At 34.9% G+C, this 121,302-nt stretch overlaps 5 protein-coding genes and 3 long non-coding RNA genes across 23 annotated transcripts; 2 read left to right on the top strand and 6 right to left on the bottom strand.

The window, feature by feature from the left end:
* Nucleotides 1-379: 379 nt before the first annotated feature.
* LOC138139527 (receptor-type tyrosine-protein phosphatase epsilon-like) lies at nucleotides 380-72,113 on the bottom strand. 7 transcript variants are annotated; one of them, XM_069059834.1, is made up of 25 exons: nucleotides 71,874-72,113; nucleotides 71,523-71,811; nucleotides 71,334-71,469; nucleotides 70,014-70,104; nucleotides 69,418-69,549; nucleotides 64,783-64,899; nucleotides 64,482-64,729; nucleotides 64,232-64,430; nucleotides 33,486-33,667; nucleotides 33,288-33,423; nucleotides 4,678-4,776; nucleotides 4,457-4,624; nucleotides 4,270-4,401; nucleotides 2,602-2,911; nucleotides 2,468-2,552; nucleotides 2,330-2,417; nucleotides 2,139-2,266; nucleotides 1,950-2,087; nucleotides 1,784-1,896; nucleotides 1,430-1,734; nucleotides 1,213-1,379; nucleotides 1,034-1,165; nucleotides 858-982; nucleotides 670-805; nucleotides 380-582 (listed from the first exon to the last, which is right to left on the bottom strand). In XM_069059834.1, the coding sequence occupies exons 5-25, from the start codon at nucleotides 69,530-69,532 to the stop codon at nucleotides 526-528; spliced, it is 3,180 nt and encodes a 1,059-aa protein (XP_068915935.1). In that variant the 5' UTR covers nucleotides 69,533-69,549; nucleotides 70,014-70,104; nucleotides 71,334-71,469; nucleotides 71,523-71,811; nucleotides 71,874-72,113; the 3' UTR covers nucleotides 380-525. The 7 variants fall into 7 exon arrangements, with proteins under 7 accessions (XP_068915935.1, XP_068915934.1, XP_068915937.1 ...); XM_069059833.1 differs by lacking the exons at nucleotides 70,014-70,104; nucleotides 71,334-71,469; nucleotides 71,523-71,811; nucleotides 71,874-72,113 and having other exon boundaries at nucleotides 69,418-69,991; XM_069059836.1 differs by lacking the exons at nucleotides 69,418-69,549; nucleotides 70,014-70,104; nucleotides 71,334-71,469; nucleotides 71,523-71,811; nucleotides 71,874-72,113 and adding an exon at nucleotides 65,764-67,879.
* Nucleotides 10,741-13,618, bottom strand: LOC138138813 (uncharacterized). Its single transcript, XR_011162111.1, has 2 exons — nucleotides 11,210-13,618; nucleotides 10,741-11,160 (listed from the first exon to the last, which is right to left on the bottom strand). It is a non-coding gene; the product is annotated as an uncharacterized lncRNA (long non-coding RNA).
* Nucleotides 39,165-41,197, top strand: LOC138139529 (uncharacterized). The gene is made up of 2 exons (XR_011162324.1): nucleotides 39,165-40,510; nucleotides 40,563-41,197. It is a non-coding gene; the product is annotated as an uncharacterized lncRNA (long non-coding RNA).
* On the bottom strand, nucleotides 44,423-77,165 carry LOC138139525 (receptor-type tyrosine-protein phosphatase epsilon-like). 7 transcript variants are annotated; one of them, XM_069059831.1, is made up of 21 exons: nucleotides 77,003-77,165; nucleotides 76,762-76,945; nucleotides 76,504-76,699; nucleotides 48,694-48,889; nucleotides 47,906-48,084; nucleotides 47,717-47,855; nucleotides 47,375-47,659; nucleotides 47,190-47,321; nucleotides 46,850-46,976; nucleotides 46,753-46,796; nucleotides 46,521-46,705; nucleotides 46,379-46,462; nucleotides 46,203-46,334; nucleotides 46,016-46,153; nucleotides 45,850-45,965; nucleotides 45,460-45,797; nucleotides 45,198-45,406; nucleotides 45,017-45,145; nucleotides 44,835-44,968; nucleotides 44,652-44,781; nucleotides 44,423-44,580 (listed from the first exon to the last, which is right to left on the bottom strand). In XM_069059831.1, the coding sequence occupies exons 4-21, from the start codon at nucleotides 48,737-48,739 to the stop codon at nucleotides 44,512-44,514; spliced, it is 2,616 nt and encodes an 871-aa protein (XP_068915932.1). In that variant the 5' UTR covers nucleotides 48,740-48,889; nucleotides 76,504-76,699; nucleotides 76,762-76,945; nucleotides 77,003-77,165; the 3' UTR covers nucleotides 44,423-44,511. The 7 variants fall into 7 exon arrangements, with proteins under 7 accessions (XP_068915932.1, XP_068915927.1, XP_068915926.1 ...); XM_069059826.1 differs by lacking the exons at nucleotides 76,504-76,699; nucleotides 76,762-76,945; nucleotides 77,003-77,165 and adding exons at nucleotides 48,952-49,160; nucleotides 49,215-49,331; nucleotides 49,389-49,608 and having other exon boundaries at nucleotides 44,835-44,965; XM_069059825.1 differs by lacking the exons at nucleotides 76,504-76,699; nucleotides 76,762-76,945; nucleotides 77,003-77,165 and adding exons at nucleotides 48,952-49,160; nucleotides 49,215-49,331; nucleotides 49,389-49,607.
* LOC138138512 (uncharacterized) lies at nucleotides 60,303-62,870 on the bottom strand. Its single transcript, XM_069058490.1, has 8 exons — nucleotides 62,861-62,870; nucleotides 62,386-62,484; nucleotides 62,162-62,332; nucleotides 61,978-62,109; nucleotides 61,480-61,807; nucleotides 61,363-61,426; nucleotides 61,156-61,309; nucleotides 60,303-61,092 (listed from the first exon to the last, which is right to left on the bottom strand). The coding sequence occupies exons 1-8, from the start codon at nucleotides 62,868-62,870 to the stop codon at nucleotides 61,025-61,027; spliced, it is 1,026 nt and encodes a 341-aa protein (XP_068914591.1). The 3' UTR covers nucleotides 60,303-61,024.
* A 9,502-nt stretch (nucleotides 77,166-86,667) lies between the features above and the next one.
* LOC138138736 (uncharacterized) lies at nucleotides 86,668-89,778 on the bottom strand. The gene is made up of 2 exons (XR_011162088.1): nucleotides 88,744-89,778; nucleotides 86,668-88,689 (listed from the first exon to the last, which is right to left on the bottom strand). It is a non-coding gene; the product is annotated as an uncharacterized lncRNA (long non-coding RNA).
* A 2,127-nt stretch (nucleotides 89,779-91,905) lies between these two features.
* On the top strand, nucleotides 91,906-94,280 carry LOC138139172 (cyclic nucleotide-gated channel beta-1-like). Its single transcript, XM_069059369.1, has 6 exons — nucleotides 91,906-92,355; nucleotides 92,402-92,561; nucleotides 92,609-93,141; nucleotides 93,191-93,626; nucleotides 93,677-93,895; nucleotides 93,944-94,280. The coding sequence occupies exons 1-6, from the start codon at nucleotides 92,234-92,236 to the stop codon at nucleotides 94,124-94,126; spliced, it is 1,653 nt and encodes a 550-aa protein (XP_068915470.1). The 5' UTR covers nucleotides 91,906-92,233; the 3' UTR covers nucleotides 94,127-94,280.
* Nucleotides 94,281-95,690: 1,410 nt separating this feature from the next.
* On the bottom strand, nucleotides 95,691-102,966 carry LOC138139169 (receptor-type tyrosine-protein phosphatase S-like). Of its 4 annotated transcripts, none has more exons than XM_069059361.1 (27): nucleotides 102,738-102,964; nucleotides 102,513-102,629; nucleotides 102,199-102,461; nucleotides 101,949-102,144; nucleotides 101,704-101,885; nucleotides 101,502-101,652; nucleotides 101,237-101,452; nucleotides 101,078-101,188; nucleotides 100,637-100,749; nucleotides 100,396-100,585; nucleotides 99,809-100,350; nucleotides 99,686-99,755; nucleotides 99,409-99,611; nucleotides 98,773-99,359; nucleotides 98,672-98,724; nucleotides 98,567-98,613; nucleotides 98,362-98,499; nucleotides 98,212-98,295; nucleotides 98,043-98,162; nucleotides 97,837-97,980; nucleotides 97,665-97,789; nucleotides 97,283-97,611; nucleotides 97,011-97,228; nucleotides 96,832-96,960; nucleotides 96,645-96,772; nucleotides 96,449-96,584; nucleotides 95,691-96,386 (listed from the first exon to the last, which is right to left on the bottom strand). In XM_069059361.1, the coding sequence occupies exons 1-27, from the start codon at nucleotides 102,922-102,924 to the stop codon at nucleotides 96,297-96,299; spliced, it is 4,869 nt and encodes a 1,622-aa protein (XP_068915462.1). In that variant the 5' UTR covers nucleotides 102,925-102,964; the 3' UTR covers nucleotides 95,691-96,296. The 4 variants fall into 4 exon arrangements, with proteins under 4 accessions (XP_068915462.1, XP_068915464.1, XP_068915463.1 ...); XM_069059363.1 differs by having other exon boundaries at nucleotides 98,218-98,295; XM_069059362.1 differs by having other exon boundaries at nucleotides 101,240-101,452.
* Nucleotides 102,967-121,302: the final 18,336 nt, after the last annotated feature.

Raw genomic sequence — 121,302 nt, 5'->3', positions numbered from 1 at the left:
AATTTGATCGTTCAAAATTTTTTGTCCGCCATAGTAAATAACTCCATCATTTGCAAGGGCGTTAACAGATGCTCCTGTGTATACAAAGTTGCGTATTTTTCCGATTCAAACAGATGCATACAACTTTTTTCTATCTTGGATTTTATTTGAAATATTCACAAAATTTGCATAAAATATCAACAGCAGTTATTTTGTAAATGTGTAACTGGATTTAGAAGATCGAGAGCCGGTTTCACCAACGCCAGTTAAAGTTAACTGTAGGTTAAAATGCTTCGTTACTTTGGTTACCTATTGTTATAACAATGTTTTCGTTTATTTTAATCTGTAGTTAAATTTAACTCACGTTGGTGAAACCGGCCCCTAGATAATTATTATAAAATTTGAGCGCTAAAAATTTATTGAACAAAGCAACGTTAAAAAATGTAAAAGCATGCGATTTTCCTTGTTGAATTAATTTTCTACAAAGCGATTTAAAAAACACAAGAAATATGAAAATCATTTTAAATCTTAAATATTGAACAACGCTCATAGATACTGATCCATGTAGACTTGCAATGCCTTCCACAAGAATACCCATTGTTCCTGAAACATGATAAGCACTACATAAAACTACTCAAATAAAAAAATTGGGACTTCTTCGTCACTAGAACGAAACAGAAAGACATTTACCTCATCTTGTAGAAACCGTTGATACTGTCGTCTAATTGTTCTTACAGAAGCACAAAAGTTAAAATCTTCATTCGCTTTAATTTTTTCGACAAAGTATGACATGGCAACATATAAGCCAGACATTGTCTTGCCATCGCTAAAGATTACAAGTAAGACAAGTTGTTAAGGTAATTATTTTTCTCACATACCTACACGTTACCAAGACTGATTTGGTTTGTATTTTGTCGTTTGTGTTGACAAAAAGCTGAACAAACGTTTCAACGTTTGGAAGACACTTAGACGTCCAGTTTACCGAGTAAATTTCAATTTTTTTCTATAAATAAAATGTTTAAAAACCAATTCTCACTCAAAGACCATGATTTACTTGTGTTGGATTATGGATCAGCAGCTGTACTTGCATCCAGTCATCGAAATTTAAACTCAGTTTATGTCCATGTTCCAACATTAAGTCTTCCGACACTGTCATTTTCGGATTCTCTTTACTTAGCCAGTAAGTCTACGCAAGTGGTGTTAGTGTTAGTCTTTACTGTTAGTTTAACTTACTCTATCTGATGTCTTATTTAAAAATAGCACTACTTTTACATCAGCTTGATGTACCAAGCTCCAAAGATGCGTCAATGCATTTGAGGACGGTTGCTCAGCTATCAGAACCTTGCTAGGACCTTGCAGAATGTCTACCAAAGTACTTTCTTCGTTTGTATCTGCGCTTGCTGAAACAACAATGTAAGTGACTTGCTACAATTAGCTACATTTTATATACACTCAGACTCAATTTCGGTAGTAAAACGATCCAAAGAATTCGTATCTTTCAAGTACTTCTTATATCTACAAAAGTCAAGCTCACTCAGAATAAGCAATTCCGTTTTATCTTTGGTAGTTGAGCGGTCACGGATGTCAGCAGCGAGCTGATATTCGAACACGACGAGTTGAGCTAGTTGATACTGTTCGCTGCTAACTTTAAATTCGGTTGAGAATTTCTTCAAGTGCTGATCAACTTTTTGTACGTTTTCATCAGTTCTGTTGCTTGTGTCGCAAAGCATCACAAATCCAGTCCCCATATCAATTCTGTAAAAATTATTATATAGAATCAAGTGGACATTTTTTTGTAACTTACGTGGAATGGACTAGAATAGGAAATTGTGACATTTTTGACATTTCTTGAAAGAAAGGCACAAAAACAAATGGTTTGAATCTGTCGGACCAAGAACTAAAACGAAGTTGATTGACCTAGAAGGAATTTGTGTAGAAAATATTTTTCTGGATTTGTTAGTAGGACTTGCAAGTCTTGTCTCGCTGTTGTAGGTCAAAGTGAATGTTCTGTACTCATAGAACTCAAAGATGTTTTCGACCCCACAGTAGATGGAAATGTTGTTGTAAGAAATTATTTTGTTTTTCCTTGGCCAAAAATTTGTCAGAACCTGTTGCAACAAAGACATACTAAGCCTTCAAGTGTGAAAAATCGAAAATACCTTGTCTTGTTTAATATCGACCAGTACCAAATTTGTAATGTTTTTGTTCCAGAGTGATTGCCAAAAACCTTCCACTTCATCATGTTTTGGCACTTCAGCAACAACATACGTTTCGGGATGTTTGTCATCTTGGTTCAAATAAAATAAACAAAATTAAAAATTGAATCAGTTACTGACTGTCTAAAGCTTACTTCTATTGACGTTGATTTTCAAACCGCCTTCGGCACCATAAACTGGTCTATCCGGTTTTGTTGAATCATTGTTTGGAGTTGTGTAAATCTGAGGAAAGTGCTTTAAAATAAGGACTTTCTATGCAAGAAGCTTATTACCACATCAAGCGGTGTCAGCAGTTCTTGGTCACTCTCATTAGATACAAGTGGACATATCTTTTTCAACTTAACAATGCAGCTTTTTCTAAAAAGTGTAAAAATTATGAAGACAACCTTAAAGAATCCTTCCTTACTTGAACATCATTAGGAGTACAATTAGAACTAAAATCATTATGACAATGTCCTTTGCAAATGACGTTTCTTGAAATGATTCATATGGATGTAAACTAGTCGAGTTTTGGTCCTTGGTTTTACTGTGGTTAATTGTGGGATCGGATGTGTAGTTGTAGACGACATCGTTTTCTTTGGATGTACTATTAGAAATGAGTGATTTGTTCAAAAATTGAGTAGTTTCTTCGATTTCAGCGTGATGTTGCCTTGTGAGTTCGGGATCGTTTGGAAGATTCTGAGAGAAGGTGAGATTCTGTGGGTTTGCTGATCGTTCTAAAATTAAGAGTAGGTGTAAAACAAGCAGTATCACGGAAAGCAGCAAGAGGAGTAGCAGTATGAATAGTATTTATTGTTCCACACTTGTAAACATCAGTTTGTCAAGTCACTGTAGTCACCTTGAAAATGTCTCTTAACTGGCTACCCTATAAAATTTAACTGGCTATCCAGTAAAATTTTACACCCGTGCTCATATGAGTGATGTGTGTTTCCAAAGCAATACGTGTAAAGCTCATACGATTTTTTTTCAAATATCAGAGTTTTAATTAGTTTGTACAGTTGGTTGCAAAAAAAAAATGGGAAACGAAAATTTTCCTAATATAAATTTGGTTCTGTTCATTTGTCAATTAATTGTCTACTTGACAATACCTACCAGATAATTTTTTAAAATGTTAATTCTAACCTATCTCTCGTAAAAAGGTCTCACACTATGGAAAAATTGTAAAAATGTGTCAGTTTTATTCTAACAGTTCCCGTTTTTTTTGCAACCAACTGTATAGCTATTTACAAGTCAGGAACAAATAAAATATTCAACAATACACGCAAAGTAACGGGTTTTACTGGCTTCAGAAGATGACGGGCTCGTCTACGACTCGCCAGTCATATCCTTCTGTCCGCTAGTAAAAATTCTTTTACCATGCTAGTAATGTTAAATACTATAACAGCAACACTAGTAATACGAGTAGTAGACGTAAGTGCTTATTCAAAATGGACATAAGCTTGACATAAGGCATAAGGAATTCATGATACATGTAGTGTTTATACTAGAGGTATTTTCATATTTGGTGGCGGAAACAAAAGACTGAGAAATGTCACAAAATTGGCAATAAGGAAGTTATTCGCCGTTGAACTAGGGAAATAATTTGTAATACATTTGATTATATGAGAATAACTTTTCCTTTTGAAGCACTGACAAAATTTGGTTTCCTTAGAATTTATTTTTTCAATCTATTTAGCGAAAATTTAAATTCACCTAGACATTCCTTTTTACGGCGTTTATGAGAAATTTGACACTGACAATACAATTTTCTGACATTTCTCAGTCATTTGTTTCCGCCACCAAATATGAAAATACCTCTACATAGGTATTAATTTTTACGTAACTTATGAGAAGTGATCTCAGTGAACATTATTGTTGTGTACAAAAAGGCATGGAGAATCATATTCGAGTTATATGGACACATAAATTATTTTCCAGTTGCCCAAATTTACAAATTATTCTTAGGTATCTCATATGTATTTCTTATGTGTTATATCCATTGGAATAAGCACTAATACTTTTTGGCATGAAAAAAAACCGAAAAGAGTAAAAGGATTTAATATGAAATTTCTTAAAAAAGAAACCATGAACACACTTTTGTCACACTTTGTACCAAAGTAATCATAAGAGCATAGGTTACATGTTCCATCGATATGATTACAAGGATCCGAGTAACAGTGTCCGCATCGTTTTATACAGTTAGTACCGTAAAATCCAGAGTCGCATTCTAGAAACATAACAATTAAGAAACATTTATAAGAAAAAAAAATCAAAGTATTTACGAAATTCACATTTGTCGTCACCATTTTTCCATCCAGCAGAACAAGAACATTCAATCTGGTTTACTCGCTTTTCACACACTTTCAACCGACCACATGTTCCATTCAGAAACAGCGAACACGGAATACAGGATCTGGTGACTGTGTCATGATCACAGTTGTTATTCGAAGCTGTTAATAAATGTAATAAAGATTGATTTCGTCAGAAATAGTAAAAATGTCACCTGGTGTGGTCACTTTGTCGTCTAATGAGATTATGTCATTGTGTCCATCGGACAGAAGTTGACAATTCAATTTTCGTTGTGATTTAATCATTCGATACTCTAAAAGTGAATGTATTATTATTTCGTAAATACACACCGCACAATAATTATCGCATGACTTTCTTTCTTAAGTATGTATATAGCAAATGGTCTGCAAACATTTCGTATAAATAGACTAAATTTAATCTTTAAGGGCCGGTTTCACCAACGCCAGTTAAAGTTAACTGTAGGTTAAAATGCTTCGTTACTTTAGTTACCTATTGTTATAACAATATTTTCGTATATTTTAATCTGTAGTTAAATTTAACTCACTTTGGTGAAACCGACCCTAAGAAGATTTCAATCCTATATTGGAATGATAATGATAATCTCGATGATAATTTTTGCACTGCTTATAGTAATTTTTGTTGACTGTATGCAAGACATTGCAGAACCATCTCGTTTACCACAATACTTCAGAGCGAATTAATCAATGACTGTAACTCTTTATGTTGATATATGCAATATGGATTTTATACATTTATGTTCTCGGAAGGATCACACAGAAAAAAAATTAAGTTAAAGTTCAAATTTTACACGTATATATAAACATACCGTGAGGTTTTTATTTTACTGAATATAGGATTCATGGATCTGTAAGTTTGGTTGCCTATTTCAAATGAATTGGCTTGTCCATTTTAGAACTGAACATAGCCATTTTACATTGTATGTTCAGCGAAATAATAAACGCAGTGTATGATATGCGATAATTGTTGTGGGGAGTGTATTATGGTCCAGTCAATCACCGAGGGTACTTATGTTATTTAAGTATGTATTACTTTCATTAAATCTAAGAGCACTAAAAAATATGACTGGTACAAATCGGTTTATTACGTTTCTAAGATTAATCCTATTTGAAAAGCAAAAAAATTCTTACAAAGAAGTAACGGATGACTGTATTGTAGCTGTACTATAGTTTGGACGCCCGGCGCGAAATAGTCCAATTTAGTGTGACAGTGGCCGGCAAAAAAAGTTAGCCATCATTTAAATGTCAGTGTCATTATAGTATATTAAAGTATAAGTGGATATTAAGGTCTTTAAAACACGCACGACGGCGCAGCCGGAGTGTTCGAAATAGAGTAAGCGTTTTAAAGACCAGTTATCCACGAATACTTTACGCTATTTTTTTTTATTGGTAAGCACCTACTATGGCGGCCAAAAAATTTTGGCCGTCACTTTCTTGACATTCAAGTAAAGTGTAAATAAACCTTTTGACAATTAATTTAAACTGTTTGAAGCTCAGATATTCCAAAAATCCGACATGAATGAATAAAATTCGAGCAATCGTACATAAATAACCTGAGGTAAACGTTCTGTGTAGTAGAAATGACAAAATAATTTTGAGTTTTGAAATTTACCACCCAAAAAATAACGTTCATAATCAAGACGGTAATCATGATGTACTATGGCGGCCAAAAAATTTTGGCCGTCACTTTCTTGACATTCAAGTAAAGTCTAAATAAACCTTTAGGAATCGTAACCCCACTTTTTGAGCATATTTTGGCGAAAAATGCATATTTCTGCAATTTTCCATATTTTTTTTTTGTTCATTTATTGAACCTTGTAAGTCTACATGGTGCAGATAGAGGGGCATCAGAAAATATCCGCTTGCTTTAAAACCATAGGACTTTTTGGTAGAGCTTAATTCCAGAGAAATAAGATCATAAATTTAACAATGGAATGAACAGATCTCCTGTTTCTAAAACTTCCCGCTAACGATGTCGACCCTTTCTTTCAAAGAATTTTAATCGCTATACGTGAATTTGCATTTTGCAACATTCAATCACGAACGGTCTGCTAGTCCTAGCCGTAACAAAAAGTGCCTTTAAAAACAATATGCTGAAAATATCTGAATCAATTTTTGCTTGGATGTAACAATATCCGGAATTATTATTCGAAGGAAGTTCAGGGAACGTGTTTTGCAAGGCCTTGCAGCAAGCACTTGAGTATTTGAGTATGAATACATACAGGGTGTATTTGAAATACGTTTGTTAATTTTAACCAGTGAAAGAACTCGCCAATTTATAAAACTTGTCTCTACAACATTTTGCAAAATTCGTAAAATTATTCAAAGATGAGAATTTAAATTTTAATTATATAATTAATTATCTATATATATAAAACAAAGTCGGGTTAGTTACGCTATTTATAACTCAAGAACGGCTGGACAGATTTTTATGATCTTTATATTGTTGGATTTGTCTTCGCCCCGATTAGCAGAATAACTATTAAAACATCGAATAACTAACGAAAAAAAAAATTATGAAGAAAATTCATTTTGAAAGGTTATGTCATTTGTCACAATCTGTCATTGTGCGCGCATCGACAATTTGAACTTAATTGAGATTTAACGTCAGCTGAGTTTTAACACCAAGTGTGATCAATGGTGTTCAACAACACCTACTTCTGCATTGTACAGGATGCGACAACAAAACTTCCTTTTTTGAGTTTTTTGAAATGCGCGCTATTCAGACTGTAGGGGTCGTAATGGGACGGGAGTGGTCTCATTCGGAAGCCGTGGTTTTCAAGATTTGTTCCCTATCCCTGTCAGCTGCCACGTGGCTGCCACCATGCGGTGGAAGAGTGGAAAGCCTGCGTTTGCCGTCGAGGTCTACTTTTCAAACTGATTTTCTGTGATCGCAACTCTTCCGAAATTGCTTCAATGTTGTGTTTTTTTTTAAATCTCGCGTTTATATCAACCATCAAAGTCATGGCTAATGCTAGAAATGGGCTTATTCACTTATTCAGTGTATCGCACCTGTATCTAACTAATTATGCATTTAAGTACGTCAACTGTCTGTAATTATTTAAATGCTACCCCAAGTAATGCCACGTCGCGGGGGAAGCTGTTTTAGGGTTGGGTTGAACATTTATTGCTGTGCGGCATACCTAACCTCGAAACTATCAAACAAAAACAAATGAACAGTGCGTCCAAACTATCAAACCAACAAACCAGTGGAACAAAATATTCATCTACAAAATGTTTCCAACAAACAGCATATGCTTAGTAATTCTCTTTCCAATTTTTAATTTAATTTTCCATATTTTCTTCCCGTCAGATCCCAACCAAATTCATTAAAATATGCAATCCGTTTATGGTGATTGTTAATTCCGGATTATTTTTATACAGTGAATTTTTTTATCAATGAATCATAGAGATTTACATGGTATAAAGTATAAACTTTATTTCGCGTCAATGGTGTTTCTATTGCTAATTTCAAAATTATTTTTCGGACATGAAATAAAGTTTACACCATGTCAATCCCTATGGTTCATTGATAAAAAATTCACTGCATAGTTAGTTACAACTCGAGACATAGCAATTTGCTCTACTACTCATTATACTCTCACTTCTTGCAAATGAATTTACCGAAAAACTTAATTTTTCAGTACTCATCAATGAATTGTCGTAAATTCATGGGAGTTAATTAAGGTACTATATCGTTAATCACATTTGCACATCACGTGACGTGAATATCAATAATCTCCGTCAGAGGGCGTAGTGCTTAGCATTAAACCATGGCCAACTTCATCTAGCTTCCGCTACGCTCCATACGGCCGTAACCATGGATTTATTAGTACTGGATACGGCAATACCCTATAAACGTATGTCGACTTTGAAAAAACATATCACAGACTTCGGTACCTTCCCCCATTTCGTTCTAACCTGTATTAAAATATGTTTCTCTCTGTTATTACAATACGTATGTCGTTTTGATGTTTCGCAAATGTCAATTTTGAAGTTTGAAATTAATTCAAAAGTCTGAACCTGCGGTCTGAACTGTCATAAAACTTCCTGCATTCGTAAAATAGAATAATTGCAATAATGAAAATGAAAATTTGTTCTACTCCTTATAGTTCTTCAAGACAAGACTTATCTTTTCACTGGTATGTACCTAAAATAGACGATTCTTTACAAATACCGAAGACCTGGGTGAAAAAATGATTTCAGTTTTCCAAAAGAAACCTTCTTGAGAAACAAATGGATATCAGTGTGGAAGTGACAATCAAAGTTGCAAACGATGCGGTTATTTGTTCAAAACATTTTCGGAATTCTGATTAGGATGAATGTAAAAAACCATGCAAAATTTTAAAAAGGGTTTGTATAGGTATCTTCACAATACCTGAATTTTCCTACCACACCTAATGCCCCCTTTAATCTCAATTTCGCAGAAGAACATTGTAGTGGCAACAAAGGTAGAGCGTATAAAACTTAAATATTTAATTTCTCTTTCATAACTTACTTACCTATTTTTAAATATTGTTAGAAAATAAAACTACGGCTACTCAATCAGTTGATTCGAGATATAATGCAGATGTAACAGTAGAGCATTTTAGTAGCCCTCGAAAAGCAAAACGACATGTAAATATCATCCAACATATTGACGAGCAAAGGGAAATACACTACGAAGTACGAATGTAAGAAAACTGCGAAAGCTCTAAACAAAAACAAGATAAGAAGTAAACTTAACAAAGTTGTATTATTTAATAATGAATACCTAAATATAAGAATCTGTTACGATTAATATTTATTTTGGTGTTTTTTTTTGTAAGTTTTTCATAGATACTTGTGAGTTTGAATTTACGCACAAATTAAAGTTAAGTGCTTCACAAAAGTGTAGTTGTTGAAGGCAGACAACTCTCTTCAACTTTGTAGTCCAAACCTGGATTTCCTTTTGTGAAATCTTTACCAACAGCATTGTCAGTGTTTCACATTAGAGTGAAAAATACCTGGCTTTAGACGAATTAGTCATTCTTAATATGTTCAAGTTCTAAAACAAAATACTCTCGAACCATGCAAACTTGAGAGAAACAGATTAGAAAAAAGATGACACGAATGACAGGAGAGTAATAAATAATTGATAGATTGAGAATTTAAACCAATCAGAGTCGGGGGACTCGCTAAAGGATAGTGCTAATACCCAGATAATGCGTTGAGAGCGACAGAAATAGATGGTACGTCTTGTTCAACTATGATGGCTGTACACCGTATCCAGTACTAATAAATCCATGGCCGTAACATTATGCCAATTTTCATTGTTGAAATTGATTCTACTAACCGCAAAAAATCGTTTGGTAACTAGCCCCAACTAGCGGAGAAAAATGTTAATAACAATGATTGACGTTTCCTTCAAAAGTGTCATGAAGTTTCAAAAAGATATGAAAATCAAACGAAAATATGTAATAGTCTTGTAAAACTGGAAAATATATAACTATATTTAACACATTATTTACATAAAACAATGGAAAAGGAACAAAACTCGAAAGTATCGTAATTTTAAACAGCATAAAGGAGTGATAACTAAAGAACATACCTAATAGGTAGGTATAGTGCTTGTAACTTCCTAAGGAATTCTGACTTAAGCCCTAAATAAACCGAACAAAGACCCTAGTTAAAGAAATGTATTGTCATATTGTGTCTGTCAATCACTAGACGGTCTCCGACAAATATTTTGAGTACTACCCCAGGTAATTTGTTTCTCCGAGACCGCCTAGTGATTGACAGGTACAATATCACAATAAATTTCTTTAAGTAGGGTCTTTGTTCGGTTTATTTATGACTTAAGCCAAAATTCCTTACGAATTTAAAAATACTATAGGTAGGTATGTATATGCCATTCACGATGTTTTGGCATAAGGGGAGGCTATGGAAAAAGTGCATTTAAGTTGGCAGTAAAGCTGTCTGTTGAATTAGGTTATTTTTTTCTAAGTTTGAGGTTATAAACTGCGTCATTGTCTAGTGCATTGTTGTCAGTTTTACTAGTTTGCAATATAAAATACTCACACATTTTTAATCCAATTTAACAAAACAGGAAACTGACTTGAACAGACTACAGAATAGTAGGGACCGGGACCGAAAGTTAAAGTGGCTCCTGCACCACTTAGATAACCCACCTATACAGTGTCTTAACCAACCAGTTAGTAACTTGTCAATGAATTTTTTATTTTAACCAAAACGTTCCTAGAACTAGATTGTATAAAATCTTGTACCTACTTATTAAGCCTTACTTTATTCGAATCTTTCTGCAAAATATTTACACACCCATCGTCCATGACAAAAAAAAGAACAAAACTATTCAACTTCCATAATTTCATTAGAAAATTCTGAATCATCATTACCTGCATCAAATTCCGAGTCAGATTCTCCTAATGAAATTATTAAAGGAAGAACGTTTTCAAATGAAAGATTTCTCATTAATTTTGCCCAATCTTCCGAAATAAGTTCTTCACAATATCTACAAAAATGTTGGCAAATTTCAGGAGTACATTTTAAAATAGACTCAAGCCATAAATTCACAACTCTATCGCGAAGTTATAATAGGGCTTACAAAACCCCTGTGCCATTTCAATTGGGTCGTTGTTTCTTTCTTCACTATCCGTGCTACATATTTATCTTGTACTCACCTACGATTGAATTTATACATAAAAAGAACTTGACTTCACTGTAACTTACTGAAAATATGTTCTGCAGTCTAATACAAACACCATCAATACGTTTTAATGTCGCTTAATTATGATTACGGTAAATTCGGCAACATGTTACGTTCATTTTGATAGGTCCGCATGTCAGGCACTTTAGTGACAGCAGAGATGACAGAAATCAAACATGTATCCAACGTTAAAAAATGAAATCATAGCCTCCCCTTATGCCAAAACATCGTGAATGGCATATAGGTACCTCTTTGGTGGATACGTAGTATTATAATTTTAAAACCTTTCCACTTATGGGTTTATTAGCAATTGATTTTCTTTTTATGGAATCAGTTTTTTGTGAACAACTATTATTTAAAAGTGGTTTCATCAATAATTCTATAATAACTTTACAAATTTTGTCTTTATGTGTGTTACAGATAAAGAGGGAATTACGAATTAAATGTGGAAGTAAAATTGTTACGAGTTGTTTGCAAATATTTTCTTGGGCCAAATATGATAAAATTTCTGTGGTGGCAATATCTGCCAATTCTTTAAAAAAAACTTACAAACTGATAATTTGGATAAGTCAAACCGCCACGATTTTGAAGATTAATTGAACGTAAAAGAGTACCAGGGGTTGAAAAAGACAATATAGGAAAGAGACAACTGTCGCAGTGAAATATTTCATTTAATTTTTTTACAATATAGGTACCCTACTATGAAAGCAACAGAAGCTGCATATTTGGTGTTACTGCGATTAAAAATAATAATTGGTTTACTTAAATTTCGAATTTTCTCTAACAGTCGAAAGCACGGCCTCCTAGATTCATAAGAGACTCGTCTCTTATCCGGCCTGCCGCATTCGTAGTTCTAAGCATTATTTTTGTTTTATAGGTGCGCCACAATACGGGGCTTATGTGTTGTACTGGTTGCCTGCCTTGCAGGAAATTATTGTTTTATAGAGGTGTTTTCAACAGTTTTAACGCACACATACATCTGACACTTTTTCAAAATCTCAAATCAAAAACATTTTTTATGAACGGTAAATTTAATTTCAACAAATTTCTTTTTTATTATTTTTTGTTATTTGTCTGTGAGTGCAAGTTACAAAAATTTACAATGACAGGAAGTTCTAATTTTTAAATAAGTGTCTCACTCACATTTTACCATGAACAGGACAATGAATTAGTGGATTTCCCGAAAGATATGAGGCCAAGATATTCTTCAAAACAAAATTTATATTTTCCTTTGGAATGCTTGGTAGAATTTCTACTATTATTGAAATTATTGTAAATTGTATAGTTTGCGAACGAGAAATTGGAATTTAAGTTTCTTCACTTGCAATGGGTTTAGGGTAGATTGCAAAGATTATAATATTGCTAGTTACTAAAAAGGGATGCCAAATATCGGCAAAATGCAGATTGTTTGTCCCTCCTGGAATGAACTGCTCATAGTGGTAAATCTTCATTATTATCTATAATGTTTAACCTACCCAAAACCCATTGCAAGATGCAAGTGAAGAAGCTAAAATTCCAATTTCTCATTCCCAAACTATACTAGACCCACAAATTGATCATTGGGGTAACTTAGCCTTCCTCTATCTTAGTAATAAATTAATTCCAGTAACGGGATTTTCTTTTTCGAATTTGAATCTTGTAAATGTGACAAGCAATAATCACATCCATGGATTGCCTTCGTTATTTTCATAATTAAGTAGCCACATAAAAAAGCTGTTGCCGCCGTCTCAATTTGAAAATTGGTACTTGGCAAATAACTAAAAGAAGACAATTTTTCTAGTTTTTCCATCTTGCAAGGTGACTGAAATATTTACATTGGTCCTTAAATTTTGGAATCTTGGTAAAATTTTACTACTTGCATACTCTGCGGCACTAATGATATGATCTCTCAGTCCTATCTTCGAGTGTCTTCCATGCCGCATTTAAAGTGATATCATTGGGTAGATTATGATAAGAAGTGTTAACTTTATGTCGTGAACTAATACAACATTTTTTCTTTGTTTATGGCATTTTTTAAAGTTTCAACTGCACTTAGTTTTTCAATTTAACAATTTATTATATAAAATGTCATTATTCATACGTATTTTTAGTTGCATATACTAATATATGGATCACATTAAAGTGGCTAGATGGACATACTATACGGGGAATTTTCAAAAACAGACATTTATCGAATGCGACAGGCCGGATAAGAGACGAGTCTCTTATGAATCTAGGAGGCCGTGGTCGAAAGGGTAGTATCAAGTCCGGTTCACATTTTTCCGCCAAACTGACAAAAAAACACGGTTTCCCCATCAACCCATAAAGATTTATGTTAAAAATTTTGCAACAGATGGGGCTAGTTACCAAACGATTTTTTTAGGTTAGCTGAATCAACTTTAGACCCTTATTGGGACGGCCGTATGGAGCGCAGCGGAAGCTAGATGAAGTTGGCCATGCATTAAACAAGGCCAACTTCATCTAGCTTCCGCTAGATTATTGTTGAAAAATTAGAACAACACTTGCGTATCTAATAAGAAACAATACAATAAAAGACCTTCTTTATGTAGTAAACTCATTTATACAGTGTCCCAGAACTCGCGCGTCAGCTGTTAACTGTGAATTTTAATATTTAATCCAACAAGGGTTCTACAACAACAAACGTGAAAAGTATATTAGTTTTGAAATGAAAACGATTTTAAGATAACCAATCACACACACCTGCCTGAAGGTAACTCTATTAAATGTATGCGTTTCCGAGGAAACGATTTTAGATGTTGCTGCTAAAAAACTGTGATGAAATGTTTGGACGAGTTTTATAAGGGTTGATTTGGCGCACGAATCCCAGGTCTAGAAAACGACTCGTAGGCGAGTTTTTTATGTTATTTTTTAGATTTTTTTTTCCATTTTTAAATAAAAAAATTAAATTTTCAAATTCTAAGGAATTTTGTATTATGTAATTGGTAATTCAAGGTAACGGATGCAACTACATCTGCAACATATGTTAAAAAGTAGAGGTTGAACATTAATATTGGATGTTTTTTGGTGTAAATGACAATAATACACTGAAATATTGATAAAAAATTTCTTAGAGATCTATTAAACTACGAGTGCTTTAATAGATAGCCATAAACGACTCCAAATTGAATACAATAATAGACCCATTAAAAGATTCTAAAAACATAATTATATCTTCAGTTTGTGTTCTACTCATCTACTGTTCTTTGCTTTACGTGCAGCACGCGGTACAGTACCATGCGGATGCGGTACATGTCAGTACATGTAACAACAAAGCACCCAAGTTACTAACGCATGCGTATTGGTAAGGATCGTCCTGGGTTATTTAGCCTCTCGTCACTTTTGAAGGAAACGTCAATCATTGTTATTAACATTTTTCTCCGCTAGTTGGGGCTAGTTACCAAACGATTTTTTGAGGTTAGTAGAATCAGTTTCAACAATGAAAATTGGCGTATTGGGATGGCCGTATGGAGCGCAGCGGAAGCTAGATGAAGTTGGCCATGCATTAAATTTGTGTATGCCAGTGGCGGCTCGTGGGTTTTATTGTTGAGGAGGCAAACTTGAACAAACATAGTAATAATAAATACACCATAATAATATATTTTTTAAAATATACTATACCGGATGTGGGAGTCCGATTCGAGCAGTCGAAGCGAGCGGACCTGTTTTACGGCGCGCGATAAGATAAGCGGCAAGTAAAAACGAGGTAGAATGAAAAAAAGTGATAGTGAAAGCGAGAGAGACGAAGATCACAAAAGGAAAAGAGAAGAAGGACGAGAATCAGAAGAGAGGATTAACCCATTTCGGAAAAGTAAAAAAGTGGAAAGATCACCTGTTAAAAAGGCAATGGATGAGGAAATGAAAAAGATGTTGGAAAAAATTATGGAGGATGTAGGGGAGATAAAGGAAGAGAATCGGAAGATGAGCCGGGAATTGGAACAACTGAAAAGTATGATGCGTGAAAAGGAAGAAAAATGGGAAAGAGAAAAGATGGAATTAAAAGAAAAAATGACAAAATTGGAGGAGAAAATGGAAGAGCAGGAAAAAAGAGTGAGAAAAAAGAATATTGTCGTAACGGGACTGGATGAAGAGGAATGTGAGAACGAGAAGAAACTGGAAAAATGGATGAAGGCAGAATTAGAGGTTGAAGTAAGGGTGAAAGAGATGTATAAAATAAATGGAGGAAAAATGATTGTGGCAGAACTTGAGAGCTGGGGGGAAAAACGGAAAGTTATGGAAAATAAAAGGAAACTAAGAGAAAAAAAAGGAAAGAGAGTGTACATAGAAGATGATATGACAAAAAAGGAGAGAGACTCACAGAAGAAATTAAGATCGCTAGCCAAAGAAGAGCGAGAAAAAGGACTGCGGGTGAAAGTGGGTTATAAAAAGATATGGATAGAGGGAAAAGGTTTTAGGTGGGATGAAGAAAACGGGAAGTTACATACAGCAAATTTTTGAATAAGAGCGTAAGAAAAAGACGACAGGGCAGAAAAGGGAAAACGAACATGGAGAGGAATAAAGGAGAAAACGAGCAAATAAGAATAGTATTCTGGAATGTAGCGGGAATAAAAAATAAAGAGAATGAGTTTTGGAAGTATTTGGGAGAATTTGACGTAGTGGGATTGGTAGAAACGTGGGTGGAAGAAAAAGGCTGGGAACGATTGGAAAAGAGAATGCCGAGAGAGTTTGAGTGGAAGTGTCAATATGCAGAGAGGGAAAGCAAGAAAGGGAGAGCGAAAGGTGGGATAATAATGGGTGTGAAAAAGGGACTGGAAGAAGAAAACGGATCTGGAGTAAAAGAAGAAAGAGGGTTTATGGAAAGAACGGTAAAAAGAAAACAGAGAAAATGGAGAATTGTAACAATATACAGCAGAAGTATGAAAGAAACGAAGAGAATAATAGAAGAGCGAGTAAAAGAGCAGGAAGAAGGAACTCTGGTGATTGGGGGGGATTTTAATGCAAGAATTGGGGGAAAAGGAAGGCGGATGGAAGAACAACAAGCAACAATAGAAAGAAGACCAACAAAAGATGGAATAGAAAACGCAGAAGGGAGAGAACTGGTTAGCTTAGTAGAAGAAAGAGGATGGGACGTACTTAATGGAAACTGCATAGGAGACGAGAAAGGGGAGTACACGTATATTGGATCGAGAGGGGAGACAGTTATTGATTATGTTATGGTGAATGAAGAAGCATGGGATAAAATAGAAGAATTTAAGGTGGGAGAAAGAGTGGAGTCGGATCATATGCCATTGGAAGTGAGGACAAAAGGAAGAGAGAAAGAGCGAAGTATGAAGGATGTTAAAAGAAAAATTGTGAAGAATATTTGGACGGAAGAAGGAAAAGAAAAGTATAGAGCAAGACTTAGGGAGGCAAAATACGAAGAAGGAGAAATAAACGAAAAAGTGAGGGAGCTGAGCGAGAACGTAAAAAATGCAACAGAAAAAAAAAGAGATAGAGATAAGAGAGAAGATGGGGCTGTGGAAAAACGAGTGGTGGGATAAAGAATGCAGGGAAGGGAAGCAAGCAGCAAGAAAGAAACTAAGAAATTGGAAAAAAGAAAAAGCAACGAAGGAAGAGTACAAGAGAGCACGCAAGAGGTACAAATTAGTATGCAAAGAGAAGAAGGAAAAGAAACGGATGGAAGAAGAAATGAAGATGAAAGGTATAAAGACGGAAGAAGAGGTGTGGAGATACATAAATAGGGAAAGAAAGAAAAAAGGAGAAATAGTGAGTGATAGAATTACTATGGAGGAATGGAGAAAGTACTTCAGTGAGTTGTTGGGGGGTGAGGAAAACAGACAAGAAAAGGAAAAGAGACAACACAGAGTGGGAGAAATAGAAGAGATAACAAGAGAAGAATTAGAGCAACAACTAAGAAAACTGAAAAGGAAAAAGGCACCGGGGAGGGACGGTATACAGAACGAATCGTGGATATATGGAACTGAAAGGGAAGTTGATAGGTTGTTAGAGATAATGAATGGAGTGTGGAAGGGAGAGGGCTTCCCCCAGGAGTGGAAGGAGGGGATAATATGCCCCATATATAAGAAAGGAGAAAAGGATACAGCCAGCAATTACAGGGGGATCACGCTCCTTAATACGGCATATAAGGTATACGCGATGATTGTGGAAGAAAGACTGATGAAGGAAATGAATGAGCGGGGTGCGTTACCAGACGGACAGGCGGGATTTAGGAAAGGTAGAGGGACTATGGCAACGTATATATCTTGAATCATATAATAGGAAATGAGATAAAAAAGAGGGGTAGCAAGATATATGCATTTTTTGTAGACCTGAAGGCGGCGTTTGATAATGTGGAAAGAGACTTACTGTGGGAATACTTGAGAAAGAAAGGGATAAATGAGCATCTGGTAACAAAAATAGAAGAGATATATGAAGAGACGATAAGTAGAGTGAGAGTGGATGGAAGAGTGAGTGAATGTTTCAAGACGTATAAGGGAGTAAGACAAGGTTGTCCACTAAGCCCCAGCCTGTTTGCAGCGTTTATAGGAGATATAGAGGAGATGTTCAGGAAGGGGCAGGCAGGGGGGGTCGTGGTGGGCAAAGAAAAAGTGTGGTCTTTGGCATACGCGGATGATTTGGTGGTGCTAGCGAGAGAGGAGAAAGGTATGAAAGAAATGTTGGGAAACATGGAGAAATATATGAGGAGGAAAAAGTTGACGGTGAATGTAGAGAAATCCAAGATGATGGTGTTTAGAAAGGGGGGTGGTAGGAGAAAAATAAATGAGTGGAGATGGGAAAAGGATAAAATTGAAGAAGTGAAAGAATTTAAGTATTTAGGTTATGTGATGAATGAAAGAAACACAGCAGCAGCACATGTGAGAGAGTTAGTGAAAAAAGCGAATAAGATAATAGGAGCGGTATGGGGGATAGGAGAGAGAAAATTTGGACATGACTTTAGAAGGAGAATAATGATGTTTGATAGTCTGGTGAAAAGCGTGATGATGTATGGAGCGGAAATATGGGGATGGAGAGAGCAAGAAGGGTTGGAAGGGGTGCAAGGAAAATATTTGAAATGGGTGCTAGGAGTAGATAGAGAGACACCGGGCTATATAGTGATGGAGGAAACAAAAAGGGATGGAATAAGAATAGAAGCAGGAAAGAGAGCAATAAGATTTGAGGAGAGGTTGATAGAGAGAGGAGAGTGTAGAATTTTGCAAGAGTGTCTGAAAGAAAAAAGGAAAGAAATAGGAAAAGGGGTATGGAAAGAGAGGGAGGCATATTTCGAAAGAAATGGGTATGCAGGAGCGGAGATAGAAAGAATGCGAGAGGGAGGCAGAGCAATGACAGATGAATTGGTGCAGAGAGACAGAGATGTGCAAGTGCAGGAAAGAAGAACGAGAATTAGGGAATCTAGGTACAATGGGAAGTATGAAAAAATAATAACGGAAGAACTACCAAAGTACCTAGGAAGAGAGAGTAGAAAGGAGATAGTGATAATAGCAAGATTTAGGTGTGGAAATGAGGAGAGAGAGAATAAATATTGGAATGAGGATAGGATTAGAGTGTGCAGGATGTGTGGAGAAAAAAAGGAGACGATAGAACATATGTTGAATGAATGCGTAGAATTGAGAGAGAGAGAGGAAAGTAGAGAAGAAATGTTGAATGAGGACGGAAGAGGGATCGAATGGATGAAGAAGGTTGAGTGGAGAAGAGGGACAATATGTGGGGAGGGATAATTGTATTTGGAAAGCTGCTAATTTGTTATTGTTTTGAATTATTGTCTTATTTAGTTAGTTAGTTTTAGTTATTATATTATATTTTATTGTATTTTATTGAGTTAGTGGGAAATGTCGAAAATCGGATAATTTATAAACCTGTATAGGTATTAAATATACATACAACACAACACTATACCGGGTGCCCCAAAATTCGCGGAACAGCTTACCAGTACGTTGTTAAGTAAAAATATCAGGTAAAAATGTCAATCTTCTTTTTTGTAGAAGATATGAACCTACATATTTGTTACACTATAAATATTTAATTGTTGTTGTATCCATGGAAATAAGAAAGAAAAATCAAAGCCACGTTGCCATAAGTTATTTGAGGTAAAACCTGATCACAATCATTCAGAATTATTTTAACATTGGCTAGTCAAAAACAAGTAGTCAAAATCTTTTTTAATATTTAAAATAAACGAAATCAAAGCTGCACCTTTTGAGCCCCCATATCTTCAAATCTAAAAGATATAGGACTTTTTAATTACTTTTCCAATAATTTCTTAACATGAGTTGATATTGCTCAACTGAGTTGTTCCACGAATTTTGGGGCGCCGGTATATACAGTTTGTCTCCGGATTGAGTTTAAAAGAGGAAAAAATAAACTCGCGAGAAAGTTTAGACATGAGGCTGCACGGCCGAGTGTTTAAATTTTCAAGAGTTTTATTTGCCGGTAATCAACAAAGGCAGTACAACATTTTATCCACAACGTATTTTTGATTTTACGCAAAAACTTCAGAAGAATGACACTTTTTTGGTTCATTTAAAACCCCCATTTGTATTATTAAAATCTCAGTATTGATATACTGTATTCTTAGATTAACATTTTAAAATGTTAAAATTTGGAGCAAATTTTATGTGATAAATTTTATTACAGTCAACATTGCTTTTTGACAGACAGCATATTATTGTTCTGTTTTCCCTGTATGTAATGAAATTTTACGGCTGACTTGATGTGCTCTTTTGATTTTTGGTGTCGTTAGATACAAAGGGCAATATTTTTAAGATCATTAAATCTTAAACGCGACTAAACCGTGTTTTCTGTTTCAACAGCAAATAGCATGCAAGGCCAACAAAACAACGAATTTTTGTTCACGCTTCCGACGAGTCATTTACATTTCTGATACCACGTAACCACGTAGTGTTAAATTACCGTTTCTGCTTTCCACTTACGCATATAAGGCCGGTTAAATTTGGTTGTGGCTGTTCTTGACTTTTTACAATTTGTCGTAAGACAATGAATTAAATGGATGATTTAACAATTAATCAATTATATCTTAGCAATTTCTTTAACTTCCATATCTTCATTCATTTTATTAAACAATATAAAAATAAATAAAACACGGACTTTTGACCAGGGACCAATAACACCACTCCAAATCACCAAATCCAAAACAAAAACAAACGAGCACCTACAATCAGTACAATCTACACTTGTAAACGATCGCCGGTGCGTGGCGTGCGTGGTCAAAAGTCAAGACTCGTTAGAGCTCGGCTACAGTTCGAGAGACCCAACAGCGTTCGTTTCCGTGATGGTCATGTATACGAATCGTGACGTCTGAAATCGCGGCAACTCTCCGGCCGAGGTTATTTCTCGGGCAGAAAACGATTTATTCCGAGCGAATCGATGCTAGTTAGGCGCATTTCCATGCATTTTCGTCCGCTTAGCGGCGAACAGTGCTGCGCTAAATTAAACTCTGCCTCCGGCCGACAAAAGCAACAAATGCTAACCGCTAAAATCTTCTTGTAACACATTTTTACGAGAATAATTATCATTTATAAGCAAATATCTTCATGATGTTGTTACACAGTCTAGGACTGGTTTACATAAATAATATGATTTAATATAATATTTAATTAAGTATTATATTTTTTATTTTCTTTTTATTTAATTTTATTTGGGGAGGCACTGCCTCCGTTGCCTCCTCGGAGGAGCCGCCACTGGTGTATGCATTAAATCATTAAATTTCAATTCACTTTGATTATTCATTTTATCTTAATAAAAAAACTTCATTCAATTCAGCTAATAAGTTAACACAACATTTATTGACTCTGAGGCGGTACGAAGTTCGCCGGGTCAGCTAGTTATAATTATAATTTGCATAATGTGTTTAATGTTTTGTTTGTCGAATATTCTTTGGCAAAGAATAACATAAATAGCACCTACCAATACAACATGATACCAAAAAAAAATTCTAAGACAATGAATTACTTAAAATTCAAAGTGAGTAGAACTCTTCAAACGATCATTGTGACGGGTATTGGTAAAAAATATACAAGAGATGCTGAAAGTAAAAATGTATTAAGAGTGTATTATAAAAATTAAATATTTTCCCCGGTTTCATCCTCTTCTATGTCATTTTCATCTAAAATTGTTGATGGTGGGCAATTACAGCGGCCTATTTTTGAACACGTTGTTTTTCAGGAATTGAAAAACAACATAATCAAGGCAAGTTGTTGGTACAGTTGGGAGTAAAAAAAACGGACATCAAAATTGTGACATTTTCAAAAATTCAATATAACCCATTCTTTATTGTCAATGTGACAGTTTATGACAACTGGAACATTTGAAGAATTGATCAGACGTACCTACTACCTTGTCAAAAATTAATTACTCCCTATATTTAGAACTTTTAGAGAAATAACGTTTTTCATGTTGTGTAACTAGAATTTTCAGAAGTAATTTTGAATGCCTAAGGTTGGTTACTATAAATTGAGGGATTAAGTTCAATTAAATATGCCGACAGAAACCAAAATTGATTGTGAAACGAAAAATCATCTATCACTTAGCGAGGCATTAGTCATTAATTTGCAACTGTGACAAGGAATTAGCCACACCTTACATTTTTGACATATCTTTTGTCTGCCACCAGAAACCACATAGCCCCCAACCTAACCAAATTTATGGCAACCTAGTATCGGTGTTGGTAATTTCGCCACCAAGCATCATTACGAGATTAAGATACAGGTAAATTCGCCACCACCGTTTAATGGCATGCTAAGCCTACCGGTAATTTCGCCACTGTACTTCCCGGAATTAATCTACATTCTACACCTACCTGCCCATAAGGACGGCGCCGGCCGACGGCCGACATAAATATTTCTGTATCTGAGAGTCTGAGACAGGAAAACAAGTAAATGCATGTATATGGAAAAACAAATTTATTATTTAAGATTACAATGGAAAGATTAATTCTTAAAAATAAAATTTTTATTTTTAAAAATTAATATTTCCATTGTAATCTTATTATTATGTCGCTTTATCATATTATTTATAAATTTTTGTCTGTCTGACATGCTTATTATGAATTTTTGCTACCAAATGTAGACTTTGTATTTTCACATAAGTGTCTATTTGAAATTCTTTCAGTTTTTCTAAAAACACAAATAAAGTTGGGTCAGGTGTCAGATAGTTACTTAAATCCACCCTTATTGGGTATGACCCTCAATAAAAATGTATTGAAAAATATTGGTGGCGAAATTACCCATGGGATTTTACTCAACGGGGATGGGCAAAAGATTAAGGTAATTACTGGTGGCGAGATTATATCTACCTGTCCCCCCTAGTATCGAATATCTCTAAATCCTAGAGAGTAATTTATTTTTGAAACGATTGTAGCACAGTAATTAACTGAACTGTCACAATCAGTCTAAATAAGTTTAAATGTAGGAAGGGCGGTTTCACACTTATGACTGTTATGTCAAAAATTATGTCTGTTTTTTTTTACTCTCCACTGTAAGTGCCTTGAAAGTTCGGAAACTTTTGTTGAAATTCCTCGAAAACTAGAGGTGTTGAATAGGACGATTCGCCGTTTCTGAAGTAACACTGCACAATGAAAATTTTTTGCTCTGAAGTGAACATATTGCAATAGCAATTTTAATAGTCAATAATTAATAATGACAGTTCTCCATTGTAATGACATCTGATGACATTTGACTTACATTTTTACGTGTTGCCAACTGAAGCGTATTACTCACGGACCTCTGGATTTTTTTTATTTTCGATCGCATGGTATTACTAAACACTTTTTTGTCAAAAACCATTAAAAATAATTTAATATTTTCTTCAAAAAATGCTAACTATGCGACTCTAGAAGACAAACTGCACCGGGCTACCGAACATCTGCCTATTGTTCTTCTTTTTCCACATACAATTAATTCCAAACAAGTTTCAATATAACAATATACTCTTCCCAAAGTCATTCTATATTGTTCTCTAGTATTTTTCTTACGAAAATAACGATTTATAACTGGAAAATTTCAGTTCTTATAAATAAACAATAAATTAATGAAACAAACAATGAGCGGCAATTTTTAACCTATAAAGGTTTTAATATGTTTTATTTATAACACATTAAAAAAATTTCGTTCAAATCCGAGCTCTTGCTACCGGTTCCGAAATAAAAACCTAACGTTACTCCACTAGAAGGCAAATATCGGAAATGCGACCAATTCCCAGACCACCAAATCTAATCGGTAAAGTGGACTGACGCCATTGTAAATCAGTTAAACCTAAATTAAGTATTCTCTCTAAACAAGACTTTAAAGAAGCATCAATTGAATTAACATAATTCGAAAATTTCCAAAATGGAGTTGTTCTTAATAAAAAATTAAATTTTGGTATGAAAAGACAGTTTTTGATTAAAGTATAAGCCACGTGTCTGTTAAGGAGTTCCGCTTTGTTTAAAAGATTTTCAACTGTAATTATAGTTTTTTCGACAGTGTTTTTGAAACCTTGGTCAAAGATTGGAGAGCCTAAAAGAGATAAACTTTCTCGGTCACATATTTTAATGCCAGGGGGTCTATTCTTCAATTTCGATTAGTTTATGTCGCACACGACATATCTCGATCGGTTGTTGTCGCACACTACAAATATTTTCTATTCTTGGATACCATGCGAAAAACATTTCTCGCACACGGAATATTGACGAGTGGTCTATGTGACAACATGGCAATATTGGCAATTTATGAATTAATTTGACAAAATATTTCACAGAAACCTGTAATTTTATACTTTCATGCTCGCCCAAAATTGAAGGTCAATTGAAAGTATCTATTGAAGCCCATTTGGAGGCATGTTAAAGGCATTAATTTTATTCCCACCTTGTCCTACAGAAACTCTAGTGTCTAGTGGAATCCGACTTTGGTTGTAAATTTATGTTTGTCACTGGAAAATAGAATTTTGTGCTGCAGCAATAATCCTACTAATAAATGCTAATGGGGGTCGTCGGTTTGGGGTTCGCAATATTAGCTTCAATGTTACAGGTAGTGGTAGTGGTATTTATGGCAAAGGTTATTATTTGATGATAAAATCTTATTCTTCGGTTGTTGTTGTTAAATTTACAACCAAAGTCGAATTCTACTAGAGTTTCTGTAGGATTATACACGCGTTGTTAATTTTCTGTGTTTTCGATTTGTCTGTTTGCGATGGCAAAAAAAAAAAGTCACAATATTTTAGCAATGCTCAAAAAAGTAAATTGGTAGAATTACTACAAAATGCACCGGATCTTTTATCAGGGAAATTCTCACCTAGGTTCACATAAAAAGAAGGGCAAAAAAATGTCCATAGGCAAAGTGCGGGTTTGCGATTTGTAGATGAATAAAAGGTTCCACAATACTTTCGTTAAACGAAAATGGTTTTGGAAACAATTTTCAGTTATACCGGGTGTCCACTCTCAAAGTCGAACAAAGGCAATTAACACTGTGCATTCAGTTTATAGATATTATGCCATTATTTCGATACATCAAAATGTTGTTACACAGTCTAGGGCTGGTTTACAAATCTATGAGGGGCGTGATGACCAACTCAATAGACCTGGACCAATGGCTTAACGTGACTTCCGAATCACGAGATAGAATATAGCCTTTTTTTTCGCCCTGGGTCGGAGTCGAACTCACGATACTCGCGTCCCTGAGCCGAAACGGACTCCCTTAGGCTATATTCTGCCTAAAGAATTAAATTATAATATTAAAGTAATTAACAGTTTAAGCAGTTTTCATTATAAATTCTTTGAAAAAATTACAATGCAGTTCCTAGCTTAGTTAATAATAAATCTAAATAATTTGCTGAATTTTTATTTCAAATGTTATTAAAAATCCCAGCCCAGATATTAATTTTTTAAGGATACCGACTCGAGGGTTTTCTTGAGCTCAATATCGCGTATTTTGAACATTTGGTTCGTTATTTAGTGTAAAAGAAGATTCGTCTGTGAAGCAAATTATCGACAGAAAGCGATGATCATTAGCACGCTCCTGTATTTCATAACAGGTTTCACTCTTACTTCAGCCAAAATTTGATTGTACAATTCCGTGTCAGAAATATCAACAGAATTGTCATGTTGATTGGCAACGGACATCATTGCGCATACGACTTGCGCAAAGTCGCACGCCGTTTATGCGCCCGACATGAACTCGCATGTTTTTTGAGAGAGAATTGTCGCATACGAAATTCAAGAATACAAAAATCAAAATTTGTACGAGAATTGACAAATGTCGCATGCGACATTTATCACTCGAAATTGAAGAATAGACCCCCTGGTGCTAAATTTTGAAATTCCTTTATGACTTTTAAATCTGTGTCTCCAGAACAGCAAACGATCTCGCATTTGTTAAAGTTTAATTCAAGGCCAATTTCCTGAGATAAATTAATAACTTTCTTAAAGTCGGATAAAACTACTTCTGGGTAATCAGCTAAGGTTACATCATCTAAATACCATATATTCAGTTGAGAATCCAAAGATAAAATAATTGATTGAATGGAAAGACTAAAAATCATGGGACCGCAGGGATCTCCTTGCTGGGCTCCAATAGAAGAAGAAATTAAATGATTACCGAAAAATAAAGTTGAAGGATTTCTATAGCATTGATAAAGATAAGGGTACAGAAGTGGGGTATTATTTTGGACTTCTTTTAGAATACAATCCCGTTCGACTGAATTAAATTCGTTTTTGAAATCTAATTTAAGAAGAACTTTGCCACGGTTTTGATGGTTATTAACAAAGGTTCGTGTGGTATGAATTGCTGCTTCGCATCCTAGTTTAGTTGCAACTCCAAGTTGGTGTGGAGATAAATACGAATTTACAATATTACGACTTTGAAAACAGGCTAGCTTTGAAGTCAATCCTCGCAAACAATTTCCGATAGCGATCGGTCTAATTCCTCCATCTTTCTTGTTAAGAGCACATACAATAAATGGCAGATTTCTGAAGGAAGTTGCCCAGATAATAAAAAATTGCACAGTTTTGTTAAAGCTCTTATTGCCTTCTGACCTGCTTCACCCGCTGACAAAGATATAATATCTTTCAAGTAATGTGGTCTCATGCCATCTAAACCGGGTGAAGAACCTGCAGGAAATGAATTGATAGCTTCTCGAACGTTTTGCTCATTGACTATTAAACTAATATCTCCTGTTTTGGAAGGGTCTGGGAAAAAAAGTTTGCGAAATGGTGAAGGATGTTTTTTTTTAAGTTCTTCAGCAACATCTTCGTTGAATGAAGCTAAAGACAATGAGTCATCCGAGGACAATAATTTAACAGCTCCTCTGATATCAAAATCGGCTACTTTTGCTTCTACTTTCTTAGCTAATGATAAATTTGTACGTTTCTTAGAACCAGTTCGTATTTGAGGTACTTCAAAATTAGAAAGATTTTCTTTTATATGCTTATTCAACGGCTTATCAGATTTCTCTGCTACATTGAAAGCTCTATACGAAAAAAGCAAAAGATTCTCAAATGATGATATTGATTTAGTCGAAAGACAATTATTAATAATGGAACTTAATTTATCTGCAGCTAAATGTCTACAAGCTTTTGGTAATCTTCTAATAGTTGGTAACTGAAGCTTCAAATTAATTAGCAATTTTGTCATTGAATCAGTTGAAGAAGAAGTAGAAGAAGCTGATAGATTATTATCGACATGATACTTATCTACGTGAATTTTCAATCTGTTGTTATCCTTAAATGATTTTCCATTCATAATCTATGGAAGTAGATGGAGTTTGAATGATTGTTTCATTTTTCCTTCTTTTTTTTTCAATTTTTGAGGAAAATGATTCACACAAAAAAGATTGGCCCATTAGTCCATGAATTCTTGTTCTATGAATTTTAAGACCCTTTTCATTTTTAAAGTTCCTGTTTCAGTCTTCACATTGAAAAACTAATTTATCTTCAGAAATTGTATTGTGACATTTCTTGACATTTCCGGATTTTTGGTCAAGATTTATATTAACGTTCGAATGACCTGCGTCTGTTAAATCTTTGTCACTAATTTTCCAGTGGGTAGTTCGTAAACGTAAATTCAAAAAAACTATCATTTTCGTCAAGAGAAATAGAGTTATTTTCAAATTTGATGGCGGAAACAAAAGACTCAGAAATGTCACAAATTTGTATTGTCAGTGTCAAATTTCTCAAAGACGTTCGTGATTTCGACAGAAATGCAGCAAATTGACAATAAGAAAGTTATTCATCGTCAAACTAAAGAAATAATTTGTAATACGTTTGATTATATGAGAATAACTTTTCCTTTTGAAGCACTGACAAAAATTAGTTTCCTTAGAATTTGTTTTTTCAATCTATTTAGCGAAAATTTAAATTTACCTAGACATTCCTTTTTACGGCGTTTATGAGAAATTTGACACTGACAATACATTTTTGTGACATTTCTCAGTCTTTTGTTTCCGCCACCAAATATGAAAATACCTCTATTAAATGATGTTGATGTTTCAAAAAATTTCTGGTCAAGTAGGTCCTGCAAAACAAAAGCATTAAAAACGTATGGCGCAGCTTGTCAAATAATAACTGAACTGTCAAAAACGTCATTAATTGCCGTAATAATTTTGTTCGCAAAATGTTATCTATGAGAATGATTTTCACTCCTGAACAACAGATATTCATGATTGAACCTTATTTTTCCAATGGTCACACACTTCACACGTTTCGAGAAAGTGACACTGTTCAGCAGAAGTGCTCGACCCAAAGTTCGTACTGAGGAAAATATTGAGACTCTCAAACGTGGAAGACGAACCCCAATTATCTCTCAGGCAACTGTCGCAGCAGACTGAGTTATCAGTGTTAATTTGTTAAAGGGTTGTTCGAAAGGATCTTGAAGATTCAGTAATAGCTGAAAGATACCGGAACAACATTCTTGATGTTTTCACAATCAACTCCAACTGGCTCAAGGGTATTTTCAATAAGACGGGGCTACAGCACGCGAGACTCTTCGTTATTTGTGGCAATTTTTTGCACCTATGTTGCTTGATAAAGAAGAGTCTTCCAGTGTGCATCGAAGCTCAAGGCTATCATTTTTAACACTTGCTCTAGAGTAATTTAAAACACATGATTGTTAATTATTGTTTATTTATTTATTTAATGTTACATTACTTGTTTACACATATTGCCCGGGTTTATTGGCTTTTGTTGATATTTTTGTTGCGCGGCCGTGCCGGGTACATAACCTAACTTTAATCCGAAGCAAATAAGCGATCGTCTGCGTCTCCGCGGTACTGCAATATGAAATCTTGGCGCCAACGCCAACGGCCAACCCCAATTCTCGTAGAATCGTAGGGGAAAAGAACCGTTCTCAAGCTTTTTTTGAAATTGCCATTTTATGACAGTTGATTCAAAACAATTATTGTGATAAACACATTTCCACCTGAATATTCAAGTTAGGCCATACGTTTTTAATGCTTTTGTTTTTCAGAACCTACTTGACCAGAAATTTTTTGAAACATACGGTATAATAATATATACAGGGTGTCCCAAAAATGACGCACTAACGGTGCACTACGGTGTAGAAGAGATTACCGTAAACGCCAGAAAAATGTCAAAAAAATTCTATTGGACTTATTTTCTGATTTGGCGGTCTTTGAATGTGGCACTTAACAGGTCAATTATTTTGAAATATATGTATGAAATTGTCATGACAGCTACGTCTCATCGTACATATTATCACAAAGTACAAGATCACTCACTATCAATATCTAATCCTGCATAATAGAGAATTTTGAAGTTTTGGAAATCGAAAAAATTATTTTAAATCCTCTACGGTAACATTGCAAGGTAATGATGTATGAATATATCATTGTTTACATTGTATTATTAGGCAGAATATAGCCTAAGGGAGTCCGTTTCGGCTCAGGGACGCGAGGGTCGCGGGTTCGATTCCGACCCAGGGCGGAAAAAGAAGGCTATATTCTATCTCGTGATTCGGAAGTCACGTTAAGCCATTGGTCCCGGTCTATGGAGTTGGTCATCACTCCCCTCATAGATTTGTAAACCAGTCCTAGACTGTGTAACAAAATTTAATAAAAATAATTTTTTTTTTGGCGGAAACATTTTTTCCATATTTTTTTCATGTACATTTAAGGATCCTCGATAAGGTAGTAAGTAGTTTGTACGCCATTTTTGGGACACCCTGTATAATATACAGGGTGTTTTCGAAGTTGAGGCGTTCCTTTTAACATGTGATAGTATGCATTGTTCTAAAGAGTTTTAGCCAAAATTACCTTAGTAAAATGTGCACGGCAATGAAGATACAATAAGTAATAAGAAATTTTTGAAACCGGTCCTGCTCAAATTTGCGCTGATTTGTTAGAAATTAGAATTGACAAAAAAAAATCAAATGAGCATGGACGTTAATCAAAAATACTGTCAGAGTTGTCATCTAATTAGTCGAAATCCGCATTGTTTGTGCAATGACGAACGTTTTTAGGTTATAGTATTTTTCAGGTTATAGTATTTCTGCTAGGATGTTCCCTATTGGGAAAACGAACTGCGTACTCCTGAGGAGCAACTGTGGCACTCTCATTACACTGTCCATATAAGACAAGCATATCAACATATTCTGAAGTGGTAAACATTACGCGTTTTTAATGACTTGTCAGAATTGTCAGAAATAATTATCATAGCAACGGAGAGTTCTAAATATTTATTAATTTTTCTATTATATGTCTGTGTTATATTGTGTGAATTTGGAACAGCTATATCTAAAAGATATGCTTGCTTTTGTTGTTTATTTAAAATAATAATGTCTGGTCTGTTATGCTGAATGTGAATGTCAGTTAAAACTGTCCGATCAAAATATAATTTGTAATTGTCATTTTCTAAACAACTTTCTGGTTTATAAATGTAATGTGGTTGTTTATCCTTTAATAAATTGAATTTAACTGCTAAATTCATGTGTATAATTTTTGCGAATATATCATGACGTTTTTTATATTCGCTTTGAGCCAAAACGGTGCAAGAAGAAATGATATGTTCAATGGTTTCCCCTTCAGTTCCGCAAATCCTACATTTATCGATGATCGATTGTAAACCGCATATGTGTTTTTTATAATTTCTTGTATTTATAACACGATCTTGTATTGCAAATATAAAACCCTCAGTCTCAGGATGAATATTTGATTTTTTAAGCCATGCATGAGAAGCTTGAATATTAATTTCTGGCTGTTCTAGCTCTTTAAAATATCTCCCATGTAAAGACTTTTGTTTTATATTTGCTATAGTGTCAGGTATATTTGGCTCAACAATATCTGAAATTATATTATCACTTAAATTTAAAGGTGTGTAACCTTTATCCGCTGAAACCAAAGCATTAAAAAAAGTGTTATCACGAGCTCTATTGAGAAAATAATTTTTTAGTGAAGCAATTTGATTATGTTGTAGAATTTCTAGATTTGAAAAACCCCTACCACCATTTTCGCGTGGTAAATTAAATCTTTCAATAGCAGATTTGGGGTGATATTTACAAAATTTTGTAAAGAGAACTCTAGTTTGAATATTTATATTCTGTAAATTAGTTTTGGACCATTTTATAATACCAAAAGAATAGGTCAACAATGGAACAGCATATGTATTAACTGCTTTAATTAAATTATTACCGTTTAATTTTGATTTTAAAATAGATTTAATTCTTAAATAAAATTGTTTTTCTAAATTTTCTTTTATAATTGAATGTTGAATATGATTTGATTGATTAATACCTAAATATTTATAAAATTCTCCTTTATTTAAATTTTTAATGATTTCTCATTCTTTAGTTATATATTCTAAATGTTCGTAATGACCGCGACATATTGATTGCGTTTTACACTTATCAATACCAAAACTCATGCTAATATCATTTGTGAAATTTTCAGTTATTGTTAATAAAGATAAAATGTGATTCTTTTTAGATGCATAAAGGTGATTTAATTTTGATAGTGTGGTATTATTATGTCTAATATTAAAACCGTATCCAGTGCTATTTAATAGATTTGTCAAAGGATTAATGGCTAGACAAAACCATAAAAGACTTAAAGAATCTCCTTGATAAATTCCCCGTTTAATTTGAATAGGCTCGGATTTTAATTTAGTATTGTTTATTGATAAATTTAAAGTAGTTCTCCAAAATGTCATTACATGTGATAAAAAGTTAATCAAATCCAAATTAATTTTATAAATTTTAAGAATTTTAATTAACCATGAATGTGGTACTGAATCATAGGCTTTTTTGTAGTCTAAGAATGCGGTATAAATATTTCTATTATTTTTTCTAGCTTGTTCCATTATTACCGTATCTATTATAAGTTGTTCTTTGCAACCAAAACACTCCTTAACACAACCTTTTTGTTCTTCATTAAGTATATTTAATTTTTGACAATGGTCGTAAATTATTACTTTAATGCAATATGTCATAATTTTATAAATTGTAGGCAGACATGTGATTGGCCTATATTTTGATGGATTTTTAGTATCGGAATCTTTTGGTTTCAGATATGTTATACCATGGGCCAAAAACTGTGGAAATGTGTTAGGTTCCCTAATAAATCCGTTAAAGTGATCAAGTAAGCATTTATGAATACAAGTAAATTTTTTTAACCAAAAGTTATGAATTTGGTCACCTCCAGGGGATTTCCAATTATGTGAACTATTAATATTTTTAACTAAAATTTCAAGGCTAATTTGAATATCATGTGGATTATTACTATCTGGTATCTCATTTTCTAAATTAGGAATCCATTCTGCCTGATTATTAAATTGAACTTCATTTGACCATATGTTTGACCAGAATTCTTTAATTTCATTTATATTTGGTATACCATTATTATTTTGAGTTTTATTATCTGCTAAATTTTTGTAAAACAACTTTTCATTATTTCTAAATAGTTTGTTTTCAAATTTCCGTTGTTTATTATTTTTATATCTTTTTAATCGTTTAGAATAAATATTCAATTTTTGTAATAAAGTGTCTTTAATTTCTATTAATGTTTCATTATATTCGTTATATTTTAAACAATGTATTCTGTTTTTATTTAAAATCGATTGAATACAGTTATTTAGATGATTAGAATTTATACCCTTTAAATATTGAGTTATTCTACCTAAATCTCGTCTGATATTATTAATACGTTTATTTAGTCTTTGTTCCCATTTTGGTAATTCTTTCGTTTTTATATTATTTGTCTGGCCAATTTCTTTTGATCCATTTAATCTGATAATTGTTAAAGCTCCACTATATATAATAATGTGTAATTTTTTAAAACTTGTGGTGTTATTTACAAATTTAGGTAAAATGAATTGATTTAAAATTTCAATCATTGCAAAGAATTTTTTGGAGCTTTGTTGTTTAGGTAATAGTGGTCTATTAAATGGTTCTATATGTTCAAATTCGTTCAGAGTTCTATTAAATTCATCTTCAATTTGTTCTTTAAAATTTTGATGGTTGTAAAAATTTTGATTAATAACATCATTATAACTCAAGTCTAAATTATTCATGTCGTTTTGTATCGTGTTGTTTGGTGTTGAATTATTTTGACAACAGAAAGAGTCATTATGATTTGGTAAACTTTGCGGTTCAACAGAATTTTCAACTAAATTATTAGAAACTTCATTATTGTCAGAATAATTAATTGACAATTCTAACTTTACATCATTTTTGATCTTTTCTAAAATTGCCGAAGGGATATAGTTTTTCTTCATAATGGCTCTCCTCTGGTCAGCTAAATTTTGAATAGTAACAGGAAACTGGGGGTACTTACTTTGGAACGCTTTAAATAAATCAAGCACTTGCGACGTTAAAAGCACTCCGCTACGCGTCGTGCTCTTAAACTCGTCGCGCGTGCTTTAAAGGCTTCCTTATAAACTTGTATCATAATATACTATTATACATTTCAAAAGAAGATTCATACAGTTTTGCACTAACTGTTGTAGTGTTTTCGATTCAAAGGCGAATTAAGATTCAAATACGTAATTTTCAAGATCGTCACAATCACAATAAATTGTTTAAATAATAATTGCCAACTTGTACTAATCATTTTCTTTTGTGTTATCAGTATGAACTCAAACAAAATTTGTATTTGAGTGGATCATTAATTAGTTAATAAATGTAATACCAATCTCATGATGACATCGTCTTAAGTTCTCGTCGATAAACCAAAATACATTTTTTTGGGTACTAGAACTGGTGTCTATTGAGAGGACTACTGGTTTACTGGTTTTGAGTGAAAACTTAATTTCTCTCCATTTTACCTTGAAAAATAAAATTTAAATAATATTATATTATTATCTAATTTTACATCGTTGTTGTTTACCCCCGGCGTGTAAGTTTTGTTACTTAAAATATCGTTATTTTCTCCAGACAGTATCAACGTGAATTTACAAGACTCGCACGCTCTTACAAAGATTGCGATACAGACAACGCCATTTTCCGGTCCGATAAATTTATTAATTTGTAACAACTTGGCTGATATATTTTCAGTAAATAAAGATCTAACTGGAATTTATACGTTGATGATTTTTTCTAATTTGTTATTAATAACCACTCACCTGTGTGAATTTTCCACAGACCCCGGCCTGAACTAGAAATTACCATCTGCGTTACATTAAACACTTCTTCTTCATCATTAGCCTTTATTAGTGGAATGTCCGGATTTAATTGTGCTATCGATAAACGATTTTCTATCTTGGATAATTTAAAGTGACGCCATTCTTGATTATGATTAGTTAAGAACAGATTGTTTTTATCGGTATGCTGAAAACAAATTAGTAGACCCTCTCTATCGTATAATTTACAACGATATACATTCACTCTCTCCAGAACTGTGTCTACCTTGCTGCCTTTCAGAACCCTTAGGATTTGTGTTTCGGTTCCTCCATATCCTCCTAACAGGATCAAATAATAATTTGAACGATTTACATTACTTCCCTCTGTTAAAATAATGTGAGCATCTTGTAGAAAACGAATTGAAAAGACAATTTCGAAATTTTCTCCCAACCTCTCCCCTACAGGAAATTTATTGTCAAGACCGGAGGTTTCATATGTTTTCAAGGCTAGAAAATTCAGATAAAAAAATTATGAAAAAATTATCTACTGTCTAATTAGTAATTACGTTCCCATCGTCTGTCGAAAATTCCTTTATGGTCAAATCGGGTTTCACTTTGCCAATGTGAACTATACTTGAATTCGAAATCGTTGCGCAACGATGCATGTGGAATAAATTGCGAGACTAAAATCGAAAAAGCAGTCATATATTTTTGAATGATGCAACAATAATTGTTAGATTTCGCCAGCGGCCAAAATTGTGGGAAATATCTTTGGAAATAAAGGTAATTAATTAGTTTAGGTCGACACATCTGACGTATGCGCAAATGAAACTCCGAAATTCCGAAACTCAGTGAATTTAAAAGTGGGTTCAACATACAGGCTGTTTGATAAAAAATGCCTCAACCCATAACTTTTTTATTTGTTATCCGATTTCAATGAACAAAAAAACCAAGGATATGGTTTTTCATGCGCTACGAAGCAGCCATAAAATATATATTTTTTTGTCGTTATTTTCAATGGCTAACGATAGTCAACTTTTTTTTTAATGGACACATGTAGTTTTTTAGGCTCAGTCTGGTTTTTTTTTTCTGAATCTAATGATGTATTAAAAGTTTGTGGTTCAGTTTATTATAAAATTTTCAAGTAAGCCGTAAAAAAACAATTGGAATATAAATAGCAACAAATGTCAAGTGTCAGTTTGAACATTTTCAGGTGCAATCTTGAGGTGTTTTATTATTATTTTCTTGGAAAACATGAATTATAAAAAAAAAATTATAATTTAAAACATGAATTAAAAAAAAAATTAAAATATTTTTTATTAGTACATATTATTATTTTTCTATTAAATTTTTGTTTTTGACTAATTGCAATTTTTATTACACTCGAATATAAAATAATAGTCAAATGACTGCTATCCTGCATGACTGGCAATGTTGTTACTTTATACAGAGCGCCCAGAAATGTGGTAGCAAGTTTTTCAATTGGTCCCGCAAGATAACACTTTTTTACAGAGACCTTTTTTATGCATGGCAATGCCGCTATCTAAATTGAGATAAATAAATGTCAAGAATTGTCAAACGTAAAACATTCAAATTTGAATTTTATTGAAAATGTTCACATTGACCACCATTATGCTCAATGCATAACTGAACCCTTCGAGCAACATCAATTGTTCGGAAAACCTCCTTAACATATTCTTTTAAATAAATTCAAAAATTGAATGTTGCAAGATTGAACAAATTTGGCTTTTCGAAAGTGCCATCTTGTGACACTTTGTGTAAAAGTTGCTACCACATTTCTGGGCGCACTGTACTTAAATAAAAAAAGTTTAAAAAAGCAGATGAAAATTTCTAAGTTGACGTTTGGATGACATTTACCGCACTTTGTATTCCGATTCTTTTTCACGGGAAAAATTTCATAAGCCGAACCACAAAAAATTTTTTAATTTTTTTTTCAGTTACCTATGGACCAAATGATAACTTTCAATACATCATTAGATTCAGAAAAAAAACCTTACCAGACTGAGCCTAAAAAAACTACATGTGCCCATTAAAAAAAAAAAGTTGACTATCGTTAGCTATTGAACATATCACCAAAAATAGTAGTTTATTTGACGAGTTTCACTCGTTTCACTCGCGTTTTAAAATGGCCCACGCGTGCCAAAAAAGGCCCAATTTACACACGAACGAGTTGAATACGTTTTTTTGTTTTTTTGTTCCAAATCGCTTAAAACCTTTAAAATTAGCTTGACGTTTCGTTTTGACAAGTTGTGACATTTATCAAAATCCGTTCACATAGGAGAAAATTCTCAAATTCTGACAGTGTCGAACAAAAAAATATATTTTATGGCTGTTTTGTAGCGCATGAAAAACCATATCTTTGGTTTTTTTGTTCATTGCAATCGGGTAATAAATAAAAAAGTTATGGGTTGAGGCGTTTTTTATCAAACAGCGTGTATACGGGTCTAGCATGAAGCATTGTCTGTTTTTAGGTACTATTGCGGGCAAAAAAAGTGGGACATCAACGTCATTGTCTTGACTTTTAATGTGAAATAACCCTTACCTGATTCTAACCCTACTTTGAATTGATTGACGTTGTCATTAAGTATTGTAGGTTGTAGGGAATGATTGTAAGTAAGCACGTAGTGAATATTTATTTAAAGCAAAGTTCCAATCAAAATCTACCTTTATCAAAAGAAGAGGGCATTTGGAAAGGGAAAATAGGAGTATAAAATAAATTTTTAAACTGTCAGCTGGAATAGTGTCAAAAAAAATGACAATAAAGCTTAAACTACATCGAATTTTTCAAAACTGAGAGAAATTTGATGTCCCACTTTTTTTGCCCGCAATAGTACTTTAAATATTTAAAATAAATTGTTATTAAACAATATGTTAACATTGCTAGCAAAATCGGCGTGACATTCAATCATTTGCGCATGCGTCAGATTTGTCGACCTAAACTGTATAATAGGGTATTTCACGGCGCAGGTTTAGCACACGCATGCGCCATTTTTCATTCAACTCCTGTCAGATGCATTTCAGCTTGTGACCTAACCTCACAATATTAACAATAAAAATAATGATCACCGCCGTCTTGATGATTGACATATTTCACTATACATCTGCCTGGGCGAAGCTTTAGTGCCTGTGATCTCCACGGCGCCACTGTAGGGTGGAATGTCACTAAATAATCATAACCTCATTAACAAATGTAATGAATTCAGTGAAGTTGTCAAAATCCAGTGTCAAATAGTGTCGCAGTTTAAAAGTAGCTTTAATAACCAAAATTTTATTAATTTTGTTGATGCTAGTTCTGTGTGGTGTTTTTGGTTTTTAGAATTTTGCTGTTCGTGTTTATGAACTGGCTTTTTTATCATATTAGAACTGATATTGCGGTATATATGCAGCAACAACAAATTCCGTTAGTTGTAAACCTATTTCTAGATTAATATTAAAATTATAATCTCATTCTTGGATTTGCAGTACCTACATTATTTCCTAAGCGGGTCATTTCAGATAAAGATGGGTCCACAACAAAAGAATTATTGGGTGATTCAAAATGATTGTGGCCAAGTATGACAACTGTGTACGAGAATTTATGTGGCAACTGTGTGAATGGGGTAGAATTGACATTTGTATGACATTTCATAAGCGTGCATTTGATTTTTTCAATATTATTACACATTGATTTGACAACTTACAAAATTGCGCGACTATGAACTGTCAAGGAAGTGTCAACTCTACTCTACCCACACAGTTGCCACATAAATTTTCGTACATAGTTGCCATTCTTGGCCACAATCATTTTGAGTCACCCAATACCTACATTTGCTTAATTAATCTGTGCCATTCTTGGTGGAAGTGAGTGGAAAGGATATTTTAAGTTTTGTACAGTTTTGAATATAATTTTGGGCAAATTATTATTCTATGAATTTGCACTCGCCACTGACCGAGATATTTTCAAAAAACGTGGCGCCGAAACTTTGTCCCTCCCGCACAACCGAACCACTGCGCAACATTTTGCTTTTGCCATTTAGAATATCCAAACTGTAATTACAATTAAAGTAAAGTATCATTTGTCACTGGACAACTAAACATGACTGCATGCATCATGCAGATACATGTGTGTGGACTGCATGTCAAAATTGTCACGATACACATGACGATGTGATAGCATGACAGTTAGTTGCTAACAGCAACCCCCGAAATCAACCCTAAACGTCAGAATCATGAGAACATAGGATTTTTCGGTCTACGCCCAGGCCGCTATAGACACTCTGACTATCTATTAGGTCGTGATAATGATAATAAAGCCTTCAAAACTGTTTAAAATGGGTAAAGTTAGGGCGATATGTTAGTGACAATGGAATTGATGCTCATGAGTTGTATGAAAATAGGCGGACTTTGCTACTGCGCATTCCCTTAAAGAAATAGTCTATTACCGAAATAAATTTAATAGTAGTTTCTCAAAAATTCAACCACTGTACTCGTATATGCAATCTAGGACATGTGCTTATATAAAATATGTATCGAAATGGAATCGTAGAGAAATCTATCTAGTAAAAATGCTCACCATTTTGACTATCTTGAGTTGAGTCAAGCCAACTTAAAGCGAAGGCACTGTTTGTTGCACATGTATATTCATCTTTGTCGTAATTTTGTATTAAAAGAAAACGATTTTTGCAGCACAAGTAAGCATCAAAAAAAGCTACTAAATAGATGATACATATGAAGTTCGCCATTTTCTTTCGTTTGAGATATATAGTTTATATCAGAAATATATGCAGTGACGTCACGCCTGGATCAAGAAGAAGACATACCGTTCGTCCGTATTTCACAGCAAGGCATAATTTCTGCCAATTTAAATTTAAATTAAAGTATTTTCTAGTGTTGGGCATAATCGATAAATGTATTTCAATAATTGAATCGAAATAATCGCTTTGAATAATCCAAATATCATTCAATTTTCCAATAATTATGGATGATGCGCATGAGCAGTTTTGCATTTATCTTAGGCCGTCCCGAGTCCGACAGACGTCAGTAGTTCTATGTTACTCAGATCGACGGTTTAGAGTGAGATGCATAGAGCGACCATCTTAATAGCGAACGCAGCAGAGGCAACGAACTTGTTTGACATGTGTTGAAAAGAGATAGCTACATACACGTAGTTCGTGTTATAAACTGATACAACTGCATATAGTTTGGAAACAAACTATACATGAGATGTAGAAGAAAAGAGCGGGACCGAGAATATTCTACCAGCAAGAGACTACAAGGGAGGGGAACGGCGCGAGTAATTGAGACATATGAAATTTACAATACAACTACTAAAGCATTTTAATAGTTATTTATGTATAAAATTGTAGGATAATATAATTGTATTTATTCTATTTTGGTCAATAATCGTCTTTATACGCCCCCAAATGAGGGCATAAATTGGTCTTTATGGCCCAGATTTGTCAAAAATCTGCCAAGCAACGGTTGGTTTAACTATTCAAACAATAGAATCAAACATTATTTGATTAAAGAAAATCATACATTATATACACTGTAACCTTAACAACATCAAAATAGCTAACTAAATTTGCATGGACACAACTTTTAGTTGATTTCCTTTAAGGAATACTAAATATTTGTTTTAATCTTTTAGAAATTATAAAATAGGATAAAACATTGTATGTACCACGGCCATAATTGTCGATTATGGCCCTCGGGAATTTAAAAGCCCTCGTTCCTCGGGCTTTAAACATTCCCTCGTGCCATAATCTCCTGATTATGCCCTTAATACATAAATAACTCTTATAATATTAAGGGCCGATTTCACCAACGCCAATTAACGTTAACTGTAGCTTGAAATGTTTCGTTATTTTAGTTAGGTAGGTTAGGTTTTAAAATCAGTTCAACCAAAATTTCTTAGAACCGTCCATTTTTGGGGCGGAAGTGCTGGTCAGTTGTAAATTTTATTTTCTCGGTGCCTTTGTCGGCCAGAGTCCTCAAGCGAAATCTGCTAGCCTCTCTTTGAAAATGCAGGTACGCGTCCGGGGCAAACCATAGCCCAAGGGGGACAAGTGTTCAGGGGAAAGGAAGCGTTGCAATAAATTACATGTTCGACAATTTGGGTGGTCCAGTTAAAATCAGGGGGATAATTGAATTAATGAAGTTAATGTTAGCAGGTTTCAAATTGAGAGAACCACAAAATTAATGTTCATTAGGTTAATTTACATTTTTTAACATTCTCAAATTTGTAGCATATTTGTAATTAAAGGGCGAGAATTGCAAATTAGAAACAGAACGCTTTATCGTAGAAAATAACTAGAATCGTTTGCACTTTTAGTTAGAAAAGTAACAAAGCAAAGTAGAAAGGGAGTCGGTAGGAAAACAGGGACAACACGGTAACGGTAAAGCCAGGTATATAGTTGTAGAAATCAGAGGTGTGAGTGAGAGAGAGAGAATGAAAATTATCAAGTAATTATTAATTAGAACAGTTTTGGGGAATCAAACCAATGTAGAACAATTTTTGGAAGTAGCAGAACAACGGAACTTAGTTGCATGAAATGGCACTTGCGTAACAGCGTTTAAGCCCAATTTAGGTTTCAAAATAAGGTTAATTTGTTTGTTTGTTTTGTCTGTTTGTTCCATTTTAAGTAGCGAAAAGTACGTTCAGTACCGCCAGCAGTGAATTGGTGACCACGTGTTCTACATTTACAAGGTAAATTAAGTTTTTCTAATTCTGGTACTTGCTCTGCCGTCGCGGTTAACTATTCCCACAACATTAGTTCCTTATCGTGTTAAGGTAAAGCTTATATTATTTTCTTTGAGCATTTGACGACCACGTGACTCTTTAGAATCTGGAATTAAATTCTTTGTCCCGGAGTATGTGATCTTCTTGCATTTACCGATTGGGGAAACGTGTTCTCACCAAGGCGATCTATTATAACTTACTATAAAATAGCTTCATTAATTATTCACTACTTGGGGGCCTTCAACGTCGGGGAAGCTACCGCCAGTGTCCGTCGCACTCAAATAGCTGTGGTCCGGCATAAGTGCACCAACCGCCATGTCACCCGTAAACGGGACAGTGACCAAACTAGGCCAGGTGACACGTGAGAGAGGTACCCTACAAGTCTGTTAGAACCTTTTCCCTTTTATTTTCAATCATCGGAGTAGACCAGGCTTTGACGGAAGGTTTCCAGGGCATCGCGTCGGGTTCAATTTAATTGGGGTAATTGAAATCTACACCGGATCACATAGTTCGCATCTCAAATTCCCATAATGCTGTTCGCGCCAGAAATTCTGTATTTGCTCAGCTTAGTCATTTATTCATGAGTCAGATCTCGATTCGTGGGCCGCGAGTCAAATTTCATTGGGTCAAATTTCCACCAACTTCTGTTATTAAATTCAGTTATTTATTTCTATAATTTGTTGGGACCAAACACCACCACAATCGATTGTTTGTTAAATAAAATTTAAGTGAAGTGTGTTCAATCGTTTTAATTCTAATTTGGAAAAACCTTCGGAAGGTACGGCCTCTCGTTAGAACCTAATTAATAAAAATGAAAAATAAAACACAACGTAGGATCAGTAGTCAGATGAAATTATTCACACACATTTTCGTTATTTGCAAGTTCCACCACCAACTATACACCGGTTAGGGGCGAAAAGTTACAGTACCTATTGTTATAACAATGTTTTCGTATATTTTAATCTGTAGTTAAATTTAACTCGCGTTAGTGAAACCGGTCCGTAGATCGCTTAGAATAATTATTAATATAAACTAGGCCAAAATGAATAGGGAATTCCACAATTTTTCTTGGAAAGCAAAATAATTGCCCCAATCCTCCTACGTATTCTTAAACACTAGATAAATTGAAAATCTTACAGGTACTTGAAACATTACATTTAATGTGTATATATTTATATTTCTAACACGTTTCATTACAAATTTTGAACTGTATTTATGAAAAATTCAAAAATGGAAAAATTCCCTATTCATTTTTGCCTAGTTTTTTACTGTATTAATTTTTAAACCTCATAAACTTTTGTGAATTGAATGGCAACGAAGTAGTTTAATTTTTCGGCCTAGACAGTAACAGTAACAGTGGGTTACTTTTGTGATTTATGAAAAAAAAAGAATTAAGTACCTTTAAAATAAATGTACAATAATTGTTAAAATAAGAGAATTTTTTCATGTTTGATACACGAAATTTCACTTTCACTTCCAAAAGCACAATACACTTATCAAAAGGAAAAATGAGCCACTACTTTATTGTGTTAAATTTTATTTTTGATACAAAAGACACAAATAAAAGTTGGTATACACTTAGAAACAGTGTCAAGAATAGAGGTTTGGATTCAAAACAGTTATCTTATCAACAGTTGGTGTATTGAAGCCATAAAACTCAAAAAGTGCAAATTTTTACAAAGAAATAAATGTGTTTACCTATTTTTTTTCTTTAATTTTGTTGCAACTATGAAAGAAGCAAAATGAATATTATTGTGCTTGGTAGACCACGAAGGCATAGATTGTACTACCTGTTAGAGATTCAGATTGCTAGAGCCGTTACTCTAGTATCTAGTTGAAGAGGGCCACTCGAGGCGACAAGTAACTCGAATTATAAGTGTTAGTCGCGCTGCCATAAAGAGGGCCTGTATAAGTTATCAAATCTATAATATTGTTAGAAGACACCTTTATCCGTTTCATTCAAGAGTAACTTCCGAGAGACAAGATCGTGTGATAAGGCTTTGGGCTACCAGAGTACGCAGAAGTACTGCTGCAACGCTTCAAAATTAGCTGGAGAAATCACAGGAACCAGAGTAAGTACCTAAACAATACGGAACAGGTTTCATGAACGTTAGTTTAACGCGAGAAGACCAGCTAAAGTATGTACTCTCTTTATGAACAGCGTAGATCAAGGTCATTTCGTCAAGAACATGTTGATTGGAACTTGGAGTAGTGGAGAAACGTGCTGAGATTCTGTTTGCATCACATTAATGGACGAATTTGAGTGCGGAGACGCCCAGAGGAACGGCACGTAGACCATTATGCACACTCAGGTTTGGAGGAGTGTGCATAATGGTTTGACGTGGGATAATTTTGAATGAACGCACGGAGCTCGTGGTAATTCGTGAGAGGTCTATGACTGATCGGAGGTACATAGAGAAAGTTTTAGAACCACATGTGATACCATTTGCAGAGAATATGGGTCCAGTATTCATTAGTAACCAGAGTAGTGCAAAATTCAATGCAATCGAACACGTCTGGGACACACTTGGGCAGCAATTGAAGGAACGTCAACTACTCGGAAGAGATAGCTCCGAGGTTATTCTAAATTTCTTTGGAAGTATGCCCCGTCGTTGTGCCGAAGTTTTACGGGTTAGAGGAAGCTATACCCATTAATAATTTTTCACTTTTATTTCTTTTTCAGAATGTTTTTTATTTGAACAATAAAGAACTTCAATTCACACTCTTGAGTTTAAATTAACCATCAAAAAATGCACACCCGCCTATGGGTAAGGGTGAAGATTTTCTGTTGTTATAGAAATGGAGCCTAGTAAAAAAGTTACATTGTTATAGAAAAAAATCAATAATTACACTTAAAATATGTTCATGGTCATAAAAATAGAGACTATAGTTCATTTTTTAATGCTGTAGAAAAAGTCAGGCCCCAATATACACTTTCAATAGTTCACTAGATTCCTATTTCAATTTTGTAAATTACTTCAATCCACGATGCCATATGCCACAATAAATGCATTAATATCAAGTCGTGTCACTGTCAATTAGGTATTAACTTAAAGGCTAGTTTGGTCAAGGCTTTTTACACTTTATTATGGATGAGATGCACAGAACAAATTATGTTCAACGAAAAAGTAAATCGTCCTTATCCGTATTCCAGAAAAACATGATTTTTAACATTTAGAAACATGTCTGTGATGAACATCCGGAACTTAAGGTTGGGGATACGGTTAAACTAAAGAAGAGTAGATGTGGGAATTGAATGTGCATATTGAAGTGACTGTGGAACCACTGATTATACACCTTGGAGAGTGTGATGAGTTGATGACGATTCGAATTAACCGGAAGAATTCGAAGATATCGTTAATTATTGTTTCTACATATTTACTAACTTACTGTTTTTTTATTCATTAATTCTAGATTAAACACATTTTTTCATTTTAATTAAAATTTATTATCAAATGTCAAAACCTTGTCAGACTGACTGAGATTTTGACAATCAGAATTTTTAGCGGCATCGTGGATCCATATCAATTATAAATGGATCTAAGTATCTAGTCAGCATTGATAACTGTATATTGGGCTGCCTGGCTTTTTCTACAGCATTAAAAAATGAACTATAGTTAATCACACAAAACGACTCGTTTGGTAAAAATTGGAGAGCAAAAAATCGTAGAAAACTTTTCCGAATTTTGCAAAATGTTGTAGAGAAAAGTTTCATAAATTGCCGAGTTCTTCCACTGGTTAAAATTAACACACGTATTTCAGATACACTCTGTATTAAATTTGAGCGGTTTATTAGCAAACCTGCATTTATATTATGACAGTAAGAAGTAATCAATTTTTCAAAGCGCTCTAGTTATTGCAGTTGCATGTTTAAGATCTAAATGAAAGTAAGTCCAAACGAGTCTACAGGAGTAGGACTGGGTGCCATCTGTTAGTATAAAATAAATGATTAAATGAATAAAATTTGGGTTTCTGAAAATGTGGTTTTATTATTTTCTACGATTCATAGCAAGTCAAAGAGTCGCAGCACATTGAGAAACATGGATGCTTTATCAAATTTCATAAAGACGAAGTTGTTCCAAGTAAAAGACCAACGCATTCCACAAGAAGGCCAATTGTTCCTATAAGACGATAAGTTGTTAGTGTCGACTCGTTTAGACTTAAAATGTCAAATGTATAAAACGAACTGTACCTCCTTCTGTAAAAATTGTTGACACCTCGCTATTCTTACAGCATTACAAAAATCAAACTGTCCATCCTTCTTTATTCTTTCTACATTGTGTGACATGGCAACATATAGACCAGAAACTGTTTTTCCATCACTAAAGACGATTGCATTATTGTAACTATCAAATTAAATTTCTATGTGAGCTACCTGCAGGTTACCAAAATCAAATCAGTTTTCTTCCTGTTACTCGTTTCAATATAAAACTGTACAAATTCAGAGACGCTTGGAGGGCAAACGTCTTTAGACGTCCAGTTTGTTATCGAGAATATGTCTATGTCCTTCTGAAAATAAAAATGAACACTCGAATAATCCTTCAAGGCGAATATTACCGTGAACGTATTTTGAATTAGCCGGACTTGTATCCAATCGTAAAAATTAATTTTCTGTGTACGTCGATGTTCCAAGATAAATTTTTCTGACAGTACCATTTGTGGATCCTCTTCAGTTGGCCAGAAATTCTACGCAAGTTTATGGTTGCAGTCTTAATCTTTACAACAGCGGATCACTTACGTCAGAGGTTATTTTGTTCAAAGACAATATTACCGTCACATTTTGTTTCTCCACTAGCGCCCAAAAATGCTCCAATGTCTGCGAGGAGGGCTGCTCGACCACTAAAAATTTATCAGGACATTCGAAAGTACCCACAAAATTACCACCAAGAGTGTCAAGATCTATCGTTTCTCTTGGAAAAGGTTCAAACGAAACGTAAGATACATATACTGAAACAAAGTTGTACAAAATAAATTCTCGAAATATGTTAACATTAATTTACGAGGAGTCACAACACTAGATTGAATGCTATTTTGTCGTTTCTTCGGTGAGTACTGGTCCAACCACAACGTCTCTTTTAAATATTTTGCGCATTTATCAAATTCACTCGGAGATACTGAAAAATCCATATTGATCAAACTTGCAGAGACGTCGTCAGCGAGTAGATGTTCCAAGATGATCAAGTGAGCCAGCTGATAATCTTCACTCGTAACAACCAGTCCAACTGACGAATCTATCAGTTTTTGAAATGTTCCCGCCACGTCGATCGTACCATTTGCTTTAGCTGTTCTAATGGATGCGTCACAAAGCAAAACAAATCCCGTTGCTGCCAAATCGATTCTACAACAATTTTTGTGGTATTGAAATTGAAATTTTCATGCAACGTATGTACCTAGAGTGGACCAGAATGGGGGAATGCCACATTTCAGACACTTGTTGAAAAAATGACACGTAAATTAGAGGACGTTTGTTTCTTTCGCGCCAAGAAATAAAATGAAGTTGGTCGATCTGGAAGAGACAGACGTAGAAGGTACAACGCTTGGAGTATTAGTACTTGCAAGTCTTATCTCGTTCTTGTAAGTCACAGTGAATTTTCGGTACTTATGGTTTGCAAAGACATTTTCTACAGCACAGTGTATAAAAATATTGTTGCAACGAATTACTTGGCTCTCCTCTGGCCAATAGTTTTTCAAAATCTGTAAGAAATGCACCATCAAATGTTGTGCTTGTATTTATTTAAATTACCTTTTGTTGGCGACTACCGTCTACTAGTACTATGTCGTCTACTAGTACTATGTGTTCAATTTTTTCCGTCCAAAGCTTTTCCCAAAATGTACCCATTTCATTTGCTTCCGGCACGTCAGCAACAACGTACACCTAAATAAAATAGAATAGGTCTCTTTCGTTTTTATCAAACTTACGCCTATATTGTGAATGTCCAAGTAGTTGAACAAAAAATCTTCTTTTACATTTTCGTAATTGTTGCTGTATATATCAATAATTGCCTGGAAGTTTTTGACATTTGATAAGTTGTACTTCACTACGACAAAGTCTAACATCTACCTGATGTTGCCATTTAAATTTTCCACTTTGCAGACCAGATTTTACATAGTTTTGAAAATGCGTAACTGCCACAGGTTTGGATATTGTCGAAATACTGTTACATTGAGAAATCTTACTATCAATGGGAGAAAACCTGATTGTATTTTCAGTTGGTGATAATTGCGTACGTTCGTCGTTACCTGAAACTCCATTATCTCATAATAATGTATCAAGTTAACAAGTAATTTTTTACTCTGAGTAGTTGGCATTTTTTTAACGTATCGATAAATAATCCATCTAAAAACCACACTTATGCTTAATATGAAGTTAAAAAAAAATTATCCACTCACAATATCACACTTACTATAATTAGAGCAATAGCGAGTAGTGCTATTAAATAGAGCAGAAAATTACTTGAAGCGTGAGCTCGAGGGGACTTTTGAAGAAGGCTGTTGATGGTATTGTTGTCTGGTCGTTCTAAAATTGAAAAGAAAACGAAATTGTGTCTGATGTACTGATTAGACTAGTAAAAATCTTAAAATATAGAAGCTAGATTGATTTTGTACCAGCTGTATAATCTAAGTCAGCTTTTAAATATCAAAATTTATCAAATTTACGGTAATTGATATTGCTTTTCATATGAAACGAAGCTGAATAGATTATTCTATAAAAAATGAAGAATATACAAACTTATGTCGCATTTCGGACCTACGTAGTCTTCAGAACATGGGCTGCATATTCCATTGATGTGATCACAAGAGACTTTAGAACAGTGTCCGCATCGTTTTATGCAGTTAGTACCGTAAAACCCCTCGTCACAGTCTAAAAATATAAAAAATTGGGAAGAATCTGTAAATGTATTTGAAAATGCCTACGAAAATTACAGTTGTATGGGTCGTAACCATTTTTCCACCCAACAGAACAGGAACATTTGATATGCGTCCCATATTTTTCACAAACTTTTAGCTGACCACAAGTTTCATTTAGAAACAGTAAACAAGGAACACAGTAATTGGTTATTGTCTCGGCGGGACATTCATTATTTATGGAAACTAATGAATCTGAAATTACCTCTTTGTCTAGTGAAACTATGTCGTTGAAGAATTTGTTGGAAAGAAGTTGACAGTTTGCTTTTTGTTTTGTTTTGATCATTCGATACTCTAAAAACAAATGTCTTGTTATTTTACTGAATACAGATTAATCAATTCATGTAATACCAGTTTTATGACATTGCCTTATGTTTTCATCGATGAGCCAAAATGAATTTTCTTGGACGCTAGCATTGGTGGATATTGAGAGAATCGTTGATTTGTTCGCTATGTCATCAGCAATAAACTTGATTTCTCTCCATTTCCCCTAAATAAATAATATTTAAATAATTAATTCAATTTTATTTTGTTGTTTACCCGCGACGCGTAGAATATCTCTTTCAAAGAATTACCTCGTCCGTCTGTTAGTGTCAGCTTCAATTTACAAGATTCACACATCTTGATAAACAGTGAGAGACAAATTATTCCGTCTTCCCCTTTTAGGATATTATTAATTTGTAATTCGGCTGTTGTGTTTTCGGTATGGAAAGCTTTAGCTACAATTTGAAAATTGATATGTTTTTGATGTTGAATTAGGTTACACAATTTGTTTCGTAAAATATTCATGATTTTGTGGAACATATATTTGCATTGTATGAAAACTGTCAAAATAATGCTATTTCGTTTAGAGTAAACGTTCCGAGAATAACGCTTTGGAGAAATTGTTTATAAGCTTTTCATTTCAAAAGCTAAGAAAGGAAAGAGTGAATAGTTTGAAAATGAATTGAATGAATAAAATGGAAACATTCGTTTAAAAACTGAATCTTTGTTTTTATTATGAATTCTTGAAGTCTTTACAAAATTGTTAAATTTCAGTAAAAAATACATTTTTTCGGGAACAAAACTAATACAGGTTTATTGTAAACGATTGTACTATCGCTGTTGGCGCTGAAAATCATACAAATGTTGGATGTGCCGCCAGCCTCGCAACATGAGACAAATTAGTAGACAGATTTCCGGCGGTAAAAACTACGCCAGTATCACCACCAATCGGCGATCCTAGTCTGGCTCATGTTATGAGGTTAGCGGTACATTCAACTACGCCACCAACGCCTACTGCGATGGGACAATCATTTATAATAACCCTGTATTTACTGCATAATTACCTTTGTGAATCTTCCAAATACTAGAATCTGTGCTGTAAATTATCATGTGGGTCACATTATAGACTTCTTTATGATAGTTAACTTCAACTATTGGTGTTTCGTTTTTCAGTTGTGTAAAAGATAGATGATTATCCACTTTTGATAGTTTAAAGTGCCGCCATTTTTTGTTAGTTAGATACCAAGTACTGTTGGTATTCTGAAATTATTGTATATATTGTATAATTTATGTAAATATACTACGACATGATAACGATTTACATATTTGTTTTTTTCTGCATGCTTGGACGGCAATTCCAGATGATAACAGTACGAATGAATATCAACACTTCCATTGCAGAGGTGTATCTTAGCTTCTGGCAAACCATTAATAGATAATAAAACGTTGAAGTTTTTTCCCAATTTTTGTATATTGTCGAGTTCCACTAAGGTTCTATAATTGTTCACGTCTGCTTTGTGCGTCTCTATAGCTGAAGGTTAAATCAACAATTAAAAAGATATGAAACCAAAGTAAAATAAATTACTCTCCCAGCGTCGATCAAAAATTCCTTCCTCATCAATTCGTGTGGCAAATTGCCAATCTGGACCGCATTTGAAGTCTGAGTGGTTATAGAGTTGCCCATTTGGAACGTATTTTGAAACTAAAAGGGACAATTAATTTTTTGTATTCATTTCAACATTAATCAATAAATTCTCACCATATTGAAAATCTTGGGTTGAATTTTCAGCGATCCAACTTAAAGCAAATGTAGTGTTAGTAACGCAATAGTATTCATCTTCTTCATATTTGTAGACCGTGAAAAAATTCCTTTGGCAATTTGAGTAAGTTATGTGAACAACTACGATTAAATACACAAATATATTTTTTCTTGCAATTCCAAACTGCATTTTGTCAGAAATTTTCGCATCCTAAATAGGCGTGGAGAATGATAAAACTGTTTTATATTTTATGTCGCTTCCCCAAAATCTGATAAAATTTCTTTTATCACTTTTGTAAATATAAACATTATCTTTTCAACCGAAAAATTCACTTTGACTGTAGCAATTCAAGTCGCTCGTTGTTTTCTTATTGACTCAAATTTCTATTACACTTAACTTAAGCATGATAAGGATCTCTTAAATGAAATTCATAATTGAGGCATTGTTGAATCGTAACTAAAGTTTGTGAAAATATTTTTCTTTATCCCTGAAACCTAGTCATTAGTGTTGAGTGTTGACATCAAATGAGACCACATTGAAAAGGTGTGTGTATTTTTAATCAGATTAGGATTTTATCTTATGTGTACGTATCTGGGTTTAATATTGAATGAAATAAATTGTAAGTTGTATTATAATAACCACAAATACCTTCTGAAATAAGCGAGTTAAATTCCAATTTAGATGAAATTAACAATAAAATCCAGCTTCTATTTTATTGTTTTTAAATGTGTATTATGAAAAATCTTTGGTGCTATAACTTCCTAATTTTTTATCCGATTTTAATAGATGATACACCGAACAAAATCGTTTTAGAAACACTATAGCCCGACATGCTATGATTTTTTTTTTACTTTATATATATTATTTTATCTTTATTCTGATAGATGTTTATCTTCTGAATACACAAACATTAAAATAAAAAATCAAAAATTTGTTTTTAAGAAAAAAAATTGAATTTCCAAAAATCGAGTAGGTAAGTTTACTATAGCAAATGTTCGAAATTACCTCCATTCAAGTAGACATTGTTTTGTCTCTTAGTCACTTTGGAAACTTAGAATGCAGTTTTATTACTGTTAAAAAAAAAGTTGACTATCGTCTGTCAAAAACAGAACTCAAGAACAAATATTGGATCAATTCAAATTGTAGCCCATTTAAAACGATTTTGTTTGACACATCACATAAAATCGTATGAAAAATAAGGAAGTTACAGCACCAAAGATTTTTCATAATACACCCGGTATGTTAGCAGCAAATCTTGATGTTTCTCAAAATAACTGTGGGCATAATAATCTTTTAAAGTGGTGATGTAGCACTCAAAAGAAATTTAGGAAGAAATAAACGGAAGCTGAAACTAAACTAAAAAGGTACAAGGTACAAAATGTTCATGGGGAAAGACGTTGCAGTAAAACATGTATTCGACATTTTTGGGAATTTCAGTTAAATAAGGGAAAAACTGAATTAATGAATCTGATGTTAGCAAATTTCAGATTGAGAGAAATATACCAAATTAATGTTGACGAGATTAAGTGACTTTTTCATCATTCTCAAATTTTTGTCAAATCTGTAGTCCAAGGCGAGAATTGCAAATTAGAAAATAACAAAAATTGCTTGTACTTGTAATTGTAAAAGTAACAAAACAAAGTAGAAAAAGGCTTGATAGAAAACACAAAAATTGACGATAACATCATTTAGTTTCCCAGAAACAAAGTGTGTGAGTGAGAGAAAATTATTGAAGATTTCAAACTCATTAAAATGGTTTTGAAAAATTCAATCAAAAGTAGAACAATTCTTAGATTTAATAGATCCAGCGAACTACATGTGCATGGCATTGTAAAAGTAAAGATCTTAGCATTTATAGTGAAATTTTTTTAATAAACAATTGTCAGTGTAAAAATGAAGTAAAAAACCATACTGTACCACCCTAAAATTTTGACATATGGACCAGCTGTATAACAATTTGACACGAAATCATGGTTAAGGTTATGTTCACTTCACTTCCCGTACCTTTCTTCCGTGAATTCATTTTCAAAACAAATTTAATGAGAAATCAGGAGAAACCTTTTCGAATTTGAAATAAACTCTCGCTCGTTAGGGCGCAGTCTCAGTTACATAAAAAAATGTTGACACTCAATGTGACCACTCGTATTATCATGAAAATCACAGTTGGGCTCATACCAACAAGACAACGTTTTGACAATTGTTTATTAAAAAAATTCAACTATACGTAAAAGTATTTAAGGCTAAATTTATGTTTTTAAAATAATGTAAATTTGTTTAATTTTATTTCTGTTTGTTTTCTTGTCTCAATTATTATTGTATTTCGTCAATTTCCGAAATTCGTCACCCACCCGGTCCCGAACCTGACGAATTATTATCGAGTTTCTACTGTACGTAAATACACTGCGCCGCAAAATTAACGCATAATTTCAAAACTGGTGTTTTTGAGCCAAATTTATTTCCAGTTACAACATTTCGAACTGTAAAGTATTAAAGAAGTAGATTTATAAAAGTAAACACTACAATAATCAGAACTCAACAAAGAAATCAAGAAAATAAAAAAATAAAAAAATTCAAATTCGGAGAAAACAAAGAAATTTAACATTTAATAGTGCGTGTTGGCACACCGTGCCTTTATTATAGCTGCACAACATTGTCTCATGCTTAAAATGAGGTTTTGTATAACTCTTTGCTTAATTTCTTCTCAAACTTGAGTTAGACCCAAAGACAGCTGATGAAGAGTTGTTGGTGGATTTGGTAATCTTCTAACTCTTTTATCTGTAGGATCCCAGAATTACTCGATGAGGTTTAGATCTGAACTCCTTGCTGGCCATTGCATTTACCCAATTTCGACCTCACGGAAATAATGCTGCACTATTCCCGCAACGTGCGGTCGACCATTATCATGCATAAAAATAAAGTCATCCCAATAAATGTTCGGAATGGAACAATATGAGGTTCCAGAATATTGGTAATGTACGTCGCCTCATTTTGGTTTCCTCTTTCTAGCACCACCAACTCTGTGCGAGCGTCGAAAGTGACACCTGCTCAAACCATAACGGAACCTCTTCCAAAATTGACTTTCGGGATAATGTTACATTGAGTATATCGCTCTCCTGAGCATCGGTTCACCCGGACACGTCTGTCACTTGATCCAGGCAAAATCTGGACTCGTCAGAGAACATTACTAACCTCCATTGATCCAATTCCCAATCAACGTGATTTTGGGTAAACAGCAATCGTACTCTTCGGTGAGCCGCTGTTAACTGTGGGCCCCTTGCTGGTATCCTGGGCCTTAAATCGTGTTCAGCAAGTCTTCTTTTAACAGTATTTGCACTAATTTGGAATTGATATCTTCCTAAAGTCATAACTTGCAAAGCTTGAGCAGTCAGAGTCCTGTGTCTCAACGAGTGTAAAAGCAGAAAACGATCCCGTTGAGCTGTTGTTGTTCGTCTGCGTCCTTGTCCAGGTCTTCTAGAGTATTCTCCTGTCTCGTGGAAACGATGCAAAGTCTAGATACCGTTGACTGGTGCAGATCAAGACCATTTGCAATATCTTGTTGATTAATACCGTCTTCGGCTAGTACAACAATTTGTGCACATTGTTCGGCTGTTGTATGTCAACTTAAACGTTCGTAGGGATTCATTTTCGAAATTTATGACTGAAGGAACCAAAACTTCTTACTAACCGTCTCTCAAATCCACAATCAAAATGCTTTACGAAATTGACCAATAACACTCATACAAATTTTTCATAATAAACAACTTTAGAAGTTATCAACATGGCGATTTTTGCTACTAAACAAAAGAAATACGATAAAATAAGAGATTCAGCATAAGGAAATCGCAGAAGAAGTAAAATACAAAAAACTACGGTTCATTTTTACTTTATGCGATAATTTTGCGGCGCAGTGTAGAATAAGGTTTTTCCATGATCATTGGATTTTAGTGGTTTTGCTCACTGAAAATAGTTAGCAAAGATGGCAATCGAATCAGTAGTGAGGAAATAATATTTTCGCACTAGTGGGCAAAGTGAATGTTTTGAGAGTTTGTGGATAGAGGGCGCCAAATATGTTGTAGACATCGTTCGCTCTAAAGGCGGCCTTACACCAAGGCAACAATTGGCAACATGTTGCCGGCAACAATTTTTAGTAATGACGGGCAACATTATTAAAAAATGTTGCAGGCAACATGTTGCCAATTGTTGCCTTGGTGTAAGGCCGCCTTAAGAAAGACATCGTGAGTCATAATGTGCAGCAACGAATTCTGGTCGGGCGAGTCCAAATTCGACGCGTTGGGGGGAGTTGTAGCGGCGCACTTGCAGTTTATCGTTGACTTTATTCAAGGTAACTCCACGTGATCTCTTTGTGTTTTCTCGTTTTCTTGTCCGTTTTGCTGTTTTGCGTTATTTATTTAACAAAAACTGTTCTTTTCAGAACAAACAATGCGAAATTTAGACTTGATACAGAAACAGATAAATAATTGTTTCTTTAAAATAGCCAATATTCCCTACGCCACTGGTCGGCCGTGGCCTGTGGGTGTTCGTGCAGCTTTGGATGACTCAGTATGTCTTTCTTAAGGCGCGTCCAAACTATATAACAAAACATGTTATATAGCAAAGTTATACAACTTGTTAGAAAAACGAAAGAAAAAATGTTATATAACGCCGTGTTTTATAACATTTTTCTTGTTTTATAACATGTTTTATGTTATCCATCAGTTGTCGGTAAAGATCAAACGATGTTTTAAAACACTGCTTTATAACATGTTCAGACTTGTCCACACTGGACAACATGTTATTGAAACATTTCTTCGGCGTTTGCGTTTCATTATAGCGAATTTCACCTGTTAATGGGTCCACATCATCTTTTGCAAGATCCCCCAAAAGATCTGTACCACTATATCGTTTTCGCGCTGTTAAAGATGCTCGTACCCAAAATCTTCGTGTGGACTTAACGCGCGGTCTAGACAATAATATACCTATAGGCTGCTGCTGCTGCCAAAATTGCATCTTCTGCATTTAGTGCCATTTTACGTAGGTACTGAGCTGCGGTACATAGCAGCATAGTTTTATAACAAATATGTTGTATAACATTGCTATATATAACATGTTTTGTTGCATAGACAAATTAAAGCAAGACATCCTCGCTGTCCGATAGCAACTATTGACCCGAGTGCTCTGAATTATTGTGGAAACCCTCTGTGATGTCTCAACAACTGGAATTGTTATTATTCAAACTTAAATAATTTGCTGGCTAAATTTGACGAGCTCTTAAGTCTTAACTAGTGTACTTTCTCGTTCGCCCCATATTGTCTTGGTTACTGAGACGTGGCTTAGTGAGTATCACGACGACTCTCTTGTCAACCTATCGGGCTACACCGTCTACCGTCGTGATAGAGTCGGTTCCAGGGGTGGAGGTGTTTGCGTTTAGGTAAACGCAAGTCCATAAGGTATGGACTCGGTTTTCTATTTTTGTTTGTTTTGTTGTTATATTTTTGTTGATAATCTTACATAACTTTTCATCTGTTGTCGGGTGCGTCTATCGTCCGCCCAACTCCCTTATAGAATGTGATCACGAGATATTTCTCTTCCTCACCAATCTGTTTCTTAAATACAAAAATGTTATTGTATGATTGGTTGATTTTCTGCTGAATACTCATGCTACGCAATTTGTTCAGGAATGCACTGGTTTAGAGGTGGACAAAACCCTAGTCTGCTTGATTTAATTTTCTCATCTAATCCTGATCTTGCGACTAACTTGAATTATCTTCCGCCGGTGGGGAAATCCGACCATGTTCTGCTAGAGTTTAATATTCAAGTTGCCATCAATATTTCCCCTAAGAAAACATCTGTTACCAAAACTTTCCTTGATTTTGAAAAGCTCAATCATTTGCTTTCATCTGTTGTTGGGGTAATGAGCTTTCTTCGACTCTTTGGATGATAACTGGCTTAAATTTCGCAATAGTTTGCTCATATGGCAGCTCGAGTGTTCAGTTTCCAAAACATAGGTACATAACTAACTAATCCCTCGAAGCCTTGGTTGAATCCCAAAATTTTCACATTAATACGGCAAAAAAAGTCTTTATGGCAAAAGTTTAGAAGATCCTTATCTATTGAAGATTATGAATCTCACAGAAAGCTGTCTAACACCCTATCAAAACAAATAAAACTACCTAAAAAGGGTTACGAGGAACGCATAAATCACTCTTTAAGTTTGTCAGACGCGTTCTGGCCACTGACGCCAAAGAATTTAGACTAAAACGTTAACTACCTAGGATTATAAAACTGCGAATCTATTTGCTCACTCCTTTTCTCATATTTATAATCATACCTTGAGTCATACCTGATCAGGACGTAACACCTGGACGGTTAATTACTGATGTTAGTTTCGATCGTGACTCCATACTTAGAAAGCTTCAAACGATAAAGCTCACGTCTTGCCCTGGTCCTGACAATATCTCACCTTCTATTCTGAGAAACTGTTGTAATGATCTGAATACATTACTTTTTCCGCCAAATATTCGAACCTGCGCAAAACGGTAACAAATGTGGTCATGATCGTCATCGAAGCGGAGGAGCCCTACGTTGTGTTTTTCTTTTGGTGGAAAAGGTTCGGAATGCAAACGATGAGGGTTCCAGTTGGAAGAGTACCGCAAATAAAACACACATGTGAGGGACGCAAAATACCTTTTATTAAAAATGCCTGTAATAACTTCGATGAAAAAAAAAAACAATACAAAAGGACAGATATTAAGTTTAACGGAGTACAAGAAATTAACTAGTTGAGTACATTACAAAGATAAACGACAAGATGCATGCAGCAACATTTAAAACAACAGAAAACTGTTACATGACGGACAAAACAACAGGTTAGAGCTTGCAAAACAAGTAAATAAATTATAATGCAGTTATTACAGACAGGGACGAATAAAACCCTCTTCAAAAACCGTATCCCAGGTATTACTCATATTTTCAGCTCGATTAATGACAAAACATGTTTAATTCGGAACTACGCGGTTAAGGTACGCCAACGGGAGCTTAGAGCTCTCGGCCGCGAGGGGACTCAGAAGAATAATCTGAATCATCTTGAGATCAAGCGACGTTTATAGATATTCGGGGTATTAATGAACGCCAGACTATTTCACCGACCAAGCAAGAGTGACAGAGCATCTCGGGGTCGTACGATTAGCATCCCTAGACCGCATCCGCCGTCCCCAACCAATCGTTTCCCGCCAAACCCCGAAGTCTCTATAACCTCGACGGAAGCTTCACGAAAACATCCCAGCGCCGCGTCCGCAAAGCTTGGTCCGCGCCCGCTAACGGCTCTTCCTAGCCGTAGCTTCCACAGAAATTTACTAAACACTTTTGGCGGTACCGGGAATTTAAATTTAAAATTTTAAACGGGGTCACTACACTGTAGTCATCCATTGTCTTTCCCGCTGAGTCTTCTAATGGAACATTCGTTCCACTTATCTACGTTACCTTGCGACTGGAGAACTGCGTACATTACTCCCATTCACAAAAGCGGTCATAGATTGGAGGCGAATAATTACAGGCCCATAAGCTTGACTTCCTCGATGGTCAAAATCATGGAGTCTATAATAGTTGATAAGCTTGACAGTTTTACCTCAGGGTTGGCAATTATATCAAAGGAGCAATGTGGTTTCACGAAAGGAAAATCTGTTGAAACAAATTTGTTGTCTTGTCAGCACGATTGGTCTTCCCTTGTTGATTTGGGTAAGAGTGTTGATTTTTTGAAGCAATTATAGAAAATAGTTATTTTTCTACAACCGTCAAAAAAACGTGACATTTATGCATCGTTATCAAGTCGCAAAGTATGGCATTTTTGATAGTGAAAAAATATTTGTCAAAAAGTTTCCTAAAAAAAAAACTCATTCTCATGCCCCAACAAAAAACAATCATTTTGCGCATTTAATACAAAAATAACTATTTTTAGTTTTTAGTCGAAACCGTCAGGTCGAGACTTCAAACTCATTGAAATGCGCCAACAAAACAATCATCTTTCGCACGAAATACAAACAGTATTTTTTCTATAACCCCATTCTAAAAATTTTTAATTTTTGTAAAATTTTCCTTGGATGCTAAAGTGTTTGTCAAAAAGTTTCCTTGAATGCTAAAATATAACTATTTTAGCATCCAAGGAAACTTTTTGACAATAGTATTTTACAGTAGAAGTCCGTTAGGATAGCCTTTACTGCCGAGCCAGAAATTTTGTGAGACGAGCTCGCAGAGCGAGTCGAATAATACTGGCGAGGCTGTAAAGGCCCTAACGGACGTGTATTGTACAATAGTTTTTGTAATATCTCTACGATTCGTTCACAATTATCTTTTTGAAATACATTTTTTTCAACGCCATCGAAAAAACCGAATGATTAATAAGTGTGCGGAGGACGTCGTCATGTCGACCGTTGTTTGTGAAAAAAAAATTGTTTCAATGTTGTTTGTCAGATTTGTTCAACGCTTAACTTTCCGTTGAAAATAAGTAAATGAAATCAATAAAAAACCGCAATCAAGATATTCCCGATGTCCTGAAGTGAGGTCACCGTTATTGCCTGCAAAATCGCGCTTGTGTTAGTGAAGCATCATCTTCGATCTTGTCTCCATTTGCTGCTGTTTGTCACATTTGTTCAACACTTAACTTTCCGTTGAAAATAAACAACTGAAATCAATAAAAAATCACGATCAAGATATTCCCGATGTCCGGATGGCCGCAGAGCAAGTAAGGTCATCGTTATTCCCTGCAAAATCGCGCTTGTGTCGGTGTTAAAATTCTGAAGCATCATCTTCGATCTCGTCTACATCTGCTAGTGACTTACGGATTTCGATTAATTCAAGGTGTGTCCCATAACATTAAACATTAATTATTGTACCAATTGTAAAAAAGTTGAAAAATAAAGTTTAGATCTACGTTGCTATAGTTATTTGGTCATTCATAACGGCCGCTCCCGCTCATAACGGACACCCTTAACGGACTCCGGCCGTTATGAGGTTGTTTACATGGTGACAAACAGTCCGGATATCCACCTTTAACATCTATATATTACAAAAATATTTTTTCACTATCAAAATGCGACTTGATAACGATGCATAAATGTCACGTTTTTTTGACGGTTGTAGAAAAAAATATTTTAATGCAAAGCTCAATGTGTACACCGTTTTCACTGAGACAGTCAAGAGTAAATGTTGTTGTTGTTATCTATTATTTATAGCAATGCAATAAAAATTCAAATAAAACAATTGCTACATAAAAAATACTTTATTCAAAAAATAGAAATTACGCCAAAACGGCTGAAAATAGGCATACATAATGTTAATAAAAGTGGCCTTACAATTAAATTTTGCAGAAAATCATAATCTATAAAAATACTACATTCTTCAGTTCTTAGTTGTGTCAATTGTTCGAAGGCTGCGAGAGCACACCTTTCGTTCTCCTGCCTAAATTACAGGTAAAATGTTTTCTTTCTAACTAGCCGAAATATACCTACCTACTTATTTTAGGAATCGCCACTTGGCCTGAAGGTGAAGAATAATTTCTGGTTGCCTGCATTCCAATTTTTTCTGCCATGTTAATGAACGAAATTCCTTCACATTTTTGTCGTTTTTTCAGATCTGTGATTTTTTTGGAAAAACGATGATGGCACCAACCGCTTTAAAATTCAATTTCCGAAGGCCCCATACTTTTTTTTATCAATTTCGAATTAGGTTTTAGTGTTACAGCTTCCTGCATAGTCCTCAAATTGCAATTTATTTTATTGAAGAAAAAAAAACTGATAGCTTTAATAATTTGATAATAAATTGCTATCAAAATCAACTTTCACATCAATTTTGTTTTCAAAAAAATAATTATGCCATGTTGTAGTATCAAAATTGAAGATCATTTCTTCCAATTTTCATCTTTTTTGACAATTTTAAATAGGCTAAATTTAAAAAATGCCACACGATGGTCCATCCTGTATAACCGGGAAAGTGGTATACATATAACTAAATATATAAACTTTCCCGGTTATATACCTAACTTGACATCTGTCAAAGATAACTTCAAAATTTACAATAAATTAATGTTTTTTAAGGCTGCCCAAACGAACACGAAAAACGTTATTCAATATTCGAGCGCTGTCAGTTTTCAGGTATTCGGCCTGTTTTGCAGCACTTGGCTGGCGCCTCGTGCTTCAAATTTCGGCCTCATACCTGAAAAGTGATCTGACAGCGCTACTCATATGAAAATAACTATTTCGTGAGTGCCAATGAGTTCCGTGTATCGGATTAGAAGGCCCCTCACGGAAAAGGTCCAGGTTTGGAGAGACCGACGCCGGGATGGTGGATTGTTTCTTCCCTGGATCGTTGGGACGCTGTCCCCACTCAACGAAGGAGCGCCTCCACAACCCCCGCACCGAAGGGAGAATCTTCCCATCTCCGGTCTTACAGTGGGATAAGAACGAACACGGTATTAATTTCGTTTTGTTTTCATTTCTTTGCCACGGGTTGTTTGTCTCGATGATAACGTAAATTCGTCAGGAAACGAGCCCTTATCGGGGCGGACAACTTTTTGTGTCTTCCTTATCTTGCTTCGTCTCTGGTGTTTTCCGTTTTTGTAACAGGACGACGAAGGCGAGGGTCGGCCGATCGGAGCCGGAAAAAGTTCTCACGGAGTAGTCCGGTGATGGTGAGAGCCGGCGGGCAGGGTGCAGGATCCAGTTCGGCACGTGGTGCGGTGGTGGTCCCCCGTTTTTGGACAGAGCTTTGACGAGGAGGAAGGGTGATCATTGGAGAGAAGTATGTGTCAGGACCAACAATGAGGTGCAGTGTGGTTTATGTTAAGGTTTAGTCTTAAGTTAGCTTAAGTTTTAGGTTTAAGTTGTAGATAGCTCTCGACGAGAGAAATGTAAACGCGGTGGTTAATAAATAAAATTTATTAACGTAACATTATGTACAGTTTACCTATATATAACCTCATTTTTTACTCTTGTCATGTTTTTGTCATTTTGATTCACTTACATTAGAAAAATAGTGATTTGCGGCAAAATTCAAAAACTGACTGCGTGACCGACACAGAAAATTTTAATTTTTGAATGTCAGTCATGATGACGATGACAGTAAAAGGTGGTTTACACTTACAAAGATTTTGTTGAAGTGACAGAAAAATGCTGCCCGAAATTTCGATTCCGCGACTCTATTTTATGGTCATAGAAAAAATCAAATTCAACACGCATGAGCAAATGTGGATTTAATCACTCGTACGGTAAGCCTTCGGCTCGGACGCCCAACTTCCGTACTCGTGATTAAATGCACTACTTTGCTCACTTGTTTTGAAAATAGCTATTTTCAGCCTTCGTCTAGAAAAACTGATTTTGCATTCGTCTAAATCGTTTCGTTAATATTTCTCTAGACACTCGTTTATTAAACACTCGCTCCACTACGCTCCGCTCGTGCCTAATCAAACTCGTGTCTAAAGTGCCGTTCTGTATTTTTCCGATTTAAACGAGAGTTAATCTTGGAGTTTATTTGAAATACTTATCTTAAACAATTGCATAAAATATAATGTTGTAAATGTTTAACTGGATTTAGAACATCTTGATAATTGTCTATAATAATTATAAAAAGTGTTCCAGACTGATTGTCAAAAGCCGTCCGCTTCATTCTGATTCGCCACTTCAAGAACAACGTATGATTCTGAATGTTCGGCATCTTGGTTTAAATGAAATAAACAAAATTAAAAATTAAATCAGCTATTGACTGTCTAAAGCTTACTTCTGTTGACGTTGATTAGTTCTACTTTTTCATCACTGGAGTCGAAACCAACACATCCCTGATAATCTTTGAACATATGACTTCCCGAACATCCCTCAACACTAGGGACAGGTCCATCCTGTTTTGTTGAATCGTTGTTTGGAATTGTGCAAATCTGAAAAATGTACTTTAAAACAAAGAATTTATACGCAATAAGAAGCTTAATACCACTTCAGGAGTATTCGGGCATTTTTGATGATTCTCATTAAATATGTTTCGATACAACTTTTTTCTAAAAATTATAACAATTATGAAAACAAACTCAAAGAATCCTTAGGTACTTACGAGTACATCATTTTAGCACTCATTATTATTAAGAATATAATAATTGGAATTAAAATTATCAGTAAATTCTCCTTTACGTTCCTTTCTTGAAATGATTGAGATGGCTGTGATTTAGTTGAGTTTTGGCCCTTGGTGTTTTTATCGTTAATTATGGGATCGGATGTGTGCTTGTAGATGGCATCGTTTTCTTTTAATGAACTATTAGGAGTAAGTGATGTATTCAAAAGTTCAGTAGTTTCTTCGCCTTCAGTGTGATATTGCCTTGTGTGTTCGAGATCGTTTTGAAGATTCTGGGGGAAAGTAAGATTCTGTGGGTTGACCAATCGTTCTAAAATTAAGAGTAAGTGTAAGACAAGCAGTATCACTAAAAGCATCAATAGGAGTAGTAGTACGAATAGTGGTAGCAGCAGCACTGGTGATAGTAGACGTAATACCTTTTGGCATGCAGAGAAAAAGGAAAAGAGAAAAAAGATTTAATATGAAATTTCTGGAACGCACCTTTGTCACACTTTGGACCAGAGTAGTTATCAGAGCATAGCTTACATGTTCCATCGACGTGGTTACAAGTTTCCAAGAAACAGTGTCCGCATTGTTGTATACAGTTTGTACCGTAGAATCCAGAGTCACATTCTAGAAACATAACAATTAGGAAAAATGTATTAAAAAAAATTAAAGCATTTACGAGATTCACATTTGTCGTCACCATTTTTCCATCCAGCAGAACAAGAACATTCAATTTGTGTTGCGCGCTTTTCACACACTTTCAAATGACCACATGTCTCATTCAAGAAGAGCGAACACGGAATACAGGATCTGGTGACTGTGTCAGGACCACAGTTGTTGTTATTCGAAGCTGTTAGCAAATGTAATAAATATTGATTTCGTCAAAAATTGTAAAAATGTTACCTGGTGTGATCACGCCGTCGTCTAAAGAGATTATGGCGTTGTGTCCATCAGACAGAAGTTGACATTTCGATTTTCGTTTTGATGTAATCAATCGATACTCTACAAGGGAACTTGTTATTATTTCATTAAATCTTATGGTAAGTATTATGTATTATGGTCCAGTCAATCAACGACGGCACTCGCTACGTTTATGGGATTAACCCTTTTTGAAAAGCAAAAAATTTCGTACAAAAAAGTTACGGATGACTGTATAGTTGCTACTGTAGTTTGGACGTAAGACGTAATTACTACAAAAGTACTATAAAATTGTCAAGACAAAATAATTAAGTCTGAGAATCGTATTCGAACTATTTGAATATTCAAATAGCTGACTATTTTATGTAAAATTCAAATACCTACAATGTGTATATTCTAATAGTATTCACGAATAATAATTCAAATATTAAAATAAATATTCAATTGACTGTTCGAATACCAAAATTCATTAATTCCCGACCTTAAAAATAATGGGGATATCGAAGAATGTAAAATAGTATTCTTTATGTAAATGAATAAATAAACATTTTGCCTGTTGTAAATCTTTTCATATTGTAAATAGTTTCGGCGTCACGATCTTATAAAAAATAAACACGAATTAAAACAACAAATAAAGGAAAACAAGTTTTGAAATTTTCATTTTGTACTTCGTTTAGAGCAAAAAATCAAAACGTTAGAAAAAATGTAACACTTGAAAAAAAAAGAAAATCTTCGCAAAATTTAATCTTTGCAGTTAACATTTATTGCTAAATTATTTATAAAAAGCGTCTACAAATATCAAGTGTAAATTATTAGATTTGTTTTTAAAAATGTGTTGTTTTGTTCTTCGTTAGCGACTGCTCAATAATAAAATTAATAATTTATTCGCCTTAATTAGTACATAGGTACAATTTTTCGGTTTCCAATTTTTGTTATAAGTGGTAACAGTTATAATAGTGTACTATCCTTCAAAGGATTTAAAATATCTACAATTTAAAATAAGCATAATACCTAATAATTATGTGTCTTATGAATAATAAATTTGGTCTGCAAAATATTAAAACGAAATCATAATTTTTGAGGTCAATTTTGCCACCGGCGGTAAAAGATGAATCACCCTGTATTTTAAGTCATGAAAAGTGACACGGGATTTTTATATATTAAGACTAAATTTTGTCCATTACAGAAACGGATTGATACAATTTCGCGCTAGCTGTTGTAGTTTTCGATTCGAAGCCAAATTAAGATTCAAATACGTAAATTTCAAGACTGTCAAAATCACCATAAATTGTTTAAACAATTGCCAACTTGTATGTACTACTCTTTTATTTTTTTTTTGTTTTGTGTGTATGAACTTAAAAAAAATTGTATTTGACTGGATCATTAATTGGTTGATATAGTACCAGTGTCATGACACTACCTTATGTTCTCGTCGATAAACCAAAATAAATTTTTTTGGTCTCTAGCACTGATGACTATTGAGAGAACTACTGGTTCACTGATGTTGAATGAAAACTTAATTTCTCTCCATTTCACCTTGAAAAATAAAATTTAAATAATGTTATAAAATTTTACATCGTTGTTGTTTACCCCTGGCGTGTAAGTCTTGTTACTTAGAATACCACCTTCATTTCTTTCTCCAGATAGTATCAACGTTAATTTGCAAGACTCGCAAGCTCTTGCGAAGATTGCGATACAGACAACACCATTTTCCGGTTCGATAAATTTATTAATTTGTAACTTGGCTGATATATTTTTAGTAAATAAAGATCTAACTGGAATTTATACGTTCATGATAATTCTTTCTATTTTGTTATAAACAATCATTCACCTGTGTGAATTTTCCACGCAGCGTGGCCAGAACTAGAAATTACCATCTGAGTTACATTAAACACTTCTTCATTATCACTAGCATTTATTATTGGCACGTCCGGGTTTAATTGTGCTATCGATAGACGATTTTCTAATTTGGATAATTTAAAATGACGCCATTCTTGACTAGTTAAGAACAGATTGTTTTTATCGCTATGCTGAAATAAAATTAGTACACTCTCTCTATCGTATAATTTACACCGATATACATTCACTGTCGCCAGAACTGTGGCTACCTTCCCGCCTTTCAGAATCCTTTGGATTTGTGTTTTGGTTCCTCCATATCCTCCTAACAGGATCCAATAAAAATTTGAACGAGTTGCATTACTTTCGTCTATTAAACGAATGTGAGCTTCTTGTGGAGTACGAATTGAAAGGACAATTTCGAAATTTTCTCCCAACTTCTCCTCTACAGGAAATTTATTTTCAAGACCGGCGGTTTCATATGTATTCAAGGCTAGAAAAATCAGATAAAAAAAATTATGAAAAAACTGTCTACTGTCTAATTACATTCCCATCGTCTGTGGAAAATTCCTTCATGGTCAAATCGGGTTTCACTTTGCCAATGTGAACTATAATTGAATTCGAAATCGTTGCGCAACGATGCATGTGGAGTAAATTGCGAGACTAAAATAGAAAAAGCAGCCATGTACTTTTGGATGATGCAACAATAATTGTTAGATTTCGCCAGCGGCCAAAATTTTGGGAAATATCTTTGGAAACCAATTCAATGACAGTTTCTCAAAAATTCAGCTATTATGTACGCAACCTTGGACATGTACCTACTCATACAGTGTGAACATAAAGTTTGGAATAAAATTCATGTGATGTTTTTAACAATGACGTCATCATGAAGTTTTCCCTCACTTTTTTTGTTCACGACAAAGTTTCACACGACTATTTACACAGTTTTTTCCAGATTTATTGACAAAATAGAATCGCATCATATTTCAGTTATCACAAACCAATTGTTTCCATATTAGAATGTAATGATTAGATTAAATTTTTTTGTTTAAATATACAGATTAATAAAAATGTAAACAAATGCTTAATCAACAATTGCTTGTACGTCTTATATATTTTTTTTATCTGTTTTAGTGATAAATTAGGTAACAAGAAGTGTTCAATTGAAATGTTCATCAAGTCGACTTTGACAACATTTTAAAAGACAACATCGTAAATTAAGTTGGTTAGACAAAGATAGCGACAAAGATCAAAGCCAATTTGATGAACTTTTCAATTGAACACGCGTTATAAATAACTAATAAATATATTTGTACTTGTTATCATTATGATAAATAAATAATTATATAATTTTTTAATGTTTCGTTTCATTTGGGGGAGAGAAGTGAAAGAAAGAGAGAGAGAGAGTGATTCTCCCATTATACTTTCATATAAAAAATCGTAAGAAGCTTCGCTTCTGTCGTGCATCCAATCACCGACACACACCCATTTTTTTTAAATATAATTTTTAATGAAAAATTAAATCACCTCTTAATAACAAACAGAACATCGTTTTTTCCTAAGCTTATTCATTTGTGGCGCCACTGGTTTTGCCACGCCACTGGAATATTTTGTTCGCGCAGATTTCCCCCACCAAATGACATATCTCAGGCCGGCTTAACTCTAATATGAATGAAAGAAAGGGAATTTATTAAATTTAACTTGAAATTTCAAATTTTTGCACCAACGTTAAAGTAAAAATTACTAGTTTCAGAAGGGCAGTGCGGCAACTTACAAACTCTTTGACAGTGCGGGAGTTTAGTAAATGGATAATACTATGGCGGCCAAAAAATGTTGGCCGTCAGTTTCTGTCGCTTAAAAAAAAAGTAAGCCATACTTTATTGTCAATGGGCCGTATGATTTCCCATTCGTTAAACTTTTCATTAGCTAAATAATTGATTAGATAAAGTGAGAGTATATGCCAAGCACTATGTTAGACAGAGACAAAACAATTTAACGACGTTCTTTAACTTTAATGAAAGGGAAATCATACGGCCCATTATGATTACTGTCTTGATTATGATTGCTATTTTTTGGGTGGTAAATTTCAAAACTCGAAATTATTTTATCATTTTCTACTACACAGACGTTTACCTCAGGTTATCTATGTACGACTGCTCTAATTTTGTTCATTCATGTCGGATTTTTGGAATATCTGACCTTTAAACAGTTCAAATTGATTGTCAGAATAAAAATATGCATGTCAAGATAGTGACGGCTAAAATTTTTTGGCCGCCATAGTACTAGTTTTTCATTAATTCGATAGTACATCCGAAATTGAAGATTATGCCTTATAAATTTCAATTTTTTTGACAATTAAAAAAGGGTTTTATCGCAAATATGCTTTACGATGGTCCATCCCGTATAAATTCTAACTTGGGTTACAAAATATCACCTTAAACAAAAATCTACGAACGTAACTGAACAGGTAACATTAACAGCTACACATTGAGTGTAATTTCAACATAAAAATCTTATTTTCGAGGGCGCTATGACGATTCCCGTTTTTACCATTAATACGTATTTTTTGTTCGACACTGTCAGAATTTGAGAATTTTATCCTGTGTGAACGGATTTTGATAAATTTGACAACTTGTCAAAACGAAACGTCAAGCTAATTTTAAAGATTTTCAGCGATTTGGAGCCTTTGGGGGGCTCGTCGAACAAAAAAAAAACGTTGTATTCAACTCGTTCTTGTGTAATATGGGCTTTTTTTGGCCCACTCATGCCTAAAAAAGCCCAAATTACACACGAACTCGTTAAATAAACTACTATTTTTCAAATATTGAAATATTTTTAAAAATCTGTCAACGTCACGTCACTGATATGGATATTACCAATACGTGGGCACATCGACCGCTTTTTCAAAGTTAAAAATGTAGGCTGAAACTCGATCCCCGTTTGCACCACTTTTCCTCGATTTTGCCTAGCACTTCACAACAGCCTTAAGTCACGACCTCGCCCTATCCAAATGCTTATAAAATTGTCATCTGATGTGAATATTGTCTGACATTTCTATGAAAGTGGGGTGGGGCCCATGTGGGACCCTATCTTGCTGGAACCACATACGTTGTCGTGTATTTAGATCCAACTCTTCCAACAATAAAAAATGTAAATAAACAAAAAATAAAAATATGCCTGCGATTTGGATATCTCGGTAGATATAAATCCGCAGCGACCATGGCATTTTTACGACGTCTACTTTCTCATCGTTTGAGTCTTCGTTTGCTCTGACGCTGAATCGCTCAACTGACCTGACCTGACCTGTTTTTTTTATTTTTTCAAAACTCAACAGTTTATGATTTATCAAATTGTTGCGTTACTTTTGCCACTAAGTCTATGATAAAATAACGCACAAAATTCATAAAACGCAGAGTATTAATTTTTGAAAAAAATGCAAAAACACGTCAAACAGTTTTTTTTTAATTCTGCGTCTTTTAACGTATATAGAGAAAAAATTGGGTCATATTTGTCAAAGCTATGACGTCATTAAAATTTTTTCCAAATGGGAAGCTACGATTCCGATTAGATTATTTGATGGAGCTTATTTTTCTGGATTATGAAAATCTAGTTTCAAGTAGGGATTACATAAAAAAATAAGCAAATTAATAAAGAACGAAATAAATTAAACAATACTTTAAAGCAAGAATTTACTTTAAAAACTGTTTGACGTGTTTTTGCATTTTTTTCAAAAATTAATTCTCTACGTTTTGTGAATTTTGTGCGTAATTTTATCATAATCCTAAACGCAATAAGAATATGTACTTTCTGAAGATTAAAAAAAAAATAATATAACAGAATGCGTAATAAATATTGCCGTTTAGGATTGTTTTCCATAGTATGTATACATGATTTTTTTCGAAGAAAAAATTTACAATAATGTTATTTTATTTTTTGTTCGACACTGTCAGAATTTGAGAATCTTCTCCTATCTGAACGAATTTTGATAAATGTGACAACTTGTCAAAACGAAACGTCAAGTTTTAATCTGGCCCACTCATACCAAAAAAGAGCCCAATTTACACACGAACTCGTTAAATAAATAACTATTATTTATTTATTTTGGCAGTTACTATTAAATGCATTCTAACATGTAGCATTTCGTTGGATTCAGAAAAATAATTTATTTCAAAATCAGATTAAAAAAATATACCAGGCTATTTGAAAAAACAAAGTTAACTATCATTTGACTTTTTGAAAAAAAAAAATATGTTGTGCTTATAGTCTTTTTAAAGTGAATAATTTCAGTTTTTGTTTTATTTAAATCGAGTCATAAATAACGGAGATATGGCAATGAATTTTCCTTACCCTTTAATTATACTAAGACATTGGCGCGACCTTGAAACACAACAAGAGAGAAAAAAAGGCATTTGCACAAGGTTTGAATGGTGGGAAACGATCTAGGAGGACGCTCTGAGGGTGCCTAGCCAGAAAAAACGCGAAAATTCCAGAAGTAGTTAAAGGGAACAATTACCAATACCATTAGCGGATTCAAAATTGAATTATTCTGTAATTTTCTTCCAAAATCACCAATCGTGAAAACCTCTGTACGTTTTTTCGGTATCGTAATTTGCTTTTCTCAGGTAAGAGATTGAGTGTTAATTGGTGTGCGGATTCCTGCAATTCTGGGGAGGGTTACACTCCATTTCACAATTTAATGCAATCTCAATCGTGCACGCCTACTATTCTAGCAAAGTCATAGCCACGCCGTGGCGTTTTTTAAAAGCTGTGCTCGCATTGGTCGAGCGGTTTCCAAGCCGAGCGAACCACGCTTGTAAAGCCACCATGAATGAAAACGACGCTTAAGCTTGTTTGACACGATGCTAAATTTTGTAGAAAATTTGTTAGAAAATGAGAGAGACCCTCGATCAGGACCAATGAACGATCAGGATCATAGTCTGTCTTTGTCAGATCCTGATCGTTCATTGGCCCTCTCTCATTTTCTAACAAATTTTCTACAAAATTTAGCATCGTGTCATACAGCCTTTAAACTACAAATCACCTTTTGTAAGGCAAAATCCCCTACTATTTAGCGAACGATGAAATTAGTAGGTATTTTTAGTTGCATCACAGTTCACTCATACTGTATAAAGATGTATCGAAATGGAATTCTAGAAAAATCCGACTAATATAAATGCTCACCATTTTGATCCTGCTTCGAGTCAAGCCAACTTAAACCGGAGGCACTATTAGTTGCACATATATACTCATCTTTGTCGTAGTTTCTTATTAAAAAGAAACTATTTTCGCAGCACATGTAAGGAAAACTGAGAGCTACAAAATAGACGATACACATTAAATTCCCCATTGTTCCCCTCCACCGAGCATTGTTTTTTTCCAGTTACATATATATATATATACATATAAATTAATGTTATCGGTTCAAAATGAAATGAAAGATGAAAGGTCATATAATTGTGACGATATAGCGCGCGCAAGCGCAGGCAGTGGAATTTTTGATGAACCCGTAATTTCCCGACTCGGCACCCCCCACTATGCACCACTTTTGGTCACGTGTCAGGTAAGGTCAGGTCAAGTCAGGTCGGGTTTTAAGTCCTTAATGTACGATTATATTTACTCTTTGTTGACAATTGACAATTTTTAATTTTTGTAGGTAACCAATTATACTCCGGAGTTACACAGGTTACATAGTAAGCTTTTTCACAATTTCATATTGTCATATTCCGTGGAGGGGGAATAGGGAGAATACACTATAAAAATTAAAAATATTTTCTTACCTAATTTTATTTCGTTAAAATATCAGACGTTTCTTGTGTCATTTTCTACGCTGGAAAAATGTTGCAAACAATTGAATGTCCATAGGTTGCTCTAAATATAAATTTATTTGAAGGCCCGTTATATTAAGTATAAAGAACGGCGGTAATGACAATGTACAGATCGAAGACAATTGTCCAAATATTGTCTGAGATCGGTACATTGTCATTAACGTTCGTTATGCTTATGAGATTTTTTGCGCGTTTGAATATTTATTACAAAAGATTCCTAACTAAAATGCAATGCGATACGACGCCCTTCATATCGTGTTGCCATAATGTCGATTTTTGTATCGCGTTTCTAAGACCATCTGCAAACAATTACTGCCATTGCAGTTTTTGTGTGCAAATATCGCCAGCCGTGTTGAAAAAGAAGCAGTAAAATGAGTGATCTTAGTGATTCCGAAAATGAAGTAGGTAGTTATTCTAGAAGAAACTTGGAATGTGGGGTGCGTTCAGCCCTGATTTCTGAGAAATTCAAAGAACGCTAGGACTAGGAGTCAGTCGTTCCTCGATGTTTAGCTACATTGAAGATTGTATCGAAAACAAGATTGAATGTACAAGAAAAATTCCTCGGCGTCATAACTAAAGAATTTTTGAAACCGACGAGGTCAATGTGTAATCAAGAAGACAAGGAAAACACGGGGTATGAAAATTTTGACAATACAAATGTCGCGGCAAGTCCGCTAATATTATTTCATTGCAGCGGCAAGGAATGCCGACTACCAGAGCCATGTAAGTTTCCAGAAAGTGCTAACATCTTGTCTTCAACTTCTGTCTACATAAATGAAGAATTTTCGAAACCAACGACCTCAATGTGTAATCAAGAAGACAAGGAAAATGCGGGGTATGAAAATTTTGACAATGCCAATGTCGCGGCAAGTTTGCTAAAGCTATTTCATTGCAGCGGCAAGGAAAGCCTACTACAAGAGCTTTATGAGTTTCCAGAAAGTGCCCCCACATCTTGTCTTCAACTTCTGTCTACCGTTCTAGAACACCAAAAATTACTTGCCGTCGAGTTTATCGTTAGCACCGAGTAAACAGAGCTTACCGTCTTGGAAACAGACGTGGTAAACAAGCAAATAGAGTACAATCGCGCAAAAAATCCTAAAATATAGAAGCTAGATTGATTTTGTACCAGCTGTATAATCTAAGTCAGCTTTTAAATATCAAAATTGTGTGACATCAATCAGTTTCTCGCTTCTTTATCAAATTTACTGTAATTGTTATTGCTTTTCATATGAAACAAAGCTGAATAGATTATTGTATAAAAAAGGAACATACAAACTTATGTCGCATTTCGGACCAACGTGATCTTCAGAACAGGGGCTGCATGTTCCATTGATGTGATCACAAGAGACTTTAGAACAGTGTCCGCATCGTTTTATGCAGTTAGTACCGTAAAATCCCTCGTCACAGTCTAAAAATATAACAAATTGGGAAGAATCTGTAAATTTATTTGAAAATGCCTACGAAAATTACAGTTGTATGTATGGGTCGTAACCATTTTTCCACCCAACAGAACAGGAACATTTGATATGTGTCCCATATTTTTTACAAACTTTTAGCTGACCACAAATTTCATTCAGCAACAGTAAACAAGGAACACAGTAATTGGTTATTGTCTCGATGGCACATTCATTTTTTATGGAAACTAGTAAATCTGAAATTACCTCTTTGTCTAGTGAATCTATGTCGTTGAAGAATGTGTTGGAAAGAAGTTGACAGTTTGCTTTTCGTTTTGATTTGATCACTCGAGACTCTAAAAACAAATGTGTTATTATTTTACTGAATACAGATTTAATCAATTCATGTAGTACTTACCCGTTTTATGACATTGCCTTATGTTTTCATCTATGAGCTAAAATGAATTTTCTTGGACGGTGGTAGCATTGGTGGATATTGAGAGAATCGCTGATTTGTTCGCTATGTCATCAGCAATAAACTTGATTTCTCTCCATTTCCCCTAAATAAATAATATTTATTGTTTTCAACTGTCATAAATTCTCATTTTTCTCCTTTGTAAACTGCTTCTTAACTGTCCTAAAGCAAAATGAGCAGATAACGAACCGTTGCCCTAGACAACACATTCAACGTTACATTTCTGACAGGTCTTGAAAAATTTGTCAAACCTGTCAAAAGCAAATGCGAAACCATTTTTAAAAGATTTTGAAGCTTCAGGGACATCGTTTCAAACAATAAAAATTTGTATGCAACTCGTTTCTGGGTAAATTGAGCTTTTCTAATTGCCCTCGAGGCCTTAAAACCCTCGCTACGCTCGTGTTTTAATCTTGTCCCTCGGGCAATTAGAAAAGCCCAATTTACACAGAAACTCGTTGCATAAATAACTATTAAATAATTAATTCAATTTTATTTTGTTATTTACTCGCGACACGTAGAATATCTCTTTCAAAGAATTACCTCGTCCGTCTGTTAGTGTCATTCGGTATGGAAAGCTTTAGCTACAATTTGAAAATTGATGTTGAATTAGGTTACACAATTTGTTTCGTAAAATATTCATGATTTTGTGGGACATATATTTGCGTTGTATGAAAACAGTTAAAATAATGCTACATATTTCCTTTAGAATAAACGTTCCGAGAATAACGCTTTGGAGAAATTGTTTATAAGCTTTTCATTTCAAAAGCTAAGAATGGAAAAAGTGAATAGTTTGAAAATGAATTGAATGAATAAAATGGAAACATTCGTTTAAAACTGAATCTTTGTCTTTATTATGAATTCTGGAAGTCTTTAAAAAATTGATTAAATTGCGATAATAAATACATTTTTTCGGGAACAAAACTAATACAAGGTTATTATAAATGATTGTACCATCGCAGTTGGCACTGAAAACCATACAAATGTTGGATGTGCCGCCAGCCTCGCAACATGACAGATTAGTAGACAGATTTCCGGCGGTAAAAACTACGTCAGGGGTGTACTTCAACTAATGATTTAATACCGGCTGATTTTTATGCTCATAGCAGAACTCATACAGGCTGTTTGATAAAAAACGCCTCAACCCATAACTTTTTTATTTATTATCTGATTTCAATGAACAAAAAAACCAAAGATATGGTTTTTCATGCGCTACGCAGCAGCCATAAAATATTTTTTTTTGACGTTATTTTCAGTAGCTAACGATAGTCAACTTTTTTTTTTTTTATGGACACGTAGTTTTTTAAGCTCAGTCTGGTAAAGTTTTTTTTTCTGAATCTAATGATGTATTAAAAGTTATCGTTTGGTCCATAGCTGACTGAAAAAAAAAAACAATTTTTAATTGTGGTTCAGCTTATTATGAAATTTTCAAGTGTGCCGTGAAAAACAATTGGAATACAAATAGCAACAAATGTCAACTGTGAGTTTGAAAATTTTCAGGTGCAATCTTGAAGTTTGAAAAAAAAAAAATGTTGTTACACAGTTTAGGACTGGTTTACAAATCTATGAGGGGCGTGATGACCAACTCAATAGACCGGGACCAATGGCTTAACGTGACTTCCGAATCACGAGATAGAATATAGCCTTTTTTTTCCGCCCTGGGTCGGAATCGAACCCGCGACCCTCGCGTCCCTGAGCCGAAACGGACTCCCTTAGGCTATATTCTGCCTATATTCTGGAAAACATGAATAATAATCTTAACCCTCCACCACCCGGCGGCACGGCAATTATTATTATTATTATTTTTTTTTCTATTAACTTTTTGTTTATGACTAATTACAATTATTATTACACTCGAACATAAAATAATAGTCAAATGACTGCTATCCTGCATGACTGACAATGTTGTTATTTTATACTTAAATAAAAAAAGTTTAAAAAAGCAGATGAAAATTTCTAAGCTGATGTTTAGATGACATTTATCGTATTTTGATTCCGATTGTTTTTCACGGCACTCTTAAAAATTTTACTCGAAATTTTATAAGCTGAACCACAAAAAATTGTTTTATTTTTTTTTCAGTTAGCTATGAACCAAATGATAACTTTCAATACATCATGAGATTCAGAAAAAAAGCCTTACCAGACCAAGCCTAAAAAAATACATGTGTCAATTTAAAAAAAAAAGTTGACTATCGTTGGCTACTGAAGATAAAGCCAAAAAAATAAATTTTATGGCTGTTTTGTAGCGCTTGAAGAACCACATCTTTAATTTTTTTGTTCATTGAAATCGGGTAATAAATAAAAAAGTTATGGGTTGAGGCGTTTTTCATCAAACAGCCTGTATAATGCAGTGCTGAACGTAGCGTCAGCTGCTCCAGTAGCGGTGGGGGTGGAGGATTTTTCAAATTATTTTAGACCGCATCAAATTTTTTTACATGATTACAACTATGAATATAAGAACGAAAATGATGGTTAGCTGTAAGTATGAGGGTGGTAAGACCGTCAGTCAACACGATAAAGGGACTACTGCGCTCAAATATCCAAGCGGCGTACGATATTCTTTATGACTCAACGTCAGAGGCCTACGTTCATTCGTGATCTCCTTTGCCAGTGTTCGTTTCGTTGTTTCGTGATTTCAGGGTTGTTTTCTATTGCATTAAAATCAGTTCCTTTCAGAACTAAATAATTTTTATTTCTTTATTTGAGCGAGGTTAGTATTGATAAAAGCGGTATCACAATCATTCAAATAAAAACGTATGCCCCCATTTCTGAACGCAAGTGATACGCCACTGGACAAAACCTCACGGACAGATTTGGATGACTCAACGTGTTCTCCTTAAAGTGTGCGGACTCTAGTAATGGGAAGAGGAATTGAATTTTTAGTGATTTATAAGCATTGCATTGGTAAAAAAAAATGAATTATATTTTCTAAGTGTACATATGTATTGTATACAGTGTCCCCGGATAGGTGAAACGACTCTTGTAAAAGATAAAAAATTCTCGCTGTAATTTTCTTTTTCTTCCTCGAATTTTGATAAACTGATTTTTGATCCACAGTAAAATTTTTGTTGTTTTCAATTAAGTTAACTAACGCTTTGAGAGTCATCATAATATAGAATATAGGCAGAATATAGCCTAAGGTAGTCCGTTTCGGCTCAGGGACGCGAGGGTCGCGGGTTCGATTCCGACCCAGGGCGAAATTTAAAATAATTAAAAAAAAAAAAAAGGCTATATTTTGTCTCGTGATTCGGAAGTCACGTTAAGCCATTGGTCCCGGTCTATTGAGTTGGTCACCATGCCCCTCATAGATTTGTAAACCAGTCCTAGACTGTGTAACAAATTTTTAGTGTAAATTAAAAAAAATGTGTAAAAGTTGAAAATGAAATTTTTCTTCGTGGAATTGTCATGCCGAATACAACTCGATGGTACGAAATTGCGGGAAATTTTTCTCCTCATTTTACTCGTATTTGTTTCTTAGACAATTTCCACTCGTTCGCTACGTTCACTCGTGTTAAATTGTCATCGTATAATGAGATCGAAAATTTCCGGCAATTTCGTACCTTCTCGTTGTATTACTAATCAGCGAGATGAATTTTGGGGTAAATAAAGACAGTCAGTTGAGTCATAAAGAATATCGTACGCCGCTTGGATATTTGAGCGCAGTAGTCCCTTTATCGTGTTGACTGACGGTCTTACCACCCTCATACTTACAGCTGACCATTATTTTCGTACTTATATTCATAGTTGTAATCATTTAAAAAAATTTCATGCGGTATAATAGTTATGTAGACAACGAGTGTTAGAAGTGCAACTTTTTTTCATAAGTGTGGAAGTTTATTAAACGAGTCGTAGACGAGTTAAATAATCCACACGCATGAAAAAAAAGCACGCTAACACGAGTTGTCTATAAAAAAAATTTAAATTTCATAAATCAAAACCTATTTTAACTGTAATTTGTGCTTCCATTTTGGTCAAGTGCGGTGGCCGGTTGTGGTAACTAAGGAAACATTATATGTTTGTTGTTTTAAAATTAATTTGTCAGTTTTATGTCAGTCTCAATAAAAGTCAAAATGAGTGATTCAGATGAAGATCCTGAAATTACTAGTGGACTAAAGAAAGGTGGGTTTAATGTTACTAATTGTTCTAATCGTTATTTCAATTTTCATTTTGATAAATCACTTCTCTGTAGAATACGTAGGTATATCGTTCATTCATGGATTAAAACCAAGCAGTTAAAAAAAGTTGCTGACATCATAACTTTTTTTCACTAAGTGAAAAAAAGTGATACTTCTAACACTAAAATCAATGAAAAATACAGTCAACTTTTTTTAATGACATTTTAAAAAATAATTTGAATTTTTTTTTAACAAGGTTTGGCACTCTCCCTCATTCACCCCCACCGCGGATGCGTCAACTGACAGTCGCTTTCGTAGATAGCCCAGTTTTATCTATCAAAACCGGTAATAATCAAACGGTATGAAATTCCTAGTCAAAATGGAACCCTGCCTCTCGGACTACAACGCCAACTGCGATGGGACAATAATTTATAATAACCCTGTATTTACTGCATAGTTACCTTTGTGAATCTTCCAAATACTAGAATCTGTGGTGTAAATTATCGTGTGGGTAACATTGTAGACTTCTTTATGATAGTTAACTTAAATTATTGGTGTTTCGTTGTTCAGTTGTGTAAAAGATAGATGATCATCCACTTTTGATAGTTTAAAGTACCGCCATTTTTTGTTAGTTAAATACCAAGTACTGTTGGTATTCTGAAATTATTGTATATATTGTATAATTGATGTAAATATACTACGATATGATAACGATTTACATATTTGTTTTTTTCTGGATGCTTGGACTGCAATTCCAACTGATAACAATACGATTGAATATCAACACTTCCATTGCAGAGGTGTATCTTAGCTTCTGGCAAACCATTAATAGATAATAAAACGTCGAAGTTCTTTTGAAATCTGAATGGTTATAGAGTTGCCCATTTGGAAAGTATTTTGAAACTAAAAGAGACAATTAATTTTTTGTATTCATTTCAACATTAATCAATAAATTCTCACCATATTGAAAATCTTGGGTTGAATTCTCAGCGATCCAACTTAAACTAAATGTAGTGTTAGTAAGTTATGTGAACAACTACGATTAAATACACAAATATATTTTTTCTTGCAATTTCCAACTGCATTTTGTCAGAAATTTTCGCATCCTAAATAGGCGTGGAGAATGATAAAACTGTTTTATATTTTATGTCGCTTCCCCAAAATTTGATAAAATTTCTTTTATCACTTTTGTAAATACAAACATTATCTTTTCAACCGAAAAATTTAATTTGACTGTAGGAATTCAAGTCGTTCGTCGTTTTCTTATTGGCTCAAATTTCTGTTACACTTAACTTAAGCATGATAAGGATTTCTTAAATGAAATTCATTATTCAGGCATTGTTTGTGAAAGTACTTTTCTTTATCGTTAAAACCTAGTCATTAGTGTTGAGTATTGACATAAAACGAGACCACATTGAAAAGGTGTGTGTATTTTTAATCAGATTAGGATTTTATCTTATATGTACGTATCTGGGTTTAATATTGAATGAAATAAATTGTAAGTTATACACAAATGCCTTCTAGAATAAGCGAGTGAAATGTCAATTTAGATAAAATTAACAATAAAATCGAGCTTCTATTTTATTGTTTTTTCTTTATACCATACTGTTATTAGGATTTATCAGTACTCAAGGCTTGATTGATATAACACCTATAACAGTCTAGGCCGTTAAAATTATCAGACCGAGGCCGTTATTTTTGCTGCCGTTGCTACGGTTACGGCACAAATGACAACTAAATTTAATTTTTGAAGTAAAGAGAAATGTCAGTCTTACAAATAAATCATCATTAAATGTTGAGTATTATTGGTATAAAGAAAACTATAAAACAACATACGGCCGATATGGATATAACAGACTCGGTTGATTATAAAATCTCGGTCCGCCTCGATTTTACAATATCTCAACCTCGTCTGTTATATAACCCATATCGGCCTAATACCGTTATATACTATACAAATAGATTTAAAATGTGGAATAAATCAGCCATCAAAATGCACACCCGCCTATGGGTAAGGGCGAAAATTTTCTGTTGTTATAGAAATGGAGGCTTGCAAAAAAGTTACATTGTTATAGAAAAAGATCAATAATTACACTTAAAATGTTTATGGTTACATAAAAATGGAGACTAAGTAATAGTTAATCACACTTAACCTCGACTGTTATATAACCCATATCGGCCTAATGTATCTGTCACAATAGTGTTAATGGTAATGTTAATGTTAGTGTTAGCCAGAATGTTAATCTTCAGAACACTTTTACGTTCTGCACTTAAATTCGAAGTTAACAACAATAAAAAATTACAAAAGTTATAAAAATCTAACCAGGTTGCTTGATTATTATAAAATTGGTAAATTTAAGAAAAGAAGATTTTTAAGTAATCACTAAACAAAATAAAAGAATAAAAATACAGGAAACAAGAGCTTGTAGAGGAGCAACATGCGGAAGCGACCACCATCTAGTAAAAGCAAAAATATTATTTCCCAGCCGAAATGTGAAAACAGAAAATATAGACAGCAAAGACGAAATAGATACAAAACCAAAAGGATACAATCTAGATAGCTTGCAACACGAGAGTACTAGAATCTTATATCAGAATAGGCTAAACGAAAAACTTAAGAGGAACAGTTTCTTCGGAAACACGGACGAATTATATAACCACATAAAAGAAAGTATACAAGAAGCAGCCTTAGAAGCCCTGGGCCACAACGACATAAACAGAAGAGCAAAGCCATATTGGTGGGACCCGGACATAGAAAACGATATAGAAGATAAAAGACAAAAGTACAACAAATACTTGAGAACACTTAAAGACGTGGACAAAATACTATATAAAGCAGCGCAGGCGAAAGTCAGAAAGAAGATAACACAAAAGAAAAACGAATCCTGGGATAGAAAATGCACCCACCTAAACACATACATTGGGGGAGCCAGAAGTACGGAAAGTTGGAGATTTATAAAGTCCTTACGGATGAACAAAAAGGGAAATATTATATCACCCATAAAAATACAACAGTGGGAAGAACATTTTAAAAAATTGCTCGTAGAAGATAGGAAAGAATTCAAAGCAATAAACAACAGACAGGAAAGAATTGTTACCATTGGATCTCCAATTAGAATAGATCATAAAGAAGTGGAAGAGATATGCAAGTCGCTAAAAAATAGAAAAGCAACAGGACCCGGGAACATCTATCCAGAACTATTAAAGCACGGAACGGAAATCTTGTACAAGCTACTACAAACGCTGTTCAACAAATGCCTAAATGGCGAAAACGTTCCCAAAGAGTGGAAACTATCAATAATTTCAACAATACACAAAAAAGGGGACAGGAAAAATTGTGACAATTATCGCGGGATAGCAGTGACTAGTACTATTAGTAGAGTATACGGAAAAGTAATAAAGAATAGAATAGAAAAAGAGTACGCAAATATGGAAGCAGAAGAACAGGCAGGTTTTCGAGCAGGCAGATCTACGATCGATCACTTATTCAGTGTGACACAACTAATTGAGAAGAAGACAGCATATGAACAAGAACTGCATATGGTTTACATTGACCTGAAGAAAGCCTATGATACTATCCCACAAATAAAACTTTGGGAAGCACTAGAAAAAACGAACATCAGCATCAACCTAATAAAGGCCGTAAGGCAGTTATACGAAGAAAGCAAAACCAAAGTCAGAATAGGAAATAGAACATCACAAGAATTCCAGATAAATAAAGGACTGAAACAAGGATGCTGCCTATCCCCCACACTATTTAAAATATACTTAGAACAAGTATTAAACACATGGAAAAGAAAATGTAGAACTATGGGTGTTCCGCTAGAAGGAAAGACGTTATACACGCTGTGTTTCGCAGATGATCAAATACTTATAGCACAAGATCACGACGATGTCGAGTATATGACTCGAAAAATCATTGAAGAGTACCGTATATGGGGTTTGGAGGTCAACATCGATAAAACTCGATATATGTGCATAGAAGGTACACAACAAGACCTGACGCTAAATACGGGACAGATTATAAGACGATGCGAAGAATATAAGTACCTAGGAATTAACATAACAAGAGACGGAACGATAGATAAAACCATCAAAGAAAGGTGTACACAAGGCAGAAAAGCGATCTCAGTATTGAACAGCGTATTGTGGGACCAAGGCATCTCAAAAGATAACAAAAAGAGAATATACAATACCATCATAAAGAGCATAGTGACATACAGCAGTGAGATATGGCCGCTAAAGAAAAGATCAGAGAATATGCTCCTCACAACAGAAATGGATTTCTGGAGAAGATCAGCAGGAAGATCAAGAAGAGAACGAATAAGAAATGAGAGAATTAGAGACATCATGAAGGTTAACACCACAATAGTGGAAGACATTAGAACTAACCAACTGAGATGGTATGGGCACGTGGTACGAATGGAAAAGGAGAGACTTCCAAAACAAGTACTATTATGGACACCACAGGGTAGAAGAAGAAAAGGAAGGCCAAGACGAAGCTGGACAGAAGGTATACGAGAGGAGTTGAGACAAAGAGGACTCAACGAAGAACAATGTAATGACAGAAGACAGTGGAAAATGGATATCGGAAGACGCCGTAGAACGTTGTAAACCGAATATATATATATATATAGATTTTTAAGCAAAAAATTTGTTTTTATGCGAAATTGCTAATAAAATAGCCTATGCTAATGCTCAAGGTTATGTTTGCTATCATCGCCTCCTGGTCAAAATACATCAAAATAGGTATAATGGGAATAAATTTGATCTTGAATAATTAGTGTTCCGTTTTTTTTTGCCGGTGAGTGTATTAAATGAACCAACGGCAATCTTTAATTTTTAGATAATCCCAACGAAAAATTTTTAAAAGCCATTTATTTGGGGCACTGTATACAACGTGTAACAGAAATAAGTACATTAATTTTAACTGGTAATAGAACTCGTCAAAAGGAATAACTTTTCTATCTACCATTTTGACGAAAAACGATGTTAATTCCAAAAAAAATTGGAGAGATTTTTCACTAAAATAACCATACGCCACTAAATACTGCAATGGCTAATTGAGATCAGCGCTAATATGAAAAAAACATCCATTTTCATCCAGAAAACGTGTTTTAACGCCGAAATCGAAATTCAAATAAATCTACCCGTATAGCAAAAAATCCACTTCGTAAGAATCTGGTTGTTTCACGTTTTTAGGTAGCTTAGTTTTGGAGATATGAACGGTTTTAGGAAAATCTTTCCTATTTTTTTAAGCCACTACGCAACGTTTTTCGCCAAAATGGCAGAGGAAAAGTTGTTCCTTTTGATGAGTTCTATTACCACTTAAAATTAATGGACTTATTTCAGAAACACCCTGTATGTTAGCAGCACTACTTGATGTTTCTCAAAATAACTGTGGGCACAATAATCTCATAAAGTGGTGATGTGGCACTCAAAAGAAATTTAGAAATTTAAACGGAAGCTGAAACTAAACTAAACAGCTACAAGAGTAATAAATGTTCATGGGGAAAGAGGTTACAGTAAAACATGTATTCGACATTTTTGTGAATTTCAGTTAAATCAGGAAAAAACTGAATTAATGTATTTGATGTTAGCAAATTTCAGATTGAGAGAAATACACCAAATTAACGTTGACGGATGAACTGGAGTAACATTGAAAAATGGCGAAATTTGCTTAAAATTGGTACTAGAGTCCTTCTACCCATGCTAAAGTACTGTGCCAAATTTAAAAAATTTGATCGAGGAATTTTAAAGTTATTACCTTTTAAAGTTTCGGGATATTTTACATGCATTCTTATGAGAAATCGATCAATGCTCGTATATAAATTGATAAAAAACATATTTCAAAATGGCCAATTTTTCTTAAATTTTTCACACGTAAAGTATCGATATCGTAGAATTTTCTAATGAATTTACCAAAAATGTTGGTCGTGGTTTTTCCTTTTAATCGCTAATTATATGTGGAAAAACACGGTTTTTGAGGTTATGTATCTGTTTTAATTTCAATAAAAGTGAACAAAATGCATATAATTGACGTCGGTATGCAACATTACACTGATATCGCACGTTTTACTACAGTTACGTTAAGAACTTTAACAGAAATCAATGAAAATTGAAATTCAGTGTGCTTCTGTTTACTTCCACGTACAGTCTTAGTCAAAAGATTGTAAAATCACATGTAAGTAATTATCTAAATATCAAGAAAATAAACACAAAATTTACTTGCAACTCATTACAATTCGTTTCCAAAAATTAAAAACTATTTTTTCAAATATTGATTTCTCGTAATAAACGTTTCATTGCATTATAAGAATTCCGCAACTTTTTGCTGAGATTGTTACTCCAGTTCATCGTTCATCCGTGACTTTTTCATCATTCTCAAATTTTTGTCAATGTGTAATCCAAGGCGAGAATTGTAAATTAGAAAATAACAAAATTGCTTGTACTCGTAGTTTTAAAAGTAACAAAACAAAGGCTTGATAGAAAACACAAAAAGTGACGATATCAACACTTAGTTTCCCTGAAACAAAGTATGTGAGAGAAAATTATTGAAGATTTCAAACTCATTAGATTCTTAGATTTAATAGATCCACCGAACTCACCTGTAGTTGGCATTGCAAAAGTAAAGATCTTAGCATTTACGTAAAAGCATTTCAAGCTCAATTTATGTTTTTAAAATAATGTAAATTTGTTTAATTTCATTTCTGTTTGTTTTCTTGTGACTCAATTATTATTGTATTTCGTCAATTTCCGAAATTCGTCACCCATCCGGTCCCGAACTTGACGAATTATTGAGTTTCTACTGTACAGTTCGAGACACGGAATTTCGGACATCACTGTCAATATACCGTCAAAAAATGTAAAATAGGGTTTACATTATTTTCTTTATACCATACTGTTATTAGGATTTATCAGTACTCAATGCTTGATTGATATGACACCTATAACAGTCTAGGCAGTTATTCAAAATTATCAGACCGAGGCCGATATTTTTTCTGCCGTTGCTACGGTTACGGCACAAATGACAACTAAATTTCATTTTTGAAGTAAAGAGAAATGTCAGTCTTACAAATAAATCATCGCTAAATGTTAAGTATTATTGGTATAAAGAAAACTATAAAACAACACTCGGTTGATTATAAAATCTCAACCTCGTCTGTTATATAACCCATATCGGCCTAATACCGTTATATACTATAACCTCAATTTTACCGTTTGCGACGATTTTTAGTGCAAAAAGTGCCTACTTTTTACACGATCGTAGATAATAGTATATTATTCAACTCGTTCGTGTGTAAATTGGGTCTTTTTTGGCAGGAGTGGTTTCACTCGCGTTTTAAACTGGCCCACTCCTGCCAAAAAAGACCCAATTTACACACGAACGAGTTGAATAATATACTATTATCTACGATCGTGTAAAAAGTAGGCACTTTTTGCACTCAAAATTGTTGTCAAAGTTGACGTTTAGTGAACTGACGGAATCGTGCCATAAAACTTTTATTGTACGCTTTTATGGCACAGAACTGTCAGAATAGAACAATACAATTTGTTGGAAACATTGTTTAGAAGTAGGTTGCTAAACAACGTTGTACGACATTCCAACATATAGACAGAAGTTGTACATACCTCCGTCACTAAGGAAGATTAGAAGTACGAGATGCCGCAACATAATAAAGCATTTTTTTCTTTATTTACCCACACGTTACCAAGGTCGAATCAAATTTTCTTCTGTTCATTTCAGTAAAGAACTCCACAAATTCTGTAACACTTGGAATTTCTGCGCTTGTTGATTCTTCAAGATCACATCGTCTGAGAGTACCAGAAAGATCCTCGCTACACTCGTACACCCTAAACCCTTTGGTTCGACAATAGACTGTCTTGTGCAACTCGTATAACAGTATACTATTCTTGTAATAGCCTTTCTTTTCTCTGCCGCAATTAGCATTATTGATTATTTTGTTAGGACATATGATTTAATGAATTAAGCAATCACTATCCCACCTCCACCCGGCGGCACGGCAATTTTGCCGGAGTACATACACTATTACGGATAATACTATCAAGTAATAGTGCAGTGCTTATCAACATAATTACCGGCGTCTCGCCTCCACATTTTGACTTTTTTGTGTTTTATGTTCTGTGTCAATGTTAAGGAATTTCCTCACGATGTGACATGAGTATAATAATATACCTTTTTGAATTTCAACCACCAATGTGTTCTCTAAGTCCAAAATTTTTAAATTTTTAAAAAGAGATTGCGGTACTATTCCTGTTGCTGAAATTATAAATGGTAAAATCGAAATTTTTTCTAAACACCAAAGATTTCTCATAGCAACGGAGAGTTCTAAATATTTATTAATTTTTGTATCATATGTCTGTGTTATATTGTGTGAATTTGGAACAGCTATATCTAAAAGATATGCTTGCTTTTGTTGTTTATTTAAAATAATAATGTCTGGTCTGTTATGCTGAATGTGAATGTCAGTTAAAACTGTGCGATCAAGATATAATTTGTAATTGTCATTTTCTAAACAACATTCTGGTTTATAAATGTAATGTGGTTGTGTATCCTTTAATAAATTGAATTTAACTGCTAAATTCATGTGTATAATTTTTGCGAATATATCATGACGTTTTTTATATTCGCTTTGAGCCAAAACGGTGCAAGAAGAAATGATGTGTTCAATGGTTTCCCCTTCAGTTCCGCAAATCCTACATTTATCAATGATCGATTGTAAACCGCATATGTGTTTTTTATAATTTCTTGTATTTATAACACGATCTTGTATTGCAAATATAAAACCCTCAGTCTCAGGATGAATATTTGATTTTTTAAGCCATGCATGAGAAGCTTGAATATTAATTTCTGGCTGTTCTAGCTCTTTAAAATATCTCCCATGTAAAGACCTTTGTTTTATATTTGCTATAGTGTCAGGTATATTTGGCTCAACAATATCTGAAATTACATTATCACTTAAATTTAAAGATGTGTAACCTTTATCCGCTGAAACCAAAGCATTAAAAAAAGTGTTATCACGAGCTCTATTGAGAAAATAATTTTTTAGTGAAGTAATTTGATTGTGTTGTAGAATTTCTAGATTTGAAAAACCCCTACCACCATTTTCGCGTGGTAAATTAAATCTTTCAATAGCAGATTTGGGGTGATGTTTACAAAATTTTGTAAAGAGAACTCTAGTTTGAATATTTTTAATTTTTAATCATTATCAATATCATTAATGATATGTAATGAATCGAGAGATGGCATGTGGACAGAGATGAGGCTTACCAATTGATCAGGGATACCAACCCACTAAATTTGCTTCAAGCGTTTATACAGTGTGGAATAAAATGATTTACATCTAGTTACCTCTGAAATTTTTGCACATGTAAATTTTCCTGTACCGCTCTACTTTTTTTTTCGAAGTGCCGAACTATTAGTTCTGTCAATAAATGTCATCAATCGAATTGACAATTGTTACAATTTACTAAATTGAATTAACAAACGTTGGTGGCCACTTTCAACACTAGCTGTGACTTGCTTTTATTAGCTCCTTTTTAATTTCAATCTCAACTTTGCATTCATATCATCCCTTCGCAATAAATCACATTTGGAATTTGAATATACAGGGTGTCCCAGAACTCGCGGATCAAATTTACAGTGCGTTTTCCTTGGTGATAACTGAAAGCAATAGCGTTTAAAAAAAAGGACAGGGTATAATCGATTTTTTGTAATGAATATTTAAAGTTGATCATTCAGAAGGACGCTGTTAATTTGAATTTCACGTAAATTTAACCAAAGGTTTGAATTGCCTAGCAACATAATTCTAGTAAGAATGGTATAGAATTTCAAGTAAATGTTTGGGCAACTGTGAAGATTTTGACAACGTCAAGTTATAATTTGATTCAAAATTGTCAAACTTCGTATTGAAATCATGTATACAGCTGCAGAGTATGCCGAAATGCCCATAATTTATGGAGACTACCGGCGCAATGCACGTGAGGATGCAAGAGAATATGCAATACGTTTTCCACGACGTTTGCCATATCCAAATTATAACGTATTTCTACGGTTGGTGTACCGTGCTCGAGACACTGGATGCTTGGTGCCTACCTGACAAGAAATTGGTGGTCTCCCGCGAGAAGTTAGAACGCCAGAGCAGAGACTGAAGATGCTGTTCTTCAGTCCTTTGATGACGACGGTAGAAGAAGTATATTTAAAGAACTATATTTACCGCGAACCTATCAATATTTTAGAAGAACTAAATGACCAAATTCACGAAACACTGGCTACTGTTAGGTATTCCTAATGTGCTTAGACTGGCAAGGGAAAATTTAATAAAACGAGCTCGCCTATTCCTTCAGTTGAAAGGTGGTCATTTTGAACACTTGTTATAAATTATTCTTTTTATTTTGCATGTTTCTTATTTCATTTTGTAATGATTTGGATACATTACTTTTTCCGCCAAATATTTGAACCTGCGCAAAACGGTAACAAAGGTGGTCGTGATCGTCATCGAATCGGAGGAGCCCTACGTTGTGATTTTCTTTTGGCGGAAAAGGTTCGGAATGCAAACGGTGAGGGTTCCAGTTGGAAGAGTGCCGCAAATAAAACACACATGTGAGGGACGCAAAATACCTTTTATTAAAAATGCCTGTAATAACTTTGATGAAAAAGAAATTGAAACGAATACAAAAGACAGAAATTAAGGTTAACGAAGTACCAGAAATTAACTAGTTGAGTACATCACAAAGATAAACGACAAGATGAAGGCAACAATATTTAAAATAGCAGAAAAACGGGCACATGACAGACAAAATGACAGTTTAAAGCTTGCGAAACAAGTAAACAAATTATAAGGCAGTTATTACAGACAGGGACGGATGAAAAACCCTCTTCAAAAACCGTATCCCAGGTATTACTCATATTTCACAATTAGATTAATGACAAAAACAATGGTTATTTGAAACTACGCGGTCAAGGTACGCCAACGGGAGCTTAGAGCTGGAGGTAACAAACTCTCGGCCGCGAGGGGACTCAGAAGAATAATCTAAATCGGCTTGAGACCAGCGACGTTTCTAGATACTCAGGTTAGTAATGAACGTCGGGCTATTTCACCGACCCAGCAATAGTGACAGAGCGCCTCGGGGTTGTACGATGAGCTTCCCAAGCCGCTTCGAGCAGAGCTTGCTCCACCTTCCCCAACCAACCGTTTACCGACAAAAACCTAAGATCTCTAGAACCGCGACGGAGGTTTCACGTCAGCATCCCAGAGCCGCATCGAGCAGGACTTAGGTCCGCCTCCGCTAACGGCCGTAACTTAACCGTGGCCTCCTCAGAAATTTACTAGACAACCCCACGACTTCCTGATTGAAACCTAACCCCCCATAGTGGCGCACTTACAACATTTTACTTTAACTCTTCCGAAATCTAGCGGTGCTTAACAACAACATAAAGAAAACCCGAGTTTAATTCAATCGAACAACGCGTAACATTAAACGATGCGAAAATTCGACACAACAAAGCGCAACATTAAACAATGATGAAATACACAAAACATAACGCAACATTAAACAAGGATAACATAAGCAAAAACAAACCGCAACATTAAACAAGGAGGAAATAAAAGAGAACAAACGTGCAATTCAATAACGATAGAATAGAACCACTTTAAATGGCTCAAATATCAGGAAACAACATAAATCACGAATACAATAATCGCTGGTAATGTTAAACAAAAAAGATGGCGGGTCGAGTGCCGCGAAAGTAAAATGTTAGTGAAGAAAAAACAAAACAAAATGGACGCTCGCGGTTCGGACGACGGCTCCTAATTTCCGAAATTACAAGATTACAAAAAAAGAACCTCCCGGGAGAAATTTAGGGATAACGCTTAAAATTAACAAATGGACGCCTCTTAAAGAAACAGCATGCAACAAAATGAAATCTACAACATACCCTTACCACGTGGTCCTGGTCCCAAAACAAAACACAAAAAAAAAACAACGAAAGTGGGATAAATTACCCAGGTGAATTAAAAACGTTGAATTCTTCACGGGGACACAAAATATCTACTCGGAACGGTAGTGTAATCGGTTCAGCTGTAACTTACAGATTTTTGGAATATTGGATCGCTCTTCGCAAGGTCTGTTCGTTTCGAAAAACCAAACAAAAGTGAACTACCCCCTTCAACCACCCGCGCGAGCCCGTTTCCTCCCCGCTATATTTCCGCTAGTAGTTCCCAGTCTAGCCGCTAGTACCTTCACATTTGGCGCGCTGTTGTGGCGGTACCGGAAACTTAAATTTAAATTTTAAACTGGGTCACTACAATTTGTTGCATTCTACATCGTTTAGTTATAAAATTTGATCTTAAATTTTTACTAATAATGATGCTAAAATAAATAGGTTAGTTCAATCCAGTTTTGTCTTCTTTCTTTCAGAACTGCCACTATGCTTGATCTGTTGTTCAAAACCTACGTGTAACTCCAGCTTTTTTTGCAATGTCAAGAATGTTCCTAAAAGTCTTTTCTTTCATTTCGACGATGACGAGTCCCGCTCGTGTAGCTGCGCTAATACGTTGCAGATGCAGAGTGTATGCACAGGAGTCAGGATAAATTTCTTGTGATCCCGATTCACTTCACAGGCCCTGCATATTTCACTTTTTACTAAGATTTTTAAGGTAGTAATATCTATTACTCACTTGACGCAACGTCGCCATTTTACCTTCCATCAACAAAGGTTCAATTCATCATATCTCTCCCGTCAATTTCCCCCTCAAGGTTACAATTGCTCTGGAAATTTTCACTCATAACCACGACCTGCTGTATTATAACCGGCCTGTTCAAAAGTGTAATTTGAGTGATCCCCGCAGAGCGCTAGTGTACGGGCGCTTTTTGGGGATATTATTCATCTTAAGTTTTTGTCACCGAGAGTTTTTCTCGTTCAAATGACATTCGAATTTAAAATCAAAAATACAAAAATACAGTTGTATTCAGTATTGTTTTAGAAAGAAAATACGAACTTACTGTACTCAATCTTAACTCTAAAATCATGTCTAAACATATTTTTCCGCATTTTTATTCTTTAGAAGCGCCCGTACTGTGGCGTCCTCATCGGCGAAAATTGACTCTTTCTCGGAAACATTTTCGCAATGCTTTTTTAATGAAATGAACAGGCCGGTTATTATACAGCAGGTCATGCTCATAACAAACCATATTAAATTTCATTCATTGCCAGAAGAAGAAATTTCTTGCGTTCCCTGATTTAGATTCTATACAATTGTTCACCTGCCTTTGGCGCAATTATCCCATTTTTGGTTATTTCAAAAGTAGTTGTCACTTTTGACGTCTGTTTCGACAAGTTGACCAGATAAATATTGAAAATAATTTTATTATTCGTCGAATTATACGTTGCTTGGCAATTGAGAGAAGGTACTCAAATTTCTCATAAAGGGAAAATTAGATCGAGCTCTATTGGTCAATTTGATTAATTCATAACTAAAAAGCTGTTGCACCCTGAATATTTTTCTAAACGTTTTTTACCTTGATTACCATCAAGGAATATACAGTTTCAATTTGATCCGCGAGTTCTGTATAAAGGGATATTTTGAGGTTAGGCTTTCTTTTTTTTTTTGTAGAGCGGCATTTCGTATTTTTGCACGGGTAATGCAAAGGTAACTAGATGTAAATCATTTTATTCCACACTGTAGCTACTTGCGGGCCAATTCTGTAACTTTTCTGTTAATTTTAACCATCCGCTAATAAATTAATTTTTTTGCATATCGTAATGAAAGTGGCACTTTTTTACACGTAAAATCGTAGTGAAAGTAGCACTTTTTTACACGAAAAATCGTAGTGAAAGTAGTACTTTTTGCGCACGCAAGAAATCGCGACTTCTAATTAAAATAAAATTGTCGAAATTTTATATACCTAACTAATTATTGATAAGGAATACTTGCCAATTTAAAAAAACAAAATTTGTTAATAAATAAAAAAGGTATAACCGACCGTTTTAAAACTTTTTGCCATAAAATTGACAGTTTCCATTGTCACCTAAATTTACAACAGCACAACTAGCAGATCATAAATAAAAATGATTTTGAAAGTTGAAATGTAAAACTGCGTTTAATTCAAAGTCTAATTGGTGTTTTTTTCCGCTGATTTCGTAAATAATTATAGGAAGTGAATCTGGGTAGATCAGTATAAAAATCAGAATTTGATTTTTGGTTGAAATTTACATTTTTTTTTTTGGCTTTGTTTGTAAGTAAAAAATTATCAAAAAATTATTACATGTACCTTACCAATAGCCAAGTAACTGTGAAAAATTTCGACATTTTTATTTAATTAAAAATTGCAATTTCTCGCGTGCGCGTATACGATGCCCCACCCGGTACAGGGTGTTTTCGAAGTTGAGGTGTTCCTTTTAACATGTGATAGTATGCGTTGTTCTAAAGAGTTTTAGCCAAGATCACCTTAGTAAAATGTGTACTGCAATGAAGATGCAATAAGTTAATTTTTTGGAAAATTTTGAAACCGGTCCTGCTCAAATTTGCGCTGATTTGTTAGAAATTAGAATTGACAAAAAAAATCAAATGAGCATGGACGTTAATCAAAAATACTGTCAGAGTTGTCATCTAATTAGTCGGAATGGCTTTATCATTACGAAAAGAATGAGCTCACAGATATGTTGCTAATGTATGGGCAATGTTATCACGTTATCAGAATGCAGCTGCGGCGTCCAGAGAGTACGCAGAGCGATTTCCAGAAAAACACCATCCTGGGCCACGTCAGTTATTAATCTAGTACAGCGGAGAAATAGACAGGACCGGACTCAAAATTTTAGAAAACAATAAAAATATACAATCAATTATCTTCGTTAATACAAACATTTTACTAAGGGCCGGTTGCACCAACGTGAGTTAAATTTAACTACAGATTAAAATATACGAAAACATTGTTATAACAATAGGTAACTAAAGTAACGAAACATTTTAACCTACAATTAATTTTAACTAGCGTTGGTGCAACCGGCCCTAAGAAGATTTAGGCTAAAATTCTTAACAATAATGTATAGTATTTCGTGTTACGAGGAACGCCTCATCTTCGAAAACACCCTGTATAAATAAAAGTAATTGGTAGGTATCAACTCAAATATGTTATTACTTACTGTCGCGAGCAAAAAAAAACTGGTCGTCAAAATCATGCTTTGACGCAATGGAAAGCTCTATTGTAAAACGCTCTAAATATCATAATTCATAACCTATCATCATGTTGTATGATATTAATTGACAGAATATAGCCCAAGGGAGTCCGTTTCGGCTCAGGGACGCGAGGGTCGCGAGTTCGATTCCGACCCAGGGCGAAAAAAAAGGCTATATTCTATCTCGTGATTCGGAAGTCACGTTAAGCCATTAGTCCCGGTCTATTGAGTTGGTCATCACGCCCCTCATAGATTTGTAAACCAGTCCTAGACTGTGTAACAACATTAATTTTTTGACACTTTTGACACCAGGGAAAGAATATTCATTACGAACGCCATTATAGGTAGTTTGGGACCGTTTTGACGTAAGTTAATTTTTAACGGTATGGGTATGACCCGCTAAAAATTACCAACTTGAGTTAAAGTTTAACGACTTTTGGTTAAAATTTTAGCTTAGAGAATAGCGCAATGGGTTAAGAATTTTTAACCGTTGTTTTAACGTTTAACTTTTAACCAAGTGTCTTACAGAATAGGCCTGTTGGTCTGTTAAAACCGCGTAAAATGCATTTACATTTGGCATAACAGCATAATGGGAGACCATGGAAATTTTGCATTAAATTTGCTAGTAAAGCTGTCTGTTGAATTAGGAAATGTTTTTCTAAGTTTGGGGTTATAAATAGCGCAAATTTCTAGTGCAATAGAAGAATACTCAGATATCGCGGGAAATTTAGCAATTTATATTCATTTTGATAGGTCCACATGTCAGGTACTTTAGTGACGGAAATCAAACAGTGTGTCCAACGTTAAAAAAATAAATCATGGCCTCCTATTCTGCCAAAACAACGTGAACGGTGTTTAATCTTGTTGCTTCGGGAATACGAGAGTGGCGGTAATTATTCGCGACTGAGAAACGAACAAGATCAATATTCCTCCCCATAGCAACCCCACTATCAACAAACGAAAAGTCAGCGAATGTCACGTTAAGAGTGAAAATGCCTGAATTAGGGGAGCAGATGTACTGCTCCCAACAGATCTGCATCCCTCCCACGTTCCCCTATTTGTTGCGTCAATTCGCCAAAGCAGCCATCAGGACCCAACCCAACGACCTGCTCAAGTAAGTCCCCACTTGCAAAATACGTAATCTGACGAATCGTGTCTAGATGGGCCACGACGTACTTTCGTTGCTTGTCTTTGAACATTCCACCCCCGGTGAAGCCGCGGTTGGAGTACCCCATCCCTAGGGACCACCATGGAATGACACCCGGGTGGTTGAAGGCGCTGCTCCACCAGATGGAAGGCGCCCAAACCATTTCCTTCAAGGTATATTTTGGTACAAGATGGACACAATTTTGACGTGTTGCTTTTAGGCCTTGTGGGATCGCTGGATCGGGGCGTGCTTGCAGCACCCCAACCTGATCCAGATCTTGTGCCTGGGAGGCTTCGACGACAATACCGCCGTCCCGTGGTTGAGGTTCATAGCACTGTGTGCGGCTCACTTGACTGACAACCTCACCCAGACCATGATCCTGATCTGCGAGATCCTCACCGAAGAGCCCGAAGGAGGTTCGGCGATGATCCCTGCAGGAGTCTTCATCGACTTGTATCAGTTCCTGGCCAGAATCGACGCCTCGATTCCTCAGACTCTGAAGAACTACTACTTTCTGGACAAGTTCTTGGAACTGTATCAGGAGAAGATCGCGAGAGATTCGGGAGCGAAGCCCACCGAAGAGGAGACAGAAGAGCCCAGTTTTAGCATAGTGTCGTCGGAGTCGTCGCTTAAGAGCGAAAAGGAGGCAAGAAAAGATGACGGGGGGTCGGTGGTGTCGTGTCCGAGCGTGACCAGTCAAGATCCGGACAACTACATGAAGTTGTTGATGAAGATTCGTGCGGATGGCGGGGAGTAAGAGTCAGTTGGAAGTGTTGCAAAGCTTTGACGTATCGTTTTGTAGGGGAGAGCTGGAAGGAGAGGGTTCGCAAGTGTCTGTCAAAGAAGCGGAGGCTGTGGAAGGAGAGCAACCCGAGGTGCAACCCCCAGAACAAGAACAGAAAGAAGCAGAAGAAGAGAGTCCACAAGAGCGCAAGGTGTCGGTCGTTTCGGAAAAGAAGGAAGATGGAAGCATGATGGGTGACGAGACGGCGTCACGCATGTCCAAAGTTGACGAGGACATACTAGAGTCGGCGAAGTCGTCGAGGAGTCCGTCGAGGTTTTCCGAGCAACTGGTAGAAGACGCGAAAATCAACCAGTTCCCGGACCAAGAAGACGTGGTCTCCAGAGACACTCGCATCTCGTCAGTCAAAGAAGACTTCGGCAAGTCGGTCGACGAGTCACACAAAGAGGACAAACTCGAGGACAAGTACCTGATGGAGGATCTCGAGAGACTGAGAGTGAGTAACTTAAGCCTCGTCGGGTTTGATCGTGATTTGTGTTGTTCCAGTCCATCCAAGATGCCCTGATGGGTGGCGAGAGCGACGACGACCTGGAGAAGTTCAAGGCGAGCATCTTGGCAGATGCCGGTCTGACCCCGTCGCAGATCGTCGCCCCTGAGCACTTCCAGGAGAAGATCGAGGAGCCGGAGTCGTCGACGACGGAATCGATCAAGTCGGAGCCGTCAACGTCAACCGAGCCTTCGGACAAGGACAAGCCGGTTGTCGAGGTCTGATCTGTCATACCGGCCGCGACGAGGTCTGACTGTCGGTTTCAGGTGGAGTACGAAGATGTGTACGTCGACGCGGTCCCGGGAATCGGACCGAAGGTGCCGGAAGAGCTTATCGCCGCGGTCTGCGAGTACATGACGGAGGTGGCCAAGTGGCAACATAATATGGTGATGCCGAGGAACATAAGGCACTTCGAGTGTCCGCCGTTGGAGGTCTACAATAAGGATTAGGTCAATGAATTGTAAATTTAAAAAAAATTCGAACGATGGAGGAGAAGTGTCAAATGTGAGCACCCCCTACCGGTGCTGCATAATTATGGCACTTTGTTGTAAAAATTGATACAAGATTATTTAGATTATTATAAAAAATATTTCTTGTGTAGTATCTTTATGTGTTGCTAATTGCAAGAAAAGAATAGTCAAACACGCAAGCACCCTTGTTATACAGCACTAATGCCAATAAAATTGCTTCAACACTGGACGTTGCGGTATAGTTTGCAAGGACAGCGTTGGTTCAAATATGGTAATTTTAACATCTTTTGTAAGCTACAAATGAGATTGTAAAATCAGAAATTGATTATTTAAAATCAGACACTTTATGAGGAAATTTCAGATGTTGCAAAAACTATAACCCAGCCGCTTACTGTCAGAATATAACGAATATTTATAAAAAATAGTTAATAAAAATGTATACTTATTTTTTTATTTTAAATCTTTACTTTGACATATCAACAAATATTCACCATAGTTCTGCAAACACTTCGACAACTCCTTCTAGACGATCAATCTCCGTGGTGGTCGATGTGTCCTTTAACAGCTTTAACCAAGATCAATAGAGAGTTAACAAGAAGTGGACCGTCTTTGGCAGCGGCACAGCGTCGATGCGTAATTTTTGTACGTCGCAGAGACTTATGAACAACTCTACGATAGCAGAATTGCCAATCAGCGAGTTCTAAAGGAGTTTCTGGTCTTCAACAATACCGAGTAATTCTTCCTCTTGTATCTTTTTCCGTGGTAGAATTGACAAGTATCTCTTGTTTAAGCAACACTTATACTGCCAACGTTATTGTAACTAGTTAGAAGTAAGTTAGAAGCTACTGTGCGAAGTTGCACAATCTGTATCTCCCCTGAAATTGACTTCTGTATCTAGTAGCAACCGAAAGATTTCTGTTGGTTGCGTAGATTGTCATGGGGGCGGCGTAATGCAGACCATTGCGACCTTTGCCGCACACGCCCCAAATATCTGCGCCATTTTTGATCAACTTGTGAACCGTAGATACCTGACGCCTTTAACAAGCAAACTGAAAATTGATATCAATTTCGGTATCTATTAAAAACTTTGCCACTTCTGCAAATTTAGCGAAGGTCCAAAGGTTTTGTTCGTTGGTGGTAGAGCTGATCGTCGCTTTTTCAAACAAAATGTCTAGGATGTCTTCAAGACCTCGATTTCTTTATCGATCAAGAACTCAGTCACTCTGAGGAAGTTGCATGGTACAGAACAGGTCGTCCCTGCTTTCAGTTCACCTCAAAAAAGCACCCTTTGTGGAATTAAACTTTGCGGGACAACATGGTACAGTTGGCTTCAAAAAAAAAACGGGAAATGAAATTTGACCTAATGTGAATTGGAAATTTAATTTGTCAATTTATGTCAATTTGTGTCTGTTTGACAGTAGTATTTCTGACACATAAGTGCAGTTTTTTAACCTAAATTCTAAAAGACCGTTTCAAACTATAAAAATTTAATAAAATCTGACAGAACTTGTTATAGCCCGCACTGGATGACGAAAGGACACTCTAGATTTTCCAATTTTTTATTTACAACAAACTGTAAAATAGCATTTACTAATATGGTTATCATATGATAAAACAAATCGCGGTTTACAGTAATACGTCCTCCTTGTCCAAATAAAAATGGGGATGACAGAACCTATTCAAGGCACACATAGAAAAACTACAGGGTTATTCTAAATGATTGTAGTCCAAGTTGGCGTAAAAACTGAATGTAAAATTTATGGTTGCCAATCCATATAAAAATTTTCAAAATAATGTGAATAAGTGAGTATACACCGTTCACACAGATGAGTTAAACAACTCAGTATTGTTAGATTCGTTCGTTAATTTAAAAAGAAATAAATACAATTCTCATCATCGCACTTTTCACCTCAAAATGACAATGACCGTGACAAAAACTGACAGTTCACAGTGAGGCGGCAAAAATTTCATAACATGGGCATGGCTTGCTTCGACCACAATCATTTAGAATAACCCTGTATTATTATTTAGTATTCGTTAATTATGAACTATCAGTTCACAATTTGTTCCTTTTAAAATCCTGCATTGTATAATACCTATGTATCTACTGTAACAACACATAATGAAATAAATTAGTTCAAATTAAAACTTAAGAGAACAGCACAGAACTTAATGTTTCATGACTACGACAATATTCCAAATAGACTGCCAACGCTCCCCACATAAAGAGCCATTGTTCCTGCAAGTGAAATCAGTCAACTTGAATTAAGCAGCAAATCAACGAATGACTCCAGTCATTACCTCTTTTTGCAAAAATAGCGGACTCTGCCGTCTCACTATCCTTACACAAGTACAAAAGTCAAATTTTCCATCTTGCTTTATTTTTTCAACGTTGTACGACATTCCAACATATAGACCAGAAGCTGTGCCTCCGTCACTAAGGAAGATTAGAAGCACGAGGTGCGGCAACATCATCAAAATATTTCTTTCTACTTACCTACACGTTACCAAGATCGAATCAGATTTTCTTTTGTTCGTTGCGGTAAAAAACTCCACAAATTCTGTAACACTTGGAGGACATATCGCTTCAGACGACCAGGTTGTTGAGAAGATTTCAACATTTTTCTGAAAATAAAAGAGAACACTTGGAAGATATTTTCAACGCAAGAAAGAATCGGAGTTACCGTTTTCGTATCTTGAACTAGCTGGACTTGTGTGCGGTCATAAAAATTATATTTCTCCGCTTGTTGATGCTTCAAAATCAAATAATCTGAGAGTATTATTTGTGGATTGTCTTCAGTTGGCCAGAAATTCTATGAAGCACATGGTTTTAGTGTAGTCTTTGTGCAAATTGCTCACTTACTTGATTAGGCGAAGTAATTTGATTCAAAGAAAGTATTACAGTGACATTTCTTTTATCTACTACTTTCCAAAAATGCTCTAATGTCTCTGACGATGGATGCTCTGTTACGAAAAACTTGTCAGAGCAGTTGACAGTACAAGTTCGATTAATAGTACTAATATACGAAGATATTTCTTCATTTGTTGAATACGTAGCTGATGAAATGTCATTTGCATATACTGGAACAATCCTATATGAAAGAAATTATCATGGTTTTATTAAATTTAGTTTACTAGGATCCACGTCTCGTTGCTTCGGTAGATATTTGTCCAACCACAACGTTTCTTCTAAGTATTTTACACATTTGCGAAATTCGAACTCGCTAAAGCAAAACGCTAAATCTTTATTTTTGGTAATCAGTTTGTTACGGATGTCAGCAGCAAGAAGATATTCTAGAATGACTAAGTGAGCCAATTGGTAATAGTCAATGTCAAGGACCAACGGAAATAAACAATCCATCAAGTTCTGAAACGTTCCCAACACGTCGACGGTACCATTTTGCCCAGCGGTTCTTATACACATATCACAGAGCAAAGCAAAACCCGTGCGAGCTAAATCAATCCTGAAGTAATTTCAACGAAACTTAAAACATACAATAGTTTTTTCTTAACAAACCTGGAATGAACCAGTATGGGCGACTCTGATTTCCAAGGGATTTCACACATGTTTTGGAAGAAAGGTACAAAAACTAAAGGAGGTTCGTCTCTTTGGGGCCACGAAGTCAAACGAAGTTGATGCACCTACAAAACATTGTAGAAACCCTTTTATTTGATTCGTTAATACTTGCAATTCTTATTTCCTGTTCGTGAGTCAGAGTGAACTTTCTGCATTCATACCCAGGAAAAATATTTTCAACAACACAGTGGATGGCAATGTTGTTGCAACGAATCAGATTACTTTCCTTCGGCCAATAATTTTCCTGTGGGATACTCTGTGAAGAACTTGCGAGTGAAACAGATTCAAGTGAAAAAACAACTCTTGTTATTGTTGTACCTCGTCTATCAATACGATGTGCTCAATATTTTCTTTCCAAATTATTTGCCAAAAGTCATCCACTTGGTCTGGTGTCGGGAACTCAGCAACAACGTAAACTTTACTGTGAGAATTATCATTCTAAAATTAAATCAGTACACATTATTTAATTGTACTTCGACACACTTACGTCTACATCGCGAACATCTACATAGTCTAAAATAAGGCCGTTTCTTATATTTTGGTAATTGTGGGAGAATTTTTGAACGATTGCCTAAAAAGACAAGTCAGAAATAAAGACGAGATTCTTAAAATCCTTCTGTCAAAGTTTAACAACTACCTCATACTGACTTTTCAACATTCCATCTTGCAGACCATCTTTAACATATTTTCCAAAATGTGGAACTTTTATATGAGTATATTTCGATCGAAAATTATCCTGTTTGTTTGAAGCATTTTCTTCATTTGCTTTACTGATCTGTAAGAAAGAAAACCATAGATGTTTGTATTCATACAAGTTTAAAATAACTTAGGAAGAGTCTTACTGGATTTTCAACTAGTGGTACTCTTTCATGTCCAGAGCCTTGGCTACCTAAAAGTACATTATCAATGAATATCTTACAACTCCTCTATACCTTTGAATTTTTTACCCTGTGTAGTTACACGCATTTTCCTCTTGGTCACATAATAGTAACTCAGCAATCTAAAATTATCATTTCATTGGTCTGAAGTCAAATACTTATTAACTCACATCACCACACTCATGACGAGTAATAGAGCGAGGAGTGGCAGAATTGTACTCATCAGAAGATTCTTTTCGTGCGAAATCACAGCTTGAAAGGAATGCAACTTGTAACTGCTTTTGCCTAAGTAGGTGTTGACTAACAAAATTGTGATTTTGTAAGTTGTAGAAAGATTTAAAGGAGGATTCTCGTAACCTAGACAGCCGTCCACTATTCCACTCTCTTTGCCAATTGTCAAATAATTACCGCTCATGTCTTTTATTCGACAATGGTACAACATTCTGAATTTTGACAGGTGATGGTCTTCTTGCAGCCGTTGCAACTGTTCTACATGTGATTTGTTATTGATACTTTCATCGAAAATCAATAGAAACAGTTCAAGTTGATTTTCAAAATTTTCTTTACCACCATTAACCCTTGGCAAGATCTTGACAGCAATCGTGTTATTTGAAGGGAAAGTTTTTAGGTCGGCTTCAAAGAACGGAATTGCAGGAGGGCTAGTTTCGTCAACAACTTCTTCTTCTCCGTCGTCGCCATTGAAAGCAGAAATTTTGATTGTATAAGAAGTTGAGGGCATCAAGCGTTTTCCTTTTATCTATAAAACCGATAGCAACAGGGGGCAAAACGTAACAAAATGTACGTACGGTGTATTTGTAGTAGTTGTTGTATTGCCCAACAGGAAGACTTACGCGGATTACCTCGTGTTCGTCGAAGAAAATGGTAGGAAGAACTGAAATGTTGAAAAATGTAATAGGTCCGTTGGCTTCGATCGGATGTTGCCATGTCAAGTCAAGGTCGTTTTGAAGAGTCCAGTGGATGGTGAAGTTCTGTGGTTTTTTTGATGGCTCTAGAATTGAAAAGAAATTACAAGAATCGTATCACGCCTAGAAGAGCCAAAAACTTGTACCAATTATACCACACCTGTTTTGGTTTTTGCTCCGATGGAACTTGCTCTTCCAAAACCTTCAGGAATTTTATTTTGGGCTTGAATCTAAAACCATTAACTTTACATCACTATGATGCAACTGTTAACGAAGCTCTCACTGTGACAGTATAGTTTTTCATTTTGTCTAGTTTGCTCAATGTAAAACACTGGTAGTCTGACCATAATTTGCAAGGTGAATCAGTTACAAATATATCCTTTTCCGAACTGTTACTAAAACTAATCTTGTAACGTCTCAAGATTCCTGTTGGAGGATATGGTGGTTTCCACCTCAAGGAAATCGAGCTTTCGTTTTTAGAGTAGACCAGCACATCCTTTACAGAAAGTGGTGGTTCCGGGCGGGTTTGAAACCTTGCATATTTTACAATGTCGCCACAAATCGTTCCGTTTCGACAAAATTCAATTCTTAAATTGTAATCCGAGTGCGGATGCAAATCGGTTAGATTATATAAAAGTCTTAAGTCGCCTTCTATTTCTGGGTAGACGTCCTCGTGGCACCACACGTTGGAACAACTCGTCCTGATCCTTAGTTGAAAAGGACCTCGAATCAGTGTGCAATCCATCCAAGACAACTTTACCAAAACTGAACGAGAGTGAAAGGCTTGAAACTGTATTTCTGGAATTTCTTCGTCTCTTATCGTATCTGTAAAATGGGTTTTTAAATTGCCTCAAAATCAGTCGCGGTTACCTAGTGGAAGTGTGGTAAGAGTGACGTTTACTGGAGTTCCTCCAAATTGGCTCTTCCAGGCTGACACTGAAAACAAGTATTCTGCGTACGTAGATAAGTTAGAAATTGTAACATCAGTTCTTGTCACATATGTGAATTTCATTGGATGGTTTTTGTTGTTCTCGTCGTCACACCCTTGATGATGCGTCAGCTTAAAAGAATTATATATTTAATTAATAATCCAGGATTTCCTGGGTATTACCTGATTCTTGATAAGATAATATTCTATTTCGCCACTGAAGTTTTGGGGTTTTTGCCACTTGAAACCAATACTAGAAACTCCTCTGTTCGTAACCGTAAGATTTCTTATGCTATCTACAACACAGACGATCGGAAATTACTTCCAACTGGCATTAAAATATCTTTACAGCATCTGGACATTACGTGAATTTTTTCAAAATTTTTAGACAACATTTAAATTTTTGTTAACGAATTTTTCCTAAGTTGTGCGTCACGCAAATTTGGGATAGTGTCTAGTAAATGTGATATAAGTTTTTCAGCAATATGTTTCTCAGTTGAGACAAAGAAATCTATATTGGACCGAAGACATTGAAGACAAAGGGCTATTTCGCTTTAGGAGCTTCCTTATAAAATAAAAACTTTCTATTTGACATATTTAGAAAAAAACAATGCACTTCCCTACCATCATAGTCCTCAGTATATGCACTAGATCTATCGACGTGTTGACAAGAATGTTGTAAACAGTGTTCACATGTTTCTTTGCTATTTCTATCATCAAATTCGCAATCACATTCTGAAAGTAGCACAAAGTGAAAACATTTAGAAAACATTTATGTCGTACCACTTTTCCTTTCGATAGAACAAAAGCATTTGATTTGTGAGCCATGTTTTTCACAAACCTTCAAGGAACCAGATGTATCATTAGGAAACAATGATCGCATGACATTGTCATCATCACAATCTGCTGAAATAATTTCGTCCAATGAGACAATATCGTCATCATCATCAGAAACAAGTTGACATTTCGCTTTTCGTTTGGATTTAATCACACGATATTCTAAAAACTCGTCACACATTATTTCGCTAAATATTTTACTATCTAGTACCAGTATCATGACATTGCCTGATGTTCTCGTCGATAAACCAAAACCCATTTACTGGATCAGTACCACCAGTGGTTACTAAAAGAGCTACAGATTTATTCCGTACTTCATCACCAAAAAACTTCCATTTCATTCTAATTTCTTTCCATTTCACCTTACCAAATAATATTTAAACAAGTTAGTTAAATTGTGGAGTGTTATTTACCTGCGATGCTACGAATTGCTTTTTTGCAATTTCAATATGTCCTCCTTCCATTAGTGTCAACGTCAAGTTACAAAATTTACACATTTTGACAAAGAGTGACATGCAAATATCTCCACTTTCTTCTATAATAATGTTATTGATTTGCAATGTAACTGTCATGGTTTTGGTATAAAAGCCTCCACCTGGAATTTGAAAATTGTAATTAAAGTTGCTTTCATTTTGTTGCTTAGTGCATAATTATTTACTTTTATGAATCTTCCAAAGACCAATCGAGTCGAAGCTGTGTATCATCATATGAGTGAAATTATAGACTTCACGATCAAAACTTTCTATTAATGGAACATCATTGTTTAAGGGTATAAAAGATAGATAATTCGCTTTTTTGGATATTTGAAAGTGACGCCATTGTTTGCTAGTTAAATAGAAAGAATTGTTGCTATGCTGCAATCAAATTACAATATACTGAGAGTTGTCTAAAAGAATTAACTAACTCACTTCCACTCTCAACAGCGGGATCATTTTTGTTTCTTCTTCATCTTTGCTTGGTTTCTTTTGTATTTGTATTTCGTTTCCTTGTAAAAAGAACCAATAACAGTTTGACATAAATACGTCGCTGCCATCACAAAGATATAGATGAGCTTCGCTTGAAATTCGAATTGAGATGAAAATGTTGAAATCAGTTTTTAATTTATTCGCGACGTTGTAATTCAACTCTGCACCATTATAATATTTGTTGCCTGTTCTGTACATTTGCAAGGCTAAATATTTAAATAAACCAGTGTGAAGAAATTAAGATAAAATATATTTACTTTCCCATCGTCGATCAAAAATTGCTTCGTCGTCAATTCGTGTTTCAAATTGCCAGTCTGGACCGTACTTTAAATCTGAATGGCGATACAGATGTGTATTTGGAACAAATTCCGAAACTACAATGTTTTATTTTGTACCTAGCTTATAAATTTCCAGACATGTATGTTACAGCTGTGCAGCCACCTTAAGACATTATTTAAATTATAATAAGTCGAAGTACTAACCTTCTTCAAATTCCTGTTTGGTGTCGTCGTCAACCCAGCTTAAAGCAAAACTGCTGTTGGTCATGCAGTAGTACTCATCTTTGTCATAATTATGGACCACGAAGAAATTATTTTGGCATTGCGAATGGTGTATATTAATAATTAGTATTAAAAATAGCACAATTCGTCTTGCAACTTCTAACTCCATTTTATTAAAAATAAATATCTACAATTTATTACGTAGACGAGAAAAGATTATAGATGGACCATTTATTATCAGATTATCACGTAAGTAATTTTGATAACAGTGTATTTTAGCGATTAACTATTGATATGATGATAATAATCGATGTAGACAGTAATGAAAGTTACAGATATACTTTTTACCTAATCAGTTACATAACTGAGGGAGGCTTTGAATTATTGTTAATGAAGAAAGAGGAAGGTCTCAAAAATCAAAGTTTTCTTTGTAAAAATATGATAAAAAACATGAACATCTTCTACATAGTTTGTGCGAGAAGTTACTGAGAAAAACTTTTTAGAAAAAAAAAATATAAGTGAGCCCATCTAGCTGTTTATCACTCTGTCGAAATCAAAAATCGAAGAAATGTGATGACTGGTGAGTTGTAAGTGGAGAAGACACCAGTAACAAAAAGTATTATTTCGTTTTCATCTTTTATTTTATTTGCGATGCAGCAAATGTAAAAAGAGAAATACAGGGTGTAATCGAAATACACGGAATAATTTTGACCACGAGCTACTGGCTTCATGTAAAACACGGAAAATATTTAAAAAATTCTTTGTCAAAAAATAAATTTTGAGGTACAATTTTTTATAGTTGCTTTTTGCTTATAGCATTCTATGTACGTTGTCCCACAACCTTGTAAGTAAAATTTCGGCACATTTTTAAAATACACCCTTGTATATCATATTTTATAATGCTTATATGCTTTAAAATAAGAAAACCACATTGGTGTACGTTTTATAAAACATGATAATATACAAGGGTGTATTTTACAAATGTGCTGAAATTTTACCTACGAGGTTGTGGGACAACGTAGAAAACTAAAAGCAACTATAAAAAATTGTACCTCAAAAATTAAATGTCAATTTATTTCTTGACAGAATTTTTTAAATATTTTTTCCGACTTCTATATGAAGCCAGTAGCTCGTTGTTAAAATTATTCCGTGTACCCTGTAAAGGAAGCCCACCTTACGTTTGAAAGCATATACTGACACAATTTGGAATGAATAATTGCTCCTCAATCGCTGATAGCAAGCTCGATCCTTTCCTACTTTTTTATCTTCCAAAGACCAATCAAGTCGAAGCTGTGTATCATCATATGGGTGATATTGTAGATTTCACGCTCAAAACTTTCCATTATTGGAACTTTATTGTTTAAGGGTATAAATAATATATTAAGTATAAAGAACGGTAATGACAATGTACGGATCGAAGACAATTGTTTGGAGGAGGAGCTTCCGACGACTCCAATATTGTCTGAAATGTCGCCAATGTCGCGGTAAGTTTGCTAATGCTATTTCATTGTAGCAGCAAGGAAAGCCGACTACAAGAGCCGTGTGAGTTTCCAGAAAGTGCTAACATCTTGTCTTCAACTTCTGTCTACATAAATGAAGAATTATTTTCGAAACCAACAACCTCAATATGTACCTAATCAAGAAGACAAGGAAAATGCGGGGTATGAAAATTTTGACAATGCCAATGTCGCAGCAAGTTTGCTAATGCTATTTCATTGCAGCGCCAAGGAAAGCCGACTACAAGAGCTTTATGAGTTTCCAGAAAGTGCCCCCACATCTTGTCTTCAACTTCTGTCTACATAAAAATTATTATAATAATCGATTAATTTTGAATAAATTTTACTTACCGTTCTAGAACACCAAAAATTACTTACCATCGAGTTTATCGTTAGCAACGAGTAAACAGAGCTTACCATCTTGGAAACAGACGTGGTAAACAACCAAATAGAGTACAATCGCGCAAAATAGTATATTAAGTATGAAGAACGGTAATGATAATGTACCGATCGAAGACAATTGTTTGGAGGAGGAGCTTGCGACGACTCCAAAATTGTCTGAGATCGATACATTGTCATTAACGTTCGTGATGCTTATGAGATTTTTTGCGCGATTGAATATTTATTACAAAACATTCACATCTAAAATAGGCCCAATGCGATACGTGTTTCTACCCTTCACATCGTGTTGTCACAATGTCGATTTTTGTATCGCGTTTCTAAGGCAATCTGCAAACAACTACCGCCATTGCAGTTTTTGTGCGCAAATTTCGCCAGTTGTGTTGAAAAACAAGCAGTAAAATGAGTGATATTAGTGATTCCGAAAACGAAGTGGATGTTGTAGAAGAAACTTCGAATGTGGGGTGCGTCACAAATAAAGAATTTTTGAAACTAACGACCTCAACGTGTAATTAAGAAGACAAGGAAAATTTGGGGTATGAAAATTTTGATAATACTAATGTGGCGGCAAGTTCGCTAATATTATTTCATTGCAGCGGCAAGGAATGCCAACCACAAGAGCCGTGTGAGTTTCCAGAAGAAAAATTTTGAGTAAACTTTACTTACCGTTCTAGAACACCAAAAATTACTTACCATCGAGTTTATCGTTAGCAACGAGTAAACAGAGCTTTCCGTCTTGGAAACAGACGTGGTAAACAAGCAAATAGAGTACAATCGCGCAAAAATAAAAGTTTTGTTTCTGTAGAATTTATTTTACAAGGATGCGAATATTCAAACGAGCAATTAAGTCAGTACATATACCAAAAAATATACCAATAATGACAATTTTATCTTTTTCTGCTTAACGCATGGATGTAGAAAGCTCTTGTTTCAATACTATAAAACAACGAAAAATATTAAAATTATTTTAAATTATTCCCTTTCACTATTATTGAGCACAGAATAAATAGTTATTTACACTACGAGAGAGGAAGGTAAAGCTTTTGTTCACGCGAATTGCATGTCGATGTATCCCTCTACGGGTCGATGCAATTCAAGTGAACAAAAGCGGCCTTACTCTCGAGTGCTGTATTTGATTTTGTTCGATACCAGACATAACTCCTTAGAAAATGAGTCTGTAACTTTATATTCAAAATTTTAAATAAAATAAATAAATCACATTTTCGGAGAGATCTGTTGCTATGGAAAAAAATAAAATACAAAATAAACAAAGTTTTGCAAAGTCAATAAAGTGATTGCGTACACCACGTTGTGGAAATGGATGACGAAGAATTCTGTGTTCCTGATGATGTCCTGGAAGAGGCAAGTGCCGCGAAGTACCAAATGGTGCCTACGAAATCAAAATTACGATACCAGAAAGAATTGGAAATATTTACACAATGGCAGACCGAGATCAAGGGTAAAGACGAAAGCAGCATCAGCGCGGTTGTGATATTCAATGTTGAAGAGTACCTACAGTGTTTGTATTTCAAAACGTTGATATCTCCAGGTATTCAGGTAAGAAGTTTTTTAATAAGCTATTAGTTGTTTTAATATTATAAATGGTACAGGTTTAACAGTCTCACCTCCTTTTTGAAAACAAAATGTAGAAACTATCAGCCGAAAAAAGCTACAACTTTTTCAAGAAACGATGTTTGCAAGTTTTTACTGGAAGCGGCGGACCAAGATTGGATCCTTCAGACCATAGGGTTCTACAAGCTACATTTTTCAACCCCCTGTTAACTTTTGTCCTCATGAAAATATTCAACCCAGTTTTGTAGTAAAGTTGTGGGATATGATAATGTATTGAAACAATTTTAATTTAATAACCAGAATCAAGTAATAAGTTAGCAAAGACATTTTTTGAATTCCGTTTGCTCCAATTTTAAATTTTCAGTAAGCTAAAATTTCACCTGACATTTGTAATTTTGATATGTAATTGATTGTGTGATTGCTTAACTGGCTCTGGAGGCCATTTTGAACATTTCATTTAATTTTTATTAAAGTAAAGAAACTTGTTATAACATAAATAATGAATCTATCGTTATTAAATGTAAAATATTAATGTTCACACTACTTTTTGCAAATAACATTTTATTGGTAAATTGTCTATTACAACCATTTAGGTATTACAAAATGAAGTAAATGACTAGATAATACTATTGTTTAATCTAAAAACAGCGCTAGGTTTTGTAATTTTCACAAAAATAAAAGTTAACAGGGGGTTGAAAAATTAGCATGTAAAACCCTCTGGCCATTCTTAAAAAAACGCACTATATACGTTATTCACGTTGAATTGAACCTTTCAAGGTCAAATAATTTTACAAATAGTGACATGCAGGTAAATACCGTTCACGTTACATGTCACTATGTATTTACAAAACATAATTACAAAGCCAAAAAATAATAGTAATTTACTTGACGAGTAAAACGCGAGTGAAACGAGCGTTTTAAAGGCCCACGAGTGCCAAAAAAGGCCTAATTTACACACGAACGAGTTGAATACAACGTTTTTTTGTTCGACGAGCCCCTTAAAGACTCCAAATCGCTTAAAACCTTTAAAATTAGCTTGACGTTTCGTTTTGACAAGTTGTGACATTTATCAAAATCCGTTCACATAGGAGAAAATTCTCAAATTCTGACAGTGTCGAACAAAAAAATTATTTGACCTTGAAATGTTCAACTCAACGTGAATAACGTTTAGTTATTATTGGTATGTAATTATTTTCAATATACTAATTCTTTTTCATAAAATCGAATTTCAATTATGCGTGAGCGAACAAAGATAACAGTTTTCATGGGAAAAGAAACATTGCAAAATTTACTCGTTCGACAATTTGGGGAGTCCAGTTAAAATCAGGGGATAATTGAATTAATGAATTTGATGTTAGCAGGTTTCAAATTGAAAGAACCACAAAATTAATGTTCATTGGGTTAATTTACTTTTTTTAGCATTCTCAAATTTGTGGCATATTTGTAACTAAAGGGCGAGAATTGTAAATTAGAAACAGAGCGCTTTATCGTAGAAAATAACTAGAATCGTTTGCACTTTTAGTTAGAAACGTAACAAAGCAAAATAGAAAGGGAGTCGGTAGAAAACACGGACAATACGGTAACAGTAAAGCCAGGTAGTCGTAGAAATCATAGGTGTGAGTGAGAGAGAATGAAAAATTACGAATTAATTATTGATTAGAACAGTTTGGGGAATCAAACCAAAGTAGAACAATTTTTAGAAGTAGCAGGTCAATGGAATTTAGTTGCATGATATGACACTTACGTAACAGCGTTTCAAGCCCAATTTAGGTTTCAAAATAAGGTTAGTTTATTTCAATATATGTAATTCTGTTTGTTTCATTCTAATTTTGTTTGTTTCATTTTAATTCTGTTTGAGGTTTATTATTGTATAGAGTCAGTAATTTAGTGTTCTTTTTCAGAGTCCTAATTCAACAACAAATTATGTACATTCGGTCTGGTCATAACAAAAGTCTAAATTTTAACATTTAAAATAATGGCACAGACAATTAAACTATAGGTAGTTTAATTGTCTGTGAATAATGGTGGAAAAACGGAAACTGTAATTTCAAAAATTCTAGAGATATCGAAAACGTGTCGCGATCGGCGTAAAGTAGAACCGAGCTGATTGGTCACTTTGGTCAAGTAGGGGTTGCGAGAGTGGGGTGCGCCAGAAATGATAAAACCGAATGCGGGACGGGAAACAGGGCTTTTTTGATTCACTCGGGGTTTGATCTCCAAAGTAGCTGGAGGTTCTGTACCTCCAGCAGCCATTTTGTGACCACGTGCTTTACATTTACAAGGTAAATTATTTCTCTAATTCTTGTACATTATTTGTAGTCGCGATTTAATTAGTCAAACAGCATTTAGTTCTTTATCGTTCTAAAGTAAAGGTTACATTATTTTCTTCGAGTATCTGATGACCACGTGACTCTTTAGAATTGTGTATTAATTTCTTTATCGTGAAGTAGGTGATTTTCTTGCATTTACCGATTGGGGAAACGTGCTCTCGTCAAGGGGAACTAGTATAAAATCATTATAAAACATTTTCATTCATTATGTATGTTTTGGAGTCTCGAGTTCGGGAAGCTACCGCCAGTGTCCGTCGCGCTCAATTAGCTGTGGTCCGACGTAAGAGCACAAAATTAGCCTCGTTACCCCCAAGGGGGCCAGCGACCAAACTAGGCCAGCTGACACGTGAAGAGAGGTACCCTTTGGCCCTGTTAGAATCTTTTTCCCTTTTATTTGCGACCACCGGAGTAGACCAGGGTGATCTATGAGATTCCAGGGCAGCGCGTCGGGTTCAATTTAATTGGGGTAATTTAACTCTACATCACATAGTTCGCATCTCAAACTCTTATAACGCTGTTCGCGCCATAATCTCCTATATTTGGCCAGCTTAGTCATTTATTCATGAGTCAGATCTTAATTCGCGGGCCGCGAGTCAAATCTCATTGGGTCAGGTTTCCACCAACTTCTGTTATTCAGTTCATTTATTTATTCACACTGTTTATTGGGACCAAACACCATCACACTCGATTATTTGTTAAATAAAATTTAAATGAAGTGTGCTCAATCGTTTTAATTCTATTTTTGAAAAACCTTCCGAAGGTACGGCCTCTCGTTAGAACCTAATTAAACAAAAATGAAAAATAAAACACAACGTAGGATCCATAAATATTTCTTTTCTCATTATTTTTGTTTCGTATTTTTCCGCAAAAATCTCATCTGAGGAAATGCGGCAACCAACAATACACCAAATGAGGGAGGAAAGTTTCATCGAGGAAAAGTTAAGGAAGTCGAAAAGTTTCAGTATTGTACAATAGTTTTTGTAATATCTCTACGATTCGTTCACAATTTTCTTTTTGAAATACATTTTTTTCAACGCTATCGAAGAAACCGAATGATTAATAAGTGTGCGGAGGACGTCGTCATGTCAACCGTTGTTTGTGAAAAAAAACTGTTTCAATGTTGTTTGTCAGATTTGTTCAACGCTTAACTTTTCGTCGAAAATAAACGACTCAAATCAATAAAAAATCGCGATCAAGATATTCCAGATGTCCGGATGGCCGCAAGAGCAAGTGAGGTCATCGTTATTCCCTGCAAAATCGCGCTTCTGTTGGTGTTAAAATTCTGAAGCATCATCTTCGATCTCGTCTACATTTGCTAGTGGCATACGGATTTCGATTAATTCAAGGTGTGTCCAATAACATTAAACATTAATTATTGTACCAATTGTAAAAAAGTTGAAAAATAAAGTTTAGATCTACGTTGCTATAGATATTTAATCATTCATAACGGCCGCTCCCGCTCATAACGGACACCCTTAACGGACTCCGGCCGTTATGAGGTTGTTTACATGGGGACAAACAGTTCGGAAAGCCACCTTTAACAACTAGATATTACAAAAATATTTAAAGATAACAATTGTAAAGATTTATGATGGGGTACAGATGGTTATGTACCACCAACGTTGCAAGTAGAATTTCGTAAACTCGCTGTATTTATACACCTGCTTATTTCGAGGACGACCTACCATAAATCTTTATTATCGTTATCATGTTGTTAAATAATTTGACTTAATAAAGTCAAGATTCACATTTATTTTGTCCGGACTATAACTACATGGAAATTTCCTACCTCCCTGTTTACCCTCTTTACTTACAGCAAACATTTCGAAGGGTCGTTTCACTTATTACCTGCTGTGACCGACCACAGGTAAGTTGCTATAGGGAATGGAGATTAAAAATTGTGGGGCTAAGTATTTACATATAGTAATAGGTACAACTACATGAATAGATATACAAAACTACACTGACACCTGTTTTGAAACTTTTTTTTTTGCTGTAGTCATTTTTATGTAGGTGCTTGTTTGAAATGTTACAAAGAATCTATACTTGGGCCAACCAACAGATATAGTAATAAAACCGCCCCCTAGTGCCCGCGTATTTTAAATAGCAGCTTCCAATTGGCTTATTCAAAACGTACGCAGATTTTCGAAAGCCTGATGTACATCCACAAAAATTACTTGACGGCATCCGGCATCTCAGTCGTTGTAACCTCGCTTCGGGAGTTTGACCACGTGTTTATGTTTGTTTGTTTTCCTTGGCATTTTTCGATTTGTATTACAAAATAGTTTTTTTTCAAGACTTTTGGTTCTCTATTTGTTAGAAAGAACCTGCTTCATTGTGAAACAGGCTTCGGCGTATATCGTTCTACGCAACTAGGCCACATCCCCTTTTTTTTATTACTATATCTGTTGGTTGGCCCAAGTATACAAACACATAAATATTTGGATGCGCAAAATAATAGTTATTTACATAATTAGTGGGATAAAAGCAATATTACAGGACTCGAGTGTGAAGATTGCAGATGACGAGGGCGTTAGCCCGAGTTCATCTGTAACACACAAGTTCCCTGTAATATGCTTTAGCCCACGTGTTATGTACAACATTTTATCTACGGCTGCGAATTATTAATTAAAAAAATCAATTTTTGGCAGAAACGTCAAATTTGACATTTACAAAAATATATTATGATAATTGTTAAATGTCAGTTTCAATCGTTTTAATTCAAAATCAAAGCAACAAGATTGAAACAATTTGCTCAATACCAGGACAACCAGCTAATTCTGTTAGTAAACAACGCGTTGTTTTAAATTTTTCATAATTGAGAACCGGGTCGTTTACGTCTTATCAGTGGCGGCTTGTACCCTCTTCGTGTGGGTAGGCGGCAATACATAAATTTGAAAATTGCAGTCGGCGAATGAAACATTAAAAAAACGTCACTAATAGCGCAAAAGATCGACCAAACCTTCAGGAATTCGATAAACAAAAAAACAATTATTTATTTGCAATGGTTCAGGAGATATATTTTTTTAATGAAGCCATGTAACCCTGCTTTTTAGAGAAGAAGATGACGTGGGTCAAAAACGATGACAGATAAGTGTTAACAAAAGGACGTTCTAAACTCAAAATTTAACGTAGAATCCAAATTTATAATTAAAATGGGGCCTTTCTATTTAAAAAAACAAAGATGACGTCGATTTCCGGTATTTCCGGAAGTGTCGCCATTTTGAAAATATTTTATTTGAGCTTGGAGCAGTCGATTATAGTCGGCCACCAATTTTCATATTAATACGATTTTGGGAAATCAGAAAATTTCTAACGAACGGGCTATGTACATAATTTGCCACCAGTAGATATTAATTAATGTTTTTGGTCACAAAAATTATGTTTACAAAACTACTATTCAGTAACTTATAATAATACTAATAGTTACAAGTTACAAGTTTGCTTATTAATGAAAAGTAAGTTGATTTTATTTCTTTCCTTGATTAATTTGTCACGAGGTTTATACAAGTTAACAATACCAAGTTACCTACTTTTTGTAAATGTCTATTCTTTATAAATGAAAATGTACTTATTATAACATCTGTAAAATCATCTGAATTTTGAAGAAAATGAAGCAACAACTCATGCGCCCCAGACTAGGTAGAAAACGAATCGGTGGGAAAGCCGCAAAGGCAACCGATCCAGTTGCCTTCTAAACGCTATATTGACATATTTTGCCCTCACGTCAATTTCACTCTGACATAGTGTAAAGAGAAAAGAGAGAGAGAGGGTAATCTCTCACGTTCGCAAAATTCAGATGAAATTAAGCTTAGGCGTGCAGTCGCCTGCCCTCGCTTACGATAGCGTAGCACACATGATTCAAGCCAAAGTATTGGTAGACAGTGCAAAATTATTGGCGGAGATTCATTGCGCGCTGCTAATGGATAAAACATTCGATAATGTAGACAAACAAAACTTAAAAATTACATTTCAGAGTTATTAAATTATATTTATTAATAAATTTTAACTTGAATAAATTTATATCTTTGGCAAAGTCTGGGTAGGCGGTGCCTACCTTGCCTACCCTGACGAGCCGCCACTGCGTCTTATCGTGGCTCTCGGAACTGAAATGACTTCGAAAAATGTACATTGGGGCTACTCCGACGTCAAGTGAGAAAAGTACCAGAACCTGGAATGGAAACGTATGTGATCCTGTTTCGAGGACGACCTGGAGTGAAAGAGACGAGCGTCTCTGGAGGTGTCACTGCAGTTTGCGTCGTTTTTCCAGTATGACGTGTATTACAAAGTGGTCTCTTGTGCGAGTAACCCAAAAGAGAGTAGTAGATGATATCATTAAAAGTGGAAGTGAGTCTTTTTGTGCCAAGCCCAGAGATTGAAGACCGAAACGAAGTCGAGGCCGGCTACTGGGCGAACAAAATGCAAGGACTGTGTTATGTATTTACAACTAGCTGACCCGGCGAACTTCGTACCGCCTCAGAATCAATAAATGTTGTGTTAACTTATTAGCTGAATTTAATGAAGTTTTTTTTATTAAGATAAAATGAATAATCAAAATGAATTGAAATTTAATGATTTAATGCATACACAAATTTAATGCTTACACATATTTAAATTTAATGCTAAGCACTACGCCCTCTGACGGAGATTATTGGTATTCACGTCACGTGATGTGCAAATGTGATTAACTCCCATGAATTTACGACAATTCATTGATGAGAACTGAAAAATTAAGTTTTTTCGGTAAATTCATTTGCAAGAAGTGAGAGTATAATGAAATGAGTAGTAGAGCAAATTGCTGTGTCCCGAGTTGTAACTAACTATGCAGTGAATTTTTTATCAATGAATCATAGGGATTGAGATGGTGTAAAGTTTATTTCATGTCGGAAAAATAATTTTGAAATTAGCAATAGAAACACCATTGACGCGAAATAAAGTTCATACTTTATAGCATGTAAATCTCTATGGTTCATTGATAAAAAAATTCACTGTATAAAAATAATCCGGAATTAACAATCGCCATAAACGGATTGAATATTTTAATGAATTTGGTTGGGATGCAGTCAACATCTGACGGGAAGAAAATATGGAAAATTAAATTAAAAATTGGAAAGAGAATTACTAAGCATATGCGTGTTTGTTGGAAACATTTTGTAGATGAAGATTTTGTTCCACTGGTTTGTTGGTTTGATGGTTTGGACGCACTGTTCACTTGTTTTTGTTTGATAGTTTCGAGGTTAGGTCTGCCGCACAGCAATGAATGTTCAACCCTAAAACAGCTTCCCCCGCGACGTAGCATTACTTGGGGTAGCATTTAAATAATTACAGACGTACTTAAATGCATTGTTAGTTAGATACAGGTGCGATACACTGAATAAGTGAATAAGCCCATTTCTAGCGTTAGCCATGACATAGCAGCGGGAATGTTCCTGCACGAATGTTGGCTTTGTAGGGTCCTTTGATGGTTGATATAAACGCGAGATTTCAAAAAAAACAAAATTGCAAGGGGACAAATCCGGAGAGCGGGCTCTCTACTACAAATTGCCCCTTATTGAGGTGAGATTCCAATTCTTCGTCTTGTCGCACTCCCGGTTTGTCTGAAATCATGGTCTGAACGTAGTGACCCATGTAACAATTGATTTCTGGTTCGGGACACGACCCAACATTGAAGCAATTTCGGAAGGGTTGCGATCAGAGAAAATCAGTTTGAAAAGTAGACCTCGACGGCAAACGCAGGCTTTCCACTCTTCCAACGCATGATGGCAGCTGACAGGGATAGGGAACAAATCTTGAAAACCATGGCTTTCGAATGAGACCACTCCCGTCCCATTACGACCCCTACAGTCTGAATAGCGCGCATTTCAAAAAAGGAAGTTATGTTGTCGCACCCTGTACAATGCAAAAGTAGGTGTTGTTGATCAACATTGATCACACTTGGTGTTAAAACTCAGCTGACGTTAAATCTCAATTAAGTTCAAATTGTCGATGCGCGCACAATGCCAGATTGTGACAGATGACATAACCTTTCAAAATGAATTTTCTTCATAATTTTTTTTTCGTTAGTTTTTCGATGTTTTAATAGTTATTCTGCTAATCGGGGCGGAGACAAATCCAACAATATAAAGATCATAAAAATCTGTCCAGCCGTCCTTGAGTTATAAATAGCGTAACTAACCCGACTTTGTTTTATATATACCTATAGAAGATAAGTACCTAGCTTTTCTTTTGTATTGTTGTATTTCAATAAATTTTGTCTGTTTGTTTCTAAATAAAAATGCGTTACGTAATGAAACCAGTGCGGTAATGAACTACATTACGCAACTCAAATGACTGTAAGTGAGTGTGGTAATAACGACTTATCCAAGCAGCCGTAGATAAAAACTTTTATTAAAATGCGAGCGAAATGACTCGCAAATGTTTGTCGTACGAGTTTGTTCGCTCTTAACTTGGCTCCATAAATATGGGGGAAACCTAGATGACTCTTCGACATAATTTGTTACCAAATAGTCACAAAATTTGGTAAGAATGTCATTATCTAGTTTAGACGCCATAAGTTCAAAGCAAAAATTTTAACCGATTTCATTGCTTGGAGAAAAAGGTAAATCAAATATTTTTTTAAGCCACTGTCCTTCTTTAGAACTCGGATTTTTATATTTGCTTGATTATCCTAACTTCAACATTTTTTTGTACCAAGCTTGTTTCAAATGAAAGAAACTGGCGAGATGGATTCCATTTTCAAAGCCGACAACAATTTTAATCGGGTTGAAACTGAATCCAAATGTTGAACATTCTAGATTCATGTGTTCAAACAACTTGCTATAGGTGTGGACGGTTTTATTCGGCAGTAAGGCAAACACGACTGGCACATACCTAATAACCGTTTTTGAAACCGTGCAATGTAAAAAATTTATAAAAATGTTGACAAGCATATTGGAACGTCCCGTCCATTAAAATTACGTCCGCATTACAAAGAAAATGCAAATTTACTGATCCTGTTTTATTGTTTATATTATTACCCTTTAGACAGAAATGCTGTCTAAGGGCCTGATTTCAAGTTGACTTGCGACGGTCGCACTTGTTGTCATGGTAACGACGCATATTGGTAATTAATATGTAGGACAAAGATAGCTACACATTTACGCTGCACCACCTATTTGCGACCATGACTTGAAATCAAGCCCTAAAGCTTCATGACTCATGAGTGTCGGCCATGTTCTTTGGTGGAGGAGCCAATTTTACCCTTTTTGCGTTATAAATGTTTTTCCGAACATACTGCATGTCTTTCAGAGTAAATCTCAACATTTTTTGCTAATAATTAAAATTTATAATAAATAAGTTTATAATTTTTACAACTAATGTTTATACCTTTATGTTCTTGATGAATCAATTTCGACGGCCGTGTAGAAATGTCATCTTCTGCCTTTCTTTTTACACTATTACCCCATTCAGGGGTTGGACGCTACCTACCCTAACATTATAAATTCCAAGAATATTAAACAATTCTGAGATTCTTGTCTTAGATTCTTGTCTCGATCTTCACTCGTTTCTTGTCGCGACTTTTGTCGTAATTATTGTCTCAAATTCTCGTTAACAGTTTAAGTGTTGAGTTTTAAATAAACACAGTTCAAGCAACCTACATATTTAATTGGTCGTCCATTGTGATCCTCAACTACAAAACTGGTCATCCATTGCGGTGTTGGTAATTTCGCCACCAAGCATCATTACGAGATTAAGATACAGGTAAATTCGCCACCACCGTTTAATGGCATGCTAAGACTACCGGTAATTTCGCCACTGTACTTCCCGGAATTAATCTACGTTCTACACCTACCTGCCCAAAGGACGGTGCCGGCGAACGGCCGACATAAATATTTCTGTATCTGAGAGTCTGAGACAGGAAAACAAGTATAAGGAAAAACAATTTATTATTTAAGACTAGCTGACCCAGTGAACTTCGTATCACCCACAATCGCTGTTCGTTAGTCTCGTTAAAACTCAAAAACGGCTTCACCGATTTGAATTTTTTTTTTGTAAGATTTTGATTAGCCATAATCAATCCTAATCAACCTTCCAACTTCAATTCATTGAGATCAATAGTACTGGCTATATTTTATACGGTTTGAATTTCGTTCGGTTATTAAATGAAACTTGTTTACAATTCCAATGAATTTGATGTCTTTTATGTACATGAAATATAAATACAATTGGTACCACTGTGATCTAAACGCATTTCTGATTTCCGGTTGTCAGCTTTGACAGAGTTGACAGGCGAATTTGACGTTTACGTGAATGATATCTTTCCAAATTAGAAGAAGAGTGGTCGATCCGGAGGGTAACCCAATATTATAACATCGCGAAGAGCTGACTCGACAGACGTTGTCTTGTCCAAATTTCAATACCTAAATTTGTTTGTGATCGTTTTGTGCATTTGTGAAAAGCTATTGGAAATGTGTAAACAAAGTAAAAATGAGGAATTTTACATGGGTGATGAATTCTATCGGCAGTATTCTACACTGCTGAAATACTGGAAATGCGTGATGTGCCTGGAATGTGATCGAGTTGGAACCATGCGGTTTTGTTCCAGAATTTAAGTCACAATTTAATTAAGTCAGAATTTCATGTCCAAACTAATTATTTATTTTCTTCCATTAAATTTGAAATCACAGTTTTCTTGGGTGATTCAAAATGATTATGAATAAGTATTGCAACTATGTACGAAAATTTATGTGGCAACTGTGTGAATGGGATAGAGTTGACATTTGTATGACATGTCATAAGCGTGCATTTGATTTTTAAAATTTCATTACACATTGATTTGACAACTTTCAAAATTGTGCGACTATGAACTGTCAAAAAAATGTCAACTCTATCCCACCCACACAGTTGCCACATAAATTTTTGTACATAGTTGCCAGATTTATCCACAACAGTTTTGAATCACCCAATATTTACATTTCGATTTCGATTGCAAGATCGATGTTCAAGCAAACAATCCGATTGGTTTGATTCCCAATTTCACAATCAGCTGTCACATGACATTTGTGCATGTAGGCAAATAAATAGGAATAGAAATAAAACAACTACTACATTTGTCGGACAGATCGCGTAACAACACAAAGCAAATGTAATTTTATTTTAATTTACTGGATTGCCTTTTTCCAGATTTTTCTTCAAATCTTCCAGGTTTTTTTTCAATTGAAAACAAAAAAAAGGCATCAAGCAAATATGTAGCTCCTATTGTCAGTTATGATCGAGAGTGCATACAAAAATTATAATTTTTTAAATTTGTCCGAATTTTCCGACTTTCCTTTGTAATTGTCCCGATTTTTTTTTCCGAAAACTTATCCAAAACCCTAACAAACAAAACCAAAAAAGAATTACGCATAGCCATCGTTCGAATCCTGAGTTTTGGTCTTGAGTTCATACAAAAAAGCACTTTCAGTTTTCCCCGAATTATTTTAATTTAGTTTTTCCAGATTTTTCTCCAAATCTTCCAGATTTTTTTTTCTATTAAAAACTTTCACTTGAGTTATTTCCATCCCGGGGCATATCGAACAAAAAAAAAAGAATTAATCAAATATGTCGTTCCTATCGTCAGTTATGATCGAGAATGCATACAAAAATTATAATTTTTGCAGTTTGCCCGAATTTTTCGACTTTCCTTTGTAATTGTCCCGATTTTTTTTTTTGAATACTTTTTCACGACTATAACGAACAAAACAAAAAAAAAATAATAATGCATATCCATCACAAAAAAGCACTTTCAGTTTTTCCGCAATTTTCCAAATTTCCGGGTAACTTTTCCAGTTTTTCTTTACATAAAAACCTCATATGGATTATTACGAACATTTAAAAAAAATTTATCCAAATCGTTCCAGCCGTTCCCACAGAAAAAAGCACTTTCAGTTTTTCCCGAATTTTCCAATTTTCCGGGCAACTTTTCCGATTTTTTTTCTTTTTAAACCACCCCTGAATTAAAGCGAACAAAAGAAAAAAATAAATATTCAAATCGGTCAAGCCGTTTTTGAGTTTTAGCGAGACTAACGAACGGCGATTCATTTTTATATACAGGGTGATTCAAAACGAACGCACCAACTATTAGCAGTTGTACAGAATGCTACCAAATGTAGACTTTGTATTTTCACATATATAAGTGTCTATTTGAAATTCTTTCAGTTTTTCTAAAAACACAAATAAAGTTGTGTCAGGTGTCAGGTAGTTACTTAAATCCACCCTTATTGGGTATGACCCTCAATAAAAATGTATTGAAAAATATTGGTGGCGAAATTACCGATGGGATTTTACTCAACGGGGATGCGCAAAAGATTAAGGTAATTACTGGTGGCGAGATTACCTGTCCCCCCATCCATTGTGACCGCAAACATCTTCATCTGTCGAGATTGGTCCTTCGAGCATTCCTCAAAAATTGGATCATCCATTGTGGTCCAAGTCATCACGAAACAAGTGTCTCAACATTGACTTCGTGACTATGTTCTAAGTCCGATTTGGTAATTTTATTGTCACTATTCACATACCGTGAGTTTTTTATTTGACTGAACATAGGATTCATGGATCTGTAAGTTTGATTGCCTATTTCAAATGAATTGACTTGTCCATTTTGGAACTGAACATAGCCATTTTACATTGTATGTTCAGCGAAATAAAACACGCAGTGTATAATTTTGCTCTGCAAAATTTATTTATACATCGCCAGTGCGTTTCCCCAGATTGCAATCTCCGACCTTTACAAAACTTAGCACCTTCCACTACTAACAACATTTTCCCTTTTTCACTAGTCATACGTTGCACTTCCATCTTAAGGGACCACGAACTAATAATATTTAGAAAAATGTTATATTCAGAGTTCCTTCCCTCCTTAAACTTTTCGAATAATGACAGGTATAGTTTGAGAACGAGAAATTGGAACTCTAGTTTCTTCACTTGCAATGGGTGTAAGGTGTAAGGTAGGTTGTAAAGATTACCTATAATACTTAATCAAGATTTACGACTACAAACAATCTGCATTTTGCCGATATTCGGCATCCCTTTTTAATAACTAGCAGGTATACTAGACTAGCGCGTCGGCAGGTAAAAACTGACCACTTTCGTAAATCTTCATAATTATAAATCTTTAAGCTAAAGGTCCAATTTCTCGTTCCCAAACTATACTTAGTTCAGCCCTTCTTTGAAGTTGCTACTGAACCACCTGGGGTGGCTTGGTGTATAATCCCATGCGGTAAAATAATCCCTTCGTCTGCTCTACCCGATTAAAATCAAATCAGCTCAATTCTAGGAAGTATTTTGACCGTGTGCGTAACACGCATTATGCCGGCGCTACACGATGCTACGAACACCTTCCAACGCTGGAGGGTTGATAGTGCGTCGCATCGTGTGGCCGATCTTCAATCCACGAATGACAGATGTCGAGCAACGTTCGCGTTGGATCACGTTCCGGCTGTTGTCGGTATTCTTGACCCCGTCAAGAACTTCCTCCAAACGTTTGACGAAAACCTTCGTTGGTTTCATGCACGGCTACAGTATTTTTACCCCTAATAGAAATATTGACTAAAATCAAAAATCACATCAACAAAAAAAAAACATATCTTAAAGTAACCCCATCCGGTAATTTATGGTGGGGTCTTAAATAACCTCAGCCAAATATTTGGTGGCACCCAACGGGCAAAAATGACCGGTTTCTTACCTGTAAGTGGAGTGTAAACTGTTTCTTTGTTGGTGTGATTTATGATTTTAGTCAATATTTCTATTAGGGGTACAAATACTATACACGACTTGTTCGAACTTCAAAGTAAAGTTGACTCAAGTTGCAAAAAACCAATTTGGATTTGCAACAGCAATTTTATGGCATTAGAGGCCGATTTCAAGTTGAGTTGCAACTTGTATTGTCATGGTAACGGCAGAAAATTGCAAGTTTGAGAAAGATGACGCATATTAGTAATTAATGTGTAGGACAAAGATAGCTACACATTTGCGCTGCATCACCTATTTGTCACCCTGACTTGAAATCGGGCTCTAAGTCGTTTGAAATTACTTTAAAACTGTACTTATATGGGAAATATCCAAACTATGATTTTCAGGTCCCTTTGTGCCTTTACTTGGTTCAAAAATATTGAAAAAATACTGTTGCAAATGACAAGTGGTTTTTTGCAACTTGAGTCGACTATATGTAGTTTTCAATTTCTAGGTGGCTGTTCTGTGGGTACTAGTCTACTAGTACCTACTAAGCTACTAGGTGTTGCGTAAAGTGCTTTTTTGCAACTTGAGTCAACTATACAATACCCGCTACATTACCTGGAAACTATAGTTGATTCAAGTTGCAAAAAACCACTTGTCATTTGCAACAGCATTTTTTCAATATTTTTAAACCAAATAAAGGCACAAAAGGACCAGAAAATCATAGATTGGATTGAATATTTTCCATATAAGTACAGTTTTAAAGTAATTTCAAATGACTAATGCCATAAAAGTGCTGTTGCAAAGGCAAAGTGGTTTTTTGCAACAGCATTTTTTCAATATTTTTGAAGTAAATAAACGCACAAAGGGACCTGAAAATCATAGTTTGAATTGAATATTTTCCATATAAGTACAGTTTTAAAGTAATTTCAAACGACTAATGCCATAAAATTGCTGTTGCAAATCCAAATTGGTTTTTTGCAACTTGAGTCAACTTTAACTCATGTTGGTGTAACCACTGTAACCGGCCCTAAATATGCGTTAAAAAGTAATAAGTTC

This window comes from Tenebrio molitor, chromosome 9 (assembly GCF_963966145.1).
Source record: "Tenebrio molitor chromosome 9, icTenMoli1.1, whole genome shotgun sequence".
NCBI lineage: Eukaryota > Metazoa > Arthropoda > Insecta > Coleoptera > Tenebrionidae > Tenebrio > Tenebrio molitor.
The sequence above is the reverse complement of the archived record's forward strand: the minus strand, read 5'-3'. Positions and strand labels throughout refer to the sequence as shown.

Bases quoted from the DNA above. Each gene is read 5' to 3' on its own strand.
- LOC138139169 (XM_069059361.1), bottom strand. From the start codon at position 102,924: ATGGAGTTAGAAGTTGCAAGACGAATTGTGCTATTTTTAATACTAATT. The intron at 99,612-99,685 runs GTGTGGTATAAT...TTTCAATTCTAG, and splicing joins CGGAGCAAAAACCAAAACAG to AGCCATCAAAAAAACCACAG. The intron at 99,360-99,408 runs GTACGTACATTT...TCGGTTTTATAG, and splicing joins ACAACTACTACAAATACACC to ATAAAAGGAAAACGCTTGAT.
- LOC138138512 (XM_069058490.1), bottom strand. The intron at 61,808-61,977 runs GTGCGTTCCAGA...TCTTAATTTTAG, and splicing joins TGGTCCAAAGTGTGACAAAG to AACGATTGGTCAACCCACAG. The intron at 61,427-61,479 runs GTAAGTACCTAA...TATAATTTTTAG, and splicing joins AGTGCTAAAATGATGTACTC to AAAAAAGTTGTATCGAAACA.
- LOC138139172 (XM_069059369.1), top strand. From the start codon at position 92,234: ATGCCTGAATTAGGGGAGCAGATGTACTGCTCCCAACAGATCTGCATC. The intron at 92,356-92,401 runs GTAAGTCCCCAC...AATCGTGTCTAG, and splicing joins CAACCCAACGACCTGCTCAA to ATGGGCCACGACGTACTTTC. The intron at 93,627-93,676 runs GTGAGTAACTTA...GTGTTGTTCCAG, and splicing joins AGGATCTCGAGAGACTGAGA to TCCATCCAAGATGCCCTGAT.
- LOC138139525 (XM_069059825.1), bottom strand. From the start codon at position 49,578: ATGCAGTTTGGAATTGCAAGAAAAAATATATTTGTGTATTTAATCGTA. The intron at 44,782-44,834 runs GTAGCTCACATA...AATCGTCTTTAG, and splicing joins TTGATTTTGGTAACCTGCAG to TGATGGAAAAACAGTTTCTG. The intron at 44,581-44,651 runs GTACAGTTCGTT...ATCGTCTTATAG, and splicing joins AACAATTTTTACAGAAGGAG to GAACAATTGGCCTTCTTGTG.
- LOC138139527 (XM_069059832.1), bottom strand. From the start codon at position 38,459: ATGGCGAACTTCATATGTATCATCTATTTAGTAGCTTTTTTTGATGCT. The intron at 4,777-33,287 runs GTATTACATTTA...ATTCACTTTTAG, and splicing joins ACGATGTCATCATGAGATTG to AGTATCGAATGATTAAATCA. The intron at 2,088-2,138 runs GTATTTTCGATT...TTGTTGCAACAG, and splicing joins TCGATATTAAACAAGACAAG to GTTCTGACAAATTTTTGGCC.